This window comes from Pan troglodytes, chromosome 7 (genome assembly GCF_028858775.2).
Source record: "Pan troglodytes isolate AG18354 chromosome 7, NHGRI_mPanTro3-v2.0_pri, whole genome shotgun sequence".
In the NCBI taxonomy this organism is placed as follows: Eukaryota; Metazoa; Chordata; class Mammalia; order Primates; family Hominidae; genus Pan; species Pan troglodytes.
The window spans coordinates 143,453,629-143,597,212 of NC_072405.2; the positions used below are offsets into that span (position 1 = coordinate 143,453,629).

Sequence of the window (143,584 nt, forward strand, 5' to 3'; positions counted from 1 at the left end):
TTCCCACTGGGAGCCCTCTCAAAGCCCACACACCCGCCTGCCTGGGGTAACAGTATCTCCTCGGTCATCCTGCACCCTCCCACGCTCCCCCCTCCCTACAGTAGTGAAAGACCTAGGCAGGATGACCCCAGCTCCTCTGTGAGAATTTCACACCCTAGTGTGAAGTCATAGCCTTGTAACTTTCCCTTTAAGAACTGTCAGAGCTGGGGAGGCTGGCCAAGCTCAGGCTGGAGGTGGGGACAGAGGGAAGAAAAAAAAAAAAAAAAGAGAGAGAGGCAGGAAAAGTTTTTTCAGAGGAAAATGCAGGGTTTGTCCTTCACCCTGACGTCAGATCTTGCTTTAATAAAACCCCCCAAGGGCTGCGGAAGAGGCATATCTGGTGCTCCTGATGGGCCGGCCAGTCTGGGCCCAGCTCCCCCGAGAGGTGGTCGGATCCTCTGGGCTGCTCGGTCGATGCCTGTGCCACTGACGTCCAGGCATGAGGTGGTTCCTGCCCTGGACGCTGGCAGCAGTGACAGCAGCAGCCGCCAGCACCGTCCTGGCCATGGTGAGTCCTGCCTGGAGGGGCTCAGAGGGAGACCCAGCTCCCTTCCCTACTGGGTCCTGCTACATGGGGGCTGGTGGGCAGGATGAAAAGGGCCAGGAAGGTTTGGGGCTGGAAGGTGGCCACTTACAGGGCAAGGACAGAGCCCAGGGTGAGGAGTCAGCTGCCCAGGTTGGCTGAAGCTGGCAGGGTGAGGAGGACGGTGCGACACTTGGGGAAACAAACTGCACAGGTCCAGCCTGCCCTCTCTCCCCACCTGAAACAGTGCAGAAAGAACGGGACCCTCAGCAGAACTGGGAGTCAGGGGCCCGGGCTCCAGACCTGTCTTCGCCTAACCTGGCTGTGTGGCCTCGGGTGGGTCACTCACCCTCCCAGAGCAGCGTAAAGCGACGAAGTTGTTAGGTGACTTCTAGAGTCTCTGAGTTTGAAAACTCCAAGACTCCAAGCATTGGAGATGCTGCGAAGATGGGAGATGGAAAAAGCCAAAAAAAATTGGAAAGAAAAATGCCAGCTTTCAACAAAAGCTCCTTATTGAGCAAACAGTGCTCAGGGTGATGTCTAACCCCAACTGCTGTCACCTCCAGTCTGCACAGCCCTCTGCAGTCTGCAGAGTGTCCATACTTGGGTCCTGCCTATGAAGCCTGCTGTTCCAGGGTGGGGGTGATGTGGGCACCCCAGAGTCTCTCTCTCTTCCACCTGCACCCCAGGGTACACCAAGGGGAAGGGACAAAGGTCTGCACCTCCAAAAGCCAGGGGAGTCACATATGTGACCGTGTAGAGCCAGCCTGCTAGGGCCAGGCATGGTGAGGAAAAGGCAGAGGCAGGCAGTGCAAGGAGGGCAGGAGGTGGGTATCTGGCAGCTTCTGAGCCCCAGATTCCACAGCCCAGGGCAGGACCTGCTCCTGGCAGAACAGCCTAGAGACGGAGGGGTGATGGCAAAAGAGTGTTTATCCCCAAATGACACTGATGGCTTCCTTGGGGGTTAAGAAGCCCCCTTCACAGATGAGGAAACCGAGTGTTGGGGTTAAACCACTTGCCAGAATCAGACTCTAGGTCTGCTTCAGCCAGAACTGAGGCCGAGAGCCGACAGCAAACTGAGACCTGGGAAATAGGAATTCCTCTCAATGCCTCGGTGTGTGTAATGATGACGGGGAGTGGGTCTGTCTCATCTTGGTTAAATCCTCATGCCTGGCATGGTGCCTGACTATAGTTGGTTCAGAACCACCTTACCAGAAAGTTATCAGCTCCATTTCACAAATGAAAGAAATGGAAAGTGAGAGCAAGTAAAGGACTTGCCCAGGAGCTCCTCATTAATAAGTGGCCAGGGCCCAAACTTAGATCTTCTGATGCCAATTTCTAACCATTCCTACTTAGGGGAAGCTGACTGTGTCCTACAGGAGTGCCCAGAAGGAGCTAAGTCACTGTTTATTTCGGCTCTGGGTATGGCTGCGCCTTTATTTGGGTATAGCTTTGCAGGTTGCCATGTCTGGGAGGGCAGGGAGTGGATGGAGAAAAGGTGAGCGTTTGAGAGAAGCCAAAGTCTGAGTGGGCAGAGGAGGCGGGAGGTTTAAGCATGAGTCCAAGTACGCTGGAGCCCCAGTCAGCTCCCAGAACAGCCGGTGCTGAGGAGGAGTGAAGGACAGAGCCGAGGACTCAGCCAGAGGAGACCAGCAAAGGAGCAGAGCGTGTGGAGGGACCCAGGGAGCAGGTTGGAGGGAAGGCTCCCAGGACCAGCACAAGGTACCTCTCTTCTAGGCAGCCCGTGCCTGGGGAACCCAGACCACCCACCCCATGCTTGTTTCATGATTTAGATGCTTCTGGGACAGAGGTGTGCACGGCACTGGAGTTCTCAGGATGTCCTGAAAGCCCCGCCCCCTGTGTGGGCTGTGAGACTGATAGAAACGAGCTGGACTCCACTCGGAAACCAGCCTTGTTTCATAGCCAAATTCCATACATGCTCATCCTCCCGAATGAATATGCAAAGGGAGCACATGTCCAACCAGGGTCCCAGTGAGATCTTAATGGAAAAAATGGTTGTAAATGTTCATATTGAAGAAAATGCATGTGAGAATTGCCAAGAAAGCTTTGAGGAAGTAGAGTTACAAGGGGGACTTCTCTGGGAGATATGAAAGCACTCTGTAAAGATTCTGCAGCGGAAGGAGGAAGATGGCAGCCCAGAAGGAGATCAGCCGAGGAGGAAGGCACTGGAGTGATCTCAGGAACAGCCGAGTGTATTTGGGAATTTAATCTGTGCTAAGGGTGTATTGCAAATATGACTTACGTTTTCGTCTCCTTATTCTTTTCTTCTGCATTTGTTGAGCATGTCCGCCATGTGCTAAGAGAAAGGGACTCCATTTAATGTGCATTAGCAAGTACTGAGCCAACACACGTATAAGACCAACCTCAGTTCACCCAACAAACATTTATTAGGCACATTCTACAATTCCCATAACAATATTATTTAGCAAGTGCAATTATCCTCCTTAACAGATATGAAAACTGAGACTCGGAGAGGTTAAGTAATTTGTCAAAGGTCACACAGCTGGTAATCAGGGAAGCTGACATTTGAACCTTGGTCCAGCTCTTGGTAATGTAGCCTCCTGCCTCCCTGGTCCAAGGGCAGAAACCAGGGGCATGTAGTCCCTGCCCGACAGAGTTTACTGGCTAGTGGGGCAGGTGACAGGGGTAACGTCAGCCAGAGTAGAGGGGCTGGAATCAGGCTCTGCCACTGGCTGTGTCGGCCGCAGTAAGTCCCGTTGCACCTCAGACCTCACTTTCCTCGTGTGTTAATTGGGACTAACAGTCTCACCACACCAAGCTCCCTGCTGCTGAACGTGAAAATGTGCCTGAGGAAAACCTCTCAGAAGTGTGTAATTCAGCAAACGAATGCTGAGTGATAAAATCCTGGGCAAGCATTAGGCCTGTGGTGGTCTATGTATAGGTCTACAGGTAAAACCCACATCCTCCCTCCCGTATCAGTGCATGTGGGATGTGCATAGCTGCACTGTGTGTGTGTGGGGTGGGGTGTGTTTGTGAGAGGGTGTGTGGGGGTATGCGTATGGTGTGTATGTGGGGTGTGTGTGGTGTGTGTGTGTGGTGTGTGTGTATGTGTGTGTGCCTGTGTGGTGTGTGTGTGTGGGTGGTGGTGTGGGGGTGTGTGTGTGTGGGTTTGTGTGGTGTGTGTGTGGTATGTGTGTGGGGTGTGTGTGTGTGGTGGGGGGTGTGGTGTGTGTGGAGCGTGTGTGTGGTGTGTGTGGGGGTGTGTGTGGTGTGTATGTGGTGTGTGTGGGGGGGTGGTGGTATGGAGGGGTGTGTGGGGTGTGTGTGGTGTGTGGGGTGTGTGTGTGTGGGTTTGTGTAGTGTGTGTGGTATGTGTGTGTAGTATGTGTGTGGGGTGTGTGCGTGTGTGCGTGTGTGGTGGGGGGTGTGGTGTATGTGGTGTGTGTGTGGTGTGTATGTGGTGTGTGTGTGGAGGGTGTGTGTGGTGTGTGTGGGGATGTGTGTAGTGTGTGTGTGGTGTGTGTGTGGCGTGTGTGGTGTGTGGGGGGTGTGTGCAGTGTGTGTGGTGTGTTTGTGGGGTATGTGCCTGGGGTGTGTGGGGGGAATGTGTGGTGTGTGTGTGTGGTGTTTATTGTGTGTGGTGTGTGTGGTACGTGTGTGTGTGGTGTGTGTGGTACGTGTGTGTGGTGTGTGGTGTGTGTGTTGAGTGTGTTTGTGGTGTGTTTTTGTGTGTGTATGTGTGTGGTGTGTGTACTGTGTATATGGTGTGTTTGTGTGTGTGGTGTGTGTGTGGTATCTGTGTATGTGTGTGGTGTGTGTGTTCAGTGTGTATGTGGTTTGTGTGTGTGTTGTGTGTGTGTGGTGTGTGGTATGCGTGTGTATGCATGGTGTGTATGTGTGTGGTGTGTATTATGTATGTAGTGTGCTTGTGTGTGTGTGGTGTGCGTGGTGCTTGTGCGTGGTGTGTGTATGGTGTGAGCATGTTTGTGGTGTGTGTGTGTTGAGTGTGTATGCGGTGTGTTTATGTATGTGGTGTGTGTGGTATGTGGTGTGTGTGTGTGAGGTGTGTGTATGGTGTGTATATGTGTGTAGTGTGTGTCTGTTGAGTGTATATGTGGTCTGTTTTTGTAGTGTGTGTGGTGTGTGTGTGTTGAGTGTGTATGTGTTGTGTTTGTGTGTGTGGTGTGTGTGTGTGTGAACCTTGTGTTTGGGTGTGAGATACAAACTCATTCTCGGCTTCCAGAAGCAACTGCAGAATCATGTGGGTCAAGTGTATGGCAAAATATCCCCTTTAGAAAACAGAGAATGTGAACAATATGTCTTTTCACACCTCCTGTTTACAGTTGGAATCTGAGTGAAGATTTCAAACCCCATCCAGGCCCCACACCCCCAACTCCCCACCCAGAGCCTCTTTGGGCTCCCTGAGGCCCCTGCTGCCAGCTCAGGGCCCCTCCAGCCGACAGTTTATCTTGGATGCTGGCACGAGGACGGCACTGAAAGGCATTTCCCCCTCGGCATGGCATTTGGAGAAGGAGTGGGCACGGGAACAGGCCTCCGCCCAACCAGCTCCTTGAGAGACAAAACGCTACCTTGTGGGCTGCGCAGCACTCCTGGCTCCACAGCAAGCCCCGCCAACCACCCCCAGGTTTTAGAAAAGGCTCCGGCCCTGTGCCAGCAAAGCACCCACATGCCAGGAGGCTGCCCTCGGCTTTGTATAAACAGCAACCCAGGGATCTTCCCAGGAACCTCAGCCATCCTCTGGGCAGCAGGGAGGTAAACTCCAAGGGAGGTGGGCTCTGATATGGAAGCAAGGGTGGCGAAGCAGCCATGGTCCAGGTGGGTTCCTGGGAGGGGCTGAGAAGGGTGCCAACCACAACCAGGAAGCAAAGCGAGCCAGCCAGGGTCACCGTGGAGGTTTCAAAGCAAGGCTTCAGCACAGCTGTCCCCTCATTCAAGGACACTGTGGTGGGCCCTGCATCCCTGTGATGTGGATGGTGGCAAGGGTTCACACTGAGCATGTGTCCACTCTACTCTGGGCACAGTGCCCTTTTGCTCACACCTATGAGGCAGTGGTGTTGCTGTAATCTAGACCAGCCAGTCAGTAGCCACGTGCGGCAGGAGGCCACTCAGCACTTGAAATGAGGCTGGTCCCAGCTGAGATGTTACGGAAGCATAAGATACACCATTGATTCCAGAGACATGGTATGAATGTGAGAGCGCAATATTCCCATTAATAATTTTTATATTAACTCCATATTGAGATGATAATATTTTGAATATACTGGGTTAAACAAAATCTATTATTCCACTAAACTTCATCTGTTTCTTATTACTTTTTAATACCGCTACTAGAAAATGTAAAATTTCATCTATGGCTCTTATTGTATTTTACTAGATAGTGTCGGCCTAGAAAGACACAAGTGTGCCTAAGGCTATGATAACAGGTAAGGAGGGAGAAATGCCGAGGGTTCTAATCCCAGTGTCTCCACTTACAGGCTGTGTGCCCTCAGGTAAGTAGCCCAGCTTTTCTGAGCCAGGATCATCTCTGTATAAAGGAATATATTAACATTAGTACTATTGGCTTGTTAAGGGTGTTGAATGGGGAATGAAGCAGACACAAAGCCCACAAGGCCCCAGAACACCCAAGGGAAGGATTCTATTGTTCCAATAGCAGGGCAGAGGGATTCCAACTTGAGTGGATGCACCAGCTGCAGGCAAGGCCCTATCCAATGAGCAGGGGTTTATAAAGACCTCAGGCTCAGCACCAGGTGGCTAGGAGGAGGGGCAGGCTGAGGGGCAGGCTAATGGGCAGGCTGTCCTGGCTCAGTGCTGGGCATGTGTTCTAAAGATCCCACAGATTCTACAGCCTGGCCAGCTTACCTGGCACATTTAGAGGGTCAGTGAACACTTTTGGGTTATTATGTAGGAGAAAGAAATGATGATGATGATGATGGTGGTGGTGGTGGTGGTGGTGCCTGTAGGTGAGATGTGTATCTTACTAACCTGAGTCAGGATGACCTGGTCCCTCAATGCCAACTGTGAGTTTCTGAGCCTATTTCCTTTTTCCATGGACCCCAACAGACCCAACTATATGCCCAGCCACTTCCAGTTTCTAGAGGTGTGGTGGTGAGTGGTCTCTCTGTGTTTAAACTGGAGGATGGTTCCAGTGTGGAACAGAGGTTTATATTAGCAGAGCGGGGTATGTTTAGGACTCAGAGGGGGAAGCTCGGAGAACATGGGAGATGGTGAAAAACATGTTCTGGAACCCTGAACCAGAATTCCTACAAAGACCTCACCCTCACACATCTGCACATTAACCAGCACCCTGATGATTGTTATGTATACTTGATTTCAAACACCAGTGACTGAGATAGACTCTAGTCTCTCCCCTAGCTCTGACATTCCATTAACCAGTCAGCTCCCCTCCTCCTCCTCTCTATGAAAGAAGGAAGAGAGACAGAGTCAAGGGAGAAGAGACTGCCTTGCAAGTGTGAACGATGGGCATTCCAGGGGATGCGATAAAATCTGAGCCCGCCCACCCCACGGTCTCCAATCTGGAGGCAAGTTCAGGCTTGGGGCTTTGAGTGTGGATCTGCTAAGTCTTGATTAGGGGTAGGGGGTAGGGTGAGAGAAAATGAAAGCCCAGGCCCAAAGGAAAGGAAGGGAGGGGTCCACCCTGCAGCTCTAGGAATCCTGCTCTGAGTCTGGGAGTGGAGAAAGGCATGTGTGCTATGAGCCTGCCCATGACTGGGAGGGGATGAAGGCGGGTAATTCTAAGAGTAGGGGAATATCCTGAGAGAGCAGGGACTCATACCCCTGCCCTCAGAGCAGAACAGCAGACTCCTTGCCTAGAGAGCTAGAAAACCAGGGGGAAATAGCTCCTGCTGTGTGGCTTTAGGCAAGCCACTTGCCTTCTCTGTGCTCACTTTCTCATCTTGAAAGTGAGGAGATTGGACTTGATCCCAAAGCTGGCTTCCAGCTGGAGCTGCCATATATTCCAAGAGTCCACTCATTCATTCATCGGGCAGATCCATCATTTAACAAGCAGCAGGGGAGCTCACACTGCTGCTTCTCTAGAAAGGGGTTGTCGGCACCCAAAATGTATGTCCCTTGCTCTAGGTGTCTATTTAGATGTGCTTTGTCCCTCTTACAGTGTCCAAAAATATTATCCTTTCAGCCCACGTCTCTTTTGTCAATCCTCAAAGTGTAGCTGTGTTTCTGGCCCACAGCAGCCTCATAAAACTGAAAATCACATCAGCACCTGGACGTCCGAGGGGTCCCACCATCTCAGTGGTTTCCCAATTAGGCCCTCTCCCTGCTCTTCCTACACAAGCCTGTTTTCCCAGTCTCTTCCTTTGGTTCTTCTCCCATTCACCTTCTTTTCTACTTCATGAGCCTTGCTGTCAAATACTCCTGAGTTCCGCCTCTGTGCACACGGCCAAGCTGTTCCTTTGCTCTGAAATGCCTTCCCCATCCTTCTCTGATTCATGAAATTGAAGCCATCTGAACTGGTGGCCTCCTCCAAATGGAGCTGCAGACATCCTCCTGTGGGCACCCATGGGTTCTTGTTCTTGCCCACGTGGAAGGAAACACGTCGCCCAGCTGGGACTCTCTGCTGGCCTTGCCCTGTGTTTGAGCCACCCTCCCTCCTCCCCCTACCCTCCTGCAAAGCCAAGCCCTTTGTCGCTTCCTGACCACCTGTGCCCTCAGGCCCCAGGGCCTTTGCACATGCTGTGCCCTCTACCAGGCTTGCCCATACATCTTCCCTGCTCTGTTGCTCTGTCACTGTCTATGCCTGCATATTGCAGGTGCTCACGGTGTACTTCCTGATAGGATGAATTAAAGCAAGAACCAGACCTGGCATGGGCTGGGGAGAATATGTGTATAGGAGATGGGGGAGGCTGGGAGGGAACACCACTGATTTTTTTGAAGTGGAAGCTTCATGCTGGGGAGGAAAAGGAGGGAATTTGGCAAGAGGGCCTGGACTCAACTGCTAAGAGGACTGAGTGGCAAGCGGCAGCTTACGGGCTTGGTTCTGGAGCAAGGACAGAACGAGGAGTCAGGAGACTGGGGTCTCTGCAGGCTCTGCCTGCATCTCTGAGCCTCAATGTCTTTATGTGAAAAAGGAAACAAGAAGAACGCCCCTCTGCTCATGCTTGTGCTCTAGACAGGGTAGTGCGGTGGTGAAGAGGAGGCGGGCAGCACACAGCCTGTGTCAAGAGCCAGCTCCACCACATCCCAGCCCCAAGCCCTTAAATTTCCTGGGTCTCAGTTTCTCACCTGTAAAATGGATGTGAATGCCTGTGTCACAGAGACCTTAGGACTCAGAAAGAGGACTTAGAAAGAGGTTGGGTGTGGAGCATGTGTCGAGAAGGGGCTTGGAGGAGCCATAATTAAACAGGGAATATCAAGCTGCTTTGAGATTAGACAGTGTTGTCTCATGGTCCTTTTGGGAGCTCATGGATAACAGAGCTGGCAGGCGCTGCGTGGAGTGAGATTGCAGCCACCTGTCTTCCCAGCCATGCTATTTGTATTTAAATCTGTCGCCTACATACACATGCACACACGCATACACAGGCACGCATGCCAGTTGACTTCCTTGACAGCTGTTTCTGGCCCTGTGCTCCAGTGGCCAAGTCCTGATGCTTGCAAACTTTGGCTCTTAGATGATCAAAGAGCCAGCCCTTGTTGGGCCCTTAGTGTGAGCCAAGGCCCACGGCGAGCCCCTTCCCACAGGTCTCATCTGATGCTCACGAGAGCCCTATGTGGCAGGAGCTCCTATCAGCCTCATTTTAAAGAGGAGAAAACTGAGGCGCCGAGAGTTTTACGCACTTCCATGGCATGCAAGGTTCAGAACACCACCGTGTGCCCCAAGCAGGCTGCCCAGACCAGCTCCTAGGGGTATCCTTGTGTGTCAGTCCCTTAGGCCAGTTCTGTTTCTCCCCATCTGAGCCAGGGATCCAGTGCAGGAGGAGGGAAGGGAGATGGAGTCATGCTCTGGGCGGTGGAGGGAGGACAAATAGACTTTATCCCCTGCTTTATTTCCCTGATCCACGAACCATTGCCAGATGTGGAAGGCCCACAGTGATCCCTTCATCCCAGCCTGCTCTTGTTACAGAGAAAGTGACTTGTCCAAGGCCACCAGCTTCAGCATGGGGACTGGAGCCCAGGGCCTCTCCCCTCCAGGGAAGGAGCTCAGGAGACTGGAAGACTATCCCCACTACCCCATCTGGCAGATGCCCACTCTGCCCTTGTAGGTGGAACAAGCCCGAGCTCAATGACAGCAAAGAGCTTCATTCTTCCACCCGTGTCTGTGTTCGCTGTGGCTCCAGGGCTGGCCCCCTCCATGGTCACCCCATAGCCACCGCCAAGCCCAGGCCTGGAACATGAAAGGCCCTCGGTTACATTTGGTTATTTGAATGAACTGGACAGTGGGCAAGAACGAGGTGCCTTAGAGGTCGCTGGAGGAGGATAGGACCTGGAGTCAAAACAGCTGACTGTGTCATTTTCTTGTTGTGTCTCAACCTTTTTGGGTCTCAGTTTCCCATCTGTCAAATTGGGGCCATCAATGCTGACCTCATGGGGTTGTTTTGATGATCAGGAAACTGACTTCAGGAAAGACCACTGCCTTCCCCAGGGGAGGGAGCACGCATCCTCTGTCCTGGGCCCCTGACTGCCATCTCTGTGTCCTTGAACACTAAGCCCTAGCAACATGGCCCACTGGTCATCACGTGTCATGCCACGTTGCTTCTGCCTGCACACCCCTGCTCATGTCGTCCCCAGCTTCAATGCCCTCTCTGCCCTCCCTCTCGTCAATTTCCACTCATCCTTTAGGATTCAGTGCAAATGTCTGCTCCTCTAGGGAGCGCTCTCTGCTCCTACTCCCAACCCCATGCCCTTTCCCCTCTTCATCTCACCCTCGTAGCCCTTACCTAGACTATGCTAAGTTACCTTATAGTATGGCCCTTAGGTGTGAAGCCTTAAGAAATGGATGCTTTGAGTCCCAGGGCTGAGGTTCAAACCTCAACGTTGCCATTTGCTAGTGGCTTTGGAAAAATTATCTGACCTTTACCTTTTTGTGACTCAGTTTGCTCATCTAACAAATGAGGAAGCTAATAATAAAAGCAGCCTGCCTCTTAGGATAATCACAAGGATTAAATTACTTACTTAAAATGTAGATGATCTTGATTCAAAGAAACCATCTGTTAAAAAAAATTATTTGGGAGAGTGCAATCTGAATGTGGACTGGGTATTAACTAGAAAAAGTTACAAAATTGTAACTAATTTATTGGTGTGATAATTGCATGGGGGTTACATTTTTCCCAAAAATTCCTCATAATTTAGAGACACACTGGAGAATTTCAGGTAAAATCTCAGGCTGTCTAGGATTCGCTAGATTTTTAAGAATAAAAAAAGCATACGGCCAGGTGTGGTAGCTCATGCTTGTAATCCCAGCACTTTAGGAGGCTGAAGTGGGTGGATCACTTGAGGTCAAGAGTTTGAGACCAGCTTGGCCAACATGGTGAAACCCCATCTCTACTAAGAAATGCAAAAATTAGCAGGGCCTGGTGGGAGGCATCTGTAATCCCAGCTACTAGGGAGGCTGAGGGACAAGAATCACTTGAACTCTGGAGGCAGATGTTGCAGTGAGCCGAGATCACACCACTGCACTCCAGCCTAAACGATACAGTCAGATTCAGTCTCAAAAAAAAAAAAAAAAAAAAAAAAAAAAAAAAAACAACCATACATGTGTGGGGAAAATGGAAGGAACAAGACCAACTAAGTGTTGATAATTATCAAAGCTGCCGATGCGTATGTAGGGTTCGTTATATTATTCTCTCAACTTGGGTGAATATTTAAATATGTCTCTAGCAAAGAACACAGTTTAAATTTGTGTACAGTATTCAGTGTTTTTTGTTGTGGTTTTCTCACTACTCTCTAAAACTGTGAGAACATTCAGCATTCTTTCCCCTGCTCAGTAAGCAGGTCTTGTGCAGTTAAATGAAAATGATGTATTTTACCCTTGATGTTTTGTTAAAATGACTGAAAATGGGAGAAAACCAAAAGGAGTAGCTCCCGATGAAAAGACCCTTAAGTTCTTCACCTCCCTGGACAAACAGGGTTATCATATAGTGGGCAGGCCCTTATAAAAATGTCATGAGCCATCTACGGCTCTTGGGCTGTAGTTTTTGACCTTTATAATGCGGTTGCCTGTTTTATGTTCCTGTCTCCTTGGAGGCTGGACGTTCTCAGAGGCTTTGTCTCTGACACTGGCCACTGCATGTGGGACTTAGTAGATGCTTTATATACAGATTGACACATGAGTGAATGCATGAGTGAACACATGGACTAGGGCTCGTTATCTGGAAAAAAAACCTGGCTTCTTGCCCCTTGTACCCTCATCATGTAAAGTTGACTTTCCCCGCCTGCATGTTCATAAAACCAATTAGTAGAAAATCTCGAAAACCTTCTACATCCCATAACATGCAGCCTGGCCAACAACTTTCTGGAAACCACCCTTGGGAGATTCTGGGCAGTGCGGTGGGGGAAGGAGGAGGATGTACCTGGCTCAGACACCTTTCACGGGTTTGGAGCTAAGAGCTTTCAAAGAAGGTGATCTACCCAGGACCACTGTCCCAGGCCCCACTTGAAGGGGAGCCCCCACCAGGGCCCGGGATACAGGTGCCTAGGGGTGCAAGTGCCGGAGGTGTTGGGAAAAGAGGTGTCTGTTACCTGTGGCTGACTCAGAGGCACCCAATGCGCTTTGAAACAAGCGTGGGGAAGACATGGGCACCGGCCAGGCCTGTATTCTCTCACGGTCCCCAGGGCTTCTCTTTTCAGCAAAGCAGTGAACAGAAGCTGCTTCCAGCAGGACAACCCTGTCCTGAAAGCTCCCGGGCCCAGCTAGGGCCGGCTCCGGCCATTCCTGCCTCAACCCTGCCCCCTGGTGGAGTATCTAGGTGCGGCCTCCGAAACAGGGCAAGCCAAGGCCTCCGACCGTCCACACTGCTCACGGAGCACTTGCCCAGGGTGTGCCAGGCGCAGTGCCGCGCACCCAGGAGGCGGGAAAGGGCAACCCGTCCCTGAGATTCCCCACAAGGGCTCCTCACTCCTCTTCTGGGGGCCCTTGGCAACCTGGGCTCAATTCCACTGCTATCTTCCCAGGGGATGAGGACCCTGCCTTGTTCATCTGAACAGCAGGCACATGGTAGACGCTTGGTACATGTGTGTGATGGGCGGGTGGAGGGAAGAACGAATGAATGAGGGAGCCGTGCAGCAAGGTGATTACAAGTAAGGGTTCTGCAGGGACACTCTGGGTCAATAGACCACCTTCCAGCTGTGAGATCTTGAGCAAGATTCTTGAGCTCTTGGAGCCTCATTTTCCTCATCTGTGAACTAGGGATGACACTAATAATGGCTCATTAAGGCGGCTGGAGGATGTTGACATCACCATCATTTTAAAAATGAAGAAACAAGCTCACAGCAGGTGAGCACGGCTCCAGATCCCAAAGCTGGGAGTGGCAGGAGGTTGGGTAATTGTCAAATGGGGTCCCCTCATTGCAGATGACGTGCCCTTTCTGCAAATTCCATGCCCTGTTCACAATAAACTGCACACACTCTTAGAAGAGAAAGGGATCTATCTCCTTCATCAAACGGGACGCTTCAGGTATCCTGGGCAGTCCATCCCACTGCTGCTAGCCTCCCACGTTCTGCTCCTATGCCTATTGCTAAGCATTTTTGTAAAAATGAAGTAATACTGATATGCAAACGCCTACCTACTGATAACCCTGTTTGTCCAGTGGGGTTAAGGACTTAGGGGTCTTATCGTCGGGAGATACTCCTTTTGGTTGTCTCTCATTTTTCAGTCATTTTAAAATATCAAGGATAAAATACATCATTTTCACTTAACTGCACAAGACCTGCTTACAGAGCAGTTGTGTCACCCTGATGAATCACAGAATGCGGTATGTTCTGCAGGTCTGCGTGAACTGCTGTGTGAAAGCAGCTTAGCAGTGTCGGTGGGTAATGAACATGGGTGTGGGTTGTACAAAAGTCAGATGTTAAAAAAGGAAGATGGTCTAAAATCTCCACGCTTTTCTCTTATCCCTGCCCAATGTTCTAAGGCAGTGGTTCCTATTTCTGTAAAATTCCCAAGGGTTGCTGGTCAAAGTACGGATTCCAGCCTTCAGCCTAGAGAAACTTAAGGCGAATATTCAAAGAGGGATCTAGGAATCTGGTTTTTATCACTCTGTCACCCAGGCTGGAGTGCAGTGGTGCAATCTTTGCTCACTACAGCCTCTGTCTCCCAGGTTCAAGCAATTCTCCTGCCTCAGCCTCCTGAGCAGCTGGAACTATAGGCATGTGCCACTACATCCAGCTAATGTTTGTATTTTTAGTAGAGACAGGGTTTTGCCATGTTGGCCAGGCTGGTCTCGACCTCCTTGACCTCGAGTGATCCACCTGCCTCAGCCTCCCAAACAGCTGGGATTACAGGTGTGAACCACATGCCTGGCTGAGGAATCTGTATTTTAACAAGTTTCACAGGCCAGTGATTCTGAAACTTTGGGGCATTCAGAACCACCTGGAAAAAATCCCAATGCCCAGGCTCCTCCCAGGCCCCTTAGGTTGGGATCTCTGAGTAGAGTGTCCATTAAAGCCTCAGGGTGGTTGTACTTTGCAGTAAAGTTTGGAAATCAGCATCCTAGTACCTGGGTAGCTAGGAGGGGTTGCTGAGGAGGGAGGGGTATGGCAGGAGGAGTCTCAGTGGGGTGGGTGGGGCCTGGTGGGCTCAGAGGCTGCAGCAGGCAGAAGTGAGCAGGACCAGGCTGTGCCTGAGCAAGCCCTGGGCATCTTGCCAGCAGAAGCACCGCAGAGTGGCCACCACCTCTGTCTTCCCCATAAACATAGTGTTATCTGCAGAGTCTATTTCCAGAAGTACATCATGAAAGAGACTTTTATGTGAACATCTGCAATTTGGAAATCCCAAGGCTATTTTGGTTTGTTGTTGTTCTTGTTTGTTTGTTTTTGTTTTTGTCTTTTTTTTTCCCCTCCTCTGGCCTTCCCTAGACAACATTCTCCTTGACTTACTATCTTTTCTCCTTTTTGCCTTCTTGGCTTCCGTTGTTGGACAGAATAATGTAGGCTCCATATGACAGTGTGTTTGCAAAGATTATTTTCTCCATCTGCGGAACAGGCCCAGTCACCCAGCTCAGGTAGCTCATGGTGGGTAAGAAGATAGCCATCAGGGCTCCCTGGGGACTCTACAGGATAGGATATGGGGCAGGCTCCTGCCTGTGGCTGGGGAAAACAGGAATAGCTTCCAATCCCCAAGGAAAATGAGAGCCTGGTAGAAACCTCAGAGGGTCCCAGGGGCCCAAGCAAGCATCCTGGGGTTCGAGGATGAGCCCCAGCCCCCAGAAGGAAAGTACTGTTGTTGAGATCCTACAGAAGCCTCTGGAAAATGTGCAGGCCTATTTTTGTATTGTTTAGCTGCAAAAAGATTCCTCTAAACGTTCATATTCTACTAATTACCTCTCTCTCCCAAACCCAGGCAAGCCAAGCAAATAGGTATTTGTTTTGCACAAATACCCATTGCTTACACAGAAATGGGTTTATCGTTTTTATTTTGACAAAGGCCATACTCTCATTGTCCACTAAAGATAAGGGCCAGGTGTGGCTTAGGGGCCCAAGCTCCCGGGCTTCTTCACCGCACAGCACCACAGGTGCGGCATGGGAGTCCCACCAGCAGCCAAACCAGGGTACTAGAGGCTGGGATGATACAGCTGGGTTACCTATGGAGCCACAGCTCTGACCCAGAGGTGCTACACATTTCCTTCAGGATGTGTTGATGTTCTGGACCAACAGAGACACCCCCAGAAAGGCCCCAGACCAACCACTCAAGGTCAACACACATACGTGCCCCAGATATTCCCCCAGTGACTCCCCATCATGACGGGCCTGGGTGCACTGAGGAGGTCCCCAGGCAGCAGGAAAGGGTGGGGCTGGTGGTACCTGGGCCCTTGGATGACTCCGCAAGCGGATGTGCAAGGAATGGGGAGTTGAGAGCCCACATAGGATGCACAGACAGAAGGTGGTGTGGGAAACTCTCATCTCCCTTCTCTGGCTGAGATGCTTCCCCCACTCCTTTTCTTGGGGGGTGGAAAAAGAGAACCATTCAGTGAAAAGAGCTGTGAACCAAAGCAAAGGACAGGTAGAGATGTCATGCCATCCTGGATGTTGAAGGAGGCTGATGGTGTGTGCGCATGTGTGTGTGTATGACAGAGAGAGAGAGAGAGAGAGACCCTACACTGGCCTTCCAAGCAGCTGAAGCCCCAGTGAGTAGCCTTCGAGGGATGCTCAGGGGATGAGCTGCCTCAGCCTGCCTGGGGCCGAGGGAGGCTGCCAGTGGATGGGCACAAGGTGCCAGGGATCACACTGGAATTAAGGTCCCAGAACTAACTGGGAGGTTCTAAGATGTGACCTCGCCACCCCTACACTCCAAGCCACTGCCAGGGGGTTCTTGGACAGGCTTTTTCATTAGAAGCTGATATCATTCACTGTATATGCCACCAGCCCAGGAGGAGTGAAAGCCGCCATGGCACCATGCACCTCCAGTTGATCAGGGCCCCAGAGCAGCTTTGGAATGGAGCAGGAAGGCAGGAAGGAAACTATGGCTTCACTCAGGGAGAGGTGGAGACTGTAAGCACAGGCTTAGAGTCAAGCACTTCAGACTACTAGAGTCCTTCTGCCGTTCCCTGCTCATGCAGGGACAGATTGGGTAAAGGAGTTCTAAGATGACTCACAGCGTTAAGAGTCACCGGCTCTCCAGAAGAAGTTCTGGCCATGAGGCCCCTCCCAACCCTCACTCTTCAGCAATGAGCATCATTTGTTGTCTCTGGAAGCTGAGTGCTCACGCACTAGACCACCTGAATGGCAGCTTAGGCTGGACTTCGGGGGAGAAGCAGGGCAGTGGGCCGTTATCAGCTCATTTTTGGCAGCAACAAGAACCCTGAAGGGACAGGTACCCCCACATGGGGATCCAGCCATGTCCCAGGATCCCAAAGCCTCTCCTTGAGCTCCCAGCCCCCATGAAATATTTGTTTTGCTCAAGATCTGATGGGAGCATGTCCCCAAAATTCACATGTGCACAGTGTTCCCTGTGCAGTGATCAGAGGCAGAAGAGTTAGTGGCTCGAAAACTCTGGACAAGGCAGACCTTGGTTCCATCCCTGACTACCTGACCTGTGTGGCCTTGCACAAGACATTAACCTCTCTGTGCCTCTGTGTTCTCACTGCTCAGGGGAACATTAGCAGACCTGCCTTGTGATTTGTTAGGGGATTATATGAGATAGTGCAAACAAAGTTCTCCCTATAGAATGAGCCCTCACTCAAATCTTAGGTATGTTGATTGTAAGGGCCTGTGAGTTTGTGCATGCAGGGGAACAGATGGGCGGCATGTGGTTTCTGCCTTCAAAGGATGGCAGATTAGTTGGGGAAATGAACATTCACTCATGTATTCATCCTATCAACAGATGCTTATTGACACCTACTATGTGTCAGGCTTTGTGAGGCTTGATGTCCCTCTACAACTGCCAGCCCAAATAATTGTCTAGCTTCTTCTTGATTACCTCCACTGATGGTGCACTCACTACCTTTCAGCTGTTTTTTTTTTTTCATCAGAAAATTCTCCCTCATGTACAGTAGTGGGAAAAACATTAACTGAAACAGATCTAGATTCAAATCCAAGTTCTGTCACTTACTAGGTGTTGGGCATAAGCAAGCCACTTTACTGATCTGTTAAATGGGAATAATAATACCAGTCACTGTGCAGAAGACAAATGAGATCAGCCAGAGTCACTGAGGGATAGGGCAAGACAGTCCCCAAGTGGTCATCAGAGTGATGGTTTGCAATGGATGTACCAGCAGGAGGAATTCCAGCTGTGACCTCATATGAAGCTCACTTCCAGTCACTTGGGAGCTAAGCAATGGTAGCAATGCCGTTTTACAGAGGAGAAGACAGGCTCAGAAAGTGAACTCCCAGAGTAACATGAACAGTGACAAAGCCTGGACTGGATACAGTGTGGTGTTTCTAAAACACAAATCTAACCCTGCCGTCCTCCTGCTAAAATCCTTCAACAAACCATTCTTCCAGACCTCAGCCCAAACCAAGGCATTCAAGGTCTTCCTTGATGTATGCTGCGCCTTGAACCCATCCTCATCCATCCTAGCCTTCACCTCCTCCTGCCTCCACCCTGCACCCTACACCAGGCTCTGCAGGCCCCAGGCCCTGGCACATGTTGCCAGCTCAGTGCCTGTGCACTTGAGGGTCCTTGTGCATTGGGTACCCTCTCCTGCTTCCTCACTGATCTATTCCCACCCCCTCTTCAAAACCCGTTCCCAATGCCTCCTGTCTTGGGAAGCCCTCTTCAGCCCCAGCACACACACAGCCCAGCCACTCCCCTGTCATCCCACAGGCAGGTCTGCTTCGTTCTCACACTGCATCCCCAGCACCTAGTGCTACACCTGGCACAATATAAAAGCTGACTACAGGTGTGGTGAATAAATAAATGAAAGGGAGAATGAATAAATGAGTGGATGCCATTGTTATAGCATTGATTGCACTGAATTGCAATCATTATTTATGTGTCTGTTGGCCTCACTAGGTGGGGAGCCAGTCAGGGGCTCTGTCTTAGGCACCTTCGTCTCCTCCCAGCCTGGCACAAAGCCTGTGCATAGCAGGGATTCAATAATCCTCGGTCCCTAGAATGGCTCAGTCAGTGTGCACATCCCCAGCTAAACTGTCAGTGCTGGAGGGCGGAAACCGCCCTTGCTCCAGTCATCTGCTTTCCCTCATGCTCACACAGAGATGTGAGGATGGATCGATTATCAGGAGTCTGGACTCACTTGTGGCCTGCAGACACAAACCCTAGGTAAGTGTCTATGCTGGACATACCCTAGGTATGTGTCAATGCTGGACATACCCTAGGTATGTGTCAATGCTGGACATACCCTAGGTATGTGTCAATGCTGGACAAGGCAGCTGGCACTCAGAGGCTCACACACCTAACCCAGCAGTCCTCATGCCCTGGGGTCCAGAGTTTTTTCCCCTGCACAGATCTTGTCCAGCACCTTCTCCCGTGGCCTGAGTCTGGGAGATTTTCTACCACTAGATGGTGCCAACTGCAAAGGCTGGCTCAGCCGACTGCCCACAGCCCTTCCCTCCTCTGCCCAGGGATGCCATAAACGGCTCCCCTGTCCAAGGGAGGACTTCTCTGCAGCTTCCCCTCACCAGCTGCATGCCCTGGCACCTCCAGGCACTTAGAAAGGAAGCTTCCTTCTGGGCATCTTTAACTTGGGATGGAGACAGGAGGATGGATAGTGATCCCAGGAGTGGGATACCCACCCGGTTCCAATCCATTCCAGCTCAGCTCAAAGTGTCCAGATCCCCAACTCTGTTCTGGGCACAGTGGGGTCAGGGAGGACACACAACCAAATGGGTGTAAGAGGAGACAGGCTTCTGTGTGCCATGTGACATGTGCCAGGCCCTACCTAGTGCTGCTACATCCACAATGCCCCTTCACCCTTCCAACTGCCCCCAAAGGGAGGTGAGCGTGATTGTGCCCATATCACAGATGGGAATGCTGAGGCTCAGAAAGATGAAGATGCTGTTCCAAGGCCACATGGAAAAAACGTACGTCAGACTGTCTCAGGTTGCATGTTCTTTTCTTGACACTCAAACTTAGGGCCCAGAGGAGAGGTTCCAGTACATGATGCCTTAAATATCATAGATATCCAAGCCTTTTTAGCCGACAATCCCCCATCCATCCATTTCACCAGTCAACACATATGAAGCCCTACTGTGTGCTCTGTGCTGTGTTTCAGGCGCACAGAGAGATGCAAGGCCCGGGCCCTGCCCTTTCCAAGTTCACATTCCAGTGAGCGAGGTTAAGGGCAGGGAAGCCTTCCTGGAGGAGAGGGCATCTTTATTTCCTCTGCCAAGAGCACGTCCTGAGTGTGGTGGCTCTGAGAGATGGTCTGCTAGTGCTCATGAGGTTCTGAGGCTTCTAGAATCATGGCCTAACAAGGAAATGTCTCTCCCCAAAGTCAAAAAGAGGGGTGTGTGTGTGTGTGCATGTGTGTGTGTGTGTTTACTGATTCGGATATGTAGGGTTTTCTTGCATCCTGTTGTGTTTTTGAGGAAATATGAACAGGGCAGGCTAACTAGTGCCTCCTCGGTGAACCACCCAGAACTGCCAACCCCAAGAGCTCTCTGTTCCCTACCAGCAAGGCCTTCCAAGGCCGCATCGCCCAGAGCCTTCCTCCCTGCAGGGGGCTGCAGGCAAGATTTTTTTTGGCCATTCTGGTGTCTGTCTGGGCCATAACAGAGAAGTCACCCATATGTCCCCAGTGAAGACTGGCACTGTGCAGGCACTCTGTGGGGGCCTGCCCCACCCTGCCCTCACCCCATGGAGTTCACCGGCATTAACCTCCAAACACATACAAATGTCTAATTTCTGAGCCTGCCTAGTGGCTTAAGGGAAAGCCAGGCACACGCAGGTCAGCGAGTCGGGAGAGTCCGCCCAGAGAAAGGGGCCCCAGGTGAAAAAGATAGGAAGGGCCTCTCAGCCACAGGGAGCTGCATTGCAGCGGACTTGAGGTAGGGAAAGGGTGGATTTGACCAAGTTCTGAAATCAAGCCTATGGGAGATGAAAGCTTCAAGTCAGGTTTTGTCTGTTGACTTGCAAGGGCTTTATTTATTGCATCAATATTTACTACATTTATTGTGCGCCAGGTTCAGAGGCTAGTCAGACTAATTCAGAAATTCATCTGAACCACTTTCCTCATCCCTGGTCCTTCAAGGTGCAAGAGTGGACCCCACTCTCCTGGGCAGAGCAGTTACTGCCCTGGTGTTCAGAGAGCTTCCATGCCTCCTTGGAATGCCCAGCACTTTGTGTAGTAAATCCCTCAAGTTGCAGTAAATCCCTCGAGTTGTAGTAAATCACCTCTAATACTTGCCTCTCCCATAAGCTGTGGGTTCCCCAATCATAGGGACTTTTAATGCTTATCTTCAAATATCTAAAACTTAAGAGAGACTATGAGCTAACTCTGCAAATGTCTGTTGAGTGAATGAAAGAACCCAGAAGAGGCAAAAGTAGAAGCTGTTGTAATGAGAGTTAGGAGATTAATTTGCATCTTGGCCTTGCTGTGAACTGTGTCATCCTGGGAGTGTCCATCTGTCTCTTTGGGTCTTGCCTTCCTCCCCCGTAAAGGAGGAAAGAATTTGTCTGAGTAGCTCAGCACCGGAGCCTGGTGTTCAGAGTGGAAAGCAGATCTGTGATCCCACAAAGCAGGCTCCTCTGCTTCCAGATGGAGGGAGCAGCCCAGAGCCCAGCCAGCCCCCTGTCCCAGCCCCACAGAAGCCCTGGATTCTCCTCTGCTTACTTCAGAACCCAGCCGTCAAGGACGAGAAGTGCTGGGCAGGATGCTCCATGGCCTGCCCAGGAGTGGGAGGACTGACTCAAAGCCTGGCTCCAGTCCCCGCTCCTGTGTCCTCAGGCAATTCTCTTCCTCTTGGAGGCCTACGTCTCCTTCGAGATAGAGCAAAGGGCACAGATGGGATTCAGGGGGGCAACCAGATGGGACAGCAGGTGACTGGGTGCTGGAGATACAGGCAGCTTGAAGCTCCTGCACTCAGACACCCAGGCATCTCCATCTGCCGCTCCTCAGGCCTGGGCAGCTCTTAGGGCCTTGGTTTCCCTTCCCAGCTGGCCTCTTGTGTTCATCATATTTGCCAAAATAAAGATGAAGCTGTTGACTGGGGGATGGGAATGGGGATGCTGGGGAGGAGTGCGGGTTGGTAGAGTGGAGTGTGTACGTGTTGGGTGGGGGGTCTCATTGCCCTGAGAGCAAAATAAAAGGGCTCCTCCATGTACGGCTTGTGCTGGCAAAGGAAGCGCCAACTCACTCCCCAAGGGCTGGGGCCCATGTAGCTGCCAGGAGCTATAAAGTTGAATACCTGCCGCTGCACCACGCCAGCCCTTTCCGGATACTCAGAGGGGAAAAAAATAATAATAGGTCAGCGGGCCGAAACCGGTGTTAAGTAGGAGTCCTCTGACTCAGAGAGGCCTTAAGAACTCTCGGTGAGTGAAGGAACTGGCCCTGCAGGTCGTCACAGAAGAGCCATGGGATCTGAGCCCCGCGCAGCCACATGACTCACAGCCAGCTTCCACCTGCTCAGGGCCTCGGCTTTCTCCCTGTAAAGTGAGGCCACCTCCCTTACCTCGGGGCTGCAGCGACAATCACTCAAGAAAGGAAAGGAGCAGGGTCTGAGGTGGAATTTGGGCCCCACCGCTGACCAGCGGAAGGATTCGGGCAATTGGTTTAACTTCGCTGCATGTTGGGCTCCTCTGTTCTATTTGTTTTATTGAGAATAAAGGAGATGTTTGGCTATCAAAAGCATGATAGAAAAAATAATTTTATGAAAACCTTTTGAACAGCATGAGGACAGGAATGCAATGGCAGGGCCCTTTGGGCGTTGAAACCCCTGCCTCAGCAGCCCCCCTTTCCCTCTGCCCTCCCCCCGCAGGCCCTCTCTCCAGCCCCTACGACCATGGACTTTACCCCAGCTCCACTGGAGGACACCTCCTCACGCCCCCAATTCTGCAAGTGGCCATGTGAGTGCCCGCCATCCCCACCCCGCTGCCCGCTGGGGGTCAGCCTCATCACAGATGGCTGTGAGTGCTGTAAGATGTGCGCTCAGCAGCTTGGGGACAACTGCACGGAGGCTGCCATCTGTGACCCCCACCGGGGCCTCTACTGTGACTACAGCGGGGACCGCCCGAGGTACGCAATAGGAGTGTGTGCACGTAAGTGAGTCCCTCCATGCCTTCTGACCAGCCCCTGAGCACCCCCAGCTCTGGCCCCAAACCCCTCTCCCTTGGCACCCCCACAGCCTTTCACCTGGCCAGGCTTCTGTTCAGCAGGAGATACACCCCATGATCAGAGGCCAGAGGCTGGGCCCTTCCTGGGAAGGGGAGGGAAGGATGCCTGCACTCCTCTCACCTCCAGAACTTTGCTTCTTGCTTTATTCTCAGTCCTGGAGGCACATTCATGGCTGTCCCCAGGGAAGAGGGAGACGCCATGAAATACCTAAGCCTGGTTTTGTTCTCTTAGTGGTAGGATCTTTTAACAAATGTCCATGGCCTACTAGGACACACCAGCATACTGCAGAACTCCAGATATTTTGGTAATATTGTAAATTAAAACAATATGGTTTTAAAAATCCAGTAGCCTTGAAAGAATGAAAATCAGCAGCCTGCAGTCATCCCTTCCCACCAGCTACCTACATTTCTCAGTTACTACAGTCACTTTAATTTTCTAGTTATTTCTTCTGAAATATAATATAGTATATTATAGAAATATACTATATATTCTATATAGTATAGAAATATAATATAAAGATATATATACACTACAAATATTATCTTTCTAATGAACTTGAAGAACAGTTTTCACAGGGGGAAATATACTACATATATACTATATATAGTAGTTAAATATACTATATATACACTATATATAGTAGTTATATATACTATATATACACTATATATAGTAGTTATAGATACTATATATACACTATATATAGTAGTTATAGATACTATATATACACTATATATAGTAGTTATAGATACTATATATACACTATACATATGCTATATATAGTTTATATATACTATATATAGTAGTTATATATACTATATATACTATATATGGTAGTTATATATATACTATATATAGTTTATATATACTATATATACTATATATAGTAGTTATATATACTATATATAGTAGTTATATATACTATATATAGTAGTTATATATAACTACTATATAACAGTAGTTATATAGTAACTACTATATATATAGTTGCTACTATAAAATGTATGTGTTCTGCTGTATATTAATTGCCTTGATATATCAATTTTTGGATAATATATTAATATTCTAAGATAGCTGATGATTTAGCTCCTCAATACCACCTGATATACCCCTACTTTCCAAATGACATTGCCATAATTTTTGGTTATACAATCATCAGTATTTATAATATTATGACTATGTAAATATTGTTCACTGCAGTATGAGATCATGTACTTGCTTGAATTTCCTTCCTTATGATGCTTTTTGTTTTTCCTGGACTTTCTAATGGCCTTTGCTTTTTCTTTATTCTTGGTGTATTCTGATATCCTCCTGTTTGGAGGTGGTTGTTGTTGTTGTTGTTAGTTGTTGTTTTCTTTGGTCTTCAAGTGCTCCATCACGGGTATTCTATCCTTTTTTGTTCCAAGACACCTCCTTTATGAAACTTTCTGACCCCCTGCTTCTGTCTGGACTTGTATTCCCTTGAATTGTGTAAGCATTACCCAAAATATATGACTCATCAGATTAAGAGAGCTAACTAGGTATTATGATGCAGCAGCCTAACTTCTGAAAACTTCCACAAAGTCTCATAAACCCAAAAACTCCCTTCTTCCCTTAGTGCTGAATCAAGCCTTCCCCTTAACTATGACTCCATATACACCCCATCACAAAGTCACACACAACATAGTCTCTCATCCTCAGCTAACCATTATATTTTTGAGGTGGATTGTCCATGAGGGTTATGTACATCATTTGCAGTCAGACAATTTTATTTTATCTGAACCTCATGGTTAATTTATGACAGTTTCTTCTATCATTGGTTCATGCTTCAACTTTCACACTAATCCTTGTGTCTTTGGCTTTCTGTGAATAACCATCCCACTTCTCCCATCTTTCTAATTTTTCTTCTTTTACTGAAACTCATTAGCAGCCACATAAATGGTATGTTCAAAAAGAACTTGCAGCATCAGCTGCACAGAATCATCTGATATGTTGGTTATAAATGTTATTCTTGAGCCCCACCCCAGACTTGTTGAATCAGAGTCTCTAGAAGTGAGAATGAGGATCTAGTCCTTTAACAAGACTCCCAGGTGATTCTCATGCATGCTAAAGTTCAAGAATTGCTGCTAATATACTCAGTCATCTGTTCCCTCCCCATAACCCAGGTAGGGAAACCTGGCCTGGACTTCTTATACTAGAACCACCTCCAGTTATATGAGCTTGTCTCATAATTTATTCTGCCAGTAAAAACTGTTCTTCAAGGTCATTAAAAAGATAATTCTGTTCACTACCATTGCATTAATCTCTAAAGCTGTATTGAAATCTTGTCATCTGCCAGGCACCACTCATTTATAGACGCTCTGTCATGGATCCAAAGATTGTGTGAACCCAGAAACTGCCTGTCCTGCCTGCCTTCCCCACCAGTGGCCTGGAAAACCCCCTTCCCTGTCCTCCTCACCCCCTATCTCTGCATCTTAGGTCCTGCCTTGACCCAGTACAGCCACTTAACTTCCCAACACCATGGGCTTCTGTGTACTTCCTTTCCTTTTATTTGAAAAAAACCAAAACTGTAGGCCAAAGGAGATTGTAATAGATTTTACACCTACCAATGGTTCCCTGGTCGTGAAGTTTTACAAGCATTGAGATAAATAAAGCTAACCAGGAGCTATGGAAATTCTCAGAGGCTTCAAATTTTCATGTCCATTGCCAAATTCCAAAAGAGAGGTATCATAAGCTTCATAATAAATTTTTTAGATGTATTTAATACTAAATTTTTTCAGTCAGATAGTTTCTTACCTACCCATTACACTACACACACACACACACACACAGTTATACATATACACATCACACACATACGTGCCCACACGTGCACAAACACAACTCACTAGTGCTGTATCGAACATGTTCCCAGAAGTGCTACCATAGTGTCTGAATTCATGAGACCCTAATGCAGGAAAGAAGAGAATGTGAGGTCTGAAGAAGAATACACCTCTGGGCCAGAGGGTAAACAGAACAAAGGGTTCCTCTAAGAAACAATCTTTCCACAAATGGTCAGCTAAGCCAATGGACAGTTCCTAGGACAGGCTAAATCTGTCCTTAAAGATTCGCATGTAATTAGACCAGAACAAGGCAGGTAATAAAAATGAGCAATTGCAACCCTGGCTTATGTAACTCAAACAGAGTATGATGGGGACAATGGCAATCTGGTGTGTGCAAGCCCTGGCTTTCAGAGATGACCCTACTGGGCCCAGCCACTCTGGCCAAGCAGAAAAAAGCTAGGTCTTGTTCAGCATGCTTAGTTTTCAAGAGAATCCAGGTACATAGATTTGTGTATGATTTGTAAACATTGGCAATACATTCAAAAATATTTTTAAAACCACTCTGTGGGCCAAACTAAATACATCTGTGGGCAGAGGGTGACCTCTGAGTTACATCATTTGGCTATTTCAGTTGCACAAACACTACTCTACGTTTAAATGAAGCTGGGTCAGGCCTGAGGGCAGTGTGGTTTGGTGGAAGGATTATGATATTTACAAGCTGACAGACTTGGGTTTTAGATCCTGGCTCTGCCACTTGCTAGCTATGTGACCATGTGCACATCACTTAAGGAGCGTCATAAAACCAACCTCACGTGCTTGTCGCAGAATAAATAAGGAAATGTCAAAAAATAAAAATAAAAGGAATTGGCTGCTCTTGGCTTGGCTTGCAAGGAAAGTTACCTCAGTCTTATTCACGGCCACCTTTAGAGGAGGGAGCAGGTCTAGCTCCTGGCCTAGATCCCCCATACTGAAGAGTGAGGGAATAGTAAATTCATGCATGCTCTTTGGACCTAGACAACCGAGCTAGAATCCCAGCATCATCACTCACTATTACTATGACTTTAGGTGAACTACTTAGCCTTTTAAGTCTCAGCTTCTTCTTCAAGGAAAATGTGACAAAGTTTATATCTCTGGGTGGTTAGAATGTCAAGTGCCTGCTACATGGCAGGAGCTGAATAAAGAGTACAGCTCACCCCAGCTCCCATCCATCCATCCCTCCATTGATTCTTCACACAATAAACATAGGTGAGGCAGCAAAAACAAACAGAGCTACAACAAGGCGTGGCCCACTGTCCCTGCTGACAGCGTGAGCTGACAGTCCATGGGAGGTGTGGGAAGGGAGGGAAGGCCCCATGGCAGAGCAAGTTGACTTGAATTCCTGAAAGTGCTTCAGTAAGAGGAAAGCTAACTCGATCACACCTGCACTTGCAGATCTGAGATTAGATAGGAGGTGGTGAAGGAAACCCAACTGTCTTCACCATCTCGCCTTTGATTAGTTAGAAACTTCATGAGTCAGCTGACGGGACCATCTGCAGCCATCATACATCCCACTAGCCTGTGGTGGGCAGGCTGGTCAGAGCCAGTAGCAGCATCTCACTTCCCCACCCAAAGCCCCAAGTAGAGAGACTGGAGCGCCTTCTAGTTGCACTGGTTTTCAACCTTAGCTGCAAACAGGATTCACCTGGGGAACTTTTAAAATACGGAGATCAACAAAAGAAGAATACTGACACCCAGGTTCACCCCCATATTCTGAGGCCTGGCATGAGCATCACAATTTTTAAAAGCTCCCCAGGTTCCCCTGGGGTTACCCTGTGCAGCTGGTGGGGAAAGCCACTGTGCTGGGGACTCCGGGCATCTAGCACTGACCTCTCCCTCCAAAGTCTCCACATGCAGGGGCAGAGTTCCGGGCTTAGCCCACTCCCTTCTCCACACACACACACACACACACACACACACACACACACACACACACTCTTCCTGGAGAGACAGCATGCAAGCAGAGGCAGGGTGACTCAGAATGCAAAGATGAATGATTCACCCAGCGCTTCCTCTGCTTTTTTTGCCTTCCTCTGTCCCCTCCTTCACTGGTGTCTGGTGGCAGGAAATGGGCTGTGGAGTCAGGTCTCCTGGGTTTGAGTCCCAGCTGTATCATTCAACAGTTTCGTGACCTTGAACAAACGAATCATTTAACCTCTCTGAGAGCTTTCCTGCCCATCAAAGGAGAAAAATAAAACTCTCTTCATGAAGTCATTGGGAGAACTGAATGAGATAATGTATCAGATGATACCTGGCACTAGATCAGAGGGTCAGTTGATGTTAGCATCTTTCCTTTCTGCACCTCCTGCATGGATAACCGCACCCCAAAAAAAAACAGTAGCCGCAGCAAGGTTCACACAAACCTGGATTCTGCTTCCCGCTGTGGTCACCTTGGACGTGATGTGTCTTCACCTTGCTGAGACTTTGTTTTGCTATATATATAAAGAAAAAGATGATAATGTGATAGTGTTTCTGTACAGAATAAAATAAGTAATGCAATGCACAATGCAGAGGAGACCCAGTATCCAATAACAGAGACAGTACTTCGAAAACCTTCATGCCTGCTAGACATTAGGATTATTGCTATTATTAATAGCCACCTTCGGGCAAACCCTGAAGGACAGAACTGTTGGCCCACTGCAGATTCCAAACTGCTTCTCCTTGGGTGGCCACTCATGATGTCCGGGGCTCTTTACCTGCATTTCCAGAAGCTGTCCTCCAGAGAGAGCATGATATCAAGGGTGATATCTGGCCCAGAAGTCCCCGACTCTCCCTGACTCCAAGCTGGCTTAACTAACTCCACATGGCCACTTGGTTGTCGACCAGCCATCTCGCGCATAATGGAGAACACTTGAGTCCACTCAACCCAAACCCTGCTTGTCCAAAGAGGACAGAGCATCTTCCTCCTTCTCGACTCCTCTCCTTTCCCCCACACAGCCCCTCTGTCAGTAAGTCCTGGCAGCTCTCCTTCCAAATCTGTCTGGAAGCCGAGCTCTTCTCTTTCTGGCTTCAGACCGCTCTCTCCCACCTGGGTCTCAGGGTGGTCCCCCATGCTAGCTTTGCCCTCTGACTCAGCACCGTGAGTGTTCTCATGTCCTCAACTCAGCACCATGAGTGTTCTTGCAAAGCATACTTTTCATCATTCATTCAGCAGTTGCTTACTGAGCACCTACTATGTGCCAGGCTCTAACAGCTTTGCACTTCCTCTGAGCCTACAAGGAAGCCTTCTCTGACCTCCTCTCCTTCCCTTTTCCTTCTTGTCTCCCCTCCTCAGACCTCTCCCACAGCCCAGGCTTGCTCCCACCTGTGGTCTTTTTACTTAAGTGGGCCCCTCCCTACCTGGAAATCTCCTCCCCCAACCCCTGGGCGGGCTTCCTTCCTCACCCCCTTCAGGCTTTGCTGAGCATCATCACCCAGTGAGGCCTTCCCCATCCACCTGATTTAACCCTATTCCCATTTGCTCTGAGAATACTCACCAGCAGCACTAGAGGCTGCAGCATTTACCCCAAAATAACTTTGCCACAAAATATCTCACTTTTTTTATTCTATTCACATCATTCTAGAATACCAACTTCGAAAAACAAAAGATATCATTCTATTTACAGCATTGTGTTTTTTTAGTAGTGGTATTTCCATTTACAAAATATAGTAATTCTCGATCACTGAAAATGTCAAATCCTAGAAAACCCAGCATTCCTATGCATAATTGTTCTTCAACAGTTGGCTGGGATTCACTTGATGAATCTGATTTTTCTGAAATAGATTATTCTGATGATTCAGACAATTCTGATGTTAGTTCTGTTTAGAAAGAACTCCAAGAAACAGTTTTTATATTTTATTTTTACATGGAAAATCAGTCAGATTTGCTTTAACCTCAGAAAGTGTGTTTATGTAAAATTAAATGAGCTCTGGCAGCCAGCTGAACTTTTTTTTCTAAACAGGGAAAGGATTATTAATAAATTTGCAACTGTCTCCCCCCGCCCAACTCCCCCTCCCTGCTCCACTTTTCTCCCAGACACTTGTAACTGCCAACATTCCATATGACCTTTCCACAGCATAAGCTCTTTGAGGGCATGTCTTTTGTCTGTTTTGTCCACTATTGAGTCCCCAGCACATAGAAGGCTCCATGAATGTGTATGGAATGAATGGAACACGTGTTTCGAAGTGTTCTGGCTTTTTTTTACAAGTCGGTCACCTTCAGAACCATGAGCCCTAACGGCAGGTCTTTGTCAGTACCAGGCTTTGTGCCTAGTGCTGGGGACCCTGCAGGGAGCAAGCCAGCCAAATCCCTCGGGATGCTGCGTCCTTCCACTCCCTGGGTGCTGGCTGAAGCTATAAAGGAACTCCTGCACTCCCTTTGCTGAAGTTCCACCAAACACTCAGCCCTGCCCTGTGCGCTCTCACACCTCCCTGCCTTTGCCTTTGTGCCTCTGTTCCTCCTCCATGCTGGGAGCCATCCCCGGGATTGGGGCATGGTCCACATGGAGCCCCTATAAAGGCAGCTGGGCCAGCCAGGGGCACCAAGGCCACTGGGCCTGACCGGCCACCTGTGTTTGCAGAGGTGGTCGGTGTGGGCTGTGTCCTGGATGGGGTGCGCTACAACAACGGCCAGTCCTTCCAGCCTAACTGCAAGTACAACTGCACGTGCATCGACGGCGCGGTGGGCTGCACACCACTGTGCCTCCGAGTGCGCCCCCCGCGTCTCTGGTGCCCCCACCCGCGGCGCGTGAGCATACCTGGCCACTGCTGTGAGCAGTGGGTATGTGAGGACGACGCCAAGAGGCCACGCAAGACCGCACCCCGTGACACAGGAGCCTTCGGTGGGTGTGGGCCCGAGTGGGCTGGGGGTGGGACCCTACAAATGGGTTGTGGACCCTCCTGGAACTCTGACCACCATAGAATGACTCATTCCCCAGTCCACTACCTACTAGCTTTGTGACCTTGAGAAAGTCATACCTCCCCTGAGACCCTATTTCCCCATCTGTAAAACAGAAATAATCCCATCTGTCTAGTCTGTCCTGTGGGATCCTCCCAGCATAAAATGAGGAGTGCTTTGTAAAGAACAAAGCCCTAAAAGTGCAATCCACTATTATCCTACTAAAGAGTTAGGGATGGGTGGTGGAAGAAGGGTAGGTATGTGGGTACCTGAGGAGAGGAGGTATGAGCAAGAGGAGATGGGTCTAGTAGAAGCTTCATGATGATTTGGGGCTTCCCCCTTGCTATGCAGATGGGTGGGCAGGTGAGATTTCAGCCAGGTAAACCAGATAAGAGGAAGCCCTGGAAAAGAAGAGTGGGGACAGGCCCAATTGTTTCACTGCTGCTTACTGGAATCTAGCCCAGTGCCATACACTTAGCAGGTATCCAATTAATGTTTGTCATACTGATGGGTGGGTAGATGGATGGATGAATAGATAAATAGATGGATGAATAGATAGATGGGTGGGTGGATGGATGGATTGGTGAAGAGATGGATGGATAAATAGATGAATGTATAAATAGATGGATGAGTGGATGGATAGATGACGGATGAATAGGTGGATGATGGATGGATGGATGGATGGATGATGAATGAATGGGTGGATTAATGGATGGATAAATGGATGTATGAATAGATGGGTGGATTGATGAGTGGATAGATGAATTGATGGATAGGTGTATAAATAGATAGATGGGTGAGTAGATGGGTGGATAGATGAATAGACAGATGAATGTATGAATGGATGTATGGATGGATGGATGGATGGATGGATATATGTATAAATAACTAGATGAGTGGACAGATGGATGGATGAATGGATGGATGGATGAATTGATAAATGGACAGATGGATGAATAGATAGATGGATTTATAAAAAATTGGATGATTGGATGGATAGATGATGGACAAATAGGTGAATGATGGATGGGTCAATTAATGGATGGATGGAGGATGGATGGCTGGATGGATGGATAGATGTATAAATAAGTAGACGAGGGGACAGATGGATGGATGGATAGATGTATAAATAAGTAGACGAGGGGACAGATGGATGGATGAATGGATAGATGGATGAATGGATGAACTGAATGGATGGGTGGAAGAATAGGTAGATAGATGTATAAATAAATGGATGATTGGATGGATAGATGACGGACAAATAGGTGAATGATGGATGGATCAATTAATGGATGGATGGATGGAGGATGGATGGATGGATGGATGGATGGATGAATGGGTGGGTAGGTGGATAGATGGATGGGCTAATGAGGATCTGAACTAGGGCAGTGAGAGTAGAGGCAGTGAAGAAGGAACAGACACAAGAGGCATTGCTTGAGTAAGACTGAAGGTCTTAATGTCAATCTAATGCATGGGGTGAAGAAGAAAGAGGGACAGAGGCTGACTCCCAGGGCTTGTCATTGCCTAGGATCAAATACAAGAGAAGGAGCACATTTGGGCCAAGGGAGATCTACTTTGTTTGAAACAGACTGAGTTTAAGGCAGAGTGCCCTGCCCACGGGATCTTAAGAGGAGCTTCCAGTTTCTCTTTATGGGGAGGAAGGAGACGAAATAGGAGAGCTCTGAAGTCATCTGCTTGGAGCTGCTGGTGGTGATGGCTGGGATGGCCTGAGGGTAACATCCACAGTGAGACAGAGGGGGCCTGAGGCAGAGGTCTGGGAATGCTGACATGTGAAGGGTGAGCAGAATAAGAGGAGGCATGGGGAAACAGAGAGGAGGGTTGGGATGTATGAAGAAAACCAGGAGCATCTGATGCCATGGCAGGCAGCAGATGAGGACATTTCTAGAGGAAAGTGCTTACGAGGCAAGCAGTAGAGAGCAGTAGAAAAATGGCAATAGAGTGGGAGTTCTAAGAGTATTGGTAGTTTTTTTAAAAAAAATTATATATGCTAAAGATTGCTCAGGGACGGTGTGGGGCAGGTTTCTCAAGCTCGGCACTGTCAACATCTTGGATGAAAGAATTCTTTGTGGTGGGGTTGTCATGTGCACTGGAGGATGTTTAGTAGCAATCTAATGCATGACTACTAAATCCCAGCAATCTAATCCCTGGCCTCTACCCACTAGATGCCAGAAGCGCCCTCTCCCTCAGAGATGTGACAACCAAAATCATCTTCAGACATTTCCAAATACACCCTAGGAGACAAAATTGCTCGGTGGAGAAGCAGTCCTGTGAGGATAGGAGGAGGCGTGGAGGAAAGCTTTGTCCCCAGCAGCCCCAGGGCAGCAAGGCAGCTCTCCCACCACCACCTCCCCAGCAGGGCCACACAAGGGTCACGGGGGGAGCAGGGAGGCAGAAGCTGTCTGCCATTGTGTGTGGCCCAGTGACCCTGTTCTGACCGAGCACAAGCGGAGCCCCTGCCTAGCCGAGGTGACCCAAAAACCAAAGCCTCTTTATCCTCCTGGGCAATTCCCTCCCCACCACCTCCCAAGATGCTTGCAGCTCCAGCTCCTGTCAGCCCTGCCCCTCCTGTCCTTGGATGCCTCCCATTTCAGGTCTTTCCCTCTCTCACTCAGTGATTCCTGCATTCATTCATCAATGTTCCCAGCACACCTATAAGCTTAGAGGAACTGACTTACCTTTCCTCTTTATCCTTCTAATCCTAGTTAGATTTCTCTTCTTTTCTGTGTTTATCTTTTCCCCTCTCTTTCCCTCCCTTCATTCTTTTTATTACTTTTATTACCTTCCTCCTGTTTCTTTCTCTCTCTCACACACACACGCTTTTTCTCTCTCCTCCTCTCCTTCTTTCTCTCTCTTTTCTCTGAGCTTCCATCTGTCTTTCCATCCCTTCCCTGTCTGCCTGTTCCCTCCTCTCCTCATGCACACATGTGTTCGGATGGGACAGGCCTCCTCTCCACTGCATCTTGTTCCATCTTTCTGTGGGCAGTTCTGTCTTAACAGCTTTTAACCTGCTTTGGTCTCGAGCTCACTACCATTTTCCATTTTTCAGATAGTTAGAGAGCACTTACTATCTTCTAGATGCGGGAGATACATGCATCAATAGGAACATCCAAGAGTGGGTAGTTGAGTTGGCTGACAGTCAAATGACCACACAGACTCACATTAACTAAGGGCTTTAGCTTACTAAAGGCCGGGGACAGCCTGGCTGCTTTCATAGGCGTGAAGTCATCTTTTCTATCATGGCACTAGAAAGAGATGCTATAGCCAACCCCATCTGCAGGTGGGGATCCTGAGGCAAGGAGGTGTGAGCTAGCTTATTGGAAGTTACATAGCCAGCAAGTAGCAGTGCTGCCAGTTGAACCCTGAACCCTGGTGATTTGACTCTGAAGCCTGTATGTCCTCTTTTTTTTTTTTTTTTTTTTTTTTTGAGACAGAGTCTTGCTTTTTAGACCAGGCTGGAGTGCAGGGGCGCGATCTCGGCTCACTGCAACCTCTACCTCCCAGATCAAGCAATTCTTGTGACTGAACCTCCTGAGTAGCTGGGATTACAGCACACGCCACCACGCCCGGCTAATTTGTGTATTTTTTAGTAGAGATGGGGTTTCAACATGTTAGCCAGGCTAGTCTCAAACTCCTGACCTCAAGTGATCCACCTGCTTTGGCCTCCCAAAGAAGCCTGTGTGCCCTCTTACCCACTATGCCCTCGGCATCACTGCGACAAAATGTTAGGTGCTGGGATGTAGCTACTTGCCTTTGAACTTCCCCCAAATAAGCTTTCTCTCTGCAGAGGCAGGAGAATGTCTTTTAAAACTCTTATTCCTGGTCAGGCGTGGTGGCTTATGCCTGTAATCCCAACACTTTGGAAGGCTGAAGTGGTGGATCACCTGAGGTCAGGAGTTTGAGACCAGCCTGACCAACATGGTGAAACCTCATCTCTACTAAAAATACAAAATTAGCCGGGCATGGTGGCCCATGCCTGTAATCTCAGCTACTTGGGAGGCTGAGGCAGGAGAATAGCTTAAAACCCAGGAGGCGGAGGTTGCAGTGAGCTGAGATTGTGCCATTGCACTCCAGCCTGGGCAACAAGAGTGAAACTCTGTCTCAAAAAAAAAAAAGTCCCATTCCCAGCACCTAGCAAGATGATTGATGCATACTCAGTAAAAATCTAGGCCCTATTATTGTGTTGCCAGCCGCACAGGCAAGTGTTATTGTTCTAATAGGGAGACAGGCCCAGGGTGGGTTATCTAAGATCACACATCTTGTAGGTGGTAGAGCAGAATTTGAACTGGGATCCACCTGTCTCTAAAGATGGGTTTCCTCCCATGCTTCCACACTGCCTCTCTTGATCAGAAACATACAAGGAGCTGAGAACATGTCCTCCACTCCCTGGGTACCTTTGCTGGTTAGAAGCCAACTTGCTGTCCTGTGGGGAGGTACAGCCAATTTCTGTGTTCCTCTGAGTTCTCAGAACCGCAGACCTTAGTGTGGTGAAAGTGAGGGTTGGGGGCTGGTGGGAGCTGTAGATTCATGCAGATTCTGTTCCCCACACACAGATGCTGTGGGTGAGGTGGAGGCATGGCACAGGAACTGCATAGCCTACACAAGCCCCTGGAGCCCTTGCTCCACCAGCTGCGGCCTGGGGGTCTCCACTCGGATCTCCAATGTTAACGCCCAGTGCTGGCCTGAGCAAGAGAGCCGCCTCTGCAACTTGCGGCCATGCGATGTGGACATCCATACACTCATTAAGGTGGGTCCAGAGCAGGTGTGGATGTCTAGACTTCACAAGCAGACAAATATGGGTTTGAGCCTGGCTCCTGAACTTCCTCGTGGGGAGCATTTGTAAAGTGGGAATAGTTAAGCTCACCTGGTAGGTCTGGTGTAACAGCTATTTCGGATAATGCAGGTCACCAGATTGGTGCATTGTGAATTTCAGTCAATGGAAGCTTTGGTAGGTATCATATTATTAGAATCAGGATCACTCCGGAGAAACCTCAGGGACCCTCAGGAGTGGTCTTCTATAATGATTCTGAGGGATCCTTACCAATTTCCATCCTCCCTTCACTCCTGTGCCAGCCCACCCACACACAGCAGCCACACTGGGTGATATAGAGAGCACTAAATGAGGCTCAGGACCCCTAGAGTCAAATGTCTGCTTGCATTAATTGCATGTGACTGTGGCCAATCTCTGCTCATCACTGAGCCCCCATTCCCTCATCATTAAGATATTGGAGTTGATCTCTGAAATCCCTTTCAGCTTTAAGAGTCCAAGATAATTAAAATAAAGCATGAAAGAAAATTGGGCCACATTAGTTTGAGCCTCAGTCTCAGAGTTAAAAGTGGATCTGATTTATCTAATTCAAGTCCCCCTCACTCATGCCTTAGGAGTGGTCAGCCTTTTGTCACAGGAAAAACAAAGCAAAACAAAAAATTCAACAGTTATTCCATTTTTGGAATGCTGATGGTTTCTTAGGGATGTTGAGGACAGGGTTGCCTCCCATGTAGAAAAGACAGCACAGCTTCCTGTGATCCTCTTCAGACATCCAACATCACTCCTCATCCCCTAGACACCTTCTCCAGTCATCTATATATTGATCAACTGGATCCATTTTTCTTCTTCCTTCTCCTTCTTCTCTTCTTTCTTCTTCCTCTCTGATTATTTTTCCCTGTAATACTAGCTTTTGTATTTTCTGCACTTGGTATACAGTAAGCATTCCATAGACATCTCTTAACTGAAAACGTACATGGAAAAGGTACCAGCTGCAGAGGAATGACAGCAAAGGTCGTTAGCTGAGTGAGATGGCTCTACCATTACTGGACCACGTAATGCAAGTCCAAGCCAATTTTGATTTCCAACCATTTTTTTTCCAGAATTATGTGCCCTCAGAGGGTTTCCCAAATTGGGCAAGCTTCATGCCGCCATACAGCCTAGATCTAGCATACTGTTTACACAGTAGACCCTGAGAACCCTCAATCCAATGGGTTTAGTAAGTGCCTACTCTGTACTAGGCATGAAATTATACCACAGAAACACAGAAAGAACAGTAAATCTCAAGTGGCCCATAGCCCAGTGGAAGGTAGCGTTACCTTTAATGTCAACCATTTGAATACGTTGAATATTAAAGGTATGTGTGAAAGGCCACGAGAGGCAAAGGCAGGCGGGGAGGTTAGGGCAAAGTGTGTCCCCTGAGTGTGGAGTCCCGATGCCAGTTCTGCCACTAGCTAGCCAGGGGAACTTGCTTGGATGAAGGAGCTACATAGGCTCCCCATGTTGGTGAAACCATGATGAATGACTGGCCATAGGCAAGACAAAAATGCAGGACAAAAGAGAAACTGCAGGCTGTGAGATACAACCCAAACAAAACATTTTTCTCTGTGGTCCTCCATTTACCCCTGTGCGGTATGCTGGATCTCACTGTGTTTGCTGTTGGCCCTCCTTGCTTGAGGATGCTGTGAAGCTGAAAGTAAGGTGGAATGCTCCCACATAGTGAGAAGGGAAAAACTGGGGGCTCAGGGGAAGAAGGTGGTTGTCCATTCTCTGAGCACTCCCACTGAAAGCTCCTTTCCTTTCCTTCAGGCAGGGAAGAAGTGTCTGGCTGTGTACCAGCCAGAGGCATCCATGAACTTCACACTTGCGGGCTGCGTCAGCACACGCTCCTATCAACCCAAGTACTGTGGAGTTTGCATGGACAACAGGTGCTGCATCCCCTACAAGTCCAAGACTATCGACGTGTCCTTCCAGTGTCCTGATGGGCTTGGCTTCTCCCGCCAGGTCCTATGGATTAATGCCTGCTTCTGTAACCTGAGCTGTAGGAATCCCAATGACATCTTTGCTGACTTGGAATCCTACCCTGACTTCTCAGAAATTGCCAACTAGGCAGGCACAAATCTTGGGTCTTGGGGACTAACCCAATGCCTGCGAAGCAGTCAGCCCTTATGGCCAATAACTTTTCACCAATGAGCCTTAGTTACCCTGATCTGGACCCTTGGCCTCCATTTCTGTCTCTAACCATTCAAATGACGCCTGATGGTGCTGCTCAGGCCCATGCTATGAGTTTTCTCCTTGATATCATTCAGCATCTACTCTAAAGAAAAATGCCTGTCTCTAGCTGTTCTGGACTACACCCAAGCCTGATCCAGCCTTTCCAAGTCACTAGAAGTCCTGCTGAATCTTGCCTAAATCCCAAGAAATGGAATCAGGTAGACTTTTAATATCACTAATTTCTTCTTTAGATGCCAAACCACAAGACTCTTTGGGTCCATTCAGATGAATAGATGGAATTTGGAACAATAGAATAATCTATTATTTGGAGCCTGCCAAGAGGTACTGTAATGGGTAATTCTGACGTCAGCGCACCAAAACTATCCTGATTCCAAATATGTATGCACCTCAAGGTCATCAAACATTTGCCAAGTGAGTTGAATAGTTGCTTGATTTTGATTTTTAATGGAAAGTTGTATCCATTAACCTGGACATTGTTGAGGTTAAGTTTCTCTTCACCCCTACACTGTGAAGGGTACAGATTAGGTTTGTCCCAGTCAGAAATAAAATTTGATAAACATTCCTGTGGATGGGAAAAGCCCCCAGTTAATACTCCAGAGACAGGGAAAGGTCAGCCCATTTCAGAAGAACCAATTGACTCTCACACTGAATCAGCTGCTGACTGGCAGGGCTTTGGGCAGTTGGCCAGGCTCTTCCTTGAATCTTCTCCCTTGTCCTGCTTGGGGTTCATAGGAATTGGTAAGGCCTCTGGACTGGCCTGTCTGGCCCCTGAGAGTGGTGCCCTGGAACATTCCTCTACTCTTACAGAGCCTTGAGAGACCCAGCTGCAGACCATGCCAGACCCACTGAAATGACCAAGACAGGTTCAGGTAGGGGTGTGGGTCAAACCAAGAAGTGGGTGCCCTTGGTAGCAGCCTGGGGTGACCTCTAGAGCTGGAGGCTGTGGGACTCCAGGGGCCCCCGTGCTCAGGACACATCTATTGCAGAGACTCATTTCACAGCCTTTGGTTCTGCTGACCAAATGGCCAGTTTTCTGGTAGGAAGATGGAGGTTTACCAGTTGTTTAGAAACAGAAATAGACTTAATAAAGGTTTAAAGCTGAAGAGGTTGAAGCTAAAAGGAAAAGGTTGTTGTTAATGAATATCAGGCTATTATTTATTGTATTAGGAAAATATAATATTTACTGTTAGAATTCTTTTATTTAGGGCCTTTTCTGTGCCAGACATTGCTCTCAGTGCTTTGCATGTATTAGCTCACTGAATCTTCACGACAATGTTGAGAAGTTCCCATTATTATTTCTGTTCTTACAAATGTGAAACGGAAGCTCATAGAGGTGAGAAAACTCAACCAGAGTCACCCAGTTGGTGAGTGGGAAAGTTAGGATTCAGATCGAAATTGGACTGTCTTTATAACCCATATTTTCCCCCTGTTTTTAGAGCTTCCAAATGTGTCAGAATAGGAAAACATTGCAATAAATGGCTTGATTTTTCAATGTCATTTTTCCCTCTTATAGTCTTTCTAGCTCCTTTTCAAAAGATGAGAATATCTGATTTTCTGATAATTTAGGTGCTTAAGCATCCAAAATACATGGGACACACAAAAATCCAGGAATCCCCTGTAGCTTATTCCCTCTTTCCCATCGGAACCAGCTCTCATCACACATTTAAAAGATGATTCTGTTTACCCAATGCTGCATATTGAATGTTGTGTAGTTATTCACAGGGAATTCTGTGCAGTGTGCAGAGAGATTCCTAAACGGGAAAAGGACTGGGAATACATCCTCCTTACTGTGACCTCCCCAAAACCTAGTCCAGTGCAAGGTATACAGTGGTGCTCATTAAATACTTGATGAATACAGGAAGCTGTGCATGTGTTCCTACTTTTATTCGAAGCTCTCTTCTTCCAAAGCTACATGAAAATAGAATTTTAACAGTCAAAATTTTATATTAAGTGCCTTAGCAAAAGAGACATTTAATATTTTAAAGAAATGCATATGTATGTATACATATATTTGTGTATGCGTATGCAAGAATTCTTGTATAAAGAGAATTCACTCCATGAATGATCTCTTCTGTAAGTCAGTGTGAATCATGTTAGATTTTCTGAGAGTGAAAACACCTGCCATCTACAAATTACAAGGCTGGATAACAGCTCACTCCATTTGAAATTCAGTGGAAACCCAAGAGCTAGGTTCTTACTGAATTTGTATCTCAATTTGGGAAACTGAACTTAGCTTTCAAAGATCATAGGAAGTCTGGTTGGAGAAACTAGGGATTATTCTGGCAATGGGTGGAGGAAGGTGATCAGAATAACCCAGTCGCCATTGGTTTTGAGAAATGGAACTATCTTACGCAGAGCCCGGAGGGCAAGTCTCAGACCCATGGGTTGAAGCCATGGAGAAGGAAATTTGGATCCAATGTAATGAAGCTCTTTCTGAGTCAGAATTTCCCTGCAATGGTGTGGCCTGATTCAATAAAAATTAAGAATAATAAATACAATGGAAAAAAAATCTCCACTGATTGAGTGTTTACTTGGTGCCAGGCAGTATGCTAAGTTGTTCATTATCTTATTTAATTGTTACAGCAATTTTGAGTATGCATCTCTTCACTATTTTATAAGTGGAAAAGAGAAGTGCCCCCAAAAAGTTAGAGCTCAAACAACAGCTTATTCTACCAGCCCCTGCTCTTGTGGAGGCCTCTAGAAAAGACCTGAATGACACCTATTGGAGAATCACATCTACAAGGGGCTTCAAATAGACCAAATAGATCATCACCTCTGTGGTCCCGTGTTAACTATATGTTCTGAGACAAAGGAAAGGTACCCTAAGGGTTAGTTAACCTTTGCTGAGGAAATTTACATTCATACTCAGAGTGAATTACTCAGGTGTGCTTAGGTGTGCAAAAGGGAAGGAGACCTGAATTCACCAAGTTAAATCTTGCTAAACCTTATCATAAGCATTTTTTTGAGCGCTTAGCATACACCAAGCCTTGTGGAAGGTGCTTTCCTGCTATATCTCATTTAATCCTCACAGCAAACCTACAGAATATGGCATTATCATCTGAGTCTCACAGAAGTTTAATCGTGTACTCAAGGTCTTACCATCTAGTGAACAGCAGACCAAGACTGAAAACACAAGATAGTCTGATACCTGAGCCATCTCTTCTTGTGCTACGCCTAGTTATTCTGTCCCCCAAATCAAAAGGCATGACCTTTATAAGAGGCGCTTTACTGACAATAGCTGCAATTTTAACTTTGAAAATGATTCAGAATTATCAAAGATAGTAGATTCAAATGACATGATTGTCTATAATCTCGCTAGCCTTGTACTGTGTGTGCATAGCAATTACAGGGAAGTAATCTAGCTCCTGACTATTATGTTGAACTATGTCGCTGCTTTTTACAAACTTGTCTTGATCCAAAGCAGTCACAATGATAACCCTGCATATCTGGGAATCATAACAGTCAACTATGTATCTCAGTGTGTGTATATATATGTATGTATATATCTATTTTCAAACTGTGATTTAATATTTAAATATTCCTACTGCCATTTTTGTGACTGAAAAACTACACATGAGGAAATGTCTTAGAATTTTCCAATAGAGGAAAAATAACACTTGGGCAATCTGTCATGTTTCACAACAGTCCTCATTTTTCTCATGATTTGTGTAGCGTGGAATGTGTTTGCTCAATGTGAAGGGTTTTCATTGCTCAATTTCTCTGTGTAAGTCTTTTCCTTAAGGTAATAAACCATCAGCAAAGTCACATACTGGAGTTGGTGGCTTTTCTTGTACAGGCAGTTGTTATGAGACAATGATGGAGCATTGAGTATGTTCAATAAATGTGCAGATGGTGGAAACGAGGTCCCAGATACTTTATATACTGAAATTAAAATGGCTAAAAAAGTTTGGAAATGGGCTTAGAAACACAAATTTTAGAACTCAGAGAAGACAAGGGCTGCCAATGTATCCAGGCTGGAAGACACCTCATGTAAATATAAAATGAAATTTTTGGCATTCATTCATTCACTTACTCACATATTCACTGTCTGTCTACATCCCCAGCGAGACTGAGTATCATGAGGTCAGGGACTGTAACTGCATCCTCTGAGCCTAGCTCAGAAGCAGGCACATGTCAAGAACTGAGTAAGCAAGGACTGGATGGATGGACAGAGTATCTATTGCCAGCTGCCTCAGGAAACAAGAGGAGGAAAAAGAAGCCTAAGGGAGGGTACAGATGCAATGGAAACAATCCTGACTTTGGGCCTCAAGTGGATCTTGATATACCTTTTTCCTGACTAGGCCCGTCTGAGCCTCAGTTTCTCCAGCTGTGAGATGTAGAAAATGATAGTACCTACCCCTCAGTGGGATGCGTATTGCATACAAAATTTTAAAATAGAACTTAGAATACTAAGCACTTAATAAACTTAGAACATTAAACACTTACTAAATACATCTATTATTAGCTGAGTTTCTTCATAAACTGGGGGTAATCAGCAAGGCAACAGTAAGAATTAATGTCGACGTGTGTGTTTGTATATTTACTTTATGTAGCCCTTATTTAAAATAGCAAATGTAAAGAAAACTATCTGTACTCAGTTATAGTGTCACTATCTATACTCAGTTGAATGCTCTTTTACCTCAACCATAGACTGCTTAGCCCCTTAAATTTTTGCTTTTTATGTTTTCATTTTATGCTGTAACTTGATTTGAAACCCAGCTTCTCTAAAGCAGGAAGGGTGTGTTATACTTTTCTGTGTCTCCCAAGCCCAACACAGCACACAGCATATGCTGAGCTGTATGAACAGATGTGCAGATGGCTGGGGCACATTAAGTGAATGCCTCTTTTGATACCTCTTGGCCAAATCCCTCTCATCTACTTGCCCCCAGAACACATGATGAGAGTATAAAGAGTCAAGGGGAGGCTCCATTCCAAAAAAAATATAATTGTCACACGAATTCTTTCTAGGAACACCTCTATCCTGAAGCATATTGGTTTCAAAATTGGAACTTAGATCGTGGAGTCTTGTGGGTGCCTCAGATTAAGATGAAAGTATAGATGTTAGGGCAATGTTTTAGGACATCAGGCGGCTGAATTGGGGGGGAAAATGGGATTTAGGGGAAACGGCCAGAGCATTTTATTATGAAGCATTTTGTTTTCAAAAGCATATTGCAGAGATGCCAGTGTTCTCCATCACCCCTACTGACAAAATCGGAATTCAAAGGCATCCTCTGTATTCAGAGAGCCAATTTCTAGTTGAATCTGGGTTCTTTCTAAATGTAGGACTGAGCAAAAATGGCTTCTGAGGAGACAAACAAGCTGTCACAAAGCCCGTGCACTGTTTCATATGTTTTATTCTGTAACGAATGTCTCCAGATCTCCAGCCTAAACCTCACTGCTCTTGTTTTTCACACAACCCTAACAATGTAGATTTCTGAGTCCATTCCATAAAAAGGGAGAGGAAGCTGCCCGAAGCAGGCTTATTGATAGCAGAGGCCAGCCTGGCAGCAGAGGAGGAGGTGGAAAAATTAAAAACCAGATGAAAGATATAAAAGCAGGTCACCCAAGTCAGAGTGGGACTATCTAACAACAGAGGGACAAACACCCGCCGCAGTCAATAACAACCTTATGGGCATCCACAGTCTTAGTTAGTCCCAGGAACTTACTGATGCTCCACAATCCCAAGACATCAATAGGTGGTGGCATGAGTCACGTGCTCAGTGAACTGTTTTAAAAGACAACAAGACAACAAGGGATTTAATCCATTTTAGAAATGGCTGGGCAAGCGATTTAATCTCTCCGAGCCTTGGTTTTCTCATCTATGAAGCAAGGAAAAGTCCTCACAAATAAATAATGAAAACGGGGAAGAATCTATAAAGCACACTAAATATTATTAAAGGAAGTGTGCATCTGTTAATTTAACAAAAGTCTCCTGTTATGTGCCTTGCTCTATGCTGGCCCTGTCAATACAGAAGAAATCCCACCCACCTGGCCAACGTGGCAAAACCCCGTCTCTACTAAAAATACAAAAAGTTAGCCAGGCATGGTGGCACGCCTGTAGTCCCGGCTACTTGGGAGGCTAAGGTAGGAGAATCGCTTGAATCCGGGAAGCAGAGGTTGCGGGGAGCCGAGATCACGCCACTACACTCCAGCCTGGGTGACAGAGCAAGACTCCATCTAAAAAAAGAAGAAGAAGAAGAAAAAATCCCTAGTTTGCGAGAGAAAGGACACCCACAGTGACATGTGTTACAAATGCTAGATGTCCCATCTCTGCAGGGTGGCGCCTGCCTCGTGGGGCAGGCTGGGCATTCAGCAGACACTTCTCAAAGCAGGGATGAGAAAGGGCATGTTCTGCCACAGTGAGCTTGGCTGTCAATGGGCTCAATCATGCAACAGATACACTCAATTCACCACCACAACTACATCAATTACTCAGACACCTGCTGCATGTATGTGGGGGGAAGGGGGCAGGAGTAACATGAGCCCAGTCACAGTTGATTAGACAGGGAGTGGCACCTGAGTAGAGCTGGACCGATGAGATTCTTTCCCTTAAGAGACAGAAACACCTGATTAGTTTGGGGTTCAAGAACCAAAAGGTCAGGTAGCCCTTGGGTTAGGGCCACCATTTTATGCTTCAGAGTTACACAAAAATCTGATCTTAGAAAGGAGGAGGCTAACTCCTCCCCAGTCCTGTCTCCCACCCCATAAGGCCAAGCCTCACCTTCTGCTCTTGGATTCCATGTGGGACGCTAGCGAAGGGTTTCCAGGCAGCCTGTGAAGCCCAATATAAATACGTAAGCCGATGGATTTAGGCCAGATCTAGGGGTCAACCTAATGACTCTCTTAGGGAAACTATGGAAAGGGCCAAGGACAGACCCTGCGCATGCTAATCTCAGCACACATTTGGCCTCCCAGATGCTGCTGAAACCCAAGAGTCAGGAGATTTGAAACCAAAACAAGCAGCTAGGAGACCAGAATCAGATCCCCAGCTGGCCAAACAGCCTTTGGGCATGTAGCTCTAAATAGCACTGATACATGTAAACACCTGCAACAGTTCCTTCCTCGAGGAAGCCAGACCACAGCAAGTCTCTGTGCCACACTGACTCCTCAAAGCTGGCACAGCCCCCCTGCTGTGATGCTTCCTCGCCAGTTCCTTCACCACTCGCTTTATCTTAGTTCCCGACTCACACAGGACACAAAGTAGGAAAGGCACTTCTTATGTTTGTTGAATAATCACAAGCCAACATGCTCCTCCCTCCCCTGACTTTAAACAGGGCTTCTTAACCTGGGGTCTCTGGGCCCTCCAAGGATCTATGTATAGAATTCAGAGGGCCCTGTTCTCAGATGGGGAAAAAAAATGCATCTTTGTTGTTCCTAACCACTAATTGCAATTTAGCATTTCCTTCTATCTAAATGTAGGCGACAAACCCTAATAGTATCAGCAGTTGTAATCACAGATAATCCTCTTATTTCAATTGCAGCAGATAGCTCAAAGTACAGGACTTTGAAATTGCAGCGATGTTGAGGTCTGCTTCCACATTACTGCTGAAGAAGCGCATGTGACTAGGTCACACAATAGTCACATCTGGATAATTATACTTCGCTATAAGTGGTTTTTGCAGTCTTATGTATTTTATTTTATGCATTTAAAACTCTTTGGAGGAGTCTGAAGCCTTCTCTAACTTATCAATAGGGCCATCCGTGGCACAAAGGAGCCCGAGGACCCTGCCTTCCCCTGAGCTCCTGCTGGGACAGGGTGGAGTTGTAAGGGGGCCACTCTCTCTGAAAACATCACTCCAACCTCACCTCCTGCCATGCACAGCTCACAAGGTCATCTGCCCAGGTCTACACGGCACGTTCTTCACAAGGACACATACCAGGCTGGGCATGGTGGCTCACTCCTGTAATCCCAGCACTTTGGAGGCCGAGGCAGGTGGATCACCTGAGATCAGGAGTTCAAGACCTGCCTGACCAACGTGGTGAAATCCTGTCTCTACTAAAAATACAAAAAATTAGCTGGGCATGGTGGCACATGCTTGTAATCCCAGCTACTCCAGAGGCTGAGGCAGGAGAATCGCTTGAACCCAGGAGGCAGAAGTTGCAGTGAGCCGAGATCATGCCATTGCACTCCAGCCTGGGTGACAAGGGCAAAACTCCAACTCAAAAAAAAAAAAAAAAAAAAGATGCATACCATCCACCCTCAGTGCTGGTGCCCAAACTGGCCCCTCTGCTGGGAACGCCCTCTTGCTCTTCTGTGCTGAGGTGATGTCCCCTCTTTCTTCCAAGTCTAGATCCTAAACAGCAGGGCTGTGAACTATGGCACATCCACATGCTGCACGATGGTGCAGACTTAGAAAGTGTTTACAGCCAAACATTTCACGCAGCCTAAGAAACTCTTCAAGGGAAGTGAAGAAAAACCAACATAGGGAACAGCATGATAGCTGTTTTCAGTGGGGGCATGTCCTTGAGTGTGGGCTGCACTTAGTGACTTGCTTCTATGAAAGGAGAATCTTGGGGCCCCCAAAATCACTAAGCTAAAGGGGAAAGTCAAGTTGGAAATTGATCAGGGCAAACCTGCCTATTCTATTCAAAGTCATCCCTCTGCTCCCTGAGATAGACGCATGTTCTGATTGCCTCCTTTGGAAAGGCTAACCAGAAGCTCAAAATGTGCATGCTGTGCACATGTACCCTAAAACTTAAAGTATAATAATAATAAAATAAAAATTTTAAAAAAAGAATGGAACCAAGTGTCTGTCTCTCACCTAACTGTGACCTGGAATTCCCCTCCCTGCTTCTAGTTGTCCCCGTTTCTGGATGGAACCTATGTACGGTTTTTTTTTTTTTTTTTTTGAGACGGAGTCTCACTCTGTCGCCCGGGCTGGAGCTGGAGTGCAGTGGTGCAATCTTGGCTCACTGCAGGCTCCGCTTCCCGGGTTCACACCATTCTCCTGCCTCAGCTGGGACTACAGGCATCTGCCACCATGCCCGGCTAATTTTTTTGTATTTTTCATAGAGACGGGGTTTCACCATGTTAGCCAGGATGGTCTCTATCTCCTGACCTCGTGATCCACCTGCCTCGACCTCCCAAAGTGCTGGGATTACAGGCGTGAGCCACCGCGCCCGGCTGTATGGTTCTTACATGTATGGATTGCGGTCTCAGGTCTTCCGAAAATGTATAAAACCAAACTGTGCCCCGATCACCTTGGGCACAGGTCGTCAGGACCTCCTGAGGCTGTCACAGGTGCCTGTCCTCAGCCTTGGCAAAATAAACTTTCTAAATTAACAGAGACCTGTCTCAAATTTTGGGGGTTCACACTTCCAAAGAATGAATATGGAAAAGTGGAAAGGGTAACCTGACGATAGAGAAATCTGGCAAACACTACCCCAGCCACGCCATCACCATTAATCCCATCAGTGATAAACCACAGTGATAGCGTGTGGCCTGGATATGATGTGAGAAGCAGGACAAATCACCTCTGTGGGTTTCCCCGAAAAACCCACAGCCCCAAGTTGTACTGTGAGAAAAACTACTTACAAACCTCAGTGGGGAGACTTGCGACAGAATGCCTGACTAGTGCTTCTCAACGCTGTCAAAGAAAAAGGAAAATCTGGCCGGTCGCGGTGGCTCACACCTGTAATCCAAGCACTTTGGGAGGCCAAGGCGGGTGGATTACCTGAGCTCAGAAGTTGGAGACCAGCCTGGACAACACAGTGAAAACCCGTCTCTACTAAAATACAAAAAAATTAGCTGGGCGTGGCAGCCTGCGCCTGTAATCCCAGTTACTTGGGAGGGTGAGGTAGGAGAATTGCTTGAACTTGGAAGGCAGAGGTTGCAGTGAGCCGAGATCACACCACTGCACTCCAGCCTGGGCGACAGAGCAAGACTCCATCTCAAGTAAAAATAAATAAATAAATAAAATCAAATCTGAGAAACTGTTACAAGCCAGAGGAAGCTGAGACATGATGACAAAATGTAATGGGGTGTCCCAGATGGGATCCTGGACAGAGAGAGGACATTAGGGGAACCCCAGTGAATTCTCAATATGGTCCAGGGCTTAGTTAACAGCAACGTCCAACTGATCTCCCGGTTGTGACAAGTATGCAGTAACGTCAGATATTAGTGACAGGGGTCACTAAGTACAGGCTATATGGCAACTCTCTGTATTGTTTGCAACTGTCTGTACATTTTAAACTAATCTTAGTTTAAATAAGAGGTTACACTAAAATCTCTTTTTTTTAATGTAGAGTAGAAAACAAGCATTACAATGGTTGTCATTGGGCATGAGAAAAGGAATGATCTTTCCACATACAGTTGTTTGTAATCCAAACAAAATGTAGCCTGGGTACGGTGACTCATGCCTGTAATCCCAGCACTCTGGGAGGCCTAGGTGGACGGATCACTTGAGGTCAGGAGTTCGAGACCAGCCTGGCCATGGCAAAAACCCCATCTCTACTAAAAATAAAAATAAAAATAAATTATCTGGGCATGGTGGCGCATGCCTGTAATCCCAGCTACTCAGCAGGCTAAGGCACGAGAACTGCTTGAACCTGGGAGGTGGAGGTTGCAATTAGCGAAGATTGTGCCACTGCACTTGAGCCTGGGTGACAAAGTGAGACTACGTTTCAAAAAATAAAAATAAATATTAAAAATAAAAAAGCTGTTTTCCTCGAATTATAGGTTGAAAAGTTTTTTATCCTCATCACTGTGCTGCCCAAGCTACTGGGCAATTGAAATGCAGCTGGTCTGAATGCGTTGCGAGTGTGAAACACACTGGAGTTCCTAGAATGAAAAAAGAATGCAAAATACCAGGTCAATAGTTTTTATAGAAGTGGTAATATTTTAGACGTCTTGAGATAAATGAAATGTATTATTAAAATTAATTTCATCTGTTTCTTTCCACTTTTGAAAATGTGGCCACCGGGAAATTAGAATTAACATATGAGCTGACTTAAATTTCTGCTGGATGTGATGCTCCGAGGAAAGAATTCCAGAGATGAGGGGCTGGGGTCCCCTAGGTGTCAAGGACGGGCAACCCCCCCAGTGAAACAGCCATCCCTGCACTGCAATGTTTCACACACACAATCTCTCAGGGACAGAAAAAAGACACAAGCCGCTGCAAAGTTACAAATTTATTGGTCTGGAAATAAATACAAATATCTCATTAAGAAATTCCTCTGGAAAGACTTGTGCACAATAGTTTCCCATCCGTACTCAGCCTCTCTTGCCCCGATCCCCGACTTTTCTACTCAAGGCCAGGGAAGGCCTCCAAGGTGATGGGCGGCAGGTAACGAGTCATTGCCTCTCACGCCACCTGGAAGGCTGGACTACTTCCTCCTCCCAACTGCGGGGTCCCAGAAATCCTCGGGTCCCAGTGGCTGACTTACAATATTCAATTCACTCCGACCAAACTTCCTATGAGAAAATCCACGGTGAGCCAAAATGAAAAGTACAAGGCAGTAGTACAGGAACCTGGCAGCCGCACTGGCCACCCAGAAACGTCAGTGGTGCTGCCCCATTCGGCGAAAGGTTAGGGAGCGGGAAAAGAGGAAGCAGGAGAGGGAAGGAAAGTCCCATGGAATACGTATTCCAGAATCCTTACATTTTCTCAGCCACCGCTCCCCACGTGAGTTCCCACCCCCCACCCCGACAAGAGCAAAGAGTTCTGAGGATCCAAGAACGTGACCGGGTCAGACAGGTTCAGCTACTGAGTTCACGTTCCAGCCCAGCTGTCGAAGATTGAAAACTGGATTTAAGCCAATCACACAAAATTCCTGGAACCAAGCTGGGATCCACAGAAATCACAACTGCACTGGATCTCAACACAACCATAAGGAATCCCTTACATCGAGTAACCCCAATTCCGCCCCACCCCAGTGCTCCTACCCCGGCCCCTGCAAGGACACTCATCACAGCCAGGGCAGCTGTGGAATGTTGCCCTCCATTCTAAGGAATGCAAAACAAATCTAAATGATCTTCTCCCTGAACAAGAATAATCACTGGCTCATGTATCAGGGGTGGGAGGTTGGGGCTGTGGAGGAGAGGCAGAAAGCAGAACTAAAGCCTTCAAAAACCATGATGCCCAACGTTTGCTGAAATATTTTTGTCTGTAAAGCCAGATTTTGTTGCCTGCTTTTGCAGCACATTAAGAGGATGCTAGAAAAATCAAGCTTGTTTGCTTCTGCATTCAAAGCTTTCTAGACGCACCAACTTTAAAAATCGGTTTCTTCAAGTTAACTACACAGATTTGTTGTTCCAAATTCCTCTAGCCTCGACATAAATCCCACCTTTTCCCCTTTCCTGTTCTGCCTGTTTAAAAGAGGTGCCTGCATGTCACTATTACCCCCCTCCCCAAATGAGAAAAGGATTTTGTTTGCGGAAACTGGATCAGCTTCTCCTCAGTTAAAGAGGAAACGGGAAGTGGGCGGCTGGCCTTCTGACCAGGCACCCGTTTGAACCAGGATGCTCAGGGCAGCCTAGGCTTGGCTTTGTGAAGTGTGTGCTGCTACGTGTCTTGTTTTTGGCAGTTTGGTGTCTCTGAGGGAGGGGAGGAGAGTGGCAACAGGCCACTAGTTAATGGAAGAGGATGCGATGCGGAGATGCTTGCTTCCTTCCTTTGGTCCACCGCCACCCCGCCTTTGGAGAGGGCACCCACGTAATAGACCCCATTTGTCTCCACCAGAGCTCACTCTTACAAAATAAGCTTTGGATTAATACCGAGTTAGGCGCAGTGTGGCAGGCAGGGGGCGAAAAGGGGCTGGGGAGGAGGGGGCCACTACAGAGATCAGAGTCCGGGGGCGGCAGCTGGGCAGGCCGCCTAGCAGGAGACCTCCATGGACTTGGGCCCGGCGTTGTTCCCAGCAGCACCCGAGTTGGGGGTGATGTCCAGGTGGGCCCCCTCGCTGGTGTGGGAGCGGCTGCGGGTGCCCTCGCTGGTGTGGGAGCGGCTTCGGGTGCCCTCGCTGGTGTGGGAGCGGCTGCGGGTGCCATCCAGAGAAGTGACGCTGGAACCAGAGGCTGTGCGGGACCGCATCAGGCGGGTCATGCTAGCCGAGGGCACTAGGGGAACAAGAGACAGCCGGTTAGAGGGCAGGAGACTGCCAGGTGAGGAGCCAGGCATGCCCGTCCACCAGCCACATGCTCTTCTGCGTGCCAGCCCCAGAGAAGACTTGATCCCTGCAGCCATCCAGCTGCTGGGCCCCCGTCCTCTCCATGTCCACTCGGAGAGAGAGATGGCAAGGCCCAGATGCGGGAAGGAACTGCCGCAATCACACCATGAGTGACTTGAACCCAGATCTGGGTCTGAACCCCAATTCTGCCACCTCTTAAAAGCTGTGTAATTTTGAGAGTGTCCCCCTGAGCCTCCCTGTTCCCATCTGTAAAGCAAGTATGTTAAATACTGACCCCTGGTATCAGCACCTGTGTGTATGCCCATGACCCCATGCTGTCCATGATCACTGGAGCAGGGAGGACACCTGGGGTCAGTGGCCCTGCACATCACAGGTGGGGAAAGGGAGAGGGGCCACACGGCAAGTTCCTGGCATGGCTATTCGTTGTCATCTCTCCCAAAGAAGCCTGTCAGCCCAGGTGCTAACAAGGGCGCTGTCTATTCTTTGGGATCTTCTCTAAGACCTCAAATGCTCTTGCACATGGCACGTGCAAGTGGCACATGCTGATGGGGTAGCACGTGCTGATGGGGTGGAATGAGGAGGAACAATCCTGCCCACCTGTACCGGATGGGACAGTGTCCCAGAAGATTCACACCTACCTGAAACTTCAGAAGGGAACCTTATTTGGAAATAGGGTCTTTGCATATGTAATTAGTTAAGGATCTTGAGATGAAATCATCCTGGGTTGAGAGGGAACCCTAAACCCAATGACTGTGATGTCCTTATAGAAACAGCACACAGGGATATGCAGGGGAGAAGTCCACGCAAAGACAGAGGCCGAGATTGGAGTGATGCAGCCACAAGCCACGTAAAGCCAAGGATTGCTGGGGCCACCAGAAGCCAGGAAGAGGCATGAAGGTTCTTCCACAGCAGCGTTGGAGGGAGCAAGGCCCTGCCCACACCTTGATTTTGGACTTTAGGCCTCCTGAACTTTGAGAGAATGGATTTCTATTGTTTTCAGCCACCCAGTTTGTGGAGATTTGTTACGGCAGCTTTAGGAAACTAGTACTCCACCCAACTGAAGCATCATGGCTAGGAGGCCACACTGAGTCAGACATCAGAAACAGGGGCAGTTGATCCACACCAAGCATGCAGGGCTTATGTTATCTCCTTGATAGGCACAGGGAGGGGCTTTTGATGGCAGGCACTCCCAAATAGAATTAATCCTTGCTGAATTGTCTTAAAGAGCTAGTTTTGAATTCAGAAAGAATTGGGGTCAATGCCACATCTGCAGCTCACATATTTCTCTGAGCCCCTACTTCTCACCCACAAATCTGGGATGTCTACTGAGCAGGATGAGAAGCGTACAGTGAGCACTGATGTCAGGTGTGCAAAGGGTTCATCAAGCCAGCACCCCGTGGTGTGCAGAAGGCCAGTGACCAGTTCCTTTCCTTCTCTTTGGCTGATGCCTTTGAGACCATAGCTCTTCCTGTTATTTTCCCCCCAAGACCTGCAGGAGGCTTCGGCTTTCTGGTAATAGAAGCCGATTTGGGGAGAAAGATGAGGTCTAGCATTCACTTCCTTTCTCTCCAGAACACACTCTCAAAGCAGAAATCCAAACCCTGGCGGGACCAAGACAAATGGGAGCCACAATTCACACCGTGCAGGGTAAAGCAGGGCTGCCCGCGGCTGTCTCCATGGCTGTCTCCAATCACAGCCTTTGCCTGCAACTTCAGTCGGGGAAAGCAGGCTAGAAAGGCAGGAGGCCCACTAGCAGATAGCTTCTGTTGGAAGAGGGCACCTGGGGATGTGGATCCTGCCTGAGCCTGAGGCATGGAAATCAAACCTGCCAGCCTTGCCTTGCTAGAGCTAATCATGGCTAAGGTCAATGCTAGGACTGCAGTCAGCTTACCAAGCATACTCTTACTATACATGGGCAAACAGTTTAAGGAAATGATAAATGGGATCAGAAGTTCAATAACTTCCTAGTAAGGAAGGACACACGAATTATAGTTCCAAACAGTAGGGTCAGAAGGACCATGGCTGACAAGCCCACAGCACTGAGTGTGGCTGCTGTTCAGCCGAGTTACAACTCGCCAGGGTCTGTCCTAGTCCTGGGACAGCACTTCTGGAAAAAAGGCTGTATGTGTCTAACAAACTATAACTGCAAAATAAGAACGAGTGAGTTCCTGAATGATGCTTCCAATGTATCCTCCACTTCCCAAAGCTCATGACTTGACTATGGCATGCTCCACCTTGAACATAAGCAACTTTGTGAGCCACTTCCACAGAGCTTCACAGTCTTCAAAGAATTTCCACAGATCCGCCCTCTGCTCCCCACTTACAACCCCGAAGCCTCAGCTTCATCATTGATAAGATGGGCTAAGAATATGTCAAAGGAGTACTGTGATGGTTCAGTGAGATAAAATAATGTGTTAGTAATCTTTCATCAACGTCGACACCATCTTCATCATCACTGTAGCTGGTGGTCTCTTAAAACTTGTGATCAAAATTTTTAAAAATGTTATTGTTTCACTGTTGGTCATTGTCTTGGTGCTTAAAGGGACAGTCTTCATCTAAACCCCCCAAAATCCCTGGTGTGAAACAACTTCTGTTCAACAAAGGAGGAAAAATGAGCCTCACTGATACATGAGAGGCTAGATCCTCCAGGCTGCCACATGCCCTCCACACACCTAACTCTTTCCTCCCAGAAAGCTGAAGCTGGCCAGGGGGACACAGAATTGCTCATCCAAACCTGGCTCAGGACAGAGCACTTCCAATTCCGACACATGCCCCGACCCACTGCACACGGGGAATGCCATACTCACTGTATCCCATGCCCTGCACGAAGTACTTGAAGGCCTCAGCGAGCTTGGCCGGCTGCAAGAGACAAGGAGAGAAAATGCAGTCAGTTGCTGGGGAACCAGATCACCCGAGGCCATGGGGGGCTGTGCCTGTGGTCACCTTCATTTGAGAGTTTGGCTCAAGACAAAAGCCATCACGTGTTGACAGGACAAAACACAAAAGTAAAAGGAAGAGTATGGGACAATGATGGGAAATTCACCCCACAGCTGTGGAACTTGGACAAGTTACATGACCTGTCTGAGCCAGTTTCCTCACCTGTAATACAGGGCAGAGTATCACAGCTATTTCTGTGTGTTTCTGGGGAGATTACCATCCACAAAGGGACATGTCTAACCCAGCAAGTGGAACATAACTGCATCGGCATCATGAGCCACTCCCAATGCAAGGGGCTTTGCTGCGTTCATTCATTTACTCCTGACAACCCCTCACGAGGTCAGTGCTACCTTAGATACATTTCATAGCTGAACAGATTTGGACAGGTAAATCCACTCAGGGTCCCACAACAAGTAAGTGGTGGGTCCTGTACATTAACCCAGGGCTCTCCAAACCTACAACACTTGTTCTTGAGGCAAGTCACTGTCAGCCTCAATAGCAGGCTGGCTGAAAGAAGGGATGATGGATAGATGGATGGGTGGAAAGAAAAGGATGGATGGAAAGAAGGAAGGAAAAAAGAAAGAAAGGAAGACAAGGAAGGAAGGAAGGAAAGATGGATTAAAAAAAGAATTGATGGACAAAAGGAAGAAAAAAGAGAAATATGAACAAAAGAAGGACAAATAAAGGAAGAAAGGATATGAAGAAGAATGAACGGATGATGGTTGGATGGTTCGTTGGATGGGTAAACAAACCAATTAATTAACAACTAACTGGGCTACTTTCAGTGAAATGCGTATGGAATGCTGAGACCACATCCAGTTCTACCAGTTCTCTCAGTTCATTTAATGTAAACTTGGAGGTGAATGCTCAAATATCAAGGGCATACGTGCAAGGCGTATCTGTTCTTCAGTTAATCCCAACTGTTCTATCCAGTGCCCTGGGTCCTATTCTCCTGAGGCAGTGAGAGGGCACTGGTAGAGGCTGGGCTGACCCCCCTCCCTGCTCTCCACTAACTCCTGCCAGGGTTCCACAAAGAGCCAAATGACATTTAAAAGAGCGGCTATGCTCAAATTGCCCTCTGGAATTTGTGTGACAGTGGAAGAAAGAGACAAGAGAAGCAGGTCAGGGCTGCAGGGAACAGGGACGCCTGTGTTCGAGATGGTGGAGAGAACCAAGAATACAAGCTTGGGAATGAGAACACTTGGGCCCAATTTTAGCTCCAGTAATCATGGGCAATCTCTCTCAACTTTTGGCCTCAGTTTCCTCTTCTGTGACACTGGGATAAAATGCTTGCTCTTCCCACCTCTGAGGGCTATTGCAAGGACCTAATTTAATCAAGGATGGGAAAACCCTGTGTAAACATACACCCAACCTGCAAGGGCATGAGGATGACAGTGTCACACAGGAATTGCTCCCCCCTGTGCTGGTGTCCTCGAAGCCTGTGCTCGTTGCACTCCTCTGAAGCTCTGAAAATTCTTTTAATTATGACCAGGGTTACATCTGTTCTCATTTTAAGTAGAGAAAGAAAAAAAGGAGGAAGAAAGGAGGCAGGGCAGGTTTTGGATAAAAAAGATGACAAAAAACTCTATTTCATTTTAAGATGGAACACAAAACTGTCAGGATATAAAATTATAAGACAACAAATTAAAAGTTTACTTGTTAGGTTGGTGAGATTCCTTATAGGAGGGGAAATTGAAGGGATCAGTTACGTAGCAAACACATTACGTTGATCAATGTGTTTATTTGTACATGTGCACACACATTTACACATGCACACACACAGACGTGTACAAATGCACACACACAGACGTGTACACATGCACACACACAAACATGCATGCACACACACACAATTTGGCTTAATCTCCTCCATGTCCCTCTGCTCTGGGCTGGAGCTCCTTGCGGCCCTTCACTCCAGCAGAAGCCCGTGGTCTTTGGGGCAGACATACCCAGATTCTGACCCATGATGACCAAGGTGTGTCTACTTGGCAAATCCCCCAACCTCTGTCAACCGCAGTATCACCTACTCCACAGGGGTTGGTTCCTAGGGAATCAGAGTCCTCCTATATAGCACCTTTTCCCAACAGTCCACAAACTGTCATCCAATGTCACAGCAAGGTAATGAGGGAACAGGTGTCACAGAGGCACATGCACTCCACCCAGGGGGAAGTGACAGCTGTATAATGCAAAAGCCAATGTGGCACTCACCTGGGAGATCTGCGGGAGGCCGCCACAGTCCGCCATCTAGGAGAGAGGGAAGCTCGTTAGTGCCAAACACCACAGCCAAGGCCCTCTGCGCTCTGAGTTTTTTCCGAAAGGATGCCCATCCGCCCGCTGCCCTGCCCTGCCTTGTCCTGCCTTACAAAGGAGGAACAGGGTGGACCGTGGGTAGGGAACACTCCAGCCCCACCAGCCAAGGCTGCTGGTGTCTCCGTGGCAACCATCACTTGCAGCTTGCTACGTGCCAGGCACTACGCTAGGCCCTACAGATAATTTCACTCCATTCCCCAAGAACCATGGAAGGTACAGCAGTCCCATTTTACAGGCAGAAACTGGGCCAGGAAGAGCTTGAGGGACTCGCAAGGTTCCAGGCCAGGATCTCTCCGACCCGAAAGGGTTTGATAAGCAAGACCCTCTTCATATATTCCCTTGAAAGGTTCCCTCAAAAGGAAGTGGTTGAATTTGGGTCTTCAGGCCGGATTCAGCTCCTGACCGGTACCCTTCCTAAATGGTGGACCTTCGAAGTCCCTGTGAAATCACCGAACCGCAAGAGGCCATTGCAGGCTGTGAGACTGTGCAGCCAGCCTGGAAATGGGCAGGGCTGACAGCAAGGGAGCAGGCGGAGGCTGCGGGGAGGGTGGCCTGGGGTGAAATGGGGCTGGAGGAGTTCGTGGGAGTGGTGAGGCTGTGGGCATCCTACAGCCCAGGGCGCCTCAAGTCTGGACCCCCAACACTAGCCACAAAGCGACACTGACCTGGGGCAGCCCTCAGCTCAACCAGCACGCAGGGAGCAGGATGCCCGAATTTTTCCTCCAGGCGGGGCACTCAGCACATTAGACTGGCGCTGTGGAAGTCTCCAGAATCAGGCCTAAGTGAGTTCTGTTTCCGGATCTACCATCAAATCGGCCACCCCACCTCAGTCAGGCCACCTACCCTTCGCTGTAGGTTGTGGTTGAATTGTGTCCCCAAAATAGACATACTGAAGTCCTAACCCCAGTACCTATCACTGCGGCTATACTTGGAAATAGGGTCTTTGCAGGTAAAATCAAGTTAAGATGAGGTCATGTCGCATTAGAGCGGGCCCTAAATCTAACGGCTGCTGTTATTAAAAGAAGAAGGAAATCTGGACATAGACGCAGAGATACAATCGGGAGAGCGCTGAGTGAGGATGGAGGCAGAGACTGGAGTGATGTGTCTACTAGCTAAGGTGAACCAAGTGTGGCCAGCAGCCACCAGAAGCTGGAAGAGGCAGGCAGCATTCTCCCCTAGCACCTTCAGAGGGAGCACGGCCCTGCCCACACCTTGATTTCGGACTTTTAGCTTCCAGAACTAAAAGGGAATAAATATCTGTTGCTTTAAGCCACCCATTTTGTGATACTTGTGACAACCGCCCTCAAAGTACGGCATTATGCAAGCTTGACGCCCAGCAGCTTCTAATCTTGCAATTTCCTTTTGAGGGAATCTTGAAAGAAAATCTACGTAAAGAGCCCAATACAGGAAAACAGGCTCCCACTCAATAAGTATCGGACACCCCCTACATGCCTTCCAAAGGCATTCTACTTCTATGGGGGAAGTTGAGGGCACGGTGACCTACAGATGCCACCTCTTTGTCCTTCCCCCAGTGCGAGGGAGCCGCCTCATCTCCACCCAGGTCCCGCCTGGTCATCTGCCCCTGCAGGGGTGCACCCCAGCTGAGAGGCCCCTCTGAAAGGTTCCCACTCTTGGGCTGCATCTCCGGACGAGGCCGCCACAAACAGCCAGTGGTTTGCATTGTGCAATCAGTCATAACTGGCAAGGGACTGGCGGAGGTTGCTACAGACCCTCAAATCCAGCTGCGAGTGAGCTGGCTCACTATGTGCTCAGATGAACTTGCTGGACAAAGTCCTGACCTTCCCCGGCCGTGGGACACGTCTCTTCTTATTGTGACAAGCAGAGAGCCCCTCTTGGAGGAATGTCCTGGCCCCAGCCTATGGAGGGCCCTTGCCAAGCCATCCCTGGTCCCTCTATCCCCAAAGCTCCCAGACCAGCAGCCTATTGATTCCTGCAGTCCCAGAGAAGGATCCCTCATCTTTGCAGCCTCAGATCACCAGTCAGCACCCAATATATGTTCATAAACAGATAGATTAAATCATTAATTCTATAGTTTCTGATCGTGTGCCTTGCCTTTTTCAAGCCTAACTCAATGTTGCAGAAAACGTCTGAGAGTTTCTAAGAAATAACAAACACGAACCCCCACTGTTTTCCCTGTACCTTGAGGAGAGTGGTCTTTGTTGGGTCTAATTTTGAGTTGCACTCCACCTGCACAAGAGGGAGGAAATCTGTTAATTTTCTACATGAAGCCAAAGCCAAAACATCTCCCCCTTCTCCGCCACTCTGCCACCGTCACCAGAAACTCCAGTATTTCTGCTGGCAAAGAAGAAAGTATGTGGAGTTTGGGATTCAGCAGATGTGGCTTGAAATCCCAGCCTTGCCATTACCAGCTGTGACAACTTGGATAAGTGATTTAACTTCTTTGGGCCTCAGTTTCCTCATCAATAAAATGGAGCTAATATCTTTTTTCAAAAGGTTATTATGAAGATTAGCTGAAATGTAAACAGTACTGTAGAAATATCTGCTAAATAAATATCCTTGTTTAACCAGCAGCTGCCAGAGATTCTACAGGTTTAATATTCCCAGATCTAACAACTATTCTTCATGTAAAATCACACTGGTTTCTCTCTTCATTTTGTCAGTGAACCTCTTGAAAGGGGCATCTGGAATTGGGCAGAATACCCATATGTAACCCAGGATGTTCAAAATGCTTAAAGTAAAACTATCACCTCCCTTGATTTGAACAGTGTATCTCTATTGATGTATCCCATGATTATCTCCAGTCAGTCAGCCCGTAAGAAACTCATGGTTCACTAAGGCATGCCAGGTATTTACTACATGAACATTTGCAAATGTCACTCTGCAGATCACTGCACAAGGCATGGCAGTACTGCAGGACTCTGATCCATAGCCCCTAAGTCTTCCATCTCCCCAGCTGTGGGGTTGTCTGAAAGGCAGATTCCTCTCTTTGCTGCCACAAAGTTGCAGGTGGGAGTTAAGGGGTGAAAGGAGTCAGGAAGCTTTGCTAAGCCCTGCCTCCCAGTGCCTCTCTCCCCTGCCAGCTCATCAGGCACCAGTCAGTTTGGAAAGATCCAGCTGCTTCCCAAATAAGAGGCGAGTCTCTTGGCCAGGAAGCCAAGTGGCAAACACGCCCATATAAACAAGCCGATGGGACACAGATTGGCGGGTGAGGGGACCTGGGAGAGGAGACACTGCCAAGCAACCAGGGCTGGCAGCCACCAGGGAAAGAGACTGAGTGGCTGGGCCCTCTGCCCAAAGGCCAATATGGCATTTCAAAAAACATCACCTGCCCTGATGGGGCAGAGGAGAGGAGGGGCAGGCAGGGCCACTTCAACAAAGTCAACCAGACTTTGCCTGTTGAATTAAACACAGAAATCAGCTGTGATTTCTACATACCACGGCATCCACTGCAGGCGAGCTGTCCCCAACCACCAACAGAGCAGGGCACCTGGGGTCAGGGATAGAGCAGAGAATTAGCACAAGGTTCCTTTAAAGATTGTCCCACTCCCAGGCCTGCCAGGCTGGGGCCTGCATTCTACAATGTCATTTTGGTTTCCCCAACACCCTTTGCTCTTTTACTTCATTCTCCTTTGATCTTAGGATAAAATTGGTTACTAGTCATTCACAACTTAGTATGAATTTCAGCCAGGGAATTTCTGTAACTCAGTGCTTTTATTTTAAAGCATCTTCTCCTCAAGGATGGTTAAGTAGGACTTAGCTGGCAATCAAGACCGAAACAAGAACAGCATGAAGGACAAAGGCAATGACGTGCCAGGTTCCCAAGTGTCACACAACGTGGTGCACTCAGCCACAAAAAGACACCATCATTACTGGTGGAAACCCAGTAATGCAGTCCATGACTGCCTTTTCCTCCGAGGTGTATAGAGCACTTTAAGGTTGGGTTCTGTGCCATCCATCCCTAGGCTTCATGGAGCAAAGCCTCACACAGTTATTGATGTAGTAGGTGCTTAATAAACGCTGTCCCAAGTACAATCAACCATCCTTCTCCAAGATCAAAGGCCTAGGTCATGGGGACACCCTAGAAACGGATGCCACCGGCACAGGGAGAAGTCCAAGTCAGGCTGGGTAACGCTCAGTCTCTGGGTGGAATATATCCAGGTCTCACTGACACAATGTCCTGCCACACTCAGAAAGAAGGCCCTGCCAGCAAGGCCACCTTTACAGTGGGCAGCCCCGACTGCAAGTGCTGGGGGAGAGAAAAGCCACTCACTGCAGGGTGACTGTGTGGGTTCCCGGCATTGGTCGCTCAATCTCCAGGTCGCGCCGGCTGCAGGAAACAAATGCATCATTAGCATGAGGATCCCTCCCCTGGAGAAAGCTCCCACTCCCATCCAGCCAAGCCCAGGAGGTCCTGCCAGTGGCCATTCTGGTAAGCTACCCACATCCCCAACTTGAGAGAGGCCCTGTGGCTTTCAGGACTCCACACCCTCTTGGTGTCCACAGACCTGGTTAGAGGGACAGCACGACACATGCATTTCAAGCAGAGCCCCCTCATTTTGTCACAAATATTTGTGGGGCTTTTTTTTTCCAGGAGTAGAAGTCAGATTCTCCACCATAGAGGGTCCCCACCTTCCCTGTCCCCCTAGTCAGAGCCCCCACCTGACAGAGGGGCCACCTCCCAAATGCTCTCGCAGCCTCTTAGTTTAAGTCCCAGCCTCACCAACTCTGAGTCCTCTATAAAGCACCCAAATGATCTCTTTAAAACTCAGGCCTCATCTTTCCATTCCCTGTCTCAAACCCTGTGGTGGTTTCGAACTGCACTCGTGTGAGGCCCAGTGTGGGTCCAGCCCAGTGCCGACCACCTTTCCTGCACACAGCCACCCACCCTCTCTGCTATCTTGCAGCTCCCAACATGAGAAGCTCTTTCCCAGCTCACAGCCTGGAGTTAGACAAGCAGGATCCAAATCATGCTCTGCCACTTTCTAGCTGTGTGGCCTTGGGGAGAACACAGGATCTCTTTGCGCCTTTGCTTCCTCAACAGGAAATGACAGTAATTCCAGGACCTTCATAGTGGGATTTGGAGAGGGGTCAGTTAATTACGGTGCTATCTGCACGGGCGAGTTGACAGTGTGGAGTCTGTGGGCTGTGCTGGTCTCCTCTGCGTCTCCAGCGCCCAGCCGAATGCCTGACTTGCTCCAGTTCTCAGAAAGTGTTTACTAAGTGAACCGCACTGCCAGGTTTCGGTTTCTTCAGTCACATCCACAGTGAGGATGTTACCACTGAGATGAGGGCAGGATTGTAAAAGGAGGCAGATACTAAGCTCTGTTACAAATGTTAATTTCAGGAAGTCACGTTATTAACATTTGAGCAGAGATAAACACTATGAGGCTCATTTCTATCTCCCGTTCTGCGAGCGTGGCAGAGCTAGCTCAGCAGGTTGAGTGAGCTCCCTGGAAGATTACAGAGTCTCTGGCTGACACCAATGGCCCTGAGCTGTCTCCTCCCCTAGCTGAGCTCCAGATAAGCACCTAGTGCTGGGTGAGAGGGCCACGCCTTAGGCAAAGGCCATGTTCAGGTCCTCCTTATCCTTGGAATGACAAACTCCCAGAAGCCTGCCTGGATTATCTCCGGCCTCCAGGAGTGCTTTGCTGCTCTCTCACTTAGCTCTTCTTACATTTGGCCTTTCGTGAAGGTCAGCAGCGGGCACACATATTTACTCTCAACCCTCTGAGTGTGCGACTGCGTCCCTCTCACGTCCGCACCCCCAGTGGTCTGGAGTGTTTGTTCAGATCCCTGCAAGACGAGCTGAATGCCAGGAACCAGCTTACAGGCCAGGTGTCCTTCCTGGGGACACCTGTCCTATTAATCTATTTGCTCAAACTCAGAGCCTGCCTCTTCCACTCATTTTATACCCTCCCTCTCACCTGTCCCACATTTCGGATCTACAGAAGACACCTCATAAATAGCAATGATGTGGCTGAACAACATCCCGATACCTGTTGTAGGCACTGATGAACAGGTGCAGGTTGCCGGGGTTCATGTCATTCACAATGTGCTGGCGGTAGGTGTGGACCACTTCCACGTTACTCTGCATTTCTTCCTGCATTTAGAGAGGTGAGAAGATGGTCCTCATCGCACTGTGGCCCTGAGCTGGTCACTACTCTCTCCGTTCTCCAGGTTATTTGGATACAAACTAAAGATAATAATGCCTAATCCACAAGACAGCGACGGACCTAAAAAAATCCTTTGGGAAAGCAGCACGCCCAACCAGGTGCAGACAGGGGTTTCACTATCCGCTGGGAGCAGAAAAGACCCCCATCCTGGAAAGGCCACACCCCACCCTTCCAAATTCATTACTTTGGGAGTTTCAATTTGAAGTCAGACATCCTGGATCTAGAGCTTAGCTTCATCACTGTCCCTTTCGTAGGCAAATCTTTCAACCTCTCTGAGCCTCAGATCTCTAAAAAAAAAAAAAAAAAAAAAAAAGGAAGAGAGAGAATGTTGCCTACTTCACTAGGTTGTAGGACTTAATGGAGGTTGTGTTCTCACCTCTACTAACAGTAAAAATTGGAGGCAAATGTTAGTAATTGTTTTCCAATGGGAAGAGCTGAAAAGAAGTTTTTCATGCTTGAAAAGCAAAATCAACTCATGCCACAGGAAGTTACTGAAAAGAAGGGCAATTGCAACTCCCACCACGGCCAACCAGAGCCTTGGGGAAGTCGGCCTCAACCTCCCCGTCTCTGGGTGCTTTTTGAATGTTATTTGCGACAAACAACTTGTTTGCTCTGTTTCTCATTTGTACGAGGGCAGACACTGTAGGTTTCACACAAGGGTCTGATATGACCAGTGGCAACCAGATGAGAAGTTGGAGTTGGGGGTCAAAGAAAGCCAGTGTCAAGCTTGAGCTGCATCAAACAGTCCAGGATCATTTAGGCAGCAAAGAGGTCAACTGGCTACTAAGAGCAAACTCTGGAAAAAATAGTCAGGAATCACGCTGGGATTTCAAATCAAAACCAACTGTAGCGATCTGGGGGCACCCTCAGACACCATGGCCGGACCAACCAGTCTCCAAATAACTTGGGGTATAATCACATCAGATGCTCAACGCTATGTCTGACATCCCTCCTCCAGTGAAACAGAGACAGTGGCTGTGAATTTTTCCCAATTCCTATCAGTTTCAGATTACACACTCAGGACAGGGAAAATGTGTCACACGCTGTGGAATGAATCGTAAAAGGGGAAAGAGGACTCTAGTGGGCTAAACTGTGGCCCTCAAAAGATATGTCCATGTCAAATCTCTTGAACTTGGGAATGCAAACTTGCTGGGAAAAAGGGTTTTTGCAGATGTAATTAATTAAGGATCTTGATATGAGATAATCCTGGATTACATGAGCCAGGATGAAATCCAATGGAAAGTATCCTTAAAAGAGGAAAGAGAGGTGGAAATAAAACAGACACAGAGGAGAAGACCATGTGAAGACAGAGGCAGAGAGTGGTGTGAGCAGCCACTAGGCAAGGAATGCCGACAGCGACCTGGAGCAGTAAGAAGCAAGGACAAATTTCCCCTGGAGCCTGTGGCGGAGGGGCGGCCCTGCCAGCGCTTGACATCGGAGTTCTAGACTCAGAGCTGTGAGAGAATACACTTTTGTTTTCCTTTTTCTCTTTTTTTGAGACAGAGTCTCCCTCTGTCTCACCCAGGCTGCAGTGCATGGCGCGATCTCGGCTCACTGCAGCCTCTGCCTCCCAGGTTCAAGTGATTCTCCTGTCTCAGCCTCCCGAGTAGCTGGGATTACAGGCGCGTGCCACCACATCCGGTTAATTTCGTATTTTCAGTAGAGACGGGGTTTCACCATGTTGGCCAGGCTCGTCTCGAACTCCTGACCTCAGGTGATCCACTCGCCTAAGCCTCCCAAAGTGCCGGGATTATAGGTGTGAGCCACCCTGCTCATCCCACTTTCGTTGTTCTAAGCCATCCTGTTTGTGGTAATTTGTTACAGAAGCCACAGGAAACCAACACAACAGGCAAACCTAGCAGTTGTACTCGCCAACTCCAGAGTGGAGCCTCTGTTCCCCTGGTACACTCGCCAACTCCAGAGTGGGGTCTCTGTTCCCCTGGTACACTCGCCAACTCCAGAGTGGGGCGTCTGTTTCCCTCGTACACTCGCCAACTCCAGAGTGGAGCCTCTGTTCCCTTGTACACTCGCCAACTCCAGAGTGAGGCCTCTGTTCCCCTCGTACACTCGCCAACTCCAGAGTGGGGCCTCTGTTCCCCTGGTACACTCGCCAACTCCAGAGTTGGGCGTCTATTCCCCTGGTACACTCGCCAACTCCAGAGTGGGGCCTCTGTTTCCCTCGTACACTTGCCAACTCCAGAGTGGGGCCTCTGTTCCCCTGGTACACTTGCCAACTCCAGAGTGGGGCCTCTATTCCCCTCGTACACTCGCCAGCTCCAGAGTGGGGCCTCTGTTTCCCTCGTACACTCACCAGCTCCAGAGTGGAGCCTCTATTCCCCTCGTACACTCGCCAACTCCAGAGTGGGGACTCTATTCCCCTCGTACACTCGCCAACTCCAGAGTGGGGCATCTATTTCCCTCGTACACTCGCCAACTCCAGAGTGGGGCCTCTATTCCCCTGGTACACTCGCCAACTCCAGAGTGGGGCGTCTGTTCCCCTGGTGTACTCGCCAGCTCCAGAGTGGAGGCTGTGTCCCCAGGACTCATGGGAGTGTCAGATGGTCACACATGTTAGCTCAGAAGCAGACAGTGGTATGTAAGCAAAGCAGATCACTGCAATTTCAGGCAATCAAGGGGTTTTCCAGACCCTGGGCTTGCAACCAAGCCCATGGCATACCCTTCCCGAGGGTAGCTGGCCCCAGCTAGAGACACAAAACCAGTGTCTGGGGCCAGGCAGGCTGGGCTGATAAGATGACTGCTCACTTCTAGCATGCTGTGAGGGGCTTGGCTCAATCCCCTTCAGTGGGGTGACTCTGCAGAAGAGCAGCTCATCTCAGAGCCAGGCAGCAGCACAGGCAGCCGCCATCCTGCTGTGGTGACCAGAATGAAGCCAGATTCATAGGTTCTAATACCGGCCCCACCTCTCCCTGGTTGAGACCCTATGCAAGTCACTCAACGTCTCTGGTCTGTTTCCTCTTCCATAAACTGGGAATGAGAACAGAATTTATCACACAGGTCACAGAGCACCTGGGTGGAATCCTATTCCTATAGTTAACACTTGTGAAGCTCTTAGAACTGAGCCCAGCCCAGCACACAGCTAACTCCACGGACATGTTTGCTACTGACCAGATTTATAACAGCCCAGAACTGGGAACAACTCAAAGGTCTTATCAACAGGTGAATGGAAAAACAAACGGTTGCACATACATAAAATGGAATACTTCTCAGCACTAAAAAGGAATAAACTTTTTTTTAAGAGACAGGGTCTCTCTGTCACCTAGGCGGAATACAGTGGGCAATCCCAGCTCACTGCTCACTGTAGCCTCAAACTCCTGGGCTCAAGCAATCCTCCTGCCTCAGCCTCCCAAGTAGCTAGGACTATAGGCATGCAGAACCACCATGCCTGGCCAATTTTTAATTTTTCTGTAGAGACAAGGTGTCACTATGTTGCCCAGGCTGGTCTTGAACTCCTGGGCTCAAGCAATCCTCCTGCCATGGCCTCCCAAAGTGCTGGGATTATAGGAATGAGCACTGCACCCAGACTAGGAATAAACTATTGATCCACTCATTAACATGGACAAATCTCAAAATGGTTATGCTGAGTGAAAGAAGCCAGACCAAAAAAAAAAAAAAAGAGTACCTACTATATAATGCCATTTATATAAAAATCTAGGAATTGCAAAGCAATCTATAGAGGCCAATGCTGATCAGAAGTTGCCTGAGGAGGAGGGAGAGGAGGACTATCAAGGGGCACAAGGAAACTCTTGGAGTGATGGAGACGTTATTCTCCTGATTACAGGGATGGTTTTACAAATGTATATACATGTCAATTGTACACTTTAAATACGTGCAGTTAATTGTACTTCAATCAGCTGTTTTTATAAGACACATAAAAAAGAGAGAGAATGAATGACTTGTTGCTTATGAATGAATAATGTCACATTATCTCATGAGCACCAGCTCGGTGGCCCCCAGTTGATTGTGTCTTGTTCTCTCCACCCCCACATGGGGCCCTGTGCTGAGCACCACACAATGCATGGCTCAGCAGGAACAACAGATTCGCCAGACCACGCAACTCACCTTCCCAAAGAGGTGGGACACTACCATGTCCGGCAGGGCTTGGGTCCATCCGGAGATCTGGAAAGGAGTAAAGTGGGTGGATGAGAAACCAGGAGCTAACAGTAGTTAACAAGGTCAGCAAAACCCCACTTCCCTGGGTGCAGGGTGGCATTGCTGGACTCCCCGCTACATGCAGGCCTCAAGGACATCCCCCTTGATAGAAACTCAGTTCCTGTCTCCAGTTCCCTCCTGGACCTGATCCCCCAAATGCAGGGCCTGGGACTATATCCAGTTCCTTATTTTCAGAGGCCCATACACAAGATGCACAGCAAATAAGTGCTGAATAAAGACCCAGCTACTGCTAGCTTACCCTGCTCCAAACATTCACCAAGTCCTCAGCAAAGAGGGCCGTCCATTCACCTCATCTAAAAACACACCAAGCTCCCCAGTCTACACCCCAGGATATGCTTGGCTCCCAACTATCCCTCCTCTCTCATCTCCAAGCCAGTTTCCCCTTTCTAAGTATACTGATATTACCAAAGACACTGACAATCTTCTTTTCCTACCTCTCCCCAGTGACTAGGTTTGCAGCAGGAGCTCTATAAGTCCTAGTATACAGCAGAAACTCCATAAATGTGTGCTGACCTAAGCATTAGGCAAAAATGAGTAGGAGAGAAGCTCTAGACCTAACGGTCTTTGGCTGGCCCTTGCCTGCCACAGCCTAGCTGTGTGGCACTGGGCAGTCTGCATATCTCTGGGTCTCAGACTTCTAATCTGGAACTGGGAGTGCCAGGAACTTCAAGGCCACAAGGTCAAGGTAAGGACTGCAAGAAGTAACTGCACACATCACAGTATCTAATACCAATGCCTGGTAATCGAAAGGCTGGAGTTGAAAAAGAAGGGAATAGTACAGCTATTAAAGCTGTACTGAAGGGAATAGTACAGCTATTAAAGACAATCCTCAGGCTTCACATTAGCCAGTGGTCGACATCCCCAGACCTTCGAGTCTCACTCAGAACAGCTATCATGAAGCCCAGCGGGTTGACTGGAATGTCACTTCCTTTGCTGGAAAATCAAATAAAAAACAGGGAGTGTGTTCCACTCCAGAACGTCATACAGGCAGGAGGGAAGGGCTCCTGCATTCTGGAGGAATGTTCAAAGAACAAATGCAAAATCACAGTGGCTGGGACAGGGCAGGGGATGGGGCAAGAGGCAGGGCCCCTTCAAACCATCGGTCCCTGGCAGCCACCCAAAATTGGGCAAAAATGCACTTGCAGAATGAGAAGCTGGGATCACCTCAGCTTGAAAGACTCTGTCCTATTTCAACTGGAATGACCTCCCCCTCTCCTTGGCCAACACTGAGGCCTTTACAGGGAAAAAAACAAAAACAAAAACACCACAATGATAATTTTTAAAAGATAAACAAGGAACCTTAGGACACCAGCCAGGACAGAGCTTCCCAAGACAGCACAGGTCCCTTCTCCTCCAGGCAGCCTACCCTGCTGGCCAGGCCTGCCTGTCTCCCACCCTGGACAGGAGCCCCAGGGGCACGGGTGGTCAGGTCCACGAACCACAAAGTCAAAGCAAGCTGCATCCAGTCCCCGTTCTACTGCCTAGCTTTATGTGACCCTGGACAATCCCCTTAGCCACACCGAGTCCTCACCTCTGAAACGGTGATAAAAATTCTCACCTCCTAGAGTTACTATGAAGATTAACTGAGATCATGCACACACAGCAACGTAGAATGAAACTAGCACATGGTAAACTCTCAATCTACGTTAGCTAATTATTATCGTAAAATTCTGTGGCACAGTCCGTACTAAATACATATTTATTTTTCTTTAATAATATGTGAATGAATTCCTAAGATTCATTCCTAGAGGCTTTTGTCTTGTTCATCTCAAGAAGTCTTGTTCTTCAAGATGCTCAGCATCTTGACCAAAGCCTGGCACAAGTTATGTCCCCAGCTAATACTCATTAATCCAAGCAATGCTTCTCCAAGCTGGCTCAGGGACCTGTGTCCCAGTGCTTTCCCTGGCTTAGACAGCTTGGTGGTATTTAAGTCTTCTGAATGGCAAACGGCTGAGGTCATGTGTACTGTTCTAAGTAAAGCAGAGGGAACTTGAGTGGGCAGTAGAGGGTAGTGGAGGAGTGGGTAAAGAGAGAGCTCGTAGCTCCAGGGATCCCCCAGGCAGAGGCTGTGTGCACCTGTCCCTCTTCCTGCAGGGATCCCGCCGGCCTGACAGGCCCCCACCTCACCTTGGAGGCGGCCCAGTCCATCCAGCCTTCCGCACAAGGGTTCACGTTGATAAGGACGAGGCCCTCCACCATCTCAGGGTTGTTTAGCTGCAATTCAAGACACAAAGTGAGACAGACATCCCAGCAATCTGAAACACTAGGAACTTTCCAAGGCAAACCAAAGCTTGAGAGAAGTATCCAGAAAAAGGCAGTGTGGGCAGCAGAGCAGGCTGCTGCTCCCCGGCCCCACCCCATGCAAAACTGAGGTTCCAGCACAGCAGACACGGGATTGGGTCCTAGAGAGAGTGGGAAGGAGAAAGAGGAAGTGCAGGAGAAGTAGGAAGCCCGCTGCCTTGCAGACCTGCCTTGGGCAAGTCACTTCAACCCACGGAGGCTCAGCTTCTCCAGCTGTCAAATGGGTGTAACACACCATCAACCTCATCAATCAAACAGGGCGCACAAATGCTCTCTAGTTGTGGCAGTAACAACTGTATTACTTACTTCCAGGATAAACACATGCATACACATACACACACACACACACACACACACACACACACACACACACACACACAGAGTTATGCATCGCTGAATAACAGGGATACTTTCTGAGAAAATTCATCATTAGGAGATTTTGTCATTGTGTGAAGATCTCAGAGTATACTTACACACACCTAGACAGTATAGTCTACAACTCACCAAGGCTGTATAGTACAGCCCTTTGCTCCTAGGTTTGCTGTACAAACCTGTACAGCATATGACGCTACCCAATACTGCAGGGAATTGCAACACAATGCTAAGTATTGATGTATCTAAGCAAATCTAAACATAAAAATGGTACAGTAAAAATGAACCATTATAATCTTATAGAACCACTGTCAAATGTGCAGTCCGTCATTGACCAAAATGTCATTATGTGATGCAGATACATACAGATATAGATATGTACACCTGGGGTACAGTTGAGACCATTTTTAATTTGCTGAGAGCCTATATGGCCAGACCATTTTGTATTCATGTCAGCATTCCTTTCTTTTTTTTGTAAGATGGATGTTGTAGAATCATGTCAGTATTCCCAACCTCCAGCAAAGCCCAGCAAATAATAGGTAGTCAAAATACCAATGGATGAACAAAATGAGTATTGTTGCATTCTTACACAATTGCTCGGTGAGGATACAAAGGAACAGTGGCTCTTGACCTGAGCCCAGAGAAATAACAATGACAACTGTCATGAAAACTTCCCGTGTCTGATTCTAGTTTAGAATCAGTTATGACCCAGGAGTGCCCTGACTAAAAAAACCTGTACGGCTGTTACAAAGCAGTGTCATAGCAGAGTACTCAGTGAGTGAGGAGTGTCCTCACTAGATGGCTAAGCGGACAAAGCCCATGACAAAAGAATGTGTCCAGTATCATCCTTGAGTGGAGGAAGAGAAAAGGCTGTGAGTATACATATACATATATATGAGTACCCATGCACCACACACACACACACACACACACAAAACTGTGGAGCATACGGGTCATTTCTTTTTCCCTTTTGGGTTTTTGATGCTTTTCCAATGTCTTCCTTCATCTTAAAATGTTATTTAAAATGCGATTTTCAAAAAATGCCAAAGCACTCACAGCAAATCGAGTTAGGATGTAGGCGCCTGCTCCTGTTCCCATGCCAATAATGCTTTTCAGCCTGGAAGCAAAAATACAAATGCATGTCACACAAGGACAGAGTGACGGGAGCCTCCAAGGACCCACTTAGAACTTCCTGAGGGTGACCGCCTGGCTAGGCAATGCGGGAGCATGCTGCCGTAACTGCCTGCACAACTCTGAGGTCACCATGCTTTAGGACTGGACAGAGACCTCGACCTTGGAGAGCCGCGCCCCTTCTCCTCACTTCCCTCCTGGCCGCCACCCAGGCTCTGAGAGACCGTCTGACATTTACGGGAAGGCCCGTTACGGCATCATTTCTTCCCACTCTTAAGCTTTATTTTGGATTCTAAAACTTGGAATGAAAACAAATTGAGCAAGAACCATGAAGTTGTCATTCTTTGAAGAGCTCAAGACAGAGAGGAACACTGGAAAAATGAGGGTGTGGAGAGAAAAGCTAAGGACTCAGGCAACTCCATTCCAGAACATTCCATGGGAAAGAGAAGGGAATGGAAGAACAGGAGGCAAGAGCAAATGGGTGGGGCAGCTGCCATCATGCAACATAACATTCACGCAAGAGGAAAACTGAAGTTACAGGAGACAGACTAGAGCTCAGAGACTGTGTGAAGAACAGTGTTCACAGAGTGACGAGCTAATTTCTTGCCTCATGTTTAAATTGCAACCTTAATTTTAGTGGTCAGTCCAGATCAAAGCCAAGGGACAGGAAGATGCTAGAAACCAGGCTTCTCTGCAGACAGAGGAGGAGCTGATCCTTCCCTCTTACCCAAACTGTTGAAGGACTCCAGGAAGCATTTCAGCCAGCTGATCCATGGAGGGGTACATGTACCTGGGGATGACACAGAGAAGCCATTAGTGAGCACCCGGACAGAAACGGGTAATCCAAACAGGGACACGCTTGAAGGGTGGGGACCATGCAGCAGCCTGCCCCATGCACCCAGACCCCCCAGTCTAGTCCCTTCCCACCCTCCTTCCAAGACCCCTGCAGCACACTCTATCAATTGCTTCCTACGCTCCAGGTCCCATGGACACATTCTGGGAATTAGCTCATTCAATTTTCACAATAACTCTAGGAGGCTGCTAGGATTTCCCCTCATAGCAAGATTATAAACATCACTGAGGCTGAGAGATGAGACACTTGGCCTCACAAGAGCAGTAGATGGTTAGCCAGAAACATGTCCTCACTGTGTTTGTCTGGTTTTGGGTCTAGGGTGTTGCAGAAACTGACTAGAAGGCATTTCACAATTCCAACGTCAGGGAGAAGGAATTAAAACAGGCATGAATGAGTTCCATCAGCAAAGGAGTGATTGATCCTCACACATGCCGGGCTCTTGGTGAGGCAATGGCAGGGGTCTGTGAGCAAAGCAGATGCAAACCAGGACAGGAACCAGCCCTCAAGTCAACAGAAACCGGGGGGTGTGACTCATAACAAAGCCTATCGAAACAGAGACCTGCCGTGATCAGATGATCAGGGAGGACTTCTTGGAAGAAGTGACGCTGAAGGGGTCATGGGAACCTGATGAGTAAAGCGTGTGGGCAGGGAAGCAGTGTATGCAGACGCCCTGGGAAGAGCCAGAAAGAGCCCGTATGGTGTGGCTCCACATCAACAGAGCCATTGAGCTGAGAAGCCGCAGGGCAGAAGTGGGGCAAAGACATGAAGCTCCTCTGAAATGGCCATGGCTCAATTTGGAGCCAGCAGCTCCTAAGGCATGACACTGGAGAAGCCACTTAATTGCAGGGCCCTCTGTTTCTTCCCTGTTCCCCAGGGCTGGTGTGAGGCGAGGAAGCAGCAGAATTCTACTTCCAAGGTCCCTCCTGTGTAGGTGGTGGACACCGGGGCCAGGAGGAGCCCAGCCAGGGATCCCCTACCCTGCTCTGCTGTCTCGGCTTCAGAATATAGGGGGCTTACCCTTAAAGGGCCTGGGAGATGCTCTCTCACCCCTCCCAAGCCCCACACTCTCCTCTGCCCTACTCCAGGAGGAAGAAACAAGTCAGGTCCCACTCTGACAGTGGGTCCCACCAGATGCACACGAAAACCACATAGTAAACTAGGGGGAAAATGCGCTGTAATACCCAGACCAACTGAATAAAAATTCCTGGGGGTGGGGCTCAGGCCTCAGAATATTTGTAAAACTTCACCAGGGGGAACTAAGAGTCTCTGCTTTCCCCCAAGTCTTTCACACAACTGGTCCAACCAAAGATTTACGGACACACCTCTGGCTTTATCTGCTGGTTAACAATTAACCACGTCCCACTGTTTTAATACACTTTTAATTTTTGGTCCTGGCCCCATATGGTTGGCTGTCCCTTCCCTTCCTCTCTGATAAAGGTTAATTATTAAGGATAATTCTGAACACTAATAAAAAAGGATATCTATTTATAAATGCCAAGAAGGCCCCTTCTGGAAGACTTTAAGCCCAAGAACCTGCTCCTGCCCTAGTTTAAGCACAGGTCAGGTGCAGGGACAAGAGGGGTTATCTCTGAGGTCTGCCACCCCCACAAGATGCTGATTGGGGGATCCAACAAGCTTGACCATAATTGCACAAGGGGAAATTGAAAGGCCATGCCCATACAGATCACGAGCTGACAAGGGCCAGGCAGTGTAAATACTCTCAACTAAGGCAGCCTGATGTTCCAAAGAGGATACACGTCTCAGTAGATAGGATCAAAGCCAACTCCCCAGTCATCAGCTGTGCAACCTTTTTTTCTTTTTTGGAGACAGAGTCTTGCTCTGTCACCCAGGCTGGAGTGCAGTGGTGCGATCTTGGCTCACTGTAACCTCTGCCTCCCAGGTTCAAGGGATTCTCTGGCCTCAGCCTCCCGAGTAGCGGGGATTACAGCCACCCGCCACCACGCCCAGCTAATTTTTATATTTTTAGTGGAGACAGGGTTTCATCACATTGGCCGGAGACAGGGTTTCACCATGTTGGCCAGGCTGGTCTCAAACTCCCAACCTCAGGTGGTCCGCCCACCTTGGCCTCCCAAAGCGCTGAGATTACAGGCATGAACCACCGTGCCCGGCCTCAGCTGTGCAACCTTCAGCAAGGTAGTTAATGCTTCCATGCCTCAATACGTTCATCTGGAAAATGGAACTAACAACAGCAGCCACACAGAGCTAGCTGTAAGGATTAAGCCCAATGTTACATACAAATGATGAAGCCTAGCCCACAGGAAGGGCTCCATCAATGTTACTTCTCTCCCTCTCTGTTTCTCGCCAAACTTCTAGGTTTTTCTTCACACTATTTGGTGGTGTCAAGTCCTCCTCCACTTCATTCCTGTCCAGGCTGAGCACACCTATCGTAACGCCAGCCTTGCAGGAAGGCTGGGGGAATGGGGAGATAGCATCTGATAAGTACGTTGTTTCAGTTTGGGAAGATGAAAAAGTCCTGGAGATGGATGGTGGTGACGGCTGCACAACAATGTCTGCATGTCCTTAATGCCACTGAACTATATATTCAAAAATAGTGAAAGTGCTAACTTTTATGTTATGTATCTTTTCCCACAATTTAAAAAGTGCTTAAGATGATACGTTTTATATTTTACCACAGTTAAAAAGTATTTAAAAGAGCAAAGCAGCTGAACCCCTCCCCGACACCCAGTTTCCACCCTGTAGAGCTCATAGGGCAAGAGGCCTCTCACCCTGCGGGGAAGGAGGCTGCGCCGTCCTGCTGGCCAGGGGCGTCCACGTGGCAGACGGCAAAGTGCTGGGTGATCTCCTGCATGTCCTCGTAGTTGAAGAGGGGGTTGTAGCAGGTTTTGTCTGAAGAACAGCAGTGAGGGAGAGAAGAGAAAAAAGTAAGATGAGAAAAAAATTAGGTGTCTCGGTGGCAAAGCACATTCATTTTGTTTCATTCCTATTCAGAAGTAGGAAGTGAACTTAGAAGAACACAGATGTTGGCGTTTTTTGTTTTTTGGTTTTGTCCCCATGCCCACTTTCCTCTGCTGATAAAAAGCAAGAGTAAGTTTCATGGGGCAAGGGAGTGGTAGCTGGCAGATGAGTCTTGCAGTTGGTGCTGGAAGGGGCTCCCAGGCTGGCTCCTGTAGCTCCTCCAGTCAGTCAGGGTCAGGATGGCCCTGGCATGAGACGGCTTTGCCCCCCCGATCCTCTCTTTCCATCTGGGTCCACTATACCCTCCCATCTGGGGTACTGGTCCAGGACACACATAATTTTCAAACGAGGAGGAGCATGGGAGGTGAGGCGTGCCTCCTCCTTTCATGTGGCCTGGATGAGTCTCCTCACTGCTGAAGCCTAAGGAAGTCGGGCTGCTCACCCTACCTCCTGTCCCTTTTCCTCCTGGGCACTCAGCTAGACGGTATTTCCCAAGCTCCCTTGCAATGAGAGGCAGCCATGTGATCTGTTTCTGGCCGATAGCCTGTGACCGTCACCATTTCCTCACCATACCTGCCACCCAGATTCTCTAAGATCCTCTAAGTTTCTCTCTTCTCTCATCTACCTGTCAGAAGCACAGTTTCCAGCAGAAGGCTCTGCAGCCCCAGGGGATGGCAAACCCACAAGCTAGAAGGAGCCTGGGTCCTTGAATTGCCAAATAGAACATGTCCCACTAAACACCCACTAAACTGTTACATGAGCGAGAAATAAAACATATACTGTGTTAAGCCACAGAGGGCTTGGCATCTTTTGTTACAGTGGTAAGCCTATTATAAACCAACAATGAGCCTCTCTAAACGGGGAGAGATGCTGCCATATGCAATTCCAGTTCCTTGTCAGAGTCAATAAAATAAGATAGTGTAAATCAAAATACCTAGCATGGACCTGGTACAAAATGGATATAAGGGAAACAGACAGGGGAAGAAGTGAGATAAAAGAAGGTGAGAATGAAGTGAAAAAGTGTTTTCAGTGGATTTCAGTGACATCATCCCCAGCCTCAAGGTATTAATAAGGTATTAATAAGCTTTATAGAAACAAATGAAAATCAGGCAGTCCATCGTCAAAAATCAAGCAAGCTTGCAATACTCAAGTTCATAAAAATTACGGGACCAGTGAAACCTGTGTCTTCTGATTCCTCACAGAAGAATTCACCTCTATTCCATGACATTTCAACATTCAGTAGATTCCATTCCATTCTCATCTATGAAAAATGGGGAACCCACCTATGAAAACCCTCCTGGTAATCTTGGAATTCACAGTCTAAACATTCGTAGCAGAGTTACTCACACAGCCGAAAAGTGAAAATGCCCCAAATGCCCATCAACTGAAGAATAGTTGGCCGGGCCCAATGGCTCATGCCTGTAATCCCAGCACTTTGGGAGGTGGAGGTGGGTGGATCACCTGAGGTCAGGAGTTCGAGGTCAGCCTGGCCAACATAGTGAAACCCCGTCTCTACTAAAAATACAAAAATTAGCCAGGCATGGTGGTGGGTGCCTGTAATCCCAGGTACTTGGGAGGCTGAGGCAAAAGAATTGCTTGAACCCAGTAGGTGGAGATTGCAGTGAGCCACGATTGCACCACTGCACTCCAGCCTGGGCAACAGAGCGAGACTCCGACTCAAAAAAAAAAAAAAAAAAAAAAGAAAGAAAGAAAGAAAAAGAAAAAAGAAAGAATAAAGTGTGGTAAATCCATACAATGGAATATTATTATTCAATAAAGGAATAAAGGAAATACAAATATTAATGCATGGCCTGGATAAACCTTGAAAGCACTAAGAAAGGAGCCAGTTACAAAAAAAAATCACATATTATTTGATTCAATGTATACAAAATTCCAGAATAGGCAAATTCACAGAAAAGGAAAGTCAATGAAGGGTCAGTCATCTGAGGGTGGGGTGACAGATAAAAGGTACAGGATTTTTTGGAAGGATGAAAATGTTCCAAAATTGTGCTGATCGTTGCACAATTCTGTGAAAAGACTGAAAACCATATGCATGCATTAATATAGAAGTCACTGCCACAGATAGCAAACAGCTTCCTGTGTTCCCAGCGCCTCCGGGCACCCAGACAACTCCGTGCCCACATGCAGCGCATTTCTGGCTTTTCCAGGCTGTGGCAAGTGTTGTTCCCAGAACAGCCCCAGGAAGTCTCAGGCAAAAAGAAACCACCAGCTCCCGGCCATCAGCCCTTCTCGGCTGCCTTTTTCCGCCACTCTCTTGGGAACCGGCTGACAGGGAATCAGAGCTCCTCAGAACTTACGGTTCATGCCGATGTCATGGTAGGTGAGGATGACAGGCCGGTTTCCCTTGGGAGTCCCACACAGCGTGACGTGAACAGAGCCATGTAAAGTCTCGATGTCCTGCTCCTGAGGAGACACAGCAGACAGTGGGCTGGTCATGTGGGGTTCATGGCATCCGCGTGGCTGATGACAGCCAGCCTGTTTCCAACTGTGTTTTGAGGAAGCTCACTTCTCATCTGGCCATAAGAGCCCCGGCTTCGGGCAGCAGCTCTCTCTGGCCAGAAGCCACTCCAAGGTCCAGGGCTAGGAGGGGACTCCCAGGAGGCAGGGGACAGAGGCCTGGCTCAGACTGCGCTGTTAAATGCACCAAATGCCGGGGAAAGGGCTCGCCCGCCGCCATCTCTGCCCCGGACTGTTTGCTCCGTCTGGAAAACAGGCCATCAAGCCTGCGCTTCCTTGCTTCCTTGCCCTCAGGCCCCACTGGCCCCACAGGTTACTGTACCTGTGACTAACATCTGCTGGCTTGGGGCTACACAGAATTCACTCCCCACTTCCAAGAACAGCCCTCAGTTTCCTTCAGGAACCCACCCAACCCTCACCCTCAGTCCTAAGTGTTCTGTTGACAGTGACCCCCCTCCCCACGTTTCACAAGTCAAGGCCAATTCATGCACTCCACCTCCCAGTTGCAAGGACTGGATCAGGAAAGAACACATGGGTTGGCTCAGGCCAACTAAAGCCAGCTGCACTTATTTCTAGTAATTGGGGAACTGGATTGGACTTGATGGAGCGAGGTTGGGAGGGCTGGATCTGTAGCAGCCACATTGTCACCGTGAGGCAAGGGCCTGCCTGAAAGTATGGCCAGCCCAGGGATGGAAAAGAGTGAAAGACGGTTTGGGGATGGCATCCACCACCTGGGATTTTCAGTTACATGGGCCACCAACTTCCAATCCCATGTAAGCCATGTTGAGTTGACCAAAAGATTCTGAATGATACCATGCCCATCCTCCCTCCTGCCCTTCCTTCTTGTTGGGCCAGATGGTTCTTTGGGTCAAGGCCAACTCTCCAGCTCGGCCAGCGACCCCCAGTCAGCTTACTCCCAGTCATCCCTGCACCTCTCCACACCAAACCTTCCTAACAGCTGAAGACCTGCTCACCTTTCTTCCTCTGGAAAACAAAAAAAAAAGGCACCCTGCCTTGGTTCCAAGCACCCCAGCTCACTCATGGACCAATCTGTCACCTGCCATGTTCATCTAAACTCCTGCAGAGGGTGGTCGTGACTCTTTCTCAATTGTCACTTCCACTCACCCTTCACCCCATGCCTACCCTGGGCTTCCGCCCTCCTCAAGGTCAACCAGAAGTTCCCGAGGACCCCAGTCACTCCTCTCCCTTGAGGAATTTCCACATCTGAGAGCAGTGACCTCCCCTTTGAAGTGCCCCACTCTGGGCTCTGCTCCCACAGGGCACTTGGGGAGCAGGAGGCAAGGCCATCAGGCTGCTGAGACCTGCCAGGTGTCAAGGCAGTGCTGAACCAAGTCCCTCCATGTCCTCACCCTCACAGGAGCCCTGCCAGAGCCATGTGACCCAGCTGGCTGAGGAAGTGAAGTCAGTATCCCAGAGTCACATGGGCAGGCAGCACAGAGGCAGGTCCCCCAGACAATCAGCCTCCACGGGGCCCCAGGCTTCTCAGCACTTGACCCGCCCGCGAGCGGCGCACACTCAGGCCTCACGAGGCCACCTCAGCTCAGCACGCTGCATTGATTTTCCAAAGATTAAATGAGGCAGTGAAGTGGAACACAGAACACTCTAAATGCTGTTGAACCTGCTTCCAGAAGCTGGCAGAAATGTGACCCATGCAGATCACTGCCGTGTGGCAGCAGAGAGGAAGGTCGGCGTTCACAAACTCACGCTTGAGAAAAGGGATGGGACAGATCACCACTTAGGTGCCCTGTGGGGGCAAGTCACCTCCTCCCCAGCTTGAATCTTTAGAACAGGAACAGCCTGGCCCTTCCTACCTCCTAGAGGTGCTGAAGGCCCAGAGAATGTAGGCTGCTCCATCTGTGAGTGACCCCCCGTGAAGTGGTACGAGGCAGCCACCCCCACACCATCCACACCTGCTGGTGATCGGATTCCACCTCTGCTACTTCTTACCCCTGATACTTAAGGCAGTTCAATTTCATCCGAGAAACATTCATTAGGCACCTATTGTATGCCAGGTCCCCTTTGTCCCCGCAGGGACGAGTGGGTGACAACTCACAAGCTAGTGGGGGCAGTGGAAATGGCCCCGGGGGGCTGCAGTTCCTCTGGGTCCTCTGAGAAAAGAGGAGAAAGAGGATTTAACCCACTGGGGGGTTGCTGGGAATGGGACCAGGAAAGCCTCCTGAATCCCTTAAGACCAACGATTCTCAACCTGAGGAACAGGTTCAAAAATAAAGAAAAATGGCATCCAATTCCCAGGTTCCCCCGCAGCGTATGAAAGCTCCGTACTGAGTTTCCAACAAGAACTCACCACCTCCCCCTCCCCAGTGGAGGAGTGCAGGGGTTCCCGACACTCACTTGGAGAACCCCGAAGCCAGCCAGCCCCAGGCCACCATCGTGCTTCTGCAGAAAGGAGACAAGCACCCCAACTCACTCATGGACCAATCTCTCACCTGCCATGTTCATCTAAACTCCTGCAGAGGGTGGTCGTGACTCTTTCTCAATTGCCACTTCACTCGCCTGCCCTGGGTTTCCGCCCTCCTCAAGGTTACCTCAAAGTTCCCTGTTCCTGAATGACACAGGGACGCAGCAGTGGTTACCAGGTGAGGGTGGTGACACATAAAGAGGCACTGTACAGAGCCAGGCCCAGCCCCCTGGGAGCACCCGGGCCCGCCCAGCACGGGGTCATCCTGGCACCTGCATTAGCCCCCAACACCGTTAAGTCCCCTGGCACACAGAGCTCAGCCCCATCTCCCTTCTCCCCTCTCTGCCCCTCAGGGCCCAACATTTCTTTCCTGCCCATAACAGGCACTGGAAAAATCCATAGATGAGGGAGCAGTGGCCCAGCTTCCAGCGGGGGCCGGAGATCATCTGCTGGGCCCAGCCCAGCCCTGAAGCCACTGTGGGAACAAAGGTCCATTTGTGTGTGGGGGCACATTCTTCATTGTCTCCCCAGCTGACCCACATGGCTCCCTCTAAAAGACAGGCCAGGGCAGGTGGTGTCCCCACCGCCACGGACATCGGAGTTCAAATCCAAGTCCTACCACTCCCCAACCTCTGAGCCTCCAGGTCCTCACCCCTGAGCTGGGAGAGCCGCCTGCACCCCAGACTCCATAGCAGGAGAGGAGTCACCTGCACGGAGCCCAGAGCACAGCACCAGGCAGGATGGGGACTCCCGGTGCAGGCAGCAGAGGGTGCTAATGTGGCAGCAGGTATGGGACACGCCACCCCAGCTGGCATCAAGAATGTCCCTGGCAGCCCCCGGAGTTGCGAGTGGGTAGCAGATTTTTGACTCATCTCTTTGAAGGTCTCAAAATTATACAGCCATGGAACCAGAACTAAATTGGAGGATCTATTCCTCAGTCCAAGAAGGAAAGGCTGCCTGGGTCTCCCTCACTTTCTGTCCGCAGGCCTCTGCACAGCTGCCTGCTCTCAGTGGGCACCCGGTATCTGCTGGATAAGAGATCTGATCCCGACAGATGATGGTGAGCATTACACCCTAGAAAGGAACTTTCTCTCCTAAGGGCATCGATCCATGTTGGGATCTTCCCCACTCTGCTCTTGGACTGGCCATGAGATGCTCAGCTCCCTCCTGATAAGACCCCCAGGGTTGGTGAGAGCCTCACAGAGCACTAACACTTCACCCCAGCTCATGAGTGTCAGGACCCTGGCTGCTGCCTCATCACTGCCCCAAACCTCAGCCTGAGCAGGACTCAAAAAAGAGGCTTTCAACATTGCTAGCCTTGGTGGGAAGGACAAAGACCCCGTCTGAGAACATGGAAGTGAAGTGGTGAAGGTCACACAGGGGCAGGGCTGCTTCCCAGGCATAGGTGAGCAGAGGTGAGGGAGAACATTTGCTAAGCGCCTACGAAGAGTAAGGCAGGGTATCAGACCTCCATGCCCCCGGGAGGCCCATCAATCCCATTTTATAGGTAAAGAAGTTGAAGGGACTCTCCCAAGGTCATAGGCTTGTGGTGGTAGAACCAGGATTCGAACTCTCTCCGCTGGGCCCTTGCTCCTTTGTGCCAGGATCTGCTGGCCCCCATCGGTCCTCCACTCAGTTCCTGGCCCCCCAGCACACACAGGAGGAGGAGGAAAAAAGCAAGTGTTGTCATCTTCCCTGTACCCAAGTCCCATCCCCTAAGTCACACACACACACACACATACACACAAACACACCCACCAACAAACACACGTGCACGCACGCGGTTCTAAGCCAGTCAGGAAGACTGTCTGAGATTGAATGGGAGAATTACAACACTCACAAACACAGGCCTTTGTCCTATTCAGTCCCAAAGGAATGTTCTGTCCTTCTGTCCCTGCGGGGATCAATCACTCAGTGTTCTGGAGAGAGGAACCCGTCCCGTGTCTTCTATGTTTTCCCAAAGAGAAAGCACAAGGAATCCAGAACATCAGAACTGCAAGGTGCACTGTTCGTCCTCTTGCCTGAGAGCAAATTGCCTGTCTCGAAGCTCATGAGGGACCCCCCAACTTCTGGCTGGGACAAGGCTGGCAACACAAACACAACTCCTCCACCATCCAGAGCCCCACACCCAGCTTTTCCACAGTTCAGGACCAGGCCACAGAAGACCCTGCTCACAGGGTCTGATCCAGACAAGAGGATGAAAAGACAAAAACCTGGCTGCACACACTTTCCTCTCACCTGCTCTGGAAGAGTCTAGAAAGCTGCTCTTTCAAGTCTAGAGGTGATGGCAGGGATGGGGGCAGTAATAAACAGCCACTGCATCTTACCCCATGCCCGCTTTGAGTTTCTCACACGTGTTTTCTCATTAAATACACGGAACAACCATTGCAGAGATGAGAAAGCTGAGGCTGAGAGAGATTAAGGACTTCATCCAAGGCCACACAGCTGGAATAATGGGGCAGGATCTGAACCAAGCTTGGATTCGAATGTCTGCATCCAAAGCCTGTTCTCTTTAACATCCTGTTTCACATTCTGTGCCGGGCAGAAGAGGGGAAGGAAACCTTTCTCTGCAACGTGCACTGTGACTCCCTAAAGGGGATGCAGCAAGTCAGATTTCCCACACTTATTTGACTGCAAAACACTTGTACCTCCCCAGCGTCTCCAAGGACTGGCCATCCATGCAGCACAGGCTGTTCCACTACCAAACAGAATCGAGAAATAATATCTGCTGCTCCCGTCCTCCTAAAACAGGCACCTGCCCCCAAACTGCATGCATGTGTGTCTTTGTGAGGAAGTGTGCCAACACTGGAAACACCTCAGCACAGACATCAGACGTCACCTCCTCCTTCCTGCTACCCACCATACACACACCATGCAAACCCTGTTCTCTTCTTTGCAGCACGACCACAATTACAAATATATGTGTAACAGCTGCCTCCCCAGCCAGGCCGCCAATTCCCAGAGGGAAAGGCTGGCTCTCCAATTGACAGAGTCTGGCCCGGAGGGTACACTTAGAGATTTACAGTCTACACTGCCTGTATGCTGGCAAGTAGCAAACACGGCACGTACCACTATGGTCTACACCGCCTGGAAGCTGTCAAGTGGGGAAACAGGACCTAACACTAAGCATGCCTTAAAGATTTCATCTCTTTGGCTGTCAACCCTGGCTTGGGAGCTTTAAAACTATGGCAGACTCTGTTGGTTGGCATCCCAAACATCTGTTGTTCCCTTCTTTTTGAGGATAGAATTCCAACTGATGTACTAAGCAGCAAAGTGCCTGATAAAGTGGTCCCCTTCCTTACTCACCTCCCTTGTAACCAAAGATGGTCAGGAGGTTCAGTTCTGGCCAATGAGATGCCAGCAGAAATTCCTGCAGCTTCAAGGAGAGCTTTTTAAAAAGGGTCAAACTTGACCTTTTGATTCTTGTCCTTTCACCCTCCGGCCTGCATCCTACTTGGAACGTGGATGAGATGCTTGGGGGTTCGGTGGCTATCCTACCAATCTGAGGACCAAAGCCGCGTGCTCAGGTTGACAGTAGGAAGCTGTAAGGACTAACTCCAGCTGGGCTGGGTGACCTTCATAGCTGGGGTGTTAGCTTTCTAGGTTGGTGAGAATAGCAAACATTTCCTTGGCACAGCACTGTTTTTTGAGCAATACTTATCCTAATGATATAACCACCACGTGCCCTTGGCCAAGTTATCAGCCTTCTCTGACAATCCCTGCCATCAGTTGTAAGCTGAGGTCAATGACAAGGCCTCCTGCTCCATTAAGATGCTCCCAAGACTAAAACCATGGTACAGACCTGAACGTGTTTTGCAAGCTGCAGCATTTCCCTCCATGTCAGTTGTTATGGACAACCGCTCCAGAGATGATTAGTGTGAAGCTCCCAGGGCCAGCCCCACTGGCTTAAGTCAACTCTCTGGATGATCCGGAGGGGCTCTGGAGGCCAGCTGTGACTGTCTCCCCGCTGCCCCCGGTAATCCCCTCCTTCCCAGCAGGCCCTGGGCAGATGCCGACCGTTCTGGGCTCTAAGAGGATCACCGCATACCCAGGCTCTAAGTCAGGCACCTATACTTAGGTGCCACTGAGGGTGGGCTTGGCGACCCTCCCTCAGTCTAGCAAGTGGGGTCCAAGCATGGCCAGAGCAGTTACGGTGCCCTCTGGAACAGCTGTCCAGGAAGCTGACTGTGGCTCATCAGCATAAAGTCAAGGCCCATGTCAGCAAGAAAGACAAATCATGGGAACAGAGGCTCAAGAGAGAATGTCAGGGGCCTGCCCCCTCCCCACCATCTTTTCATAAAATGATACACTCCTCCCCCTATATTTTCCTGGTTCATCGCCTATGCCCATGGAGGAGGAGGTGGAGACACAGCAGTGCCATTCATCTTAATGATCCATTCCATTAAGTAACAAACATAGGCTAGGTGTGATGGCTCACACCTGTAACTTTGAGTTTGAGACAAGCATCTGCAACATAATGAGACTTCCTTTCTACAAAAAATAAAATTAGCCAGGCATGGTGGCTCACGCCTATAGTCCCAGCTACTAGGGAGGCTGAAGTAGGAGTATCACTTGAGCCCAGGAGGTCACAGTTGCAGCGAGCCGAGATCACACTACTACACTCCAGTGTGGGCAACAAAGGGAGACCCTGTCTAAAAAAAAAAAAAAAAAAAAGAGTAAAGAACACATAAAGTACCAGAGATAACCAGGGGAGGTGTGTGTAGCCAGGAGGAACACGATAAAAAGACAGCCACCCACTTACTGAGCAAGTCCGATAAAGCCAGCTTTGTCTCCTGTGCTATATCATGACAGCCACTGAATAGCCTTTGGGGCTGAAGTATAGGTGCCCAATGAGATAACAGAATTAAGATTCAAGATAGATAGGTCCTTGGGCTTCCAAAGCCATGATTCCCCTGCAAGCCTCACACAATGGAAGACCTTCAAGAGGTCAAGCTGGGCCTGTCACTTCTCGCTTCATTCCCCAGTCTTCTTTTATGTTAACATCAGGTCAAGAGAATTAAACAAAGTTACACAGAGTCAGGGAACAGGCTGCAGTGGGCAGAGGGTGTCAGCCTGGGAATATAGCATGCAACTGGAACCCACGCTGAAGACTTCAGTTCTCCAAGGAAACAAGAATTAGGAAGAACATCTTTGTTTGGATTAGGGTGAAGAGATGGAGCAGACCCCATCATACATGGAGCAGGGGAGGGCGACAAAGACCTGTGAGCTGAGCCCGCTGCTGTGTGCATTCAGTGTTTGCAATGCGCTCAGGGACAGCGATGCTCCCCACTGTTTCACAGATTAGGAAACTAAGCCCCAGGGAGGTCGAGTGGCCAAGGACATGCAAGTAGCAAATGACAGGGCTGGGTATGCACTCGCTGCCGCTCACTGCACCCTTTCTGGGACACTAGGAGATGAGTGAGGTCAGCCTGGCAGAGCAGGCTCTGGACACACCTCGGAGGCCTGGGTATGAGCCCCACCTCTCCTGTTCCATTGGAGGGTGCTCCTAGGAAACCCACAGCAGAATTGCAGAAGTATGCTGTGTTTATTTTCCAAAGCCTCATTTTGCGCTGATCCAGATGAGCGTTCCTGCCATCTGTCACTCTAAGGGTTTGCTCTAAGTCCCAATGGCTTTGTTAGGAAGTAGGGCTGGGGGGGGGGGGGCGAGAATGGGAAATGGCGAGTTGAGGATTTCCAGGCTTCTATCTGAGTTCTGCCCACCTTCAGTCATGGGGCATGAAAACAAGAAGCAACTGTGTGGAAAGAGAGAAATTAGCAAAAGGTCACCATTTCCATTTTCCCTGTGAGCTGGTCCGCTTCCAAGAAAAGGAGGGAAAACAGCCCCCCCCCCCAAATGGGATTGTACATCCCTAAGACCAGCTCAGCTCTGCTGAACAAGAGGCCTTGCAGCAGAACGGGAGCCAGACCTCCAGAGCCCTGCCCGGCCCTGGTGCTGCCCCAGCCCCCTCCACCGCTCCACACGGAGGCCCTGTGGGTAACATCAGCTCATTTCCCAGGGAGCCCTGGTGAGCACACAAACACAGATTCCCATGGAAACCAAATCAAATCTAACCATCTGAATAACTGAAGATCCAGGTGGAGGGAATTAGAGGCAGCAAATCCAACAGAAAAAGCAATTTGAAGCCACAGAAAGGCACCCGGCCCACGAGGTACAATTTATCGGTGATGAAGTCAACTCTGCCGTCCCTTCCCCAAAACTCGTTAAATGAACTTTGGCTCCAGACGTGCGGATTGAATCAGCTTTCACCATCTATCTCACCATGGCGTGACACTGGGCAAATCCCTTCAGATTTTCTAGGCCTCATATCTTCAACATAAAACAAGGATGGCAAGGATAGATGGCAAGGATACCTCCCTCAACAAGGTTTCATGAGGATCACATGAGCGGATGCAGGAAAATAGCCCAGCACGGTTTCTGACGTACAGCAGAGCTCAAGAGAGGCCAGCCATTATGACTCCCATGACTATAACATTTTTCGGAAGCAGATGGATCTAAGTCTAGGACTATCTCTACAGTACCCTTTGGCAAGTTCCCTAACATCTTCAAATGGGTCTCTCATCTGCAAAAGAGGCCAACACCCCTCACCTTGGCAGGGAAGCCCTGAGACAATGAGTATGCAAATATTCATTCTTCCTCCTCTTCCCTCCCCCAGGTGGCCTTCCACAAAGCTCCCCAACTGGAGCAGAAGTCTTGGACTCTAGAATTCTAGCCAAAGAAAATAAGCTGGAACCCAAAATACTCCCACTCTCCCTACTCATCAAATTTGCAAACACAATTGCCTAAAACCTGATGCCGGAGGCATCTCAGCAGAGCCAGATCAGACCGTGTCCTTCCTGCAACCCTGACACCTAGGCCAGCAGCCCGCCCACCCCGTGCTCTGAGGGTTCCGGAATCTTTTCAGGAACCAGAGCCAGGTGGGGGCCTGACAGCGCTGGCAGAACCTCATATGCAAATCACCAATCACTTTGCCCGAACATCACCCAGGACAAAACAAAGAGACCACCTAAAGGCGATGCCAGTGATGGAGAGATAAGGCCTGATGCCATCTGCTCTGGCAGGCGAGCTGTCTCCAGAGACAGGCCACCCAGCAGCTCAATGCAGACTCCGCCAGCAGCTCCTCAGTGCCGAGCTCTGGGCTCAGTGTGTGTGTTTTGATTCATTTAAAAAACAAAACAAAACAAAAGCCTAAATTATTGACTACATTGGGAAAGGAAGTAGGAGTCTGCCTGAGTTAGTCAAAGTGCTGAAGCGGTAATTATTTTTCAAGGAATGACATCGGCTGCTTTCAGATACACAAAATAAAGCGACTCAGACTCCTTAGACTGGACCAGGAGGGAAGCTATGCCCAGGGGAAGAACTGCCCAGGAGGGAGCCCTATTTTAACAAGCAGGTAAGAAACCAACTAAATGAATAGATAAAATTCATTTGCCATTAAGGCACAGCAACTCTTGAGTCCTACAACAACTCATAGTCAGTAGGCTAAACATAAGCCCAATGAAGTGTTGCTTAGATTATCTGCTTGGCTAGATTTTTTGACAAGTAGACGTGTCAAAGGTGAACCACAATCTAGTCCATAAGGGCTTGATCAGCCTTTCCAGGAACAGGGCTATACTCAAGCATCACAGTTGAGAGAACTGTCTGCGTCAGACAGCCCTGGGCTCAATGTGGCTCACTTCACAGCTGCCGCCCCTGGGGAAGCCTCAGTTTCCTTATCTGTAAAGGAAGGATGATGGTACAGGTCCCCAAAGATTCAGCAAGAGGGCGTGGGAGGCCCTCAGTGCTGGCCTGGCTCATCAGAGGACACTGAAGTGCATGGCAGACAGGTGCTGTCCTGTCGCTTTGCTGCAACTCCCACGTGAATCTGAGGTCAGATTATGCTGACCAGTCCCCGGGCTGATACGCCCTGTAGGCCCCCTTGACCAAAGCTCTGTCCTTCTCAGTTCCTGGCCCTGGAACCCATCAGGCCCCAGAGAACTTCCGTCGTCACACTGCACTGCATCTTCTGAAGGAAATTCTACAGCAACCCTACACCCAAGATTTTGGAGACTGCTGAAAATCTGGGGGACGCTTTCATCAATCTCATGAGTCCCTAACACCTTCCAATCTAAGAAGACAAATCTAAATGAATACAGTTTTATACAAAGATTTTCTTTTGGTAACAACCTTGAAAAGTGTCATTCAACATTCAGATTTCAGCTCAAATATTGTGACTTACTGGGAACACTGAGCCTGTTAACAGCTTACAGGAATAACACATTTTTGCCCTTGGAAATTTCAGAATTCAGATCAGAAAGGCCTTTGCTTGTGCTGTTACCTCTGCCTGGAATGATCTATCCCCAGTCTCTTTGTCACGTGACTGGCTCTATTTATCTTTTAGGTTTCAGTGCAATGTCACCACTTAAAAAAAAGCCTCAACCTAAGACAGCACCCCAGCCATGCCCTATCCCATCACCTGGCTCCATATCACCCTTCACTGTTATCTTCAAAGCACCTACAGAAGCTGGAATGCTCACATTTGCTTGTTTGTATGTTTGTTTGCCTCTTTCTTCTAAGGAATCAGGATTGGTTTCAAATATGTGCCCTGGAAGCACATGGCTTGAGGTCCCCTTTCCAGCTCTGCGATCTCAGGCAAGTTCCCTTACCTCTCTGTGCTTCAGGTCCTCTCTCTCCGTAGGATGGGGACAGGATCGCCGTAAGCACACGTGGGGCACATTTGGCATGCTGCCAGACACATTCTGTGCTCGGCGGTGCTGAGCTATTATTCCAGTATTTAGGTTCCTGAAAACACAGGTCACTGCCTGTCATGCTCATCACTGCATCCCCAGCACCTAAACTAATGCCAGGCACAAAGTGGGCATGTGTTAAAGAAATAAAGGAAGGCACAATAGGGAAAATGCTCCGACCTCATAGGACAGCTTGGGGAATTAACTCAGAAGGCTCAGCCCAGGCTGGTGCACAATGCTGGGAGATCTTATCCTGACCTCTGCTCTATCCTTCCAAAGGCTTCTCTGTGTGGTCCCCACTTTAATGATGTCCTAAGGGGCAGCTCCTTAGTCGACCCCAGGCTGAGCCACATAGGTTGACCTTCCCTGGGAGTAGGGGCAGGAGCTCCTATTCTCTGTTCTATCAGTTGCCTGTGTCCTGAGATGGGAGAATGTAAAAGTGTTTTGCAGACTTTCCAGAGAAACAAAGATGTGAGGAATTATCTTCACAGGGAGCAGATAAACTATGCTTTCTAGGTTTCTCAGAATTGGTAACCAAGATTTTAAAATCCAAAATAACCATATAATCCAGTGATAGGGTTTGGCTGTGTCCCCACCCAAATCTCATCTTGAATTGTAGCTCCCATAATCCCCACATGTCGTGGGAGGGAACCAGTGGGAGGTAATTGAATCATGGGGTCAGGTTTTGCCTGTGCTGTTCTCGTGATAGTGAATGAGTCTCAAGAGATCTCATGGTTTTATAAAGAGCAAGAGATCTCATGGTTTTATAAACGGCAGCTCCCCTGCACACACACACACTTGCCTGCAGCCATGTAAGGCGTGCCTTGGTTCCTCCTTCACCTTCTGCCATGAATGTGAGGCCTCCCCAGCCATGTGAAACTGTGAGTCCATTAAACCTCTTTTTCTTTATAAATTACCCAGTTTCTGATATGTCCTTATAGCAGCTTGAGAACGGACTGATACCGCTAGCAATTCCACTTCTGGGTATATGTCCCCCAAAACTGAAAGCAGGATCTCAAAGAGATACCTGTACACACATGTTCACAGCAGCAGTATTCACAACAGCCCAAAGTGCCCAAAGTGTCCACCAACGGACAAATGGATAAGCAAAATGTGGGGCATACATACAACAGAATATGATTCAGCCTTAAAAAGGAAGGAAATGCTGACACCTGCTACAACAGGGATGAACCCTGAGGACACGACGCTAACTTATACCAGCCAGACACTGGCAAAGAACAAATCAGTGCAAATTCATACAGTTTTATAATAATAATATAGTGTATGATTGCACTTGTATGAGGTACTTAGAGTAATCAAAATCTAGAGTAATCAAAATCACAGAGACAGAAAATAGAAGGATGACTGCCTAAAGCTAGAATGAGGAGTTGTTTAATGGGACAGAGTTTCAGTTCTGCAGGTTTTAAAGTTCTAGGGGTACAGTGGCTCAAGCCTGTAATTCCAGCACTTTGGGAGCCTGAGGCAGGCAGATCACTTGAAGTCAGGAGTTCGAGACCAGACTGGCCAACATGGAAAAACCCATCTCTACTAAAAATACAAAAATTAGCCCGGTGTGGTGGCGGGCACCTGTAATCCCAGCCACTCAGGAGGCTGGGGCATGAGAATTGCTTGAACCCAGGAGGTAAAGAAAGGTTGCAGTGAGCCAAGATCGCACCACTACACTCCAGCCTGGATGACAGAGCAAGACTCGGTCTAAACAGAAATAAAAATAAATAAATAAATACAGTTCTGAAAATGGACGATAGTGATGGTTGCACAGCAATATGAATGTACTTAATATGACGGAACTGTACATTTAAAAGTAGTTAAGTTGGTAAACTGGATGTTACGTGTATGTTTCCACAACAGCAAAAATAATTCGGGAAAACACTCCATGATAGTTAGTGGATAGGGTGTGTGATGTTTGGCCCGGCACTGATGCGGGAAGCACCACATCATTGGCCCTTGTCAGTGTCCTCTCTCCACCACCACTTAACAAGCCTGGAGCACTGTCTCCATTTCACAGGTGGGGAAACAGAGGTGAAGCATCTCGTGCTAACGGTCAATCACCAGGAAAGGGCACCCATGGGGCTTGCGCTTCACTCTTCCTGGCTCTGGAATGGGGCCTTCACCTGAGGAGGATGTACAATCACATCCCCACTGCAGGAAGATACAACCTCAGTGCCAGCAAGCCGCTCCCCTGGGGAACACAAGGAGCTGACATTTCAGCCACAGGGAAGGTTGGCAAGGGCAGCTTCGATCAGGCTGAGGGAGGCTGGGGTGGCCCGGCCCATCCCTGAATGAGCAGATGACCCCTGGGGCTAACTTCCAGCTGTTCTCAGCTCAGAGAACCAGTCAAATAACCAAGGCCATGGTGCTGGTGCCACAGCCACTGCATCTATTGCAGCTCTGACTGCCCTGGGTGCATTTTTTTCCCATTCTCAGGAGGGTGAAAAGGAGGATCCGCTACCATAACTCTTAGCTGCCCCACCATGCCACCCTCAATGAGTGACTTCCCCCTTTCTCTGTCCCTCAGGTTCCCCAGCTGTAAAATGAAGGCTTGGACTTGATAAACCTCAAGATAGTACATTCACCTCCCACCCTCCTGGAGCACCTTCGCATGCCCAGCGTCCTGCAACATAGAGAGGAACGGGATGGAGCTCTGGCCAGGGCATGGGAGAAGCCTGGACCTCAGCACATGAGTGGTGCGGGAAGAACATGGGCTTCCTTCCTGGTCAGGCAGAGCTAGGTGTGGCTCCCAGTCCCTCCACTCTGGCCTCAGTATACCCATCTGAAAAATAAAGCTAATGGTGCCTCTCATGTTATCATGAGATATTGAGGCATTACATGAGATACTGGCTGGCAAGCTCTCAGCACAGCACCTGGCAGGTAAGAAGCCCTCACCAACATCATTAAAACCTACACAAGCAGCAAGGGGAGCACTCAGGGCTGGAAGAGGCGAGGCCCAGAGTCTGGCACCACTTCCCCAATCACTGCTGAGTGACCCCAGGCAAGTTACTTCCCAGTGCTGTCTCTCTTCTTCTTTTTTTTTTTTTTTTTTTTGAGACAGAGTTTCACTCTTGTTGCCCAGGCTGGAGTGCAATGACATGGTCTCGGCTCACTGCAACCTCTGCCTCCCAGGTTCAAGCAATTCTCCTGCCTCAGCCCCCAAGTAGCTGGGGTTATAGGTGCTTACCACCATGCCTGGCTAATTTTTGTATTTTTTGTAGAGACAGGGTTTCTCCTTGTTGGCCAGGCTGGCCTCGAGCTCCTGACCTCAGGTGATCTGCCTGCCTCAGCCTTCCAAAGTGCTAGGATTACAGGCATGAGCCACTGCATCTGGCCCTTCTTCTTAAACACTGAGGTCAGGGTGATCTCTAGGGACAGCCTGACACAACCAGGATGATGAGAAAATACACACCTTGGTGGTGGTATAGAAAGCCTCGATCATCTACTAGCCAATGCTTCCAGCCCCTCTCCCATCCTTTCCTTTCCTTCCAAAGACAGTGCAAGATTCCTCGCCTCGGGATGGATGGGGGAGCATTCATGAAATCAGAGATTCAAGAGGAAAAGCGGAGTTGTTTTGAGGTAAGGAGGTAGAATAGAGGAGTGAGATGCAGAGTGCAGAATGGGTCCCAAACTGGGGACACCTGTGCAACACATGGGTAGAGGTTCAGGTGAGAACACCTCAGCCACCTCTGGCTGGTCCAGGAGTGTGCCTCTCCTCCTTCAAGGAGACCACAAGCTCGCCATATGCTCAGGCTTTCTGCCCCACCCTCCAGAGGCCAGCACAGCATGGGACCCACCCGAGCTTGGGGCTAACGAGTCCAGGACTTAGATTTCCTGAAGTTCTGACCCAGCCCTCGGCTGAGAGAGCCCAGCCTGTTCTCCTGAGAGCCAGTTCTTGGACACGGCTGAGCTGCACCCCCTGGCCCGCCCTGCAATCCTGAGTGGGAATGGAGATACTTCAGTTCTGGGCCAGTAAACCACAGAGAAGGCTGGTTTCAGTTTCCCAAGTGGAGCCAAGAACATCAAGCTTTTGCTTCCGTTCCCTCCCCTCACAGGGTCCCAAGCCAGCCCAGCATCACACCATTTTCCCCACACACGCCCCACCGTTCTGGCCAGCTCTTTGGGGCTGAAACAGGCGGTGTCTCTGTCCTGCTTTCGTGGGAAGTGACTGGTTCCTGATTCTCTGGCCAGCACTCAAGTCAGCTTCTGTCTGGGAGCAGCAGCTGAGGGTGAGGACCTAGCTGAGACCACTGCCTTCTCTCCCCTTGCCCGCAATGTTTGCGCAATGATCTACTTAAACCAATGGAAAGAAAAAGGAAAAAGAGAAGATGGGATGAGGAAGGGGAAGGAAAGCCACATCCTCTACTTGCCTGGACATCAAACTCTTGCAGGAGGCCGGTGATGGTCTGTGGAAAGACAAAAAAGATTGTCAATTTCATCTGTTTTCTCTGTAAGAGAAATAATGTTGGGACATATGGGCCTTTCTATGACCTGAATCTGTACCTACGCTTCCTCCTTTGTGGGGTCTCCTTAATTCCTCACAAAGGCAGGCTTTCCTTTTCTCTTTTTTTTTTTTTTTTTTTTTTTTTTTGAGACAGAGTCTTGCTCTGTCGCCCAGGTTAGAGTACAGTGGTGTGATCGCAGCTCACTGCAAGCTCCGCCTCCCAGGGTCACGCCATTCTCCTGCCTCAGCCTCCTGAGTAGCTGGGACTACAGGCGCCCGCCACCACGCCCAGTTAATTTTTCTTTTTTTTTTGTATTTTTAGTAGAGATGGGGTTTCACCATGTTAGCCAGGATGGTCTCGATTTCCTGACCTCATGATCCACCTGCCTCGGCCTCCCAAAGTGCTGGGATTAAAGGTGTGAGCCACCATGCCCAGCCCAGACTTTCCTTTTCATCTCAAAATAGAAGTCCAGCAGAAAAGCAGACACACTAACTGGACTCCTTTCTGACAATAGCCTTGATAGATAAAAATCTGAAGGTCTAAGCTGATCACAAGCTTGAGAGATACAGAAATTTGATATCTGACTATTAACTGGTCTCCCTGGCTCCACCCATGTGCTATACTTTTAAAACTCAAACCTGACCACATCATGGTCCTCCTTACATTTTTTCCATGGCTGCTGTCATCTGGACCTGGATTAAATTTCAGTCTCTTGTGAGTAGAAGAGGCAGTGGAGACCTCTAAGCATTTCCCTCAATCTAAAAATTCTGAGTTTCAGGCTGGGTGCTGTGGCTCACGCCTGTAATCTCAGCACTTTGGGAGGCTGAGGCAGGAGGATCACCTGAGGTCGGGAGTTCGAGACCAGCTTGACCAACGTGGAGAAACCCCGTCTCTACTAAAAATACAAAATTAGCCAGACATGATGGCGCATGCCTGTAATCCCAGCTACTCGGGAGGCTAAGGCAGGAGAATTCCTTGAACCCAGGAGACAGAGGTTGCAGTGAGCCTAGATCACACCATTGCACTCCAGCCTGGGCAACAAGAATGAAACTCCGTATCAAAAAAAAAAAAAAAAAAATCTGAGTTTCAGCCCAAATTCTATCTTTTACCAGAGCTGTCCATGGCAGGACAGGCCCAGGAAGACAGAGAAAAGTCCTGTGTCCCCTCTGGCCTGGTGAAAGTGTGACTCGGAGGACCAACTGGAGTCTTGGCTGGCCAACATTTCTAAGAGATGTTGCTGGCATGTTTTCCTCCTGACCCAGAGATGGAGTCCCAACACTGTGAAAACTGAGCCCCAGCCTCACCCACCACAAACCCCCAGAAGACGGCTCAGCAGAGCGAAATGCAAAAGCGATGAGGGGAACAGGATGATGGAATGGAGCTCCCATTAGATGGCAGGGATTGGAAGACTAGATGACAACACAGGCCCTTGTGCTGGGAATTCAAATAGCTCCACATCCCCTGGGCTGTGGGCAAGAACATCAGGGACTTTGGGTAAATTCAAGTGGAAGCAAACGTGGCTGGCACCTATACCATTGCCCTGTGTGTGTATATGTGCACGTGAGTGTGTACTGGTGGGAAAGAATGGGGAAAGCCATTCTGTACAACAAACACCAACCTTCAAAACGTCAGCAGAGTACAGTGGCAATCTAGATTGAGGACAGACACAAGGAAGAACTTCCCAATAGTCAAGCCTAACTCTAAATACTTTGCTGAGTCAATCTAAGGAATTGAAAGAAATTTATTTCCGTCTAAACCTTGAAAGAAAGGGTAAATATTCACTGAGAGATGCACTGGCATGTAACCCTGAATGGACAAGCTCTTAGACATGTGTTTCATACATAAAATGTTCTAAGGATTCCAGTAGGCTGCCTGAAATAAATAAAAAATGTTGTTTTAAATGCATTTACCCTTGGACCCAGCGATGCCACTTCTGAGAACTTTTTTTCTAGGGCTGTAGCTGCACATGTATGTAATGACACACATGAAAGATACAAGGATGCAAATTTCTTGCAGTGCTGTCTGTAATAGCAAAAGGCTGGAAAGACACATGTGTTCATATACTGGGCACTGGGCAAATACATGTAGTGGAATACTATGTACCTAAAAAGAGAAAAGCAAGTGGATTATGGACTGATGTTGAAAAGATCTCCCAGAAATGTCAAGTGAATAAAGCAAAGTGTGGGATACTATTTTCACAGGGTTTTTTAAAAGGGAGAAATAAGAATATGGTGATATGTATTTGTTCTATCTAGAAGTTTCTGTTTGATTATTTCAGAAGACTATGTCACAGACCCAGAGTTAAGAGGACACGGATTTAGAAATTGCATAGTATATAGTAGGGGTTGGCACGCTGCAATCCGCCTCACCACATTTTAAATTTTTGTTGGAACACATTAAGTACATTCACTTATATAGTGTCTATGGCTGCTTTCTTGCTATAATGGCAAAGTTGAGCAGTTGCAACAGAGATCATGCGGTCTTCAGTGCCTAAGATATTTACTATTTGACCCTTTGCAGAAAAGGTTTGCAGACCTTAGTGTGGAATGATAAGCAAGCATCTGTAGCCTCCCCAGGCTTGGTTTCTAACTCTAGTTGTACCAGCTATCTGGATGAACTTGACCAATCCCCTTCCTGTCTAGGACCAGTTTGTTTTTATTTTTAAATCTGCAAAAGGGGAAAAGAGATGGTTGCCTCACACATTTGTAAAGAAAAGTCTATGAAATTATGAACCTAAAACAGAGCGGCCACATGTAGAGTCATAAGGAAATTAAATGAACAGTCTATTCACCAACGTCCGCTGGCCTGGGTTTGATTCCATGTCCCACACTTTGTAACTATGCAAAGAAGACAAATTAACCTCCCTAAGACCCAACTTCCTCCTCTACAAAATGAGTACAATCACAGAACCTGGGACCTGCATGAACCAAAGTTGAAATACGGTCGGCAGAGAAGCAGGCATGCAGGATGTGGTTAGCGCATGGTAATTATCACTTTTAAAAGCATTTAGTTGGCTTTAGACTAACTTCACTTTTGGACCAAAGCTTCCACATTTTTAAAAAGACATATCAGAGGCAGTTATGAGGCTAAGTGAGAATTGGGATGTAAACATGTTTTGAAGCTATGGTGTCAACTGTGCAAATGTAAAGGTTCATTCATCTTCAGAACAATCAGCCCAGGCTGGGCCCTGCCAGCCCAGCCTATAGGACAGGGGCTTCTGTTTCCAACAGGAAGAGCTCTGTTGACAGAAGAGGTTTGCCCAAAAAGATAATAATAGCAAGTGAAAAAGTGACTATGCATTGCCCATCTCCTCTATGGCAAAGTTCTAACTGCTCCCTATGAATTAGGTCACTCCATCCTCACTTAGCCCCATGAGGTAAGTCCTAATGTCACCATTTTACAGATGAAGAACTAGAATATGAAGATACTGAGAGGTTAGCAAGTGGACACCAAGCTGCAAAGTGTCACAGCTGGGATTTAAGCCCAGACAGTGCGGCCCCAGAGTATGTGGCTTTAATGAGAGCTGAGGCAGGCAGTCCCTATGGGCAACTGGGCCCCATGTTGCATGTTCTATAACCACAGAATGTTAGAGACGGGAAAGCTGAGAGAACCTCTGGTTGGATGTCTTCACTTTACAAATGAGAGCAGAAAGGCCCAGAGAAGTGGGCAAGGGGCCCAGCTCTCGATCCTATGGGACTTGAACCAGAGCCTCTCACAACTTTGCATTTCAAGGAAGCAGTGGACACATGTGTTATGTGTGTACGCATGTGTGTCTGTATGCTATGTACATGTGTGTGCAGCATGTTTGTATGCCATGTGTATGCTGTATACATGTGTATTTGTGCAGTGTTTGCATGCCCATAAGTACAAGTGTGAGCTCTGGTGTGCCTGTGTGTGTCTATGTGCACATGTGCCTGTGATGGGGTAGCCAGGAAGATCTCCACTCACCTCCCCTTTCTCCACCAAAGGCTTCACCTCAGCGAGGTCTACGTCCTGCATCTCCCGAGACATGTCCCTGCTGTCACCTGCCTGCAAGGAGACAAAGGCCAAAAGGTCAACACTTCCTGCTGAGAGGTTTCCTAAAGGAAGCAAATCCAAGACCAATGGCAAGAAGGCCAGGCCTGCGCTCTGCCCAGCAGCTTCACCTCCCTCGTGGTGCACTGCAGGGGATGAGGAGGCTCCTTGTACACACAGCCCATGGACCCAACCCAGTCTTCCCATTGGGGCCAGCGCAGTGGATTTCCTGGGAGAGGATACTGAGGCTCACAGACACTACCCTCCCAATGAAATGGATAGATCAGGCTCACAAACAGGTCCCCATACCAAGTTCAGGCCCATCCACCATACCCAGGACGCAGCTCACTGGATTCTAGAAGGGGACCTGCATTGCTGATCCCAAAGTCAGGCAGCCCCAGTGTGACAATGAAAGGGGAACACAAGCTCACACGATGCTTACCATGTATAGGCATAGTGCAAGCTTCAGCCTCACAGTTAGCCCTAACAGAAGGTTGGTGATGCAGATGCACAGACACACAGGCACACGCGTGCGCATGCACACACATACACACCCCACGGTGCAGGACTCTCGGCTGCCTGCTAAAAGGGAAGAGGGGCAGAGGAAAACCTTAAGTCAAGGAGTTTGGCAGGCATTTGAACGCACAGTACAATTTTGTAAGAAAAAGGACCTCCAAGGCAGAAAGCACTTCCTGGATCAAAGCAGGGGATGGACCAGAGGGGTTACCTGTGCTCTAACACAGGGCAGGTGCAGAAGTGTGGGCTGCAAAACCAGACTGAAGCACAGCCCAGGAAGACTCGGAATGCTGCCACTGACTCCTTGGGGTGCAAGGCTTGGGCAGGTGGTGCTATCTATTAAGCATGCCTCCAAGAGCTGAATCTAGAAACCAGAGGTATAAGCATGTATTCTTCTAGATCAGTAGTCAAGTTAGAAAAACTAAATGCCCATCAATCCCTGGGGTGAAGCATAAAAAATGCAGAATAAGGTCAAGTCTTACAGACAGCAGCAGAGGACCGGGGGAGAAGGAGTAAGTGACAAGAGGGAAGAGCCCAGGCCACCCACCCAGTTCACAGATCCAGACTTTCTGAATGGAAAACGCCTGACCAAAGCCCTCACACAGCCAGCTTCAGAGTGGGAACCTGGGCCCTGCACTGCCCAAGGACCCTCGGATGCAATGGTCAAGAGAATGCAAGCCTCTGAAATTCCTCTCCAGGGCTCCTCTGAAGACCCAGGAACTCCCAAGAACCGGTGAAACACCTCTTAGAGGTCAGCCGGCAAGTGCGGGCCACCCCGAATCCACCCCGGATCCATCCCTTGTGCCAACACGTGGCATTCCGTGGGCAGATCCCGCTCTCCACTGGGGTGCTCTGGTCTGGGGCCCCAGCATGATTTTCCCCAGTAGATAACCAGCCCCACAAGAATGGCTTTATACAGACTTTGGAGTCTGTGCTCCAGAACATTCTGAAAACAAAGTCGGTTTTATATTTGTGAGCATTCCTGGGCAGCTGCCAGCTTGGAGGCAGGAGGCATGAAAGGCCCGGGTCTGTTAGCCTTGCTAATTCAGCAGGTTCGTGGTCCCAAGACCCTGGCCTGTGGGACACCTCGCCTACATGGCCTAGGGAGCCTTCCAGAAACCCAGGGCCCTGCCAACGCCACCCCTCATTCTGGGAGTGAAAGGACTTCTCATTTCACAGGAGCTTCTTAGCATACCCTGCTCAGCAAAGCACGCCAGGGTGAAGTCAGGGGGCTCTCACTGTCCCACCAGGTGGGTTCAAGCAGTCCTATCTGTGAGCTTCATCAAGCAGGTAGCTTGTTCTTTTCTCTACCTCTAGCTCCCAGCACGAGAGACTCTCCTAGGCAGAAAGTCAGGCTGCAACTCCCTCTCTGAATAAATGAGCAATGTAGCTCAACAGCATGCTTTCAGTAAAATTCACTTTTAAATCATTGCTAAACCCCAAGAGTGCAATGTCTGGAAAACAAATTCTACATTTAAAAGGACTCGAGAAATGCTGTGGTTCAGCCCAGTTTGGTCAGTTCTCTTTGGCTTCCAGAAACCGTGATCACATTAGGATATAGTGTCAGTCTCCACCAGCTCTCTCCTTCTCCAGAAGAGAAAAGACAGAAATGTCCACCTTCCCCGTTTCCTCTATCTGGTGAAACCTCTTTACCCTACCCGGCACCTTTTTTATTCCTACAGCTTAGCTTCCCAGACCACATGAGGCAATGGGTTAAAAAATCGCTGTGTCTCCTAGAAATATCAAGTTCTTGAGCATCTGCTTTTGGGAGCTGGTGGGGCCTTCTCTGACCCAGCCCCCTCACTGCTAAAGGCCTTTGGGAAGTCTAGAGATAAAACTGCTGAGGATGATCACGGGGTATATCTAAACTAGGGGGGATTTTCTCTCCCAGGGGACATTTGGCAATGTCTAGTGACATTATTTATTGTCCCCCAAATGATTCCATTGATTTTGAACCATTTAGGAAGTGTCCTAGACTCTGAAGTCTGCCGGGAGACTGGATAAAGCTTTGCACTAGTCTGGGGGGACTGTGGGGGCTGCAGGCCTCGGGGTAGCCTGCATGTTGGTCGCGTCCTGCAATACTAAGGCCGCATGAACCAAGGACTGCAGAAGGTGCTCTCTGCGGGTTGACTCAGCCAGCTGCTGGCGGTCCACCATCTGGCCAGCCTGCAGGGCAGGAGGAGAGCGGCTCCCTCACCTCAGTTCTCCTGAGTTGGGCCCATCAAGCAGTCCTTACCTTGTCCCTGATGCCTCAACCAAAAAACTTTTCAAACTTTTTTTGCAGGAGCTTTTATCCAAAGGAAATCATGTAAGGAAGTTCAACATACAAAAATGTTAAAAAATAAAAATTTTAAAATTTAAAAAGCCAAGGTGCTTCGGCTCAAGCCAGGGAAAGGGGCCTGAACCCCACTCCACCCCAGGACTTGGCTCCCTACAATCTGCCCACTCCCAGCCCCCACACCACCAGGCTGGCCCTCAAAGAACATCTGAGTTCTCAGAAGCAGGATGGAAAACTCAGGATTTATTCAGAGGTTTCTTCCCACTAGGTTCTATGTGCCCAACACAGAGCTCAGAACAAAAATAACACCAGCTATGGTGATGAGACTGGCTATGGGACTCATCTGGGGATCATGAGCAAACAGACCCAGTTCCTGCCCCCACGGAGCTCACAGTTCCGAGGGGACAGGCGCTCCCTTGGGCTCACTCATCAGGCTGCATCTGGGCTGTGTCCACTGTCCTGTCTGTCCCCCTGGAGGGCAGAGCGGATGCTGTCTGGACAGCATCCAGGACAGCATCTGTGCCTCCTGGACAGAGATCCTCAGCTCAGCACTGCTGACATTTGGGCCCCGCAAGCAGCCTCTGCCTTAGGGGCTGCCCTGAGCACGGGAGGAGGCTCAGCAGCATCCCTGGCCTCTGCCCACCACATGCCCACAGCATACACCCCACGCTGTGACCAGCAAAAGAATCTGCAAACGTTGCCAAATGTCCCCTGGTGCGACATCCACCCTCCTCTGGAACAGCTGATTTTAGTAATTCCTAGTAGGTAACAGTATCCAGAAAATGTCAGTTGGATGCATTCTTATTTAATCTAGTGCACGCGTGCACACACACACACACACATACACTCTCTCTCAAATGCACTCACACATTCCCTCACACTGACACACTTGCAAACTTTCATTCTCACAGACATTCTCACATTCACACTTACACTCACACATACATACATTCTCACAAACACACTCATTCTCACACACTCACACTTTCTTACACACTGATACATTCTCACTTTCATGGACTCTCACATCCACAGTCATTTATACTCACACGCGCACGTGCACTCCCCACCACCTTCATTCACAGAGGAGGGGGCTGGGCCCAAGCGGCTGCCAGCTGTCCTGAGCTCACCCTGCTGGCTGCAGCACAGGGGCTGGAGTGGAGTCAGATCCAATGTTCACACTCTTCCTTCACTCCACTCTCCCCAAAACACTTTTTCTGGGATTCAAAGTCACCACCCGAGAATCATGGAAGGACCCAGTTCTGGCAGAAGCTGCTGTCTTCTGGTGTCTGTGACCTCCTTCTGCCAGCAGGAAATGGCAGATGATACGTGACCTGGTTTGGCAGCTCGAGCTGGTGCTTCCACTCCTGCTCCCTCCTCCCGGGCACCTGAGGCCCTCATGGCTTAGCAGGTGTGGCAGGTGGAGCCTGTCCCTGGGCTTGAGGTCCTTGCTGGACTCCAGCTCCTGCCCTCCCTCTGCCTCATGCAAAGTCCTAATCACAGAATGTTGGGACCCACTAGAAAGCATCAAAGAGGTCCTCCAGCAGGTAGGGTGGCAAGGCAGGGCCACACACAGCATGGCGGGGGAACCAGGGCTGACTCCTAGCCCACCTGCCCCACCTTTGGAGTGGCTTGGGACTGACAAACCATGTCTCCATCTCCAAGGCCATCTTTGCTCCCCAAGAAGCACAGAAGAAACCCCTCCAGCAGGTCTCCTTCAGCTAAAACCCAGCTTAGCACCAAAAACAGGGCTCCAGGTCACAGCACCAGCTGCCAGCCTGTATCTTCACTTCTTTTCCCATCCACCTGCCTGGGAGGAATTCCGAGAAGACCAATGCCAGAGAAGTGAAAGGTAGCCAGGAGCTGGGGGAAGGCTTGCAGGCCATGGTGTCACCATTTATTAGCTCTGTGATCCTGCATAATTTATTGAATCTCTTTTTAAAAATGTATTATTCATCTTGTTTTTTAGAGAGACAGGGTCTTGCTATGTTGCCCAGACTGGTCTCAAACTCCTGGGTTCAAGTGATCCTCCTACTCCGGCCTCCTGAGTAGCTGAGATTACAGGCATATGCCACCATGCCTGGCTATCTAACCTCTTTGCCTCAGTTTGCTTGTCTGTCAATGGGCATGCTAACTCCTGCTCCCAATGATCAGCAGTGGGGCTTAAATTCAAGAATGGCATGGAGAACCTGGCAAACAGTTGCTTAATTCATCAGCATACTTTCCTTTCAGGGTTGCCTTGGAGATGCCAGGACATCTGTGAGGATGTGGCCTGGGTTTCAGTCCTAGAGTCCCAGCGAGGAGAGGGACACATGGAAAATGCTCAGCAAATGCCACCAAGGTTTCTGATTATCAGGCCCAGTGCGTCACCACTGGGGCCCTTCTCTCCACCAGCACTGTCTGTCAATGAGTAACGAGGGCCCAAGAGGGGCTACACAAATACCCTTCCAGTCCAGCAGACCCAGGAGAGTCAGAGGAGAGCTGGATCACAGGTTCCAGGCAAAGCCAAGGCCAGGATCTGCCCGAGGAAGAAAAGAACGTGACCCGTGACCTTGGGGCCTGGGAGGGCAGTGGGCAGAGGCATCTTCGGTAATCCGACACCACTTGAGAACTGTTCAACAGCCCCTGGGGGACTGAGGGGGACACACAGAGCCTGTGATTCCCAAAAACCTCAGTGGGGCAGCAGGAACGCTGGCCTAGGAATCAGGGCATGGGGACCCTGCCACTTTCCTATTCCGTGACTCTGAGCAAGTCACTTCCTCTCTGGGCCTTGGTTTCTCCATCTGTAAAGTAGGCACAGTGTACGTCTATGGAGATCACGCTGTCCACAACAAACTTACAGGCAAATGAAAACCCAGGCAGGAAGGTGCTTCGCCAAGACAAAAGGGCCACAGGGTCTTACCAAGGCCCTGCCGGGCTCAGCTCTGGCCAGATGAGCCCCGCACCTTGGACCAAGGCCCCCACTTCTGCCAGCCTCAGACTCCTGTCTGTTAAGACTAGTGCCTTGCTCCAGCTCTGCCACCCATCTGCACACCCTCTTGAGCAAACTCTCCTGGGCACCCCAACAACTCCCACAGGGTGGGGCTGAAGGGGTATCCAGCAGAGAAACATCCATGATCTGTTCTAGAAGTTCCAGGTTCTACCCACCAGGAAGAGCAGCCACAGGAAGGCAACAATGTAACCCTACACAGACACACCACAAAAACAGCACCAGGAACAGTATCTGTGGCACTAACTGGACTCTAAACCCGGTACTTCCTTTAAGCCTCACAGAAACCCTAGGAAGGAGGTGCCAGCATGTCACCATTTAACAGATGGGGAAACTGAGGCATCAAGAGGTTAAGATGTGTGCCCCAGGTCAGCAAGCATCAAGCTGGCTGCTTTAAGGTTAAAGTAACCTTAAAGGGAATGTTGACAATGATCTCACATTGCCCTAAATATATCCACAGTCCTCACCACCACCCGTGGCCCAGATACAACGTTGTAAGGTGGGCTGCACGTGACCGTGAGGCTTTCAGCGTGTGGAGGTCAGCTGGAACAGTCACATGCCTCTCCTCCACCCTGCAGTCACCACTGAGCCATCATGAGCAGGACTGAGCTTTTGGCAAAACCAGCGTCTTGAACTTTTCTCCCTTCACAACACCCAGAAGGTTCTCTGTTTTCAGCTCCCCCATAGTACCTTCCTAAGATGGCCAACTCAATGCTTTGGAAAAGCGTTCACTCAGCACACTGTTTCACTTGCTCCTCAAGGAGGTTGCCCCGGGAGAGGCTGGGTATTATACCCAGTTCACAAATGGGTAACCTGAGGCTCAAAAACAAACACAAAGGCCCACTTGACTTCCAAAGGCCACATGTCCCTACTGAGGAAAAGGTGAAAAACTCACTGGTTTGTTGTGGGTGCAGGTGTGGCACTCACTCCCTCGGAGGAGGGCGGACAACAGTCCCCTGGAGGCCTTCAGTGAAGCAGATAAAGGGAGAGCAGGCGGGAATTGCTGACAAGGGTAGCATCGATTGTCACCAACAGCAACTGGCCCAGATTCCACCCTCCGTAACATGCCTGGTTTTAAGGCCACATGAAAGCCAGTGTTCTCTCCAGCACACTGTGCTCTTTATAGAACAGATTTTTAAAAGGCGGGAAAAAATCAACGTGTGCTGTGGCTGTTTGCTGTAGCAACTTCCCCAGAAAATTGCCGAGAACAGCACCATTTCTGCCTGAACCTCAAGGAAAACCACCTTGAGATACGCCCTGGATAGCCCTGCCTTACTGTGGATACAATCCTTTGTCATTTCTTCGCCAAAAGAGATTTTTGAAGTCAAACTACAAAGCAGTTCATGGGCTCTCTTGGTGTTTTCTGGCCCTTTTGAAACTCAAGGCCCTGGGGAGGGTGAGGAAGTTGGCAGTCTTCACGCACTGTCTTTCTTAACTAATCAACTCAGCAAACAATATGGGTGGATTCACTGGACCTTCAAGAAAGTTCCCTAGTTTAGAGGTTAGGGAAATGTATCAGAGCAATCAGAATCAAGGAAACAGTACAAATGTCACACAGAGAACAAAACCACACTAGGAACTCCTCGAGGGCCCCTGTACTTTGCAGTGGAGCCTGAAACCCAGGAGGCATCAGTGATGTTTGATATTCAAGGAATGAAAAAGGGATCACTAAGAAGGTGAACCCCACTGTCTCCCTCTCAAACATGCCAAAGCCGCATTCACTCCCTGGGTGTGGGTCCAGAGGGGCTGGAGCTGAAACTGAACTGCTGTGTGTTCAACTTGAGCACAGCACCACGGAGGTCAGCAAGAGTGTCCCAAACACAACAGCAGGAAGAGGGAGGTGTCAGGAATCTCGTCAGGGCCCACCTCTTTTCTGCAATACAACCGAGATCTTCCTGGAGATTCTCAGTGGAGTTTTGGCAGTACGAGTAATTTGTTTGGCAGACAGAAGACGACCGTCTGAGGGGACGAGGTGAATAACTGGAAGTCCAAAGGAGGACACTGGTCTCCTTAGAGGATTATTTTGTGAAATTGCAAGACAGGCATGAGCTGCGCTGGATGGTCTGAGATAATTTGTGGAAATCACACAAACGGAGCCAGTGTTAGCAGAGGACGAGGAAATGGCTTCCTCAAAAGAACCCTTTGTCCCGAGATGGGATGCTAGCCACGCTAACAGGATCCTTCCCCAGAATGGTCTTGCAGTTTCCACCCTCTGGAATGGGCCTCCGATCTTGTCTATGCAAGATGGTCCAAGTTACTTCCTTAATCAGTGGAGATGTCCTTTCCACCACCACTAACACAACACCTACTAAGGACAGGCTCTCAGGTTTCATGGGAGACATGGACAGGTCCCAGGAAGGACCCAACCCAGCCTCCCCTCCAGCAGAGGACAGCCAAGGAGGCCTTTCTGGAGAAAGGAGGAGAGTTCCATGATTAAAAAGGAGGAAGGAGAGGTGGTAAGCATTCCCAGCTGAGACAGGCCATAGACCCACCTCTTAAATGGCCCCCTCACATCCATATTTGAAGAGGGTTACTTGGAATCTTCTTAGGTTCCGTAGGGGTGGGGCAGAGGGTGAAGGCAGGAGAACAGGGTGGACACCTGGGCCCCCACCCACCTCTCTTCAAACAGAACTCTATGCAGATTTAAAATGTATAGCTGCAGAAAGTCTCCCCACAGATTTAAAGAAAGGAAAGATTAAACTGCTGGGGAGGGCACTCAAGGCCCCCAGACTGTTAAGGAGCCTCACTTTCTACCAGCTCAGTTGCAAGAAGACCCGCTGGACTCAAAAGGTCAGAGATGGAGCCCAGGCAGGTAGGGCATAGGCAGGTCTGCAAACAATGTTAGGTGGGAAAGTCAAAGATCTGGGTCAAAGAGACCTGCTTATGGCCCCGATTGTGTAATCCATTCCCATTCTGTAGTGCTGAGGCTACGCCCCACCCGAGGGAGCCCAGGTTTCTTTTCACATGGCCCCCACCCCGAGAACACGGCTCCAGGTTGGCACCTACTCATGGCCCTCTACCTCTGCAGCCGCCTTCCTGTGGGGCCTCAGTGTCCCCAGCCCTTCTGCCTACCTGCCTGGGCTAAGTTCTCAGCCAAGACCGCTATCTAGCCTGCCTCTATCTCCAAGTTGAAAGATAAAAAGCAAGTGGACACGCAGTACTTCCATCACACAGCCATCAAGAGAGGCAGGAACAACAGCCTGGGGTGGATCCAGGAAACAAGCTCATTCTCAAAAGGTGGGCTCAGAGGGTGTGGGTGGCCTCCAAGCGCAATGTTGGAAGGTGGAAAGGGCTCAGGAGGCTCACCTTGGGCAGAACCCCACTCACTGGACTCTGGACAGAAGAGTCACCAGCCTGAGCCTCAATTTTCTGACCTGAGAGGTGGGAAGAATGTCTTCTACCTCAGTTAGCTGATGTGATGCATTGAACCTCCAAGGCACTATAGCAAACAAGAGCTATTTACTGAGCACTCACTAATTCCCTGGCACTGTGGACACAGGGTGGCCTGAAGGTACAGCGGCATGTATGACTACACCTTCCTTCTTCTCTCCCCTGTCATTCCAGAGCAGAGGTTCTCAACTCTGTCTGCCTGCAGGATACCCCATTCCTAACCCAGCCAAAGGAGCTTTGAAACAATAGCATATCCCCTGATGGAGAGAGAATCGCAGGAGACTGGGCCTGGAAATGTGCATTTCAGACAAGATTTTCATGACACTATTATGCAACCTACATAAGCTTAGCAAAAAGCAATACCTAGGTCAAGCATTTGCAGGCACTTTCACAGCCTTGGGTAGGTTTAGGACAAAGGGTCCCAGACTCTGCTTGCCAAGAAGATGCCTTGAGAATGTCTTCTGTGGGTGCTACTGACGGCAAACACCTACACGCTGTTTTCCACATGCTGAGTGCTGTTCTCAGGTTACACAGATTAATAGTTACACATTCTGATGGCATCATGTCTGTTACTCTCATTTTACAGAAAAGCAAACTGAGGCATGGAGCTCCTGATTGCCTTTTCATTTGAGCCTGATTTCTTCAGGCGCCCCAACATGTTGTCATGGAAAAAAAACAAAGGCTCTGAAGTCCAACTGTCTGGGTTCAAAGTCTGGCTCTCCCACCTGAGCCATATGGCTACAGGCAAATCCTGAAACTCTCCTGGCCTCAGTTGCCTCATCCATTCAATGGAGCAATACGATCCAGGCAACGTTCTTGCGAGGATGAAGGCAGATGGAGGGAGACAGTGGCTGCTCTGGAGGGAGAGAGATGTCGTGTCCCTCCCTGGCCTTCCTTCCAGGCTGAGTCAAACCTGAACCCTGCTTGAGTCTTAGATGCTGAGTCATCACGCTTTCTCTCCCAGGACAAGGCCTCTGAGTCACGTCTGGAATGGGATTCTCTGGGGTTGGGTCCCAAGGAAGAACTGCAGCTTTGGGCCACCCGAAAAACACAATGCTATCTTTCTTTCAGGTCCATGAGGAGGCAAGTTCAGGCCAGCGGATTTCAACGTACTCCAGGGGGGCCCTCAGCTCAGTTGAGATCTGTCTTCTGTCATGGGCGGGGGGGGGGGGGGCAGCCCCATTCAGTCAAAGGCCAACTCAGGGGGCTACAGCCTCTAAGCCCCTGCTCTTCAGGCTGGCTTTGCTAATCTCTCAAGAACACCTGATTTACACTTAAAAAAAATCATTCCGCTCTGCCCCTTTGGCCTCAAAAGTTTCCTCACCAGAAATTCAGTGAAGATGCAATTTCCTTTCGCCCCTCCATAGCAGGCAGGCAAAATCCTGCCAGGAACCCTTTCCACTGCCTTCAGTCCCACCCAGGAGCCTCTCAGAAAGCTGAGCTCCAGCTCAGTTTGGCCTGGGCACATCCCTCCCCATCCCTGTGCCTCATTTTCCATCTGTAAAATGGAAAGAAGTTGGACTAGGTAGGTCTTGTGTGAGTTTTTTATTCCATTCCAAATGATCAAACTTTGTTGCTCCAAAAGAACTTCCTCACAAGAGACCCAAACAGACACTCCAGGATCCCTCAAAAGCAAAACCCAACACCTCCACCCATGCACAGTCTATTACCTCGCCCGAAACTCAACCTGCTGGTTCACAGGAGAACGGGGCAGAAGGCCCAGAGCCATCCACTTCATCCCATGTGCATATTTCAACTCCTCCCACCTGCCAGGCGCTGGGCCAGGGGCCAGGTTACAGGGCAGGGCAGGCAAATCCTCCTCCTTGCCCAGATGCAGTGGGAGACACGGTCCCACAAAGCTAAGAAGTCACAGGTCAGGGGAACACCCAGTTTTCCATCCACACCAAAACCCTCTCTCTCCCTTACACCTTCCTTCATCCCCGACACCGTGCCACCCCAGCCTGGGGCTGGCTCTGCCGCCACACACACCACACAGAACCGGTCTGCGTCTCCAGCCGTGTGTCTTCCCCACCAGAAGGCAGCCCTTCCAAGACAGGCGCTGGGGTTTGCCCCCTCTGTACCTTGCTTATTTCAATCACATTTGTGAAACTCAATAAGGACGCCAGAATTTCTCAACAGGAAGAGTCTAGACTGAAAAATTCGCCTTGAAACTGCATTTCTGCAGCAAGAACAGGGGGTTTGTATTTAGATATGTTAATTTGAGGCAGCTTAGGAGAAGGTCCCGTGCAGCTGATGGGTATTATAAGGATGTCTGCCGCCCTCCTGCCTGGCCACTGGCTGACTTCTGAATCTTAGATATTTCCCAGTAGCTTAAAGAAACCAAACAAACTGAAGTGCCCCCAGCGTCCGTGAAGAAGGGGTGTTCTTGGATGGGCATAAGATAACCAAGGGCCCTGCCTCCCCCACCCACTGCCAGGCATCTCCCACTTCCAAGCCACAGAGGCGTGCTGTTCAGGACCCCCAGGGACAGCAGGGACAACAGGCGGGGGACATGGGGGAGGGGTGGGTAAGGAACCGACCCACTAAATCCCAGCTCCAGCTACTAATTTGACAGAGGCGTGACAGCGTGTTTCCCCCAGAACCAGCCGCATTCCCCAAGCCCAGCCCGAAATCTCCTCCCGAGGCTGAATCAGAGACCGCGGCGGATCCCCCAGGAACGTCGAAGTAATTCCAGCTGTTTTCCCCCGTGGAGGGCAGGAGCGGCCAGCACCGGAGGCAGGGGAGGGGAGGAAAGCGGGGGAGGGTGGGCGGAGGCGAAAATGACGCCACTCCTAGCTCCAGCCAGCTCAAGGGGCCGCCAAATGTCCGCGAGACCCCTCTCGCCCAGGCCACTTCTCCCACGCCGCCGATGCGCCAATCCCGGGTTCCTCCGGGGGCGCACCCTGCCCAGTGGCGCTCGCAGACACTTGCTCCGGCTCGCGTGTTGCACTGTGACACACCCTGGACCCTCCCCCCACACACACGCTTACACTCACACTCACATGCACACCGCCCTGTGTGTGCTACGGGACTGAAGCGCCACCAGCCTCTCGGATCCACACCCGTTCCCGACCCAGTCTGCAAGCCAGACACACCCACGCCCCCCTCTCCAGCCTCCTTGCCAGCGCCACTCACCTCTACCAACCCCTCATCTACACACTCGCGCGCAATCTCTCCGTTCCCAGACACAGACACACACACACACATACACACACACACACTCACCTAGTCCCTTCTGCACCCACGTCCAGCGCGCACCCCTGCCAGCGGCGCCAGCTGGGATTCGGAGACGACGCCAGGAAACGCTATCCTGGTATTTTTTCGGACCGTCTCATCGCCCCCTTCCCGACCTCCAGAACCCCAATCCCCAGCTAGGGGGGAGATGAATGGGACCCTGTCTTTTTTTCCTCCCTTTCCGTAATTGAACCCCCCACTTCAGCGGTGTCTGCACCCAAAGCCCCCTCGCGCCCGCGCCCCGGGGTGACCGCGCACTTGCAGCTCCGGGGCGCTTACTCCTGGAGTCCGCGGGGCTACAAAGGGCGGTCCTGGCGCTCCAGCGGCACCGCACGGGCGGCCCCTTTCTGCTCCGCGTCGCGCCTGGGAGAAGAGGGCGCGGGCTTACCTAACGCGAGGGAGAAAGGAAAGGACGGTGCCGAGGCTGGCGGCCCAGCGCCCCGCGGAAGCCGAGGGCGGATGGTGAACGGACGAGCTTCAGCACCAGCTGGGAGCCAGGCGAGGTTTGTTTACGTCCGGGCGGAGGGCGACTTTATAGGCGCCGCGGCCCCGCCCCCGCGCCTCGCCCCTCCCAGACCCTCGCAGTCCCAGCACGCAGCCGGGACACACCCCTTCCCCGCTCCCTGCTCCCTCCTCCCGGGCGCGCCGGGCTGGGCTGGGCTCGGGCAGCGCGCGGCGGGCGCCCACTGGAGCCGCCGCCTGTTGCGCAAGCAGTCGTAGGGGCGCGGCCGGGAGGGGCATCGGGGCCCGGGTTGTGGGTCGGCTCTGCAGTCCCCTCCGAGTCCAGGGCCTCGGCCTGTGCAGCGGGCGCGTGTGCCCTGCCCGGAGGAGGCGTTTGTGTGCTCGTGCGTGTTCATGTGCGCGCTCGTGCGTGTGCATGTGGACTTCCTTGTGTCTCCGTATGGGCGGAGGCCCCCCATCTCTGCCTCAGAGTTTCTTCTAAGAGTCTCGTTGCGCCACGCCCTGAGCGACTCCCTTCACTTCCTGTAGGTCTCACCAGCTCGGCTCTCCAGCCGGATTCAGCTGCCTGCCCAGCAGCCGCCTTCGCTTTCGCCCGACAGGCTCCCTCCGATTCTCAGCCTTCCTTGTCGCCAAAGCTCTCGCTGAAATCCTCGCTCCCGTTTAATCTCGTCCATCTTGCCCACCGCCGCCCAGCGCTTACCCTTCCCCTCATCTTCCCAGTTCTAAGCACACTCACTGGACCTTGCCCACTGGGCTCTTCTCTCCTGCCCCACAAGCCCAGATGAGAGGATTCTCACCCCTTCCTATTCTGATTTCCTGAACTTTCATGACTCACCCTTTCCAACCTTAGCACTGTCCTGCTCTGCTGCTCTGTGCGTAACTATTGGCCTGCATGTTCCCATCTGGCCAAAGAAACCAGCAATTCTCACCCCCTACTGCATATGAGAAGTCCCAGAGGAGCCGCCAAATTAAAAAATAAATAAATAGATAGATAATAAAAAGAGAGAGATGGACTCCAGAACAGTTTAATCAGAATCTCAGGGGGCGCAAACCAACTGGGCACTGGGGTTTTTACAAAGCTACCCAGGCGGCTCCTGACGTGCAGCCAGGTTGAGAAGCACTGCATGGAGGAACATGATTTTATGAATAAAGGAAGTCTGACTCACAGCTGGCACCGTCATTGTCCTCAGGCCACCTGCCCAGCGTTGAATTTGCCACTGAGCCCAGGACCAGACCCAGGGCAAGCTCAGGTGACCCTCCCTGCGCCTCCACAGACACACGCGCGCGCACGCACAACACTTCCTGCTGAATTGTAAACCTCTTTTGTGTGCCAACCCATGCTGTCCCCAAGGCAGGGGCCATGGCTTTCCCCTCTGTATCCCCTCTGATTATTAGGGCCAGTTTTGGAGAAGGGTTTTCTGGAACAAAAGAAATATGGAGAGGGGCAAACAGCACCTCTAGGACCCAGGACATCTGTGTTTCAGGCCTGTCTTTGACACTATCGATCACAAATCAACAAATCTGGGCTCCAGAATTCTCACTGGCAAAGGGAGAGGATTAGATTTAATGATCTTTCAGAACCTACCTAGTGCTAAAGCTCTGTTATTCTATTACAAATGACCAGTGTGAAGAACAGAGTTCCAGTGTCATGGGTTTTGCTGCTAGAAGAGTTTGGCTAAACTACAAAGTTTGGCTACATTCAAGAATGCCTTGAATGTAGGAGCACATTCCCCCACCCTGGAAAATTTAACATCTAGAATTAATGAGTGAATGAATGACCGCTGGGCAGTCTTCCATTCTTTATGGATTTGATCTAGTTCAACTGCAGCATTCCCAGTGAGGGAAAATTTTTCTTATTTCAAGTAAAATGTTGTGTCCAGGTAGAGTGGCTTACACCTGTAATCCCAGCACTTTGGGAGGCCAATGCAGAAGCCTCTCTTGAGTCCAGGAGTTTGAGACCAGCCTTCACAACATAGTGATGTCCCATCTCTACAAAAAAGATGAAAGCTAGCCAGGCCTGGTGGCAAGTACCTGTAGTCCCAGCTACTTCAGAGGCAGAGGTGGGAGGATTGCTTGAGCCCAGGAGTTCCAGAAAAGTCTGAGCAACATAATGAGACATCATCTCTACAAGAAAATAAAAAATCAGGTGGGCTTAGTGGCATGCAGCTGTAGTTCCAGCTACTTGGGAGGCTAAGGCAGGAGCCTTGCCTCCCTAGGCCCTGAAACTTATTTATTCTGTCATTCCACAAATGACAGAATTGAGCTGCTCTTACGAGCTGGGTCCTGTACTCCGCCACTGGGAAAGGACTGAAAAGGCAAAAACATTTTCTACAGGTGCATAGCATGGTACAGCCCCAAGACGCAGTTTCTCCATCTATACAGCGTGGTTGAGATGAACTCATTCATTCCCTAACTATATTAAGGACCTACTATGCCCAGGCACCATTCTAGACCCTGGGGACGTGATCATGAACAACAACAACAAAAGTGCATCTCTGGGAGCCATCCTGCTGTCTAAAGACCCTCCCAGATCAAGCAGCCTGTGTGCCTTTTATCCTTTAGCCAGCTTACACATACCCATTTTCCCATAGGCTCCCCATTGCGGCGATTTATTGAGTGAGCACCTTTGGTTTTTTACCTGCTAAAGATACAAGAGTGTCAAGTTCAAAAGTGCGGAGTGTCAAGATAAGGAATGTCAAATTCAAAGGCGCAGGGAAGGCGGCCCACTTCTTCAGTAACAAATGGAACTCCTCGTGCATGGAATTAGAAGGGCATTTTGCCAGGGGAGGCCCTTGCCTGTCTCTTTGAGGAGGTCCTCAGGACAGAATGCGAAGAGCAGCACAGATTTGCAGCTTGAAACCCGGAGGAGGTTGCCTGGCAGGAGGCTGGGCTTGTGTGGGAAGCCTAACCTTCTGGAAGACCATTAGCATTGAATAGGTCAGAAGACAGAGGAAGGAGAGTGGAATGAAGAGAAAAGAGCAGAGAGGGGAGGCAAGAATTTGAGCAATGGAACACAATTTTCCAGGTGATGGCATTCTAAAATCAGAGTCCACATCACCTTGGAGAAGGCCTGAGGAAGACACCATTTGGATTCCACACTCCCCTCCCTCAGCCCAACACAGCCAATTTTCCTTCCCTGTTGAAAAGGATGTTTTCTTCCGCTGAGCACCAGATGAAGTAGTTTTCTTAGCTAAGTGTCACGCTGCAGGAGAAAGACTGTCTTTAGTACAGGCCTGGATGCACATAAAGCATAGAGGACGCCCACCCTATACAGAGGCCCCTCACTGGGACCTGGGAGCTGCATGCACCTCCACATCCCCCACCGCAGCCAGCTGAGGTGGCAGAAGCTCACGGAGCTGAATGTGGGTGCAATTGCACTGACTGTTTACATTATTCCTCTTTCTCGCTGGTCAGCAGTAGAATCAGATTTGCTTAGTAAATGCACACGCACTGCAAATCCGTCACAGGATGAGATTGGATTTTCTGGACTAATGTCCACTGGAAATTTCTACTTAACAACAACTTAGATTTTATACTAGAATATTCTAACCAAATGTTCCAAAAATGACCATAGGAATCACCTATTCCCAACTGTCTTTCTTAAAACTCATGGGTACTCGGGGTTGGGAGAGACCAAGATGCAGCAGGGATTCATGGAGAAGAACCCAGTGGTCTGTGGCCCCCAACTCCAACTTCACCACTTATGAGCTGTAGTACCTGGGGCAAATTACTCCACCTCTCTGTGCGTGGAGGAAACGAGTGAGAGAAACCATCAGACCTTTCAATCACAATTTATGGGTCTACTGCTGCAGACCATCATCTTTTCCGTCTGTCAAAATGAAAAAGTGTCCGTAAAAGTGAGTGTCTTCCCACCTCCAGTCCTGGGCTCCCTCGGGACCCCCTCTCTCCTCCAGCATCCATCTCTCCCTTTCTTCTGGATCAAACTAATCAACAAGTAAATATTCACGGCAATCAATGACCCACCCTAAACCAATCCCCTCTTAATTCCAAGTCCCCCACTTCTGTACTGCAGCCCAATCAACAAGTAAACATTCACTGCAATCAATGACCCACCCTAACCAATCCCCTCTGATTCCCAAGTCCCCCATTCCTGTACTGCAGCCCAGTTCCTCTCACCCCTTCCTCCCTAAACTTTCCAAAACAAGCATCTGTACCCAAAGGCCCACCTCATCTCCTCTTCCTTTTACTTTGTAGTGATTATCAAGTTTTTCTTGAACCTGGTCAAATAAGTCTTCAAAACTTGTTAGGAAAAACAACAGCCTTTGTCTCCCTACTTTTCCACTTCCCTATCCCCAGAAGTCACCACTGTCTGCTCTTGGAGAATTATTTCTATCTTATCTTTGCCACTTGCAGACTCTATGCTCTTGGGCAAGTTATTTCATTTCCTTCCTCTGCCTCCTCATGAATAAGATACACATAACAATACAGGGTCATTGTGATAAATATATGTGTTAATATATGTAAAGTGCCTAGAACAGTCCCTGGCACATAGAAAGCTCTCATTAAAGTGTTCACCCTCATCCTCACTGTCATCATCACCATCATCATCATCATCATCATCTTGTCTCATCCCTCCTGGCATCTTGCACACCTGACCGTAGAGAAGTTCAGTAAATATTGGTTGAAGAACTGAGCAAATGCAGATGTTTCTCTTTGAATTCATCCCATCTTATTCGGTCTTACTGCTTGGACTCTGTTAGGAGGGAAAAGGGGATCCTCCTACCTGCTTCATGATCCCAGGTGGAGGGACCGCCATCTGGGATTTTTACTTAAGTAAAAGTAAATTATCCCAGTTATCTGCAAGCATGCCTGGCCTGTAATATCATGTTGTGAGCAATGAAAAAAAAAAAAAAAAAAAAAAACCGTGAAAGGAAAACAATTCCAAATGAGGGTGAAGGGTAGGCTATGTTCAGGACGTGTAATAAATCCTTTACTTTGAACATAAATGAAGAGTTGTGCAATGTTTGGCCCTTAGAAAATCAGTTTCTCCTCACTCCTGGCTTGCATGAGTTTCCTAGGACTGTCATAACAAATCACCATAAACTGGGTGGCTTTACAACAGCAGCCATGTATTCTCCCACTGTTCTGGAGGCTAGAAATAAAAACTCCAGATGTGGACAGGGACCTGCTGCCTCTGAAGTCTCAGGGAAAAATCCTTCCTTGCCCCTTCCTGGCTCCTGGTAGTTACTGGCAGTCCCTGCTGCTCCTTAGCTTATACATGCATCACTTCAATCTCGGCCTCTGTCAGCACATTCCTTCCTCTCTCGTCTCTCTGTGACCTCTCATCTTAACCTACCTAATTATATTCTGCAAACACCCTGTTTCCAAATACGGTAATTTTTGTTTGTTTGTTTTTTTAGAGATGGAATCTTGCTATCTTACCCAGGCTGGCCTCCAACTCCTGGGCTCAAGAGATCTTGCAATCTCAGCCTCCCAAGGAGCTGATACTACAGACATGCACCACCACACCAGGCTCTTTTGAAGTTTTGCATGGACGTGAATTTTTGGAGAGAAACTGTTCAACCCCATACATGGCTAATATGGATTTAGCAAGTATTTGTTCCATATGTGCTGAGAGATGTACTCAAGGGGCTGCTCAGAGCAGCCATGACAACACTGCAGTCATAGGATCCCACAGCAGCCCCCTTTTGTTCTCTGTCCCTCCCATGCACTTGATCACATGGCCGGTTCCACCATTGTCAGCTTGATCCATCTAAATCATAGGTTCTGCCTCATTAGGCCTTTCATTGCTCCTGTTGCCTGCCAAGTTCACCACGCCATCCGTGGTGTGGCAATAGGGATATTCCTCGGTGAGCCCAAGCTTGTGTCTGCCTCCCCACATTCTCCTCCAGCCAGTCACTCACTGCTTTTCCTGAAAATACTCATCTTCACCTACATCTCTGAACTTTTGACTAAGCTGCTTTCTCCTCCTAGAGAGCCTTGCCACCCCCTTCACCTATGGTGACTTCACTCATTCACTCTTCCTGGAAACACAGCAGGGTTGATCACCACCCATTTCCATTCCCCTTCTTCCTGCCCCTCCCTCCTTGAAGTCACGCATGTCAGGGTGACTTGCACCGTCAATGGATGATGAGTGGAAGTGACCTGTGTCACTGTTGGGTGGGAACTTTTGTAACCACTGTGTGACTCAGCTGCTCTTCTGACTCTTGCCACTGTAACTAGCCAAACACCAAATGGTGGAGGCTCCATTCCCTGGGGCTTGGAGGAAGGAAACACGATGCAGAGCCTGCAACTGACCTAAAATGGACATGTAACATGGCAGTTGCTAAGGCAGGAATGTGTGTGTCCCCACTGCCCCACAGATTCACATATTGAAAGCCAACCCTCAATGTGATGGTGTTAGCAGGTGGGGCCTCTGGAAGGATATCAGGTCATGAGCGTGAAGCCCTCCTGGATGGGACCAGTGCTCTTATCAAAGAAACCCCAGAGAGATGCTTTTACCCTTCTGCCTTGTGAGATTATAGTCAAAAGATGACTGTCTATAAGGAACAGGCCCTCACCAGGCACCAGGGCCTTGATCTGGGACTTCCCAGTGTTCAGAACCATGAGAAATAAATTTCTGCTGTTTATAAGCTACTCTGGTTATAATATTTTGTAACAGTAGACAGGAAAGAAAGAAAACCTGTTTCCATCTGCTGCTAAGATTATGAGGGAGGTTGTTACTGCAGCTTAACATGGCCCATCCTGACTGATCCCCATCCTCCAGGGCCCATGCAAACTGCCAGCTCCCCCAGCTAACCTCTCATTCTCCTGCAATGACATTCTTTTTTTTAAATTCAGTACACATTTGTTGAGAATTCATATCCCACCAGGCACTGTGTGAGATACTAAGAATAAACAGATAACAACAAAAAAAGCACATTCCCTACCCTCATGACAGCCACATCAGACCAAAAAAAATGGCATAATTATATAATTGCAATTGTTGCAAGTGAAGACTATATAACCCAAGAATCTCACCTACTCTGGAAAGTCAGGAAAAGCCCGCATGGATGAGCATGACCTTAACACCTTCAGATCTCCTGAGTATTGTGTATTTTTATTTTTATTAGTTAGTACTCTTTAATGCAGCCGGACGTGGTGGCTAACATCTATAATTCCAGCACTTTGGAAGGCCGAGGCAGGCAGGTCACTTGAGGTCAGGAGTTCGAGACCAGCCTGGCCAACATGGCAAAACCCCATCTCTACAAAAAGTACAAAACTGGCTGGGCTTGATGGCGCATGCCTGTAATCCCAGCTACTCAGGAGGGTGAAGCAGGAGAATTGCTTGAACCCAGGAGGCAGAGGTTGCAGTGAGCCAAGATTGCACCACTGCACTCCAGCCTGGGTGACAGAGTGAGACTCCATCTCAAAAAAAAAAAAAAAAAAAAGAAAAGAGAAAAAAAGAACTCGTTAATGTATACCTGGCATCAATATAATTTTGAATGTCTTCAGCAATAAAGGGGGGCAGGGAGTAGTTATGGGCTCATGCAGCAGTAAGGTCCAGAGGAGAGGCGGGTTCAGTGTGGAAGATCCAGGGCTGATATCACCAGGACTCTGTCTCTAGATCTCAGCATCACCCAGGTTAGTCTTATTTGGTTTTGGCTTTGTTCTCTGACAGGTTCTTTCTGGATTAAATCACAAGGCTGTCAGGTTGTATTAGGTCAATTAATTAGGGACTTCATCTCTGAGGAAAGTAGATCCCTGAAAATTTTTCCTCATTTTTGGAGAGGTTTGGGGGAGCTTTCATATGCCTTCTTATATGCTTGGCAGCCACTTGTTCTGAAATTACTGGCCCTTCACACTCTACTAATGTTTTTTGCCTCCCCTGATCATCTGCCTCCACCACCATCACCACCAACTGCACCTTCCAGTCAAACTGCCTGCCTGCCTCATCCCATCAGGCCAGCCAACTTCATGTCTTTGTGCCTTTGCTGTTGCCTCTGCAGGGTGGAACTCGTTGTTGGGGGGCAATGGCTCCTCTATCTTGGAAACACAATACCTTACATGGGATGGATAAGACTGAAGTGATCTTTGTTAACTAAAGGGAAGGAAAGGAGTGAGAGGAGGGAAGAAGAAGAGAGAGAGAGATGGAAAGAAGGAAGGAAGGGAGCAGAGGAAGAAAGAAGGAAAAGAGAGGGTTGAAGAGAGGAAGGGAGAGAAGAGGAGGGGAGGGAAGGAGAAAGTGAGAAGGAAGGAAGGGAGGGAGGGAGGAAGGAAGGAAGGGAGATAGATTTCAGTCTAATATACAGACAATTGGCTTAAAACTACCCTCATTCAACCAGGATTAGAATACAGGATGGTTCTTTGGCATTTTCTAAGCTTTAACCTGCCTCCAAGGCTGCGTTTACCTTATTAAGAGAGGGGCTCAATGACTTTCTGAGAGAGAATGATTGTAGAGAGAATGATTGTCTTTACTGAGAGAAAAGTTAGATTTAGCCTCACTGGATCTCCCACCTGGCTCTTGACTGATGATTCCCTGCTGCCATCACCTGGGATCTGGCTTAAGCATTGCAAAAGGATTTTGTAGCAATCATTCAACTTATTCCCTAAACTGATTGTGGGATAATGACACCTGACTTTGCATTTTTTGTACATAATTAAATTTCAAGTAGGACATACCTTTGCTGGACCTGGAGGTACATTCCATCTTGGTCAGTAAATTATCCTGCTCAATGTGATTAGAATTAGAAATGCAAGCGTAAGTCTTTTATTTGTTCACTTGTAATGCTTTCTGAAGCTAAAGTCTAAATGGCTCTTAGATTCATTCCTGATATGTAGCCTACTAACCCACAACTCAGCAACAGCACTGATTCTGTAGGAGCCTGTTGCTCCCACTTTCTGGAAAGAGCCTGAAACGTCTACCCCATCCAGGCATCCCAGCAATGTGTAATTTTGGCTCCCACCAGGACAAGATGCAAGAAGAGAGGGGAAATTCACCCCAATTCTAGGCAACACAGGGAAGACTATTCACCCTGTGTGCTGCAGAAAATCAGACATACGCACAGGGAATGACAGGCTGCAGCACAGAAGAGCTGATGTTATCTTCAAATTACAAGACAGACCAAAGCACAGCTGCCCTGTTGTTAAGCAAAAAGGAGAGGAGAAACCAATGGGCTTTTGTGAAAATTGTCAGAATCAAAATGGGGTCAATTGTGTTAAAAAAAAAAAAATTTGAAAATGGAGTGAGGGAAGGCCATAAGGACAAGGTGCTCATGCAAAAATGCCGGATAATAAAAAGTATCACAAAAGACTACAAATAATAAAAAGTATCACAAAAGACTACAAAAAGCACAACCTTACACAAAGGCCATTGCAACCTTACACACACACAAAAATACCTCTGCAAGTGTATCCTCCCAGCAAGTCCCTGCCCAGCCTTGGACGGATACCATGCTTGTTATTAATTCTTGTAGCCAAGGATAATTACCAAAAACAATTATGTGGTCCTCCTCATTTTTCCTTTAAAAGTCTTTGGCTTTTTTTTTAACCTCCCTAAATATGAATATAGTTTAGTATTACACATGTATTCCCATTGCAATGTTCATTCTCAAAGAAATATTATTTGCTTTAAGAGATTCTCCCTCTCTATTATTTAGGATAACGTAACTGGTGTCAGAAGTGGGATTTGAAGCCCGATAATCTTTGGAGAAAGTGTGTGATTCTTGGAAGTGGTGTGCAGTCAGCACATCTGAGTCCTTTGAGCTCTTTTCTTCCACAGCTCACCTTTTCATCCCTGGTGAGCATTCTCTTAGGCCAAGACTCCATTTTTTTGGTAAAAGCTCTTTGACTTTATTTGAGACCTGATTTGGGCAAGGCCAACTCAAATAAAAGACCTTGCATTCCTCCTGGGAAAATAAGACTTTTTTTGTTTTTTTCTGACAAGTCCCTTCTAGTACAAAGTGATCTTGTCTTTCTGATGGGTATACTTTTCTGGTTTCTATGGAACTTATGTTCTGTTAGTGAGGCATGCCTTTACTGGTGCATTCACTATTGATTCCTTCTGCATACCTGGTTTAATATTTTGCTTGATCTGCATGCCTGGCTTAAAATTTTTGTAAACACTTTGATTTTGGTTTATTTTAGTTTGGCTATGCATGTCTATATATAATTTGGATTATTTTCCCCCATGCTTGTTTCTGAGCGTTTTCTGAGAACAAAAATAAACATTCTAAATGGTGGATGTGAGATGACCAATTAAAAGCCACTGGGGAGGTTGCCATCATCGAAAACACTGGTCTAAACTCTTGACATTCCCTGACAGCATTTATAGGATTTACTCTGCTCTCAAGAGAATAAGAAATGAAATGGGATTCTCCAATATTAAGGCATGCCAGTTTTCTGGGACTCCATCCAGCTACATGGCTTTTCCTCATGCGCATTTTTAAATCAGTGGCTCTCATAGGAATCGTCAGAACTCCCCAAGCTTGTTTTCCTTGGTACCAAATTTTAAAACTGCAACTATAAGGTTAAAATAAAATGCCAGCACGTAAAAGCTCTTAATTGATCTATCTCTCTTTATTTCCCTTTTTTTTTACCTCCTCTCCCATTGCTTTAAATCTGCTCTCTTTTTCACTGTTATTAAGATAATCTACTGTTGTTAATTTCAAAAACACTAAAAGGTTTTTCTTAGGGCACTTCAGCCAAGACTTTAGAAGGGAGAGAGTGCTTTCAAATTACAACAGCTCCATGATAACCAACAACCTAACCTTGCACACCTAAGAGCCATCCCTTTTGGAAAGGCAAATTTAGGTTTACTGCGCTATAATCACTTAGTGTGATGGAACAGTTAATTAAAAGATTGATAGTCTAAAAGAGAAAGAATAAGACAGCATGTTTATAAAAGTTATGTTCTCAGATCAAACAGGTCAAAGTCTTGAGATCAGAACAATAATATAAGGTTTCCCTATCCAGCATAAAAATTTTGCTTTGTCTGCCACACATACACCAGCAAAAGCCAAGGAAAAAACCCCGAAACTATAAACATCTTTCTCTAAAATGTTCCCTGCCCACATCAACTAATCAAGCAAACCAGACCTATAAACAAAAAGATAAATGTGTTGCTAAAATTCAAGGCCACCTGGATATTTTTCCCTTGTACAATTTAGCCAGTCATAACTGAAATATAAACATTTAAATATTTAAACCCTGAACTCATTTAAGCTAAAAAAAAAAATGATAAAAAGAGGTTTTTAAAAATCAAACTGCAATGAAAACCTCTTTACTCGAAGCTTTGGTACACAGCCTTCATGAGATTACCTACTGAGTAAAGTAAAATGTAGCCAGAAAAACAGGTTCCAGTTTATCAGAAATATCATTTGGATCCAACTGTCCTTGCATAAATCAGTGAATTTATATTGCTATGTTTTACTGGTAGAGAATCTGCTTTTGTGTATTTGCGTTGTCTGTCTGTTTTCATTTTGTTTGTATATTTTTCTACCAAAATATATTACAAAGCCTTAATTAATTAGTTGACTTAAAAGGAAACCTTAAGTACTTAAATCAAGTATTTCATCAAAAATATACTAACTCGGTTTTAAGTTCATAAAACTTAGATAAATCTTTGGTAAATAAAATAATTTAAAAATTGTTGGTAAAATAAAAATAGAAATGTCTTCAGAATTGCCAACATATGTTTTTCCCTGGGTTTAGTGATCAGATCATTTTATATTTGTCTATGCATCTTTGCTAGATGCTTTAACATGTCAGGCAAGGTTTAACACTAAGGTCATAAAACGATAAACCCAGCCTAAAAAGAGAATGATCTTTGTTTATGTAACTCTTTGGTAATTAAAACTAATTTAATATTATTGATTTAATGAAAACAGCTGTAGTTTTGAAGTTATCCACAAAATGCTCAAATATTTAACTTTAAGGTCCTTACTTGGGTGATAAACACCTGATTTATTCACAGGCTATAAAAATGGTTAACAAAATAATAGCTTACGATAATGACTAGCCTTGTCTAATATCTCAGTTTTCATAAATAATCTAAGTATCATTGTGAAAAATAAATAAATTAGGTAAACGTAAATGGCACAAATGTTTATAAACTCTTCATAGTTTCAAAAAATCTTTTTGGTAACTTTAAATCTCAAAATATATTAAATTAAGAAATAAATACTCATTAAGCATCTGGGTCATTTTCAAATAAGATCAAATACTAAAACATACATTGCTAAACATAAATATATTTGTTCCTGGCTTTTAAAATTTTATAAAAAGACCAAATAAATTAATGTCTATTAATACTCCTTGAAAATTATGTTATGGAGAAATATGTTTCTAATGTTATAAAATGATTCTCATCTATAAAATATTGATATGTGACAGAAAGTTCAAACTTTCTTACTTCCTATGTTTCACTAAAATTTAAGGTTACTAAGAGTTAAAATTCTTTTTTTTTTTTTTTTTTTTGAGACGGAGTCTTGCTCTGTCTCCCAGGCCGGAGTGCAGTGGCGCGATCTCTGCTCACTGCAAACTCCGCCTCCTGGGTTCCTGCCATTCTCCCGCCCGCCCCCCGCCGCCAGTAGCTGGGACTACAGGCCCCCGCCACTGCACCCGGCTAATTTTTTTGTATTTTTCAGTAGAGACGGGGTTTCACCGTGTTAGCCAGGATGGTCTCGATCTCCTGACCTCGTGATCCACCTGCCTCGGCCTCCCAAAGTGCTGGGATTACAGGCGTGAGCCACCGCACCCGGCCGAGTTAAAATTCTATTAATTTATATATATTACTGTATACAAAGTATACCAAAAAAGTAAAATATCTTTTAAATGAGAAAAATAATAAGAAGGACATAAAACATGTTCTTTATTGAAAAAAACCTTTTTTTCTAATTCATAAATTATTTAAAGATTATTTCAAAGTATGAATTTAAAAAGAAAATCAAACCAAGACATAAGGAAGCTAATAAGTAACACAGAGAGAGAGGTTAAAAAAAAAAAAAAAACTGTTACAGATACAAAAATGTATTTTTGGTAAGAAAAATTAAAAAGAAAAAAGGAATTTTCAAAACAATAATTTAAAAATTTGTTCTACGGTAAAATGAGTGGCTATTTATAAAAGAAAAGTGAAACAAAACTAAAGACTTAAGCCTGTTGTCAAAGATCTGCACAGGTCATGAAGATTCCTAAAGGATAAATTTATTTTTCAAAATGTGTGTGTAATCCTCATGTTCTCACTTATAAGTGGGAGTTGAACAATGAGAACACATGGACACAGGGAGGGGAACATCACACTCTGGGGCCCGTTCCTGGATGAGGGCAAGGGGAGGGAGAGCATTAGGACAAATACCTAATGTATCTGGGGCTTAAAACCTAGATGACGGGTTGGTAGGTGCAGCAAACCACCAGGGCACATGTATACCTATGTAACAAACCTGCACGTTCTGCACATGTATCCCAGAACTTAAAGTAAACTAAAAATAAATAAATAAAAAAACTTGTGTTTAATCAAGTTGAGTAAAAGAAAATTATTTATAAGTCTTTCTAAAGATTAAGACATACACACACAGATACAAGTTTTCTATGTTATAACTACAAAGTTTTCTTACAATATTGATCTTCTATAGTAATATTTACAAGAAGTTACAAGTTTTGACTTTTAATTCTGAAAATTTTCAGCCATCATCTGAACCACAGCTTTTATTTGTTTTATAGCCTCCATTTAATGTCCCTGGTTTCAGGCTAACAATACTGTCTTCTTCATTTAAAAAGGCAATTTCATTTCTAGAGGTAGAGTGTTTTTCTATAAACTTTTCAGTTCAATTTTGCTGTATCTCGCAACACAGAATTTACAGGTCATACATCATTGCCTTTTGTTCTTCCTTTTTCTCCCCTTAAACAGATTCTCTTTGCTTGGCTGGGGTGATAACGCTCTCTTTCAACTTTTTTTGTCTGCCCTAGTAACTTTTTCCTCTGGTCCTAACTGTTGGCATGGCCCAGTGTGAAAATGTTTGTCTTAAAGGCCTAAAAAAGCAATATTTTCTTCCAGTATAACTTGGTTCTGTACTGTTGACTTTTCTTGATTGTTCCATTTAGCAGGAAATTTTACACACTTTTACTTTTTTTAAGAGCCATGCACTCCTCTGCTTAAAGCAGTAGTTTTCTTGTTTACTTCTTCTATGATATGGTGTAAACGTTAACCTTAGACACACACTTTTCTTGTGCCTGGTTAAAGTTAAGTACCTTTTCACCAGGTTTAACTTCCAGATTATCTAAGCAGGCTTTCCCTAATGCAAAACGATCACACTGTACGTTTTTTCTTCACCTTTTGGTAACTGGCCTATAAAATAAAGAATTTGAAATTTCCTGTGCCTCATGTTGCTTTTATTAGTTTTTCTGATTACTTTAAAAAACTAAGCTTTATAAGGGTTATGGTTTCTTTTTAATATCCATGTAACTTTCTGTATTGCTTTTGAAGTCTTTGATTGTCACTCTGGTTAAATAAATGACTACTATTTCCGTGACCTGTTAACTTGTAAGATCAAATGTTTTGAAACTTTCGACTTCTCTGACAGGGTTTTCCAGGACCAAGTTCTATATTAAGTCATTTTGACCTAAAATTAACTTTGAGATTTTCCAGTTGGGGCCCTGGAGAATCTGAAAGGATATATCTCTCAGTTTGTAGAGATATTAAATAATTAGGTTTATTTTGTAGATTGCATTGGAAGAAACATTGCCAAATGATAAGTGATGCTAGATTTTCTTTTAGTTACATATATGGGTATGTTATTGATATAAATGTTCTAAAATTATAGAAAACTCTTAAAAATATTTTATCAGACTTGATTCTGGTTATTATGCTGTATGCCACAAAATAACCGAATTTCCTTGTCAATTTCTGGTTCTGATAAACTTTCATCAGGTTTTTAACCATGGTTATTCTAAGTTTTTGTATCTACAGTTATTATTTAAAATAGTTCTCTAAAGGCATCTGCAATCAGATTCATGAAAAAAAACCTCTAATTAGTACATTTAAATACAGGCTTCTAAAAACTTAAAGATCAATGGATTAAATAAAAATTTTTGAAATTCTGGTTTTTAAAAAAACCTGATAAATTCATGAAACTGCTAAGATCAAGTACAACAAAATTAATTACATGAAACTAACTGAACTAATGAAAAAAGTATGGTTTTTACGGCCTCTGTTGACCAGGCTGGACTGCAGTGGCGTGATCTCACTGCAACCTCTGCCTCCCAGGTTCAAGCGATTCTCTCCTTCCTCAGCCTCCCGAGTAGCTGGGATTAAAGGCACCCACCACCACGCCTGGCTAATTTTTGTATTTTTAGTAGAGTTGGGATTTCACCATGTTGGCCAGGCTGGTCTCGAACTCCTGGCCTCAAGTGATCCGCATGCCTTGGCCTCCCAAAGTGCTGGGATTACAGGAGTGAGCCACCACACCCGACCACAGTGCTGATTCTTTATTTAAATGCTTTGCCTTCCAGATTTAAGAAGACTTTCTGTCTTAAACTACCTATGATTTATAGCAGGCTGGGCACAGTGGCTCATGCCTGTAATCCCAGAACTTTGGGAGGCCAAGGTGGGCCAATTGCTTGAGACCAGGAGTTTGTTGGAGACCAGCCCAGGAAACATGCGGAGGCCCCATCTCTACAGAAAATACAAAAATTAGCCTAGCATACTGACAATTGCCTGTAATACTAGCTACTCTGGGACTGAGGCAAGAGGATCCCTTGAGCCTGGGGGTTTGAGGCTTCATTGAGCCTCAAACAGTGATCATACCACTGCACTCTAGCCTGGGCAACAGAGAGAGACTCTGTCTCAAAATAAACAAACAGCAAACAGATAAATAAATAAATAAATAAAAGAGTAAAAGCAATTTAGTAAAGTATATCTTTGTAAACAAAAGAGAACATTTACCTTTTCTCTGCACACTTGATTCTTCCAAAATTTGAAAACTGTTCATAAGTCTTCTCAGTCTTTATGAAAATATAGCTGTTTATGTAAGTTCAGTAAGATTCAGCTCTTTTTATAACAAGATACAATTGAAAATACTGCTTAAATTACCAATGTTTGACTAAAATATCATATTTATATTGTTTATAGGTACTACAGCTCAAAATCTGCCTTGGTTTGGCTTCCTAGGGACAAAAAGATTTTTTTTTTTGAGACAGAGTCTCGCTCTGCTGCCCAGGCTGGAGTGCAGTGGCGAAATCTCTGCTCACTGCAACCTCCACCTCCCGGGTTCCAGTGATTCTCCTGCCTCAGCCTCCTGAGTAACTGGGACTACAGGTGTGTGCCACCACACCCAGCTAATTTTTGTATTTTTTTAGTAGAGAAGGGGTTTCGTCATGTTGGCCAGGCTGGTCTCAAATTCCTGAACTCAGGTGATCAGACCGCCTCAGCCTCCCAAACTTCTGGGATTACGGGCATGACCCACCGTGCCCAGCCCTCAAAAGGTTTTTAAATCTGAGAATAATATGTGGTCAAATCACTATTCTCACAGACAACATTTGCTAAAACTAAGGTTATCTAAAAAACAAATGTCTTACTCTGATTGATAAAAATCAGGATGTCTATAGAGAAAAAAAGTTTGACTCTAAAGAAAAAACTAAGCCGAGCACCTTGGCTCACGCCTGTAATCCCAGCACTTTGGGAGGCTGAGGCGGGCAGATCACCTAAGGTCAGAAGTTCGAGACCAGCCTGACCAACATGGAGGAACTCTGTCTCTACTAAAAATACAAAATTAGCCGGGTGTGGTGGTGCATTCCTGTAGTCCCAGCTACTCGGGAGGCTGAGGCAGGAGAATCTCTCGAACCCTGGAGGTGGAGGTTGTGGTGAGCCGAGATCATGCCATTGCACTCTAGCCTGGGCAACAAGAGTGAAACTTTGTCTCAAAAAAAAAAAAAAAAAGAAAGAAAAAGAAAAAGCTATGATACACCTACTGGTAGATTGCAGCCCTGTACATGGTTTCCACATTCTCATTTACCTGTAGAGTGGACGTAGATCCTGAATTTTCTTGATTGCCTCCAATATTCAGCCACAACTCTCCAATAAGAACAAAAATTGCTCTGTTCTTAAAGTCCTGAATGCTAAAGCTAGTTAACTTAATGTAAATTTCGAGGGACAAGTCTCATGCCTAATATATGGGCCACACAAGAAGCTCACCAAACCTGATGTCATAACCAGACACAAGCAGTTGATGACTTCATGCTGTGGATGACTTTCCCAAGACAACAGAACAACACCCCTCATATGACAGTCTTGTCCTTCTTAATTTTTTCTTTCTTATGCCTACCTTTTTCGTGCTTTACCCGGATACATTCCTCCATGAAAGCTGAGACCCAATACACAAAATTTGTTTTAAAAGCAGGCCACATGGTTATGATAGGTCTCACCTAATTCCCCATGGCCATTTGATTTACTCAATTGGTTGCGTTTAAGCCTTTTTTTTTTTTTTTTTCTGAGACAGAGTCTTGCTCTGTTGCCCAGGCTGGAGTGCAGTGGCGTGATCTCGGCTCACTGCAACCTCTGCCCTTACCTTAAACCTAAACCTAAGGATGATGCCCTTAACTTAAACCTAAGCAGGTTCAAAGAGTTCACCTGAGTAGGTGGGGAGGTTGCACCTAATAATTTTCCTTACAAGTGTAGAGCACAGGGAGTTTTCAGAGGGAATTCCCATCTGTCCTGTTATTTCACAGATGAGGAAGCTGAAGCCACGCTTGACTAGCACCAAAAAGAAATCCAACTCCTGGCCTAGGCTTGGGAAAGGGGTCCCAATGACCCAGGGGCTGCATAGTTGCTGGACAGGATCTGGTGACATGGGCAGTCTATTGGACCCTAAGAAAACATGCAACCAGTGGCTGTGACCATGGAGGAGGAAGCAAAGCCAGCGAGCACCAGGAGAAGAGAAAACGTGGCTACAGCTGCCCAAGCAGCCAGCTGGACGAAGCTGAGGACAGGGTGGATTCTGAATTGCACATCTGCCTAAAAGAAATGGGCCATCCGTAGTTTTATAGCAGGTCAATACTTATATTTGCCCAGGTAAACAGAGACTTCATCTTCAGCACATAAGCATCTAGTGTAAGTAGACCAAGTTTTTTTCTTTTTAAGAGACAGGATGGGATCTCACTGTGTTGCCCAGGCTGGAGTGCAGTTGCTGTTCACTGGCACGACCATATCGTACTACAGCCTCAAACTCCTGGGCTCAAGTGATCCTCCTGCCTCAGCCTCCTGGATAACTGGAACTGACTGCAGGCACCCACCACCACACCCAGCTATTAGACTTAGTTTTTTTCTCGAGCAGATAGTAAACTAAGAAAAGCTATAGAAATGATTGTTACTGTCATAATAACTATTTTTCAGCTTTTAGAAAGAAATGCTTCATGTACAACTGTTAGAAAATTCAGATACTCACAAAATACATACATATATACATATATATGTACATGCATCAAAAAAGGAAATCACAAAAATTAAAATAAACTACCACTCAGAAATAATCATTGTTAATATTTTTATGCTTATCCCTCCAGATGTTATTCTATGAGTGTGTGTGTAAATATATATTTAAAATATATTGATAGTATTCAAGTATAAATAGAATTTTTTTTTTTTTTTTTTGAGATGGAGTCTCGCTCTGTCACCAAGCTGGAGTCCAATGGCAAGATCTCGGCTCACTGCGACCTCTGCCTCCCAGGTTCAAGCGATTTTCCTGCCTCAGCCTCCTGAGTAGCTGGGACTACAAGCACACGCCATCACGCTCAGCTGATTTTTGTATTTTTAGTAGAGATGGGGTTTCACCATGTTAGCCAGAATGGTCTCGATCTCTTGACCTCATGATCTGTTCGCCTCAGTCTCCCGGAGTGCTGGGATTACAGGCATGAGCCACCACACCCGGCCATAAGTAGGTATTTTGATGACAGCATTTAAAAATGCTCTCATACTATATCGACTTTTTAATAACCTGCTTCTTTTTTCCCATAACCGTACATGATGAACATCTTTGCATTTTTAAAAATCTGACATTTAAAAAAAACTTTCTTATTATAAAATACAACATGCATAAAACTGAAGTATACAGTATAACAGAATAAATATAAAATGAACGCTCAAGGATACAGCAGCTACCTGGGATAAGATGGAGAACACGGCCACTCCCCAGGGGCTCCCGACTCCCTCCAGGACCACCACCACCACCACCCATAAGGCTACATGATCTTTTCTAAGAACCCATAATATTTGCTCCGTCACATGGATGAACCACAGTTCATTTAATGTAATGTGTCAAATTGTTGGGCATGTTGAGTGTTTCTGGTTTCTGCTGGAATGAATGTGCCATAGGTACTTCCGCATACTTACTTGTGTCTCTCAATGATATTTTTGGGGTAAAGTCATAGAAGGGAAATCTCTGGTTCAAAGGGTGTACACATTGTTTAAGGCTTTTGATACATTGTTGCGAGTTGCCTTTTTTTTTTTGAGACGGAGTCTCACTCTGTCACCCAGGCTGGAGTGCAGTGGCGAGATCTCGGCTCACTGCAAGCTCCGCCTCCCGGGTTCACGCCATTCTCCTGGCTCAGCCTCCTGAGTAGCTGGGACTACAGGCGCCCACCACCATGCCCGGCTAATTTTTTGTGTTTTTTTAGTAGAGACGGGTTTCACCGTGCTAGCCAGGATGTTCTCGATCTCCTGACCTCGTGATCCGCCCGCCTCAGCCTCCCAAAGTGCTGGGATTACAGGTGTGAGACACCACGCCTGGCCGCCTTTTTACAAGCTGTAGGAGGGTTGGGTCTCACCAGGCCTTCAGCCTGGTGGATGTTTGCTCATCTGATAGGTGAAAGTATCTCATTGTCTTGATGCATTTGCATATCTTTTCTGTTGATGAGATGACATCATTTATGTCATGTAATTATACTTGTCCTCCAGGAATTACCAGTGAGAGATCCTATTATTAAAATATATAATCTCAAGAGCTTGTCCTGTCTCTATGTCCACCCATAAGTAATAAAAATCCCACCCCACCCTTTCTCTTCCCCACTCCACGTCTGGAGCCATTTATCAGCTCCCAGACTTGAAGCCAAACCTGACCTCATTGCAAAGTCCTTGGTTGTGCTAATAAGCAGCTACCGGGAACTGGGCTAAGTCACTCCCCTCTCTGAGCCTCAGCTGACAAAGGCTTAGCAAATGAGAGAAACATGGAAGTGGAATAGAATTATGAACTCTAACTTTAATAAACTAATATATGTTGAACATCTATTATATTCCAGGTATTGTGCTAGATACTTTGCGTGCTTCATTTCTGAATTTTGTAACAACCCTGTGAAGCAAGTATTATAATCTCCATTTTACACATGAGGAAACTGAGGCTCAGAGAGGTGAAGTGACTTGCCCATGGTCCCACCGCTGGGAAGACTAACAGGCCTGGCTGATTCCCAAGAATCTGCTCTTTCTGGGAGGCATATGGACATCTCTGGACAGGCATATGGAATGACTATCATTAAATGGTGTCTGGAGCATGTCTTATCAGAAATGTTCTTGGGGAATCCCTTTTTTCCTCTATGCTGGTCCCATTGCTGTTTGTTCCATGCACCCCTCCAGAATGTGGTGGGGACTGTTCCTTGCTGGAAGACCTCCCCAGGGCTCAGGGCCCACTTTAGTTAAGCTCTGCAAGAATGAGAGGAGGCTCATCCCTCCTTTGGCTCTGTTCTTTGTCTTCACCTCCTGTTACCACCACTTTCCCCACCTTCTCTTGGCTTCTCTGAGTCTCACCTGTCCAGGAAGCCCTCCATGATGAAAACTCAGAGTTAACCTGAAGGCCTTTCAGAAGAAAAGAACAAGAAGAGAGGGCTTGCCATGACTAAATGTCAACCCTACACAGGGACTTCACCTACATCATTTCATGCAATTAGCACTCCAACTGTAGGAGTTATTATATCCGCATTTTGCCAATGGGGAAGCTAAGCTCCAGGCAGGTAAATTTCTGGACCAAGTGTTCATGGCTAATGAGAAGAACTAATACTTATTTAGCATATAAGTACCAGGGATGGTTATAAACCACTTGTATGTAATAACCATAGTCTTCAACACATCTCCAAAAGTAAGGTACTGTTTTTATCATCCCCACCGTATAAATGGAAATACCAAGGCAGAAAAAAAGTAATTTGCCAAAGACGTCCAGTAGAGCTGGGATTGGAACCCAGGCAGTCAGTCAAGTGTGTCCCTAACCACCATTATCTGGATGACCCCAAACCTCCATGGTTTCTTTTTCCTAAGCAACCAAGTGTCTTCTGAATGCAAAGGTTGGTGGGGAAATGCTTGAAGTCAACATTCTCCCTGTGTAGTCTGAGGAACCTGACACCCAGAGAGAGTGTTCCTGGCTCTAGGTCCCAGGTCTTATGACTGCAGATCCAGTCTTACCACAATCCAGCCCACACTGCCTCTACTCAAAGAGAGAAAGGGCATTGCTGCTGATCTCACCTCCTCCCTGCCCCCTCGGTGGTGGTGGGCCAGGACTCTCTCTCTGAAACAGTGATCATGGTTTAATCATTAGGTGACTAACCGTGGGAGGCTTCCTGGCTGATTATTAATAGAAGCTGGAGAAGGTGTGCGTGTTTAGCAACAGGCCAGCAGTTTGGGATGCCAGGCTGGCTTTGTCTCTTGGTTTCTGGAGTCATCTGAATGATTTGACTCATCTCCTGGCTGAGGGCTTGGCTTCTTATTCGGAGACACCCCATTCCCAAGGCAAATTGCTGCCTTGCCTCTCTCCTTACACTCATTTACATCATCTGTTTCCAGGCTGCCTGCAGGAACTGAAGCTTCTAGACAAAGAGACCTGGGTTTAATCCTTGCAGACCTTAGCTATATTGTCTAACCTCTTGGGACCTCAGTTTCCTCGTCTTTGAAATGGGCATGCCAACATCCAACTTGTCATGAGGACTTATGGAGATGATTGCACAGCAGACACTCAGGAAGCTGCCACCATTGTGACTAGTACCATTCGGAGGCTGCCACGCTGGAACCTGCGGGCCACAGGCCCTAACAAAACTGTTCCTTTGCTGCAAATGTCTTTTCCAGGTCTTTCCCCCTTTTCTTCACATTGGGAGTGACAGTCCTATGAGGAAGAATAATGTGTTGCAATATTAGACAGTGAGGTTCTTCTTTTTGTTTTTTTCAGCAGGGCTCTTGGGAAGAAAGCTGGCCATTTGAGCCCACTTTACCTGGGGGTCAGGGTGACTGGGCCTAAAGCAAGACACAGTCATTGCTGGCTTTTGTTTTGATAAAACTTAAGGCATGAAAATATTTGATCAAGAATTCCAGAAGGGAAGGAGAGAAACTTAAAGTTGGAGAAGGAAGAACACTTTGCCTGAGCTGGGGGCAGGGTCTGGGGTTCTGTTAGCAGCAGAGACCCTTGCTCCTGACCTAGGGAGGTAGACAGGCTGCTATGTCCTCAGCCCACCCTCTCTGGAGAGCCTGGTGCCCAGGCAGCAACCCCTGCTCCGAAGAAACCCTGAGTTCCCCAATGCCTGCCTGCTCTGTAACACAACCCGTGAAACTTTGCCTGACATTGGTGCAGGGGAACTGGGTGCCCACTCATGACAGAGACTGAATTTCCCCACTGAGCCAGCGGAATGAGGACTGCAAGTCCCCACGGACTGAAAAAAAAGTAAGAAAAATGGATATTTCTTGCACACCTGAACTTGTGACCTCAGATCTCTGCCCACCACCCCTGTGTTGGGACCTCTGCCTCACTGCAAGGGCCAGAGCAACAGTGCATGAAGCTCCCATGTAGAAAACAGGTCTTGAGAAGAAATGTCCATGATAATACAGTGGCTGCAGTTCTGCGAAGGAGCAGCCCCTGGTGGCTAGACCTGTGCCGTTTAATACAACAACCGGTAGCCACACAGGTCTGTGTTTAAATTCATTCAAAGGAAATGAAATTAAAAATTAGCCATGTTTCAAGTGCTCAATAACCCTTGTGACCAGTGGCTACTGAGACTGGCCAGCACACAGTTCTATCACTGCAGAATGTTCTATTGGTCTACTGGTTTATTTGTCTAGACAATTCTATCTAGAGTAAGGAACACGGAACAATTCCCCAAAAAGCACTGGAAAAAAACTTTCTTTACCCTCTGCACAACAGGTGAAGGTTACCTCTGTTTTCAGGGACAGTTTTAATGATTTCTAACAGTCAATGTGGAGGAGGAGGCCTACAATTATGCATGGGGGTGGATACAATTTGTGCGGAGGAAGGATGTGTGTGCAAATAACTTCTACCTGGCAGGCACAGGAAGTTTGTGGACACTTTGTTCCTCGAAACACATCTGTAGGGCCCTCCTTTGGAGACCTTCCAGGCTGGCCTCTCCAGCCAAGTCTCCATTGCCCACGTATCCCAGCCCCTCATGGTGATGACTCTGAAAAAAGGTATTTTGGAAAAGCAATGTCACGTGTAAGCCCCATTTTCTGTTTGCAGGCCTATCTCTCCTCTGTGGGGGTTAGTTCTTTGAGAAACATCTCCAGTGTATCCCCAGCATCCAGAGCCTGGCTACACACAGTAGAGGCTTAATAAGTGTTGATGAGATGAATGGGCACGTTGGCAGATGGCAGGCTGACTTGGGGCGGCTGCCTTTGACCTCCAACAAAACTGGGTGTAAACTTCATCTTCTCCAGAACATCTTTGTGGACTCCAAACCCCAACTCTGGGCGCCATGGTATTCCTAGATTCCGTGATTGCTTTCCTAGATTCCCAGAATGGGTTGTGGTATAACAGGTGGAAAAGCTGACGATCCATAACCAGAAAACAGGGAAGGTTGGGAAGGGGAGGGCTCAGATAGAAACTCAGTAGACAAGGCGGAAGAAGAAAGCCTCATGGGGGACATTGGGGGTGGACAGGCCCTTCTGTCCAGGGGTTTCCCCAGCAGTGGGGGGAAGTAAGTACCAGGTAACACCTCTTTGTGTTGCTCAGAATCTTTTAAAATTTGTGCAGGGAGAACACAATGGAATATTTCACATGTGTCTTATATCCAAGCAACAGAAATTCCATTGCAGATAGGTGCTGCAGAAGCCTTTTATAAAGTTTCCTGGGGCAGGGCAGGAGGAGGAGCCAGGCCCAGGAGTCAGTCCCAAGTCTGGAGGGTGGGCCCTGCCCTGGGCGACCCACCAGGCAGCCGGGTGACCCCCTATCCAAGGGCCTTGTTCAGCCCCTGTCGGCTCTGCTGGCGGCATCTGGGGGCTTCTCTGTAGGATGCTGCTGCAGAGCGCTGTTCTGCCAGGTGGCCCAGCCCGACGGGTGTCTCCCTAGCTTCTCCGACAGCTTTGCCACCTCGCACCCACTTGCCCGCGTGCTCAGTCACGTCCTCCTCGTCGGCCGCGTTCCCCAGGCAGCTGCGTCAGCCTCCCAAAATACAGGTAAGCCTCTGGCCTGGGGCCGGTGTCTCTGGCCTGGCTCACCTGCCGGGTAGGTGACTGTTAGCATCACTGCCTCTCCCCTAAAAGAAATCCCCTATTTTCACCCTTGGGCACTCACGTACCGTACCCACTACCAACAGTTTCATCTCTGCCTTTAAGCATTTACAATTAAGATATCCACCGGTGTTGATTGAAACACTTGTTTCCAGTAAACGTTCAAGGCTGCATTCATTCATTCATCATGCATTGAGTCAGCTCAGGCCTGGTTTGTCCAGGAGTGTTCCCTACTAGGAGCACAGCCCCCAATTCCACTGAATGCTAGAGGGAGGGGCATAGACAGGAACCTCGGCCTTTGAGGTCTGGAGAGGAGGTGGGCGGGTACTCACCATCATAATTGTAGCTTATGCTTACTGAGAGCAAATCCTGTGCCAGGCCCTGTTCTAAGTACTCTCCATGTTGATAGCCTCAGAACATTCTTAGGAGGGAGATGTTACTGTACTACCAGTTTTGTAAATGAGGAAAGTGAACACAGAAAGTTTAAGTGAAAAAGGTGTCACATCACAGAGCTCGTAGCAGTTTGCTAGGGCTGCCATAATAAACAACTGCAGGCTATGGGGCTCAAACAACAGAAATTGATTCTCTCACAGGTCTGGAGGCCAGAAGTCTGAGATCAAGATGTTGGCAGGGTTGGTTTCTTCTGAGGTCTCTCTAGCTTGTAGGTGGCTGTCTCCTCTTTGTGTCTTCACATGGTCTTCCCTCTGTACCTGTGCCCATGTTTTCTCCTCTCCTAAGGACACCAGTCACATTGGATTAGGCCACCCTAGTCATCTTATTTTAACTTGAGGACCTCTGTAAAGACCTGTCTTCCAATACAGTCACATCCTGAGGTACTAGAGGTTAGGGTATCATCCTATGAATTTGTGGGACACAATTTAACCCATACTATAAGCTAGTAGGTGACAGAGTCAGGATTTAAATTCAAGCTGACGGGCTCCACAATCCACGTGCTGCCTCTCAGAGAGACTCCCCACCCTGGGTAAAAGGGCTGCAATGATCCTCTACCCTAGGGTTAGAGAAAATTTTCCAGAGTCAGGCTACTGTGGGGAGTGAGTGGGAGACTGTTGGTGCCCTCCAACCTCCCCCGACAGCTTCCAAACCCTGGGCACCCCACACTCCCTGGATGTCCTGAAGCTCCAAATGCATTCTCCTTACATGGCCAGGGAATTTCCTTCTTCTTTAGAAGAGACAGGAAGACATATAAACAAAAGACCCCCTTCTCTGCCAGGCACCTTTCTGGGCGCTTCCCCATGGGACCCACCCAATTTAAATAATAACCCAGCAAGTTAGTGACTGTTATCCCCAAGGAGTAAATGGAAGCCAGGTTCCTTATCATCTGACCTTTCCCCTAAATCTCAGAGACACCTCATCAGGGAATATGCTAGCTAGAAAGTGCTTATCAGTTACAGGATCCAACAATTCTGTAGATAACAAAACCAACGCTCAGAGAAGGACGTGGTGTATTGGAGTCACAAAGCGTGTTAAAGTCAGAGGCATGACTTTAACTGTATGACTATGAACTGTAAGACTATGGCAGCAGAGACTGTGTGTGTCTTAGTTACCCTGGGTCCCCAGGATGGAGAATCAGATGAGCACAAAGGAAACCCTTCCTACATATTTGTTTTAAGAATAAATAAATTATTCAACAATGAATACATTAATTCCCAGCCCAGGCCCTTGTTTTGGCCTCAAATAAAGAAATAATGGGTTGTATTCAATCTCCTCTTCATCTTTCGTAACAGAACACCAAATTTTGACAGATAACCAGCCTAAATAAATATTTCCCAGTTTCCCTTGTATGTGACAATGTTTTGGCCAAAGCGATCTAATTAGAAGTGTTTGAAACCTTCTAGAAAATATGCTTCAAGAAAAAGCATGCACAAGTTAATTTGTTTCTTCCTTTATGCTGGCAAGAGTGAAATGCAATGGCTGGAGCTCCAGCAGTTACTGTGGACCAGAAGGTGACCTTAGGCATGAAACCAATGCAGCACAGAACAACGGAGAGAAGGAACCTGATTCATTGACACTCTGGGGCTCCATACCAGCCCAGACAGCTCCTTGGAATGCCTTGGACACAACAGAGAAGTAAACGTCTATGTTGCTTAAACTGCTGTTATTTGGGTTTTTTTCTATTACTCATAATTAGACATAATCTAACTACTACAAGTCTCTAATGAAGGAGCCCATTGGAGGCAACATAGATTAGTCAAGAGCTCAGAATGTAAATCCAGATGCACTTGCTAAGGGCATGACCTTATACAAGCTACTTCACCCTCTGGAGTCTCAGTTTCCTCATCCGTACAATGGGTTTAATAATAGCATTTATCCTCTTCCTCAGCGCTGCCTATGAGGTGGCAGCCATCTCCTCAGCATCATGGCCGCCCTTAGACCCCTTGTGAAGTCCAAGATCGTCAAAAAGAGAACCAAGAAGTTCATCCGTCACCAGTCAGACTGATATGTCAGAATTAAGTGTAACTGATGGGAACCCAGAGGTATTGACAACAGGGTTCACAGAAGGTTCAAAGGCCAGATCTTGATGCCCAACATTGGTTATGGGAGCAACCAAAAAAGCACATGCTGCCCAGTGGCTTCTGGAAGTTCCTGGTCCACAATGTCAAGGAGCTGGAAGTGCTGCTGATGTGCGATAAATCTTACTGTGCTGACATCGCTCACAATGTTGCCTCCAAGAACCACAAAGCCATCATGGAAAGAGCCGCCCAGCTAGCCATCAGAGTCACCAACCCTAATGCCAGGCAGCATGGCAAAGAAAATGAGTAGACAGCTCATGTGCACGTTTGTGTTTAAATAAAACTGTAAAAACTGCCAAAAGAATTAGCATTTATCCCATGAGTTGGTATAACCCATGGTGTGGATAAACGGAGATACATCTTATAAAGTACAAGCGCATAGCTCACTCTGAGGCCCAGGCAGTGGCGTGCTCAGCCGAGATCTTGTCTTTAGCACCCAGGCCCCAGCATGGGGACTGGGGTGGTATCAGTTTTTGTCAGTTGATGATGATGATGGGGATGCTTTACTTATTGTCACAAGTGACCGTGAGCCAGCTTGGTCTTGATGGAGGGGCAGCCCAGGACTCCTGGCTGAACCTTCATCAATGGAGCAGAGGGCTGCCAGAAAGAAAAAGGCACAGTGGGGGACTTCCTTGACAATCCAGCCTTTACCAGCTTGGAGGATTTTTTGGAAAGGTGGGTGGTTCCATAGGGATGTGGGCTGACTATTCCACAGTGCTGCAGAAATCAGAACAAAACAAAACGAGCTATAATCATGAAACCATGTACACTGTGCATCCAAATTAAACAGTTCTACCACTCTATGGCCCCAGATATGTTCCAACACTTCAAGTTAAGGAACAAACAGAAATCAGATCCAGACAAGTTTCATTTGGGAGGATTTGTTCTGCCTCATAACTGTTGTTTAAACAGGCAAGAAATTTACTCAGTCAGCTTACTGGCTCTGAGACCTTGGGAAGAAGCCATTTAAACTCTCTGAGCCTTAATTTTACCACTGTACAATGGGGGTAGTAACATCTACCTCAAAAGATGACTAAAAAGAAAAGATTAAATAGATTGTTTAGCAAACAGTCAGTACTAAATAAATATCTTCTGTCCCTTCCCTTTCCCGCAGGTCCACCACAACAAAGCCTAGAGAACTAGTGCCAAGTGAACTGGATACACAGAATTTATTTCAAGCGTGTAAATGTAGGCTGGGTGCGGTGGCTCATATCTACAATCCCAGCACTTTGAGAAGCCAAGGTGGGAGGATAGCTTGAGGCCAGGAGTTTGAGACCAGCCTGTGAGACCCCGTCTCCACAAAAAATACAAAAAAATTAGCTGGATGGGGTGGTGCATGCCTGTAGTCCCAGCTACTCAGGAGGCTGAGGAGGGAGGATCGCTTGAACCTGTGAGTTTGAGGCTGCAGTAAGCTGTGATTGTGCCAGTGCACTCCAGCCTAGGTGACGCAGCAAGATCTTGTCTCCAAAATAAAGAAACAAAATAAAAAGTGCGAATGCAGAAGAACATGTGTTGGTCCTACAGAATCTCCTGACGAAAGGTGAGCCAGACAGGGGTCGAGTTCATGCCAGGTGACAGTCCCTCCAGGTATAGTAGGACCTTGCGGGAAAGCTCTGCCTGTGACCTGGTCCACATCACATCAAATGTTTTGATGTTAATTAAATAATGTGAAAGTGGTAATCTATTTTAATGTTCTTTAAAATTAAATATTAAAAGTGTTTTTTATTGTCATTTTTGATAGAATCTGAGAAATCAGAGGAAGCAAGATTGTGATGGGGCTTTAGATATCTATCTAGAATTGCTAAGTGGATTTCACCTCTTCTGCACGGCAGTCAATGGACAATGGCTGTCTGGAACACGGCATTGAGAAGAATTCTCCATGCCATAGGGTAGACTAGCGATGTCTAGGGTAGACTAGAAATGTCTAGGGTAGACTAGCAATGTCTACCCTAGGCATAGAGTAGAAATATGACATGTACACATGGTCAGGGTATTTGCCATTCCTGAACTAGTCCCTTTGCCCCATCTGGCTAAACCTAGACTATGTAAACATAACCAATTATCTAATGAGGCTAGATAATAGCTAGGTAGTTGCTCAGAGATCTCTCCCCGGTGAAAGTCTCCACTAGGTAGAGCTGGAAGTGAAAGATATGTTAACACATGGATCCCACGTGGTTACCCTGAACTGAGCACAAAATGCCAAGCACTTTACATGCATTATTTCTAATCCTCCCAAGAATTCTGTGAGTTGGGCACAAGCGTACCCATTCCACAGATAGGAAACTGAGTTCTCATGAGCTTCAGTGACTTGTCCGGAGTTACCCTTAACTGTTGAGCATCAGAGCTGGAAGCTGCTCCCCTATCTAACACAGAAACCCACACTGTCTTTCCTTGGGCTACGCTGTGTTTTCAGGAAGGAAACGGAGTGAACCGTCTGACTAGGTGATGGCTGATGGAAGCTCTCTTTTTCCTCTGCCATTGCTGGGTTTTCTGGACAACCTCCTCGGGCCTCTATTTGGCTTCGACTGTGGGACACAACCTTGGCTTTCGCCACAGACAGCTGGGTGTGTCCTCCAGTTGGGAAAGTTTGGTAAAGCCTGCGTTTTGCCCCAGACAGGTAACTCAGGCCAGAAGCACGTTCTTCATGGACTCACCTTGAGAAAACCACTTCTCTGCATGCAGAGGCAGGGCTGGATGCTGACTCAGGGCTGCCTGGATGGTCTGGGGTTGCTCATTCTCACACAACTGGGAGTATTATGACCTGTGTTCTGTTGGCCAGCCCCTCACCTGTGAGCAGAGACTCTGAGGGGCCTATCCAGGCTCCTCCTTGGAGAACCGGAGCCACTCCTCCCCTCTGCCTTGCACCCCTCCATCTCCACAGTGACTTTGTGCTAACTTTGCAAAGGTTTCAATGCTTATCAAGTAACTTTGAATAGGAAATACATTTCAATAGCTTACAAAATAAGCAGTTTCAAAAGGCACACAGGAAAAGTTCTTATTCCCATTTTTGCCTGCTATCCACTGAGTTCCCCACCCCCGCCATAATAACCACCTTTATTATCTTCCTGAGATTCCTACAGAAAACAAACATGTATAAAGGTATATGCTTATCACCACGCACTTCCATCACACAAAGCAGCATACCTAAACACCTCTTGCGTCCTATTTCAAGTACCAATACATCCCGAATCTCTTATAATATATAAAAATATTTGTATTCTTTTTGGCATCTGCATATATTCCACGGAATGGATATACTAGGATTATTTAATTAGTCTCCCCTTGAGGGACATTATGTATGTTTCCAAGGTTTTACTACAAGCAATACTGCAGTAATTTGTCACTTAGTAACTGAGCAAGCTTATCAGTTGGGTAAATTCCCAGAAATGAGATCGATGGCTCAAAGGGTATATATGCTTTTATGGCTTTGCTAGTATTCCAAAATTGCCCTCCATAGAGTTTGTACCAATTTACACTCTCTCCTGCAATTTACCAGTTTCTACCCAACCTCACACACACAATGTGTGGTCAATATTTAATTTTTTTACCAACCTGATAGATGAAAAATGGCATCTCAGTGTTGTTTCAATTTGATTATCTCTTATGTTGTGTCTTTCTGTATTTTAAAAACCATTTATGTTTTTTACTGTGAACTTTCTATTCATATCTTCTGCCCATTTTTCTTTTTAGTTATTACTCTTTTTATCATTTCTAAGAGCTCTTTACATATTATGAAGATTAAAAGCTTGATCTGTAATATGACTTGCAAATATTTTGCCTAGCTTGATTTTGTCTTTTGATTTTGCTAATGGTTTTATTATGCTAGGTAGAAATTTTTAAAAATTGTTTATCATATAATTTATCAATCAATTCTTTTATAAATATTGGATTCTGAACTGTAACTAAATAAGCCTTCTTGCTCCATATTTTCTTCTAATATTTTTATAGTTTGAAATTTTGTATTTAACTATTTTATCTATTTGGAGTTTATTCTAGTGTATGAAGTGAGCTATGTTTAGACCGATATTCAGTTGACCTGCTATCCTTTATTGAATATCTTTTCTCTGCTGACTTAAGATACCACTTTTATCTTATTTTATACTACATTACAGAATGTATCTCATTGTATTAATCAACTTTCTCTCCTGTTCCATTGGACTATTTATGTAATAGTGCAATACTAATTTAATTAATGGTTAACTAAATTCATTAATTATTGTGCTCCGTGACATATTTTAATATCTGATATGACTGGACCCCTAGTCATTGTTATTTTTGTTCAGATTTGTCCTTGTTTGTTTTCAATATAAACTTTAGAATCATCTAGTTTACATTTTTTTTTTTTTTTTGAGACAGTGTCTCACTCTGTTGCCCAGGCTGGAGTGCAATTGTGCGATCTCGGCTCACTGCAACCTCTGCCTCCCAGGTTCAAGAAATTCTCCTGCCTCAGCCTCCCAAGTAGCTGGGATTACAGGTGCCCACAACCACGTCCAGCTAATTTTTTGTGTTTTTAGTAGAGACAGGGTTTTACTATGTTGGTCAGGCTGGTCTCAAACTCCTGACCTTAGGTGATCCCCCAGCCTCTGCCGGCCTCTCAAAGTGCTGGGATTTCAGGGGTGAGCCACCGTGCCTGGTCCATCTAGTCTACTTCTAAAACCAAAACCAAAACTTGATATTTTTGTTAGGATTACACTAAATTTAGAAACCAACCTAGAGAGATTTGGCATTGTTACACGATTGAATTTCCCTAACCGAGAACAGATTACATAATTTCCTTTGTTCAAGTGTACTTTTGTGTTTTATATAATTATTGTAATAAATTATGTTAACAGATTTTATAATATTGAACACATTCTTGAATTCTTGCATAAATTCTACCAGGTCATGATGTTTAATTTTCTTAGTGTCATGCTAGATTTTATTTGTTAATATATTATTTAAAATTTTTGCTTTAACATCTATTAGGGAGACATTGTTTTTTCCTTTTTTTGTGAAATCTTTCTCGATATTTGGTGCTGATGTGTTTTTCACTTCATGAAAGAATTATAGAATTTCCCTTTTCTCTATGTGCTGGACTAATATAAATCGCGTTGGAACTGTTTACCTTCTAAGGATTTGGCAGATGTCCTCTGTGAAAACATCTTTTTCCTTTTGCTGGGAGGTGGGGAAAAAGAGAAGGTTAACTTTCTGGCAACTTTTTATATTTATTCTCTGGTAATTACAAAGTTTGAATTTTCATTATTTTCTGGGGTCAAATTTCATAAATTTTTTTTTTCCGGAAAGGTTTATATTTCAACTGGGTTCCAAACATTTTTACAAATTTATTTGTATTATGAAAAATTTTAGACATATATAAAGTTACGAAAGAATAGTATACTGAGCTCCAGCTACCCAGGACCCAGCAACTATCGGTTCACAATCACTCCTATTGAATGTGGAATCCCACCCTACTTCCCCCCACCCTCCTCCTGAGTCTGGAGTGTTTTGTAGCAATCCTGGGATATTGTATTCTTTTGCTTGCAGAACTTTCAGGCTGTGTCACTGAAACATAAGTATTTTTTTTTTTTTTTTTTTCTGAGACGGAGTCTCGCTCTGTCACCCAGGCTGGAGTGCAGTGCCGCAATCTCGGCTCACTGTAAGCTCCGCCTCCCGGGTTCACGCCATTCTCCTGACTCAGCCTCCCCAGTAGCTGGGACTACAGGCACCCGCCACCACGCCTGGCTAATTTTTTGTATTTTTAGTAGAGATGGGGTTTCTCCGTGTTAGCCAGGATGGTCTCGATCACCTGACCTCCTGATCCGCCCGCTTCGTCCTCCCAAAGTGCTGGGATTACAGGCGTGAGCCACCGCGCCCGGCCGATAAGTATTATTTTTTAAACAGGAAGTCATTCAGTTATTTGTTGAAATCAGGGTCCAAATAAGCTCTAGACAATTACACCTGCTGGATATGTGTCTTAAATCTCTTCATTTATAGGTTTTTCTATAAATCTCACCTCCTCTCCCAGATATCTTTCCTCAAAATTTATTTATTGAATAAACAAGGTCATCTTCCTGGCAGACTTTTTTTTTTTTTTTTTTTGAGATGAAGTCTTACTCTGTCACCCAGGCTGGAGTGCAGTGGCATGATCTCGGCTCACTGCAGCCTCCACCTCCCAGGTTCAAGCGATTCTTCTGCCTCAGCCTTTTGAGTAGCTGGGACTACAAGCGCATGCCACCACGCCTAGCTAATTTTTGTATTTTTAATAGAGATGTGGGTTTCACTATGTGTGCCAGGCTGGTCTTGAACTCCTGACTTCAAGTGATCCACGCGCCTCGGCCTCCCAAAGTGCTGGGATTATAGGCATGAGCCACCGTACCTGGACTTCCTGGTGGACTTTTTATAATCTGAAATGTGCTGATTTTCTCTTTAGGTATCATTTAGAATGTTCTTATTTCCCCTGTATTGGTTCATCTGGAGGCTAGATCAAATTCAGGTTTTGTTTGTTTGTTTGTTTGTTTTTGGCTAAGAGTACGTTATAAGTAGAAGTGTGTCAAATTTATTTGAAAGTTGAGCAACGTGGTCTCATGAATTTTCTCTCTTTTCATGATTATTTCCTACTTATCATTTCTTATTTATTGACTTCTTTTCCTTTTCTTCTTAAGCAGGTTGGATTATAGTTCATCTATTTTATCTTACTGTTTTTCAAATCAATACATGTTAGTTTCACTTATTAGTTTGCTTTCTGCTTTTGTCCTTAAAGTTACTTCTCTCTAGTCATATATTTCAATGTTCTTTTTCTAACTTTTGTGTCTAATGCATACGTTATTTAATTTTACATAATTATTTAAGTCTATGAATTTTTCTACGAGCACTTTTTATCTCTATCCATATGTTCGGCTGTTAGACATTCTGCAGTTTGGGTTTGTATTTCCTTTTTGACCAAAGAGTTATTTAGAAGATAACACTTTATAGAGTTTCCAAGTAAAAGAGCCTATAGTTTTATTATTAATTTCTAGTCTTATTGAATTATAGTCAGAAAATGGTTTGTATTGTTTTGACATTTTGGAATTTATTAAGGTTTCCTTTTGGCCTAGTATGTTCAGTTGTAGATGTTTTAAAAACATCTAAGAAGGGAGGCTGAGGCAGGAGAATTGCTTGAACCTGGGAGGCGAAGGTTGCAGTGAAAGTGAGCTGAGATCGCGCCACTGCACTCCATTCTGGGTAACAAGAGCAAAATTCTGTCTCAAAAAAAAAAAAAAAAAATCTAAAAAATAAAAAAGGAATATATTCTATTTTCACGGTATGCCATTTGAAATATATGCCAAATATAGCTTATACATTATATTTTAAATTCTCTCTTTGAATGTTTGGATCTGTCACGGACTTAAACAAAAATGAATTAAATTCTCCTAATAACCGGTGTGTTTTTGTTTCTTCCTCCTTTTAGCTTCTATAATTTGTACTTTATGGCTATTATTACTATTATATTTAGTTATCAATATTTATAACTTTAATTTTTGTCATGAATTATACCCTTTAGTATTATAAGTTTCCAATTTTGTCTTATTTAATGCTTTTTTTGCAAGAATTCCACTTTGTCTGATATTAAGATTGTGACCACCACTTTCTCTTGGTTGCTTTTGCCTGCAAATGTTGCACATCTTTGCATTTTCAATTTGTATGAACCACTTTATTTTAAATATGTCTAAATGTGATACATTATATGTTGAGTTTTTCTCTGTAGTTCAATCTGGGAACTTTTTTCTTTAGTAGGCAAGCTAAACTCATTTATAGTGACTGATAAGACAAATAACATTTAGTCTTTTTTGTCATATAATTTTATGTATTCTTTTCTATTTTAAGAGTTTAAAAATTTAACAGGTGGTCTCTGTGCGTGTGTGTGTGTGTGTGTGGGTGTGAGTGATTCTTATAAAATTTTGAAAGTTAATATTTTTATTATAATACCTATCTGCATAATTATATTTTGGTCTATTTCTTTAGTTTCTTTTATATTTCACTCCCATAAGTAATAACAAAATTCACAGTCCCTGATCAGATTTCAGTTAAGACTATTATTTTTCTTAGCAGTACCTTTTAATTATTA

At 47.6% G+C, this 143,584-nt stretch overlaps 2 protein-coding genes and 1 pseudogene across 5 annotated transcripts; 2 read left to right on the plus strand and 1 right to left on the minus strand.

Annotated features, from left to right (window-relative positions):
* Window positions 1-277: 277 nt before the first annotated feature.
* CCN4 (cellular communication network factor 4) lies at window positions 278-40,981 on the plus strand. 2 transcript variants are annotated; one of them, XM_528234.9, is made up of 5 exons: window positions 278-547; window positions 22,130-22,409; window positions 29,882-30,142; window positions 34,770-34,963; window positions 36,791-40,981. In XM_528234.9, the coding sequence occupies exons 1-5, from the start codon at window positions 479-481 to the stop codon at window positions 37,088-37,090; spliced, it is 1,104 nt and encodes a 367-aa protein (XP_528234.2). In that variant the 5' UTR covers window positions 278-478; the 3' UTR covers window positions 37,091-40,981. The 2 variants fall into 2 exon arrangements, with proteins under 2 accessions (XP_528234.2, XP_001139211.1); XM_001139211.8 differs by lacking the exon at window positions 29,882-30,142 and having other exon boundaries at window positions 373-547.
* Window positions 40,982-48,331: 7,350 nt separating this feature from the next.
* NDRG1 (N-myc downstream regulated 1) lies at window positions 48,332-108,586 on the minus strand. 3 transcript variants are annotated; one of them, XM_009455958.5, is made up of 16 exons: window positions 108,458-108,586; window positions 95,597-95,677; window positions 91,574-91,609; window positions 75,850-75,955; window positions 73,342-73,462; window positions 70,469-70,531; window positions 69,667-69,727; window positions 68,065-68,151; window positions 65,827-65,883; window positions 61,570-61,673; window positions 59,844-59,900; window positions 59,009-59,060; window positions 57,752-57,799; window positions 55,490-55,525; window positions 53,152-53,203; window positions 48,332-50,273 (listed from the first exon to the last, which is right to left on the minus strand). In XM_009455958.5, exons 2-16 carry the CDS (start codon window positions 95,657-95,659, stop codon window positions 50,032-50,034), a joined length of 1,185 nt encoding a protein of 394 aa, XP_009454233.2. In that variant the 5' UTR covers window positions 95,660-95,677; window positions 108,458-108,586; the 3' UTR covers window positions 48,332-50,031. The 3 variants fall into 3 exon arrangements, with proteins under 3 accessions (XP_009454233.2, XP_009454234.2, XP_054513008.2); XM_009455959.5 differs by having other exon boundaries at window positions 108,061-108,576; XM_054657033.2 differs by lacking the exon at window positions 108,458-108,586 and adding an exon at window positions 96,105-96,127.
* Window positions 108,587-135,194: 26,608 nt separating this feature from the next.
* Window positions 135,195-135,751, plus strand: LOC107976450 (large ribosomal subunit protein eL32-like; annotated as a pseudogene).
* The last annotated feature ends 7,833 nt before the right edge of the window (window positions 135,752-143,584 follow it).

Excerpts from the sequence above, each read along its gene's own strand:
- CCN4 (XM_528234.9), top strand. The coding sequence starts at position 479 with ATGAGGTGGTTCCTGCCCTGGACGCTGGCAGCAGTGACAGCAGCAGCC. Across the intron at positions 30,143-34,769 it reads CCGTGACACAGGAGCCTTCG|ATGCTGTGGGTGAGGTGGAG; the intron begins GTGGGTGTGGGC and ends CCCCACACACAG. Across the intron at positions 34,964-36,790 it reads ACATCCATACACTCATTAAG|GCAGGGAAGAAGTGTCTGGC; the intron begins GTGGGTCCAGAG and ends CCTTTCCTTCAG.
- NDRG1 (XM_054657033.2), bottom strand. Across the intron at positions 75,956-91,573 it reads TGCAAGAGTTTGATGTCCAG|GAGCAGGACATCGAGACTTT; the intron begins GCAAGTAGAGGA and ends GTGTCTCCTCAG. Across the intron at positions 57,800-59,008 it reads CGCCTGCAGTGGATGCCGTG|GTGGAGTGCAACTCAAAATT; the intron begins GTATGTAGAAAT and ends CCTCTTGTGCAG.